Source organism: Anarhichas minor, unplaced genomic scaffold, assembly GCF_050575085.1.
Source record: "Anarhichas minor isolate MPS153535 unplaced genomic scaffold, ASM5057508v1 ptg000022l, whole genome shotgun sequence".
Lineage (NCBI taxonomy): Eukaryota > Metazoa > Chordata > Actinopteri > Perciformes > Anarhichadidae > Anarhichas > Anarhichas minor.
The window spans coordinates 1,816,609-1,957,838 of NW_027466468.1; the positions used below are offsets into that span (position 1 = coordinate 1,816,609).

The 141,230-nt window shown below is 43.5% G+C and overlaps 9 protein-coding genes and 2 long non-coding RNA genes across 18 annotated transcripts in view; 5 read left to right on the forward strand and 6 right to left on the reverse strand.

Annotated features, from left to right (window-relative positions):
- Positions 1-14,502: 14,502 nt before the first annotated feature.
- prdm13 (PR domain containing 13) lies at positions 14,503-20,259 on the reverse strand. The gene is made up of 4 exons (XM_076096410.1): positions 20,092-20,259; positions 18,501-18,632; positions 18,273-18,393; positions 14,503-16,097 (listed from the first exon to the last, which is right to left on the reverse strand). Exons 1-4 carry the CDS (start codon positions 20,257-20,259, stop codon positions 14,608-14,610), a joined length of 1,911 nt encoding a protein of 636 aa, XP_075952525.1. The 3' UTR covers positions 14,503-14,607.
- A 6,472-nt stretch (positions 20,260-26,731) lies between these two features.
- On the reverse strand, positions 26,732-30,789 carry LOC142955201 (uncharacterized). Its single transcript, XM_076096648.1, has 11 exons — positions 30,480-30,789; positions 30,114-30,273; positions 29,779-29,928; positions 29,148-29,267; positions 28,961-29,056; positions 28,742-28,876; positions 28,541-28,651; positions 28,347-28,457; positions 28,072-28,196; positions 27,032-27,970; positions 26,732-26,825 (listed from the first exon to the last, which is right to left on the reverse strand). The coding sequence occupies exons 1-11, from the start codon at positions 30,701-30,703 to the stop codon at positions 26,732-26,734; spliced, it is 2,265 nt and encodes a 754-aa protein (XP_075952763.1). The 5' UTR covers positions 30,704-30,789.
- A 1,818-nt stretch (positions 30,790-32,607) lies between these two features.
- Positions 32,608-34,730, reverse strand: tstd3 (thiosulfate sulfurtransferase like domain containing 3). The gene is made up of 4 exons (XM_076096470.1): positions 34,456-34,730; positions 34,143-34,310; positions 33,585-33,744; positions 32,608-33,175 (listed from the first exon to the last, which is right to left on the reverse strand). Exons 1-4 carry the CDS (start codon positions 34,583-34,585, stop codon positions 33,118-33,120), a joined length of 516 nt encoding a protein of 171 aa, XP_075952585.1. The 5' UTR covers positions 34,586-34,730; the 3' UTR covers positions 32,608-33,117.
- A 747-nt stretch (positions 34,731-35,477) lies between these two features.
- On the forward strand, positions 35,478-68,758 carry usp45 (ubiquitin specific peptidase 45). 2 transcript variants are annotated; one of them, XM_076096536.1, is made up of 18 exons: positions 35,478-35,777; positions 36,722-36,832; positions 37,337-37,506; positions 37,917-38,017; positions 38,404-38,504; positions 47,269-47,420; positions 49,272-49,367; positions 50,340-50,470; positions 57,053-57,140; positions 59,601-59,682; positions 60,028-60,119; positions 60,859-60,915; positions 61,114-61,248; positions 62,551-63,220; positions 63,965-64,062; positions 64,518-64,604; positions 64,798-64,942; positions 66,268-68,758. In XM_076096536.1, the coding sequence occupies exons 2-18, from the start codon at positions 36,730-36,732 to the stop codon at positions 66,396-66,398; spliced, it is 2,439 nt and encodes an 812-aa protein (XP_075952651.1). In that variant the 5' UTR covers positions 35,478-35,777; positions 36,722-36,729; the 3' UTR covers positions 66,399-68,758. The 2 variants fall into 2 exon arrangements, with proteins under 2 accessions (XP_075952651.1, XP_075952653.1); XM_076096538.1 differs by having other exon boundaries at positions 62,554-63,220.
- Positions 68,759-70,928: 2,170 nt separating this feature from the next.
- On the reverse strand, positions 70,929-72,238 carry LOC142955151 (uncharacterized). Its single transcript, XM_076096539.1, has 2 exons — positions 71,238-72,238; positions 70,929-71,121 (listed from the first exon to the last, which is right to left on the reverse strand). Exons 1-2 carry the CDS (start codon positions 72,232-72,234, stop codon positions 71,018-71,020), a joined length of 1,101 nt encoding a protein of 366 aa, XP_075952654.1. The 5' UTR covers positions 72,235-72,238; the 3' UTR covers positions 70,929-71,017.
- An 82-nt stretch (positions 72,239-72,320) lies between these two features.
- On the reverse strand, positions 72,321-72,736 carry LOC142955153 (uncharacterized). The gene is made up of 3 exons (XR_012955806.1): positions 72,661-72,736; positions 72,497-72,557; positions 72,321-72,396 (listed from the first exon to the last, which is right to left on the reverse strand). It is a non-coding gene; the product is annotated as an uncharacterized LOC142955153 (long non-coding RNA).
- A 1,660-nt stretch (positions 72,737-74,396) lies between these two features.
- pnisr (PNN-interacting serine/arginine-rich protein) lies at positions 74,397-81,568 on the forward strand. Of its 2 annotated transcripts, XM_076096534.1 has the most exons (12): positions 74,397-74,481; positions 75,025-75,133; positions 75,302-75,490; positions 75,790-76,040; positions 76,448-76,610; positions 77,351-77,541; positions 77,702-77,842; positions 77,965-78,064; positions 78,667-78,720; positions 79,132-79,326; positions 79,565-80,660; positions 81,198-81,568. In XM_076096534.1, exons 2-12 carry the CDS (start codon positions 75,046-75,048, stop codon positions 81,229-81,231), a joined length of 2,502 nt encoding a protein of 833 aa, XP_075952649.1. In that variant the 5' UTR covers positions 74,397-74,481; positions 75,025-75,045; the 3' UTR covers positions 81,232-81,568. The 2 variants fall into 2 exon arrangements, with proteins under 2 accessions (XP_075952649.1, XP_075952650.1); XM_076096535.1 differs by lacking the exons at positions 77,702-77,842; positions 77,965-78,064; positions 78,667-78,720; ... (1 more) ...; positions 79,565-80,660; positions 81,198-81,568 and having other exon boundaries at positions 75,790-75,976; positions 77,351-77,489.
- A 128-nt stretch (positions 81,569-81,696) lies between these two features.
- coq3 (coenzyme Q3 methyltransferase) lies at positions 81,697-88,935 on the forward strand. 2 transcript variants are annotated; one of them, XM_076096540.1, is made up of 6 exons: positions 81,697-82,456; positions 82,749-82,886; positions 84,580-84,679; positions 86,066-86,332; positions 88,084-88,243; positions 88,369-88,935. In XM_076096540.1, the coding sequence occupies exons 1-6, from the start codon at positions 82,248-82,250 to the stop codon at positions 88,563-88,565; spliced, it is 1,071 nt and encodes a 356-aa protein (XP_075952655.1). In that variant the 5' UTR covers positions 81,697-82,247; the 3' UTR covers positions 88,566-88,935. The 2 variants fall into 2 exon arrangements, with proteins under 2 accessions (XP_075952655.1, XP_075952656.1); XM_076096541.1 differs by having other exon boundaries at positions 81,697-82,417.
- Positions 88,936-91,371: 2,436 nt separating this feature from the next.
- On the forward strand, positions 91,372-102,011 carry faxcb (failed axon connections homolog, metaxin like GST domain containing b). Its single transcript, XM_076096586.1, has 6 exons — positions 91,372-91,631; positions 94,731-94,866; positions 95,531-95,727; positions 97,423-97,640; positions 100,658-100,774; positions 101,310-102,011. Exons 1-6 carry the CDS (start codon positions 91,372-91,374, stop codon positions 101,615-101,617), a joined length of 1,236 nt encoding a protein of 411 aa, XP_075952701.1. The 3' UTR covers positions 101,618-102,011.
- Positions 102,012-120,937: 18,926 nt separating this feature from the next.
- Positions 120,938-126,206, reverse strand: LOC142955212 (uncharacterized). Its single transcript, XR_012955812.1, has 2 exons — positions 125,885-126,206; positions 120,938-124,689 (listed from the first exon to the last, which is right to left on the reverse strand). It is a non-coding gene; the product is annotated as an uncharacterized LOC142955212 (long non-coding RNA).
- Positions 124,516-141,230, forward strand: part of fbxl4 (F-box and leucine-rich repeat protein 4) — an 18,176-nt gene continuing 1,461 nt past the window's right edge. The window contains exons 1-9 of one of the 5 annotated variants that reach the window (XM_076096663.1): positions 124,516-124,652; positions 126,166-126,801; positions 129,294-129,612; positions 131,926-132,170; positions 132,422-132,635; positions 134,541-134,612; positions 136,239-136,363; positions 136,513-136,700; positions 138,707-141,230. The exon at positions 138,707-141,230 is cut by the window's right edge and continues 1,461 nt beyond it. In XM_076096663.1, the coding sequence (XP_075952778.1) occupies positions 126,305-126,801; positions 129,294-129,612; positions 131,926-132,170; positions 132,422-132,635; positions 134,541-134,612; positions 136,239-136,363; positions 136,513-136,700; positions 138,707-138,870 (1,824 nt within the window). In that variant the 5' untranslated portion in view covers positions 124,516-124,652; positions 126,166-126,304 and the 3' untranslated portion in view covers positions 138,871-141,230. Of the gene's footprint in view, positions 124,978-126,165; positions 126,802-129,293; positions 129,613-131,925; positions 132,171-132,421; positions 132,636-134,540; positions 134,613-136,238; positions 136,364-136,512; positions 136,701-138,706 lie in introns of all 5 variants that reach the window. The other 4 variants (XM_076096664.1, XM_076096660.1, XM_076096661.1 and 1 more) reach the window with 4 other exon arrangements.

Genomic DNA, 141,230 nt, shown 5'->3' on the forward strand with positions numbered 1-141,230 from the left:
TAATAGATGACCAGTAATTGCAACTAATAACTTATTACTCATCTACACAAATATTCTAATAGCTGGTATTTAGAAGCCATTTTTTTCAATGGACATAGTAAGAAGGGAGGGGGGGGGGGGTGCTATTCAGGAGCCAGACAGAGCAACACAAAGAAATACTCCCACAAAGGAAGCTGAGAAAGCAACCTGTAGCATGTTTTTTTCTTCTCTTAGCTGGATTAATATCTAACCTTATTCACGGGGATGTGAAACCTCAGCTCCGTCTTCATCTCCAGAGCTGTCTAGCAGCAGGGCATTGTTTGGTGCCTGGGCCCCTTTTGAGAGAGAGAGACGGTGCTGGGAATTACAGATAATGTCCTCTATCCTCTCCCCCTGCTAGCCTACTAGGACTCAGACACAGAACTCAGTGGGGACCAGAGAGGTGGACACACTGTACATGATTTGAGCTGCAGCAGCCATTGTAGCACCGACAGGGCTCACTGGTGGAAATGCATTCAGTCGCAGACAAGCGGCGACGAATTACCTACAAGACAAAATAATAAAGCCTGCAGTGCACGTCGCTCATATTTGTTTGACGGAATATGTTGTAGTGGGACAATGTTCGTCTTTCATGATCTATAAAATGCCATACAATATTTAGATAATGATACATTGTTATTCTACAAATACCCTCGGACAACACCAACAAAACCAGCATAGCACATCTTACCGGTAGTTAGCTAACGTTAACACAAAATATTCTGCATTCAACAACTTTGGAGTTACAGGGAGTTGCGCTGCCTCTCATTAGGTCGAGGCTCGCTGCCTACTCTACGACCTGGTGACGGTCAGGTGACCAACGGGGGGGGGGTAGCCAATCTCAGCCACTGCCTCGAGGCCAGACAGCTCGGTGAGTTTAATTTTTGTTTTTGGCAAGATTGTACAACGCGTACTATAGGACGACTTAGAGCCGATTGCCTGCATCCATCGCCGCTTGTTTTTGAGTTAGATCGAAGTGTGTTTTACGACGCCTTACAGCCCATTGATGTCTAGACGGGGGGTTAGTTGTGCCTCCACTTATTGTGTGTGCACCTCGGCACCTTTAAAATTAGGATTTTCTGCTAATGTGTTTTACGAGGTTTTAAATAAAATGAATGAATAAATCACACTTCTGTCACATGTTACTGAGGAATGCATTACAGAGCTCCACTGAGCATCAGTTACTTAAAATCGCTCCTTGAAACATTGTGATCCATAAACATACTTTGGACTGAATCTACATTTGGGAGGAAGTGTCATTAACAAATATGTTTATTGACCGCGGCGCATTGAGGATTGAATGGGCAAAGCACAATAGCGGTAGTTAAAGGGGCAGGACACACAAAAACCCACTGGGAGTATACAGCCCCCGCTGATCAATGACCTCATCCAGAGTCAGTTTCTCTTTCAAAGGCGGCGAGACCAAAGAGCAGCGAGGCCTTTTCAGCCCCGGAGATAACAAACCAACACCAGACACCCAATAAAGAGACTTCCACTTCATTTAAAAGCAATTAATATTCTTGGCCGGCCTGCGTGATCCCTTTGGTGTGGCAGGTCTGTACACGCCCCCTGCACTGTAATGGAGTTGACTGGTTAACTTTGAGTCTGTGGCCACAGTGTTGGCTGCCTGGGTGAGAGCAGTGATGCACAGTGGGACACAGTGTTTAGATCAGAGTGAATGGACCTGTCTCACAGCCCACTGCACCCCAAAAGAGCCTCCTCTTCACCATCTCTTTCTCTATACGTGTCTCGCTCTTTCCTTCTCTCTCTCTCTCTCTCTCTCTCTCTCTCTCTCTCTCTCTCTCTCTGTCGTTCCCGTCCTCTTTCTCTCCTCCGCGTCCTCTCAGAGTCTATCTCGGCTTTTGTTTCCTTTTTATTTTTTTCCCTCCTTTTCTTTCTTTTTTAAGTTCTCTTCTTGAGTCTGTATGAGTTGGCTCTCAAAAGGAGCAAGGGTTTAAATAGTAAGCCTTTGTTATGTTTGGTAATGATTGTCCCCTGAGGATGTGAAAGAAAAAAGAGAAAAAAAATATTTTGTCCCTTTAAGCACACACACCCTTGGAGTTCACATACTTTAAATGTAATAGATGAACCATGTGCCTACACAGAACATTTATTGCATTTTAATATATGGCAGAAATATACAATAATACAATTCATGACAGCCTTGTGGAGCAGTGGATGCTTCACATAAACATTATGGACTCACTTGTCTGACAAGTGTCTTCATTTTGAGTCTTTGCTCCCAGCCGCTGCTTTTATGTAAAAAAAAACCCGGACTTCTCCCAGTTGAGTTGCATGGCCATGACACCGCGAGTGACACAAAACAGTACACTCGAAAGGAAATAAGAATAAACTGAGGTCACTTCACTGTATGCATGCATGCATTTTTAGAACACTGGGCTATCAAATGCAAATCGACAAACACATCCACACTCATTTACACTGAAAGGGGATTTCAATTCACTGAACATGAATGACTGTAGAGTTTGAAAAGAACAAGACTAAGAGTTCACTGCCACGCAAGCCGCTCTGTGAGGCTGGACCTGGGCACAGCAGGGCTTGGAGCTAAATGCTAACATCTGCATGTGCCAACATGGTCACAATGGCAATGTTATCATGCTGATGCTAAGCAGATAGGCCCTGATGGTTACCATGTTCGCCATCTTGTTGTTCAGCTTGTTTGACAAATTTAAATTTTAAACTGGTGGTGGCGCTAGATGAAAAGGCAAGGCATCACCGAAGTCATTACAATTCATCCTGAGGGGGAGGTGAATGTTTCAACCAAATTTCATGTCAGTCCATCCAAAAGTTGTCAAGACTTTTCTTTTAAAAGCCTAAATTTTCGACTCCATGATGTTGCCAGAGAAAAAGTCAGGGGATTACCAAAGTCAGTAGGGTTCATCCTCTAGGGACCATGAATGTATGTACAAATTTCTACGGCAGTTGAGACATTTCATTCTGGACCAAAGTGGTGGACTAACCAACCGACATTGCCATCCCAAGAGTCACCTGCCTAGCATGGCTAAAAAGGAGCATCAAGAGGAAACCTAAGGAGTTACAGGGAGAACACGCAAATGCAAGACGGCAACACCACTTGCTGTAGTTGAGAACTGCATAAAATAATTGCTATGGTTGCTCACCTGCTGTGTGTATATTAGAGGAACTCCACTGTTGGAGCTTTTACTTTGAACGAAGGTGAAATCTTGACTACTTCTACTGTGATTTCCATTCTGCAAACACACACGGAATACAACAACACAGCGAATGTCCTTGGGGATTACGGAGAGAGGTTTGCCTATACAGAGTTGAGTCCAGCAAGTTGAATGGTAATGACCAGTGCATTAGCGTCGCCTGGTTGTTTAGTAGGCTGAGTGTAATGAGGAAATCAATGGACAACATTCAACACATCTTTAGCCACAAAAAGATAAAGAGCTTTTCCAGCGTGGCAGCTCATTCGTCCTCAGTGCTGATGACATCTTTTTAACAGTCACGTACCAAACACATGACACAAAATAACTCCAGTCTGAATGCCGTGGCTGAGTTACAGCTCAGCAATGCCAACGAGGAGGATAAGTTGACCGGTTAACTGTTACTCCCTTTTAGACTAAGCAGCCTGTCGATAGGAGCTTGTAGCAGCCTGTGGGCTTCAATTAAATCCAACTTTTAACCCGCCAGTCAGTCGATGAGAGCTCGACCTGCTACTTTTTACTGCCCCACACTTGTTTTCTCTCACTCTGATCCACATCCATGCCGCACTCCGTCTTTACGGCACGGTCAGAACTTAACAATGGTGAATTTTTGCCTCCCGTTCACTTCCATCCTATGTGTGTGAAGGGGTAAAGGACATTTTATTTTTGGGGGGAATTTGCATCGCTGCTGTCTGATATGGAATGCTGTGAGTTTATTGGCAGGCGGTTGTTTCTCTAAAAAATCTCAAAAGCAAAATGACAAACAAAATAAGTCGAGATCTTTCATGATTCAGGTTCAGTTTTATTTCAATAAGTCTTACAGTCTTGCTGATACTGTTAGTTCTGTCAGCACTGTTGCCGTTGTTTGTACTGTTAACTGCGAGCCGCCGGCTCAGGCAGTAGAAATGCTCTGAATTTTTAATTCAGCCACCTTTAATTGTTTTCATTACAAAGATGTAACATTATGTGTAGTTATGTTTCCTTTTGTAAGAGGTAAATTAGATGATAGATATCTGTCAGCCCAGGGACGCTTAGCTTAGCTTAGCGTGAAGACTAGAAGCAGGGGGAAACAGCTAGCCTCCATCAGTCTGACGGTAAAATAAACCCGTCTACCAGCACCTTTTAAAGCTCACTCCTCAATATGCTCAGGCCATCCCATGTTTTGCCCATCATTCAAGTCTAACACTTGCTTCTTCTGAATGTGAGTGTGGTTTATTATTTGTGTGGTTTTGTGAGCTTCATGTTTTTTTTCCTGATATGTCAAAGCACCACTTCTCATCCACTTTGTGAGATGCCCATCACTGCCAGGAGGTCCACATGTCTACCTCAGACAGATGCTTCACATACTCAGAAAGTCAACCAAGAAAGTCACTGTTTCTTGGACTCAGTAGCGGTGTGCTGTCTTATATCACCACAATATCAGTGTTTTCGCTTTTACTAAATCTGTCCGTAAATGTGTGGCTTTCAATTGTATGTGTTTGTAACTCGGAGATGAATAAGCCCCCCCCCCCCCCCCCCCCCCCCCCCCCGAGCTCATAGACCTGACTGCTTGATGTGAGGGACCTAAACAATAGTGGGTTTTAGTTTTCAGAAACCTGCGCACATGAAAATTCATCCTCATTATTCATGACATCAAACAGGGCTGGAGGCCCGAAGCGGGCTCATTTGCAGCTGAATGTGGGAGGCCGTGGAGACAGTGTCCTGTTTAGCATGTGTTTGCGTTGCAGAGGTGGTGGAGGGACGGAGGAGGAGAGGGTACCAGTGAGCCACAGCTGGTGTGCCACAGTGTCGACCTTCTACCTGCTGCTATCACAACTGACAGGCCGGGCCACAACCAGGGACTAATAGTCTCTCTCCGAGGCTGTGGACTCTACCCACGCACCGGCCTTGTTAACTTCATGTCTGCTTGTTCATCCATCTGCGCCCGAGTTGTCAGCTGGTTTCTTCCGTGGCTGTCTTTCGAGCTCATCTGTCTGCCTCTATTTGCGAGAGGGACGACAAATTCTAGTACATGGTGCTCCCCAGTATAATGCAGGGCAGTGTCTCTTACCTTTACGCTAAAGGCAGTGAAATACAGATGTCCATCTTTCTGATTATAACTTGTGTCCTTCCTACCTCCCTCTATAACTCCCTACAGTTGTGCGCATGCATGTCAAGACGTATCTAGAGTGTCTTTCGTGTTCTTCCATGCTTTTTTACCCCCCTGCGTTGTATGTGTGTGTCTCTGCAGCTCTGTGAAACCAGCTGTGCGTGTTTACTCTACCTGGTTTACCTGCTCCAGGAGAGCATGGCTGCCAGCAGCATCCCTGTCACCTTACATCCGCTCTGTCGGAGACCTCCGACATTGCCAGGAGGTCTGCATTGTCCACCTCAATATTTGCCGACACGATGTGTACAGCCGGGTCATTCCAAGTTGAAGATGGTGCGGCCATTTGTTCCATCTCTCTCAAGCTCCATCTGACCAGTTGTGCCTGTTGACTCTTACCTGCGTTCACTTCCTGGTCTACCTGCTCCAAGGCTGCTGGCGGCGGCGCCGTCACTCCATATCAGACCCAAAGCAGGCTGAGAAAGTGAGACAAGGACTCGCTGCCTCTCTGACAGAGACGGGTCTTTCTTTTTCCAACTGTGCTGCTACAGAGAGCTGAGATCCTGTGCAGGTTAGTCGATACAGAACTTGGACTGTGGCCTTGAAATGACAATGTGGTGACATCACAATATATTTTCTAGTTCTTCCTTGTCCTTTGTCTGTGCTCCATTGTGAGAAAGGCAGGTGCTGCAGTGGACTGAAATAGCCTGAATGGTAGTGAACAAGGACTAATCATTCTATTTCCTAGTAATGGCAGATATTGTATACTCTAACCAGTGGCTCAGTCCTGGTTATCAAAGGTGCTTTTTTTTGCCTGTCCTACCGTGAGCATTCACCTGGAGTCACAGCTCAAATCATTGATTACACGGCTGAAAGCAGCAGGCTCTTGCTGCTGAGAACCACAACTCTAATAGTTACACTCATTACGATTTTCATCATATCAAACCCAATTTTTGAAACTATTCATGGTCGTCATTTATTCTGCTTTAGTTATTACATGTATTTAAACTCATTAGTTACCTCTTTATATAGTAGTTTGCACTGTCATTGTCACCGTCCGCCATTCTTGCACTGAGAAAGAACTCGTGAGCCGCAGATGTCTCCTACATCCCTGAAAAGTCAGTTCTCAAGTAAATGTATGTTGGAGGTTTTAAGTTTCCACATCACACATGTGTACGCTGCATATTAGACCGTGATTGGCTCCAAACTAGTTTTAATGTCACAAAAAATCCCCTCGAAGGTCCAGGTGTTAAACATCCAAGTCAAGTGACAATAAGCAAGACACCTTTTTGACTGCAGGGGGAATTTTTACTTGCCTCAAATTTGCGCTTCACTCTTTTTTTAAATTTGTTTTTATTATTATTTATTTATTGTAACATTTTACAACCTAATATCTAAAGGGTTGGTTCATCCGAATTACACAAAACATTTTACTATCTCACCTGTTGTTTTAGTTTTATTTGCCCGGGGTTTAATTAAAATATCTGTCTCTAAATGTTCTGCTTTCACCCAATGAACAATGGATTTAAAAAACATTGCAGGTCCAGGAACAGTTCCTCTGTTGCCTGTGAACTGTTTTTAGAGGGACTATTCCATCAGTTGAAAATTCAGTAGTTCCAAATTGGACAGAGCGAGGTCTATGGACCATCCAGAGTAACAAGGACATGGATTCTGTGCAGACATGCTGCTGCTGAATTTATTCTTTTTTTTTCGGGGGGGTTTTTTTCATGATCGAGGGCCATAGACAATTTTCCATTTACTTCCATTGTATTGGAGTGACAGCAGACATCTCAACAACCAATATTTAAAAACCTGGACAAATAAAACCAATCTGCATGAGCTAGATGCAACTATAGATGTAAGGCAGAGAATATGTTTTTTCCGTAAGGTTGACCTGACCTTTAAATAGTGTGGGTACATTCGCTGAAACAAACTGGTTCGGTCCAATTGACCCAACACTTAGAAGCACAAATTGTGTCTGCACTAGTAAATCTTTATTGAGCGATGTCGTTGAAGTTCTCCTCGTGCCCATTGTCTCTCAACTTGCCTTGTCCAGGCAGAGAGAGACAGTTGCAGCAGCACGAACAACAAACCGGCATGACCTTAATGAGAAACAATGTCTTGCGGCTGCATTGCAATCTTATTGATTGAGGCTGTCTTGTTTTTGTTGTAGATGTTTATTTAGTCAATTATGGTCCCATTTAGAGTAGAATAGACCTGCATTGACCTGTCTGTGTGTTTTTTGTGTGTTTTCATCTCAAAACTTTACCCCATTCACAGTGTTTTCAGCTCGTGAAAGTTATCATGGAAGTTGTAACATTTTGGTAGCCTAATAATGTCTTATTCAGCGTTTGGTTGTACTTAGCTCCGCCCTCTTGTGTCACTTCTGGTTGGCAAAAAAGCAAGATGGCGATGGCCAAAATGCCGAACTCGAGGCTTCAAAACATCAGTCCGCAAACCAATGGGTGACGTCACAATGACTGCGTCCAGTTCTTCTACACAGCCTATACATGCTCGGTAAAAATATACTGCATACTGCCTAATAAATGAACGATTAAGATTTTACCAGCAGACTGAAGTATGCTAAAGCAACGACCAGGCCGGTCTAAACTCCAGCCGTTAAGTCACATCTCAGAAAACGTTGTGTTATTTTGATAAACTGACCACATATCAGGAATCAAAATGGTGACTTATTCAAATGAAAACTTAATAAATTGACATATTACAGCTTTTAGCCTGGCTCACACGGCTGACGACCGTTCTCAAGGCACCCAGACTCAATGTATTGTGGAGCAGTTGAGTATGTGCACTATAAGCTCATGTCTCATATTCAGGAATTCTTGCTAATCTAGTATACATCCGGGCTATTCTTGGGAACACTAAATCGCACTACACACTCAATTTTATGTCATCGCATGGCATGAATAGTATGTTAGTATGTGATTTGGAACACCGCCAAAGTGCAGCTGAGCTTGATGGGAATGTCATTGGTTTTGCAGGCATTCTTCATAGACCAAAGGAACTCGTAAAAGATTTTGATGAGAAGCAAGCAAAATCTGTTTTAAAATATCCATGTGGATAGGTTCAAGACAACCTTATCCTTTGAGGCATAATATAAAGCTGTTTTTGAATCAAATTAATGTTTAAAACAGTCACAGTGAAGGTACAAAAGTTTAGTATGAAGGTTTTCTGTGTCATGAGCCATTCTTAAGCCGGCTCTGGCTCTGGCCATTGCTCTCGTCGGAAAGGGCATGGTTAAATTAAAGTGTATATCGCTGTGTAGTACTGTGACGTACACTGACCTTCCAGCTGACTCTCCAATAGAGGAAATGTTGTATACAAAACTCACACACAGCACATCAAGATGCCTGACGACCTTATGACCTGATTTTTATAGCTGGCATACCAACTTTATTTTGAATGTTCTTCGGCATTAACCTCATCTTTATCAGATCAGAAGCTGCTGAAATAGAGGCTAAATCATTTAACACGGCGCATTCAGTGGGAGAGCAAAAAGAAAGAGAAAGGCTTCATGACTTCAGCTGATCTCTGCATCTCATTTGAATGCGCAAACGAAAATATCCATCTTTTTTTTGTTGTTCTTTTGTCTCTGGTCTCATTCAGCCATTAAAACCCAACTAAATGTGGTCTTAATGCTGCAAATATAAACACCATCATCTTTCCATCCATCAGTGCAACGAATAATTAATCTGTTAATCTCGATAAACAGAATATACAGTCGGACTGATTTTAAAATGAAGCCCTCCCATGCTGTGTGCTGGGCATCGTTTCCATGTTTCAAAAGGCCATTTGCTGAATGATGCAACATTTTACTCACAACCTCTCCTCTTCAGACTCTTCCGAACACTTTCAGCTGAACAAGTTCTTTAATGAGACACTTCCTTTTCAGCTTCACAGTCTCCAGCCTTTACAATGAATGCGGAGAATACCATATTTAATAGTTTTTAAAATCCTGACATGTCTCTGACATATCTGCTACCTTCGCCGTGTCTCACCCGTTGCTTGGTCAGTTAAGACTAAGCGGCTGAAAATGATTCCCGTGATCAAGGTTACCCGCATAAGCCTTTGGAAGAGACTGAACCATAGCCTGAAAACAAGTCGGCCTCGGTGTGTTTGCCGGCCTGCCAGTGAAGTCTGGTTTTGGATCGAATTCTAGGCTGGGAGTCAAACTCTCTCGATCAAACTCTTCCCCCCAATGTTCCCACTAATGAACGGCACTAATTGATTGAAAACGCTGGTGGGAGGGGATGAGCGAGCAGGGTGTTATAGTGTGAGAGCGCAGAGGAAACACAAACAGCGCTTGGACTCGGTCCAGCCTGATGTGGGGGCCCACAGCGGAGAGCCCCTGAGTATTGTGCGTAGAGGAGTGGATATAATAAAGGGTACAGTGAACACAGGGGGGGCAGCCACATAAAGGGACAGACAGCTCCGACCCTGCTGAGAGTGAAAACACTTTAGGGTTAATTACAATCATTCCTGTGGGTTGAATCGTAAGGGCGCATTTGTGTCCGATCATGAAGAGAATGCATGTTGGTTAGGCATTCTGGGGAAAGATTTCATGTGCATCACACTGGCCTTTTTCTTCTTTTCATCTGACAATATGCAAGGGAATAAATCTGCCGAGAAAGTACATGCATCACGTTGCTTTCAACTGCAAAAGACCCTCTTTTCTTTTCCCTGGATAATTCCTTTCAACAAAGCTAGCTTGGGAACACAATCACGGAACTCTTCTTATGGGAAGAGTGAGGTCACCGTCCCCCTGTGGGAAAATCTAATTTGATCGCTGGTATCTGCAATCTCATTCTTTCAAACACCGCGCAGCGCTTGTGACCAACAGGTGAACAAAGATCAACCGGAAAAATCAAACGCTTTGCTTTGTTGTTCAGGTCTATCTTAACCATCGCAGGCACCTGACTCGCACTCAACCCCACCATCCATCCATTTCGCCCTCACTAATGGAAAAAAACAACCCTCGGGATGTGTGGGCTGCTTGGCTTTGGGTAGTTGTTATCTGGAAGGAAAAGGCCACTTTTTTTTCAGAAACGGAGTCAAAGCGCCCACTCGAGTCCGTTGACACCACACAGGCAGTGCTTGAATTGATGGTAGTGGTCGCAGGTATGGAACACCACTTGTTGCTCAGTACCGCCACTTTCTAATGAATGTTAGTGTTCATGGTGTAGTTACTGTGTCCAGGGAAAGTAAAACCCATTTCTTGCTCAAACAAGCCAAGTGAGAAAGCAAAAATGTCCAGAATTTACCCCTAAACGGTCAAAACCGTGAAAGAATTTGGTAACTTGGACACATTCAATTCAACTATATTTGTATATCCCAATATCACAAATCTGCCTCAGAGTGCTTAACAATCCTTACAGCACACGACATCCTCTGTCCTTGGACCCTCGCATTGGAAAAGGAAAAACTCCCACATCACTTACCCTCAGTAAAGTAGGATTACATTTAGAAATTTAGTAATTAGAGTACTTTACAGTTTCTGAATAATCACAGTAACTCTGGGATGTTGGATGGATTTTAACCAGGAGGTTTAGAAGATGCAGTTAGTTGAACAGAAATCCTCCAAATTTGTCATATTTACACATTGTTCCGATTTATCTGCTAGCATGGCCCACATTGACCCCGTGACTTCGCTGTAAGAACCGGACCTTCACGTCAATGCTGGTAAGGTAAAGCAAGTTGTGCATGCTGAAGAAGCTGCCTGAGCACAGATGGAATGTATTTCTGTCTGTGTGTAAAATGTAAATAAAGTATTTACAGCAACAGAGGACTTGCGTATAGTGTTTTGGCCGCTGACACAATGCAGCCAGCAGATTACTCCTAAGCCCCCCAACAGAATAGTGCAGTTAATGAAATGTGAGTATTACATAGTTTTCCTTTCCATCTATTGTGAGTCCACTTTTAAAATGGATGTGACACATGTGGAAAGAATTCCCAGCATTTTTACATGACAGAACTTGTACCTGTGTGACAGACTAAAACGTGATTATTCTTCACATTATGTTGCATCATTTCTTAGTAAATAACTTTTTTTAGGGGTGCTTTGTCCGCTCCCTTATTACATTATTTTTGACTCATTTTATGTCCTAGAAAATTGATGTGTGCCTAATGTTGAAAAAACCAACAGCAATTTTCACCAGTCTCTTCATTTTTCAATTTAACATTTCTTAAAGAAAATATATTGTACCTCAATCCGTGATGCACCAGTAGTCTGAGGTGTGTGTGTGTGTGTGTGTGTGTGTGTGTGTGTGTGTGTGTGTGTGTGTGTGTGTGTGTGTGTGTGTGTGTGTGTGTGTAGAGAGTTTGTTCGTTCAAATGTGTCCTGCTATATGTATTTTTTAGTTGAAGTGTTTCAAACAGCAGAGATTGATAGTGACACACTATAGGCACATTCTTTCAACTTTTCACAAATGGATCCAGAAGGTCACACCTATCTTGACTGCCTTTACATCTTGTAGAAAAGTGACGGTCATACGCCAGCGGCTAGTTTAGAAGTACTAAATTGCCGGCGACTGTCATTGCGGGACGTCTGCTCTGATATCTGAAACATGGCTGCACCTGTTTTCTCTCCCGCTGTGTGCAGTGAAAAGGTGTTTGACTGGTCAGAGGAGTAGAAGTGTGTGGAGAGCAGCCTGCTGGAGGCGGCAGCTTTTATTTTACCACCACAAAAACCTCTCTCTGAATAATTATATAAATTATGTATACATATGAATGAGAAAGGTTCAACATTAGGGGATTGTATGGTGAAATGGGACAGTGCTGAAGTAAGATTTGAGTTATGAGTATTCCCTTCTGATGCCACTTTATTCTTCTGTTTCACTACATTTCACAGAGAAATACTGTACTTTTTACTCCACTACATTCATTTGACAGCTATACTCACTGTACAAGTCAGAAACATATAATAAATATGATGCATTGTGAGAGATTAAAATAACAGCATAAACATTGGTATAAATTATCTCGACCTGAGAACTGAAGCATGCTTACATGCTGTAATAATAGGATAGTGTAACACTGACAGGGGAAAGTATTATTCATTTGATTTTAGTGCATTTACTTATAGCCTAAATAAGGGGACAGTTCACCCCCAAATGAATTGTTTTTCCTCTCACCTGGAGTTCTATTTATCAATGTAGTTGTTTTGGTGTTGCCAAGTGTTGGAGATATCGTCTGTGGAGATGTCTGCACTTCTCTCCAATATAATAGGACTATATGTCAAAAAATACATTTCTGAAAACTCAACAGCAATGTCTCTTTCCAGAAATCATGACCTGGTTTATCTAGAACCTCTGAACTCTTTTCTAGCATTTGATGCCGTTATTGCGTGTGAATTTTTCAAAACGTATTATTATTATGTTGGCTCTTTGAATACCACACGCTGAGTGCCACCTAGTCCCATTATTTTTGGAGAAAGGGCAGAAGTTTCCACGGTCGATATCTCCAAAAATCTGCAACTCAAACCAAAACAGTCTAGCTCGATAAATAACACAGGTGAGAGGAAAAATATGTTTTTTTTATTTTGGGTAAACTGTCCCCTTTAATTAAGTAGCATTTTAATGCAGAACTTGTAACAGAGTATTTTTACATTGCTGTATTGCTACCATTATTTAAGCATCCAAATACCTCTTCCTTTGGCAGATATTTTTAATTATTATTATTTGTTATTATTATTATTAAAGGAGAAGAAGAGAAAAACACCATTATACTATAGCTTTGCTATGGCTCGTCATCTGTGCATGAACCTTTTCATTGATGGCAACAGGCCCGACTGACTGAGCATCAATGCGGATTATTTTACTGCGTCATAACTGTTATGACTAATACGTGTTCTCTATTATATATTATGTACCATCTGCATATCGGTTCAACCGCATTCTCAAGGCTGATTGTGCAACACAAAACAACTGAGCAAACTTAACGAATATCATATCGTAGAGTTTAATCGGGTTTACATGGCATTACGTTGTTACTCATTTTGAAAATCTCACGCGGATGGAAAAAAAGGAAAACCTCAAACAACTTTTTTTTGATATTTTAAATTAAATTTATTCAAAAACCAACGACTTAATGGACGGGAGTAAAATATTGTGCTCATAGACAATATCACTTATAAACAAACGTATACAACACTTCTCCACTGAAATGTGAAATATCATACTTTACACTTCTTTACAGGCTATAATTGCAATCAATACAATTTTCTCTCTCTAGAAATAACTCCTTAAATAAACTGGGTGCTGCTGTGGCTGCTTCTTTAAGAACAGCGTAACCTCGGCAAGAAAGTGCAAATTTAAGTACAGTGTGTTACTCAGCGAGGCGCAGGGAATCCGAGATCTCTAATGAAGTCCTGAACATAAATTCGTTTATAATAATCCGTCCTGTTGAAATGAAAATGCCCATTGCTGTTTTTAAAGTGCAACTGACAGTTTAGAAGGGAATGTGGGAATGATGCCATTTTTTTCTCACAATAAAAGCAAAGTAAAATAATAATAATAATTAAAAAAAAGAATCATATTCTTTTGCAGCTCATAATTTACTAGAATGCGGCTATATCCACTGTGATGGAATGTAGTGCTCTTTTTTTGGATAAGGCCTTCAGTCATAGATCCTTCCTCAGGGAGAGACATTAAAAAAAACAACCGTTACCTTTTTTTACACTACTAAAAATATATATCTCAGGTAATTAAGTCTCATATTCAGCCTTGACTGTTTGTTTTTCTGAAAATGTCTCTTAGTGATGTTGGATCATTGTTCTCGTTTTGTGTGCAGTTGATGGTTTTGTAGAATTGTCAGTATTTTGAGACGCAGCAGATGAAGACAGATTTCACCATTTGCATAAAAAACAAAAAATGATACCAATTCAGATTTTTTTTTTGCATTTGAAACGAGCGAAATTGTCTGCCGCACCAGCATGGTTAGGAGAGCGTGCCAAAACCCAAAGGCCACAGGTTATTTGGCACAGCCGGGGAACATTGTTGCAGTATCCACGAGCGAGACAAAGAACATTTTAACTGCGACTAACAATTAAATATATGGAAAACATTTTTTTTTGACGAAACAAACCGCCAAACAAAAACAGTACTCCCTTTAAGTCAAAAAGTAATAATTCAACTGCGAATTATCATTACGTTTAGAAAAGTTGGTGCCATAGTTCAGATGGGTCAGTGTCTCAAATGTAAAAAAAAAAAATCAAGATTCAACACAGAACTAAATGACATTTTTTTTTCTCGTGTACATAATTTAAAGTCAATGAGCAGTCTCTGTGGGCACCGACGCATCTCAGTCGGTATTTTTGCTTGACTCTTGGTCGCTCTGGTCGTCGGTGAAGCACACGTCCACGTCACTGTCATTGTCACTCTTTTGCTCCGCGTCCTCGAACAGGCCGCCCGCTTTCTCGTCCAATTTCTTGACGGTCTGCCCGGGGTGCCTGGACTTGACGTGCCTCTCCAGGTCCCGCCTCCGCACAAGCACCTTGCCGCAGAACTCGCACCTGTACGGCGTGTTCCCCTCCGCGTGGAGCCGGATGTGTTTGTTCAGGTTGCTGGGGTCGCCAAACGGCCGGAAGCACACTTTGCACTTGAGCGGCTTGTAACCCGTGTGAGTCCTCATATGGATTTTCAGCCCGTACTTCCTCGAGTACAGCTTGCCGCAGTACAGACACAGGTGTCCCTTTTTCGGTTTGCCAGAGCCAGCGTTGCTGGCGCTCCCGGTGGGCATCGTGTCCAGCCTCGTCCGGTTCTTCTCTGCGGAGATCTCGGACAGCTGCTGCGTGTGCATGGCGATCTCCCGGTCGATGTTGGTGATTGAGCCCAGGTCGTGGTTCAGCGAGGGCGCGCCAAAGTAGGACATGGACTCCGGGTACTTGAGGAGGTTGCCGAAGTGGAATTTCAGCGGGTAGTAAGGCGAGCTGTACAGAAGCTCCCCGTTATAGACCGTGAGGGGCATAAGTGGGATGTTACAGTCTCCGCCATACGTCTTGACACCGTCGAAGTGAGGGAGGGAGAACCGCTCAAAGTGGAGTCCGGGGGGCATCTGGGGGTAGCGGGATGGGGACAGGCCGGAGTGCAACCGACTATCTACGTGCTTAAAAGCCGAGGTCTCCTCCATGTGAGGCAGCAACGGGAATCCTCGGATTGTGTTTGTGCATGGCACCATTGGAGATGCGGAGTCCATGATTGCAGGTGTGCACTTGGGAGGGTGGCTCCCTCCTCCGTTCAGAGCCTCGCCCACGTTGCGGATCGGTTTCATGTTCCCGATGAGTTTGCTGAATCCCAGGCCGCCCAGCTTCCCGTTCGTGTCCTCTCTGGAGGCGTCTGCGCCCGGGACTTTGGCGACACCGGTGGGTTTGAAGGCCGAGCGCACACCCGGGTGGAAGCCCATGCTGCTCAGCACTGAGGATGTGGCGCCGAAGCCGAGGATGTGTCCTTGGTTTCTGGCTGAGGTAACGCTCATGTCGAGGGCCCTGTCTTGCTCCTCTGAGCTGCTTTTCTTTGACAGTCCCGCTTTGTGCGGGAAAGGCGAGGAGGACACCGCCCGCCTGCCAGAGTCTGAGATGGAGGAGTTACTGCGGCCGCTCCTCGGAGAGGTCGAAGTGTTGGGGATGTCTCCAGACTTCGGCGACCTGCTGAAGGTCTCCGTCCCTCTGGCCTGCTCGCTGGTCACAAACCCTCGCCCGTTGCTCAGGGCGCAGTGGAAGTGGACGTGGGCCTTGAGCGTGTTCGGGTACTTGAATATTCTCCAGCAGTACCAGCAGATGTAGCGCTCCTCACCTGTAGCGACAACAGCAAACGTGGCATTAATTATCAGATGGATGCGGATCATTAAATCGCTCAACACAGCGTGAAGCCAGATAACGACATGAACATGTATAAATCCCCATGCGTAAAATGCCAGGTCCGTGCGTAAAATGAAAATAACAGCATGGCAACCTGTAGAGAAAGACCTGTGAGCGCCTTAACGGAGAAGTGACCCCCCCCCCCCCCCCCCCCCCCCACCCCTTCTTCCCCCAAACCACCATGATGGTTAGGGTTACAGGCAGCATGAGCACACAAATTGTACAGAAGGTGTGATGTAAACGAAAATACATACATTTTGCAGTATGTTGCCATCAAAATGCAGGGATTGTCATATTAAAACATTGCAACGTCGATGTTCCCTTGAAAATGTCCCTTTTACAGAGTAACATTTCCATCAGGCACTGCTGCACATCACCTATAAATTCAAATATAAGGATAGATGTGATCCGGTGTCTAAGATCTGGTGCCAAATGGTAACAGACACAGGAGGCCATTTTAATGACCCCCGCCCCCCAGTCGAGCACTCAGAGGTTAATATAGATGTAATGATTTTGTAATCCTCATACGGGCCATTGTTTATGATCTCCATCAAAAGAGCAAACGCCCTGCCCAATCTGGCGCTCAGGAACCGATGCATTGAACGCGGCACTCTCCCTCTCTGTGCGCTTTCCCGTGGAAGTGACAGCAGCTGTTGCTTGAAATCGCAAGTCTCCAGAAACAATGGCGCCGGCCCATCTGTTGACGCCTAATAATGGGAGCGAGCGTATGTCCAGGAGCGCACACGGTGTTGGGCCGGAGAATCAGGGCAATATACACCCCATATAAAAGTTAGCATTCATTAGGCCACAATACCTTGACGCACCCACCTAATTTGCCGTGAAGCACTTGTTTTTGAATTTATTTGCTTTTGAATACATGAATATTAATGACGCGATGACATTTGTTAACCTCCGTCTCGCAACTGAATCACCAGCCCTCTTTCTTCTTCCATGGTCACCGAGACGCGTCAATTTCTGCTTTTAATTTATTTCTTTTTTCTTTTTTTTTAATGGTGCTTCAAGTACCGTAATTACTTTATTGCAACTATTATTATCTTTTCCCGGCGCAAGTTTGATATCATTTGAAGCTTCGCCGTTTTGCTTTTTATATTTATTCAATTACTTAATTGATGGAATTCCCTGCAAACTGTTGATAATAATCTTTTCCTATTTTTTAAACGGATTAGTTCCTTCCGAGCTGGTATTTTGCCAAGATTAGGGACTAATCCCCAAGCGCAACTGCCAAATTATCATTACTAGCCCAAACAAATTGATTAAAAGTCGCGACACATGGCTGATGACAAAACTCAAACAAGAACTCTTCAGATATTCTGAAAGGAAATAATGTCTGTGGTGATACACGCTGAAATTGGACTGTAGTGCCCCATTAGTTGTGCTGTTTATTTTATAACCTGCGTTGTCTAACATTCCTGCAATCGGAGTTAGTTTTGCTCGCCAATATTGAATTATTAATAGCCAACTCCAAATGATTAAAGGCTTCACCTTCATCTGGCTAAATAGCGACCCAATCATTGCTCTCATAGGCCTGAAGTAATGTTATCATCCCTTTATTTAAACGAATTAAACGATGTGGTTTTTCTAAAAGACTAATTCTTAAATGTATTTTATTTTCGTTGGATGAAAAAACAAATGTGGTAACGTTTGGGATTCTACGATGAATAAATTAATAGATTAAAAAAACAGGCTGCCTGAGGTAAAAACAACATCCAATTGATTTCCATCACTGAGCGATAATGGAGAGACATCACGGGTATTGGCAGTCATTTAACTGTACAGTGATGGACCCCTCAACATGTCGATGTTGTGTCAATGTCAGCCCTCTCTGTAGACACAGGAGCCCACTCAGAAGTAATAATAAACATCTTTACGCATTAAAAAACGTTTAATTTAAAATTGATATGGTTTTTCGAATTATTCTCATTAGTATCTTCAATCCCCAGGGCTCCACATCTGTTCACAGCCAGATATACAGATCCTTATAATTCAGAGCTCGCGTGGTCATAGTTTCCCTGTAATTCCCATCACTTCATTTCCAGATAATATAGGCCGTTTGGCTGAACTATGGGTCATTATTAGCAGTCTGATTTACCTTTCTCGTCGTGCGTGGGAGTGGCCGTGGTGGGGATGTCGTACCACTGGGCCAGAGCGTTGGAGTACCAAACACTGAGCTCCTCTCCTGCGGGGATTTCTCTCAGCACGCGGTAGAAAATCTTAAAACAGAAAAAGGGGAAGAGGAGCTGAAGTTCAATGAAGTGTCCAAATGTGTGTGTATGTACATCTGACATTGGCCTCAAAGTGTGATGTGAGGAACACTCACCTGTCCGCCAGGTAAGTCCGACACGGCCTCCAGGTTTTGCTCTTGGCTGTTCCTGGCGGCGCGGATCAGTCCGATCCAGTCTGGCACGGGACAGCCCGACTCATCCACGAATTCCCCCCGCACCAAGCGGATCTATAAGCCATGCAGACAAACGGTTCAGAATGAGCACGAGGCACGAACAGTAGGAATGATGAGAAATGTGAACACCGAGGCTATTTAACATGTCCCCCTTTCACGAACGAATAACTAAATAAATATTTAGGCTACAGCTGTTCAAAAACACATTTGGCCTCTTTTTTTCTGCAGCTTTTCTTTGTACACTTTATTTATTAATCACCCTATTTGCTATTTTTATTTAGTTATTTTTTAATTTTTTAATTAGTATTTTATTTTACGAATTCTCTCGCCATTATTGTCAGTGTCTGTCTGCTGTGTTACCTGGAGGTGCTTCGGCCACGCATGACCAAAGCGCGCTTAATGCGTCTTTATCCGCTCTGCTGATAATTTACTAAAGAGAATGACACTCGGGCCTAATTGAGTTGATATGGGAAACGAATTTGAGGAGTGTCAGAGCGTTTCTAAACTGTTCAAGGACATTAAAGATCGAAGCGTGACATTTGACACGGAGATTGCACCTGATGATCGCCGGCAGCCCGGGGCCACGCATTTAGACGCATCAATCACAGCCGCTGACAGCTCCCAACAATAACAGGGTGCGGTTATAGATGCACCCAGAGCCATAAATTCTTTACTCCTGTGCGTGTGAAGAAAATAAGTGTGTTTGAATGCTTGTATTTTTTATTTCAATGTCTAGAGACATTTATTTTTCTAATTATCTGCTCCTCGGGACTTAGGTTTACCTCCACACTTGCTCAGAATAATCCCAGTCCAAAAAACACGAATGCGGTTTGTTTATTTCTATCTTTTATAAGTTTTATTATTATCAACAATTTTCGTATAGCCCCAGGCTGCGGCCGCTGCCTCAGTGCCATCTTTCCGTGGCCGGATTGCATTAAAATTAAACGGCTCATCGGGATAACAGGCCCGCCAGGCGGTGAAATGTGAGGCGGCTGAGGGCATGCAATCCCACACAGCAGACCCGGGTCGCCCATTAGGCCGGTTAAGTAGAAGCACAGACTGACAAGTCGGCCACTAATGGAGCTCAATTATTTCCAACTTGACAGGCCAAACCATTTAATAAGCGAAGGCCCGATGGAGTTTGACAGTGCAGCTTTAAAATCCAAGTCAGTCCGTTCGTTTTTTATATCGCGCACACTGAAATGTAAAGCGAGAACAAGATAGTGTGTTAATATATTAAAGAGGGTTATTTATTGTCAATTTTGTTCACTAAAACTTTTGGAAAAGAAAAGTTTTTCATGCAATTTTTGAATAGCAAAATTGGTAATACAAGTGGTACATAAAAGTGTATTTAAAATATAGCAATGCAACCTTCATTCAAAGCTATCGAATGCACCTAATTAACTCGCACCACCTCGACACATTTCAAAATAAAACGCATTTATGGCGTTGCACAGAAAGAAACACATTTACATGAGATATTTTCAGTGTTTTTTAGTTTTTTTTAACTCACCTTCTTCTTGGATCCGAATTCCCTGCGGTCCGACACGTACTTCCCGAGTTTGAAGACGCCCGGTACCGGTCCTATCCGGAGCCCGGCCGGTACGCTGCAGTCCGCAAACACACTGACGGTGGTGGACGCCCGGGTGGCTTGCATGGCGTGGGGTGAGATCAGAACCATGAAGACTGATGGAGACCGAGTGGGAGAGTGCAAGGAAGGAGGAGGAAGAAGAAGAAGAGGAGGAGGAAGAGAGGATGAGGACCGGCCGATATCCGCCCTCAAAGTGATGTGTTGGCGTTATGCTCTCTGGCTTATCTAGTGATGGTGCAGGCAAGGTAGCCCCCCCCCCCCTCTCTCTCAACAACCCTCCGCGCCCTCCACCCCTCCCGAGGTGATGCTGTGCTATAAGGTAGTTTAAAGGGGGGGGGCAAGGGGGGAGCGGTCTTGAGTTTGAAGCAGCGAGTCTGAGCGCGCGCATGTGTGCGCGTGTGTGTGTGCGTGTGTGAGTGAGTGAGTGTGAGAGAGTTGGGCTCTCCCAGCAGCTGTGAGGAGAGGGGAAAAACGGGCCGGCCTGGTCACATGGAGACTTTCCCTCACCCCGCCGCATAATGAATTGCTCTAAAACGGTCAAGAGACACAAAGGGCCAGGCGACCTTCCCATCCCCAAAATCCAATTTGTCAAGAGGAGAGAAAAGAGGGAGCAGAATCAAAGGTCCGGAGCGACCATTAATCCTCAGCATGTGGCTTTGTCCTCCGGACAGTTCCGATATTTTAACTGACAAATCCACTGTATAATTTATCCATAAATCCTCACCCTTTTCCATTCTCCCCTTTCAGGCCAGGTTTTGGAAATCAGCGGCTACTTTAAATCTACTTGGCTGGCATTCTTTGAGGTTTTATCCACTTCAAAGCGCTTTATTCTCCCTCCTCCTTTGTTCCCGCAGTTTAACAAAAGAGCAGGAAAGTTTAGAGGACTTGTTAACTTCTATTGACTCTCGGCGTGTGCCGGGTGGAGATCAGGCAGGTACTGAAAAGGAACCAGCAGCAGGAAGAGAGAGAGAGAGAGAGAGAGAGAGAAGGGGAAAAACTACTAAAGAACAACCATCACCATCTTCCCAACGCACACTTGTGGTTTTCTTGTCTTGTCTTCCTCATTCAACACGTATATTCTGCTGTATCAGTGTGCAAGGGCCAGAAAAATAAATACTGTTCCACAAATCTTCTTTGGGGGGTAATAATGACATTATTTTATCTTTGAATGGTAGCTCAATTCAGGCATTCTACTGACGAAATATTAATTTATAATTACTAATTATAAGTAATTAATTATAAATTGCTCAGAATTCACAATATCAGCAAAAATCTTCCCAAGAATATTATGTAAATCGATTGTGAAGGCATTAGAAGAAAATCTGATATTTGGTGAATAAAATGTTTCAATATTTACTTTAATATTTTCATTCTAAATCCATTGTCAAAGCCGTCCCCAAGTCACTGTCAGATTAAAATACTGTTAATGAGTAATTGATTTAAAGTGTTTGACTAATTGATTTGAGGGTCTTGATTGTCTTATTTATTTATTTTACGAAATACGATTTATCTCCAAAAGGTTGCATTGACCTAAGATAAGCAGCCCTGCTTTTGAGTCAGAGCCTTTTTTCAGATAGTCCATTTGTTGTTTTTTAATGGTTGGTGTGATTTAAAGGTGGATTTTGTCAGAAGGATCAATTAATTGATGAAACAAATCTAAATAGACACATGTCTCACTGTGCACCATCAAGACAGTCCAATGCAAAATTTGAATCAGACGACCATCAGCTCAACTGTAACCACATTCAGATTATCATGGAACATATTCACATAGGCCTACACTATTTCAGATCACATGACTAAACGGATTTTAAAGGCCTGAAATTATTGACTCTCTGGTTGGTTGGCGCAGGTCGCCTATTAATGGATGTATTATGATGGGAGACGTCGGAGAGAAAGGGAGAACACGTGGCTCTGCGTAGATCTCTGATGATGAGTCTGAGCAGAGAGGAAGAACAGAGGAACCGGTGGGCGATCAGTTCAGACCATTAACACTTTGACCTCTGACCTGTCCACTGTGGACAAGTAGCCTATTCTTGTGCTGGCAAAAAAAATCCCCAGGATATGACTGTTTAGAAGAAATAAAATAAAATTATAAAATGTCCAAAAGCAATTAGAGTTATACCTCCATGCAGTACTTGCGAATGAATCAAATACAATATAAATAAACCTACACGATACAACAATGATACACGATCCACAGCTCGGATTAAATCACTGCATGAAATAATTTCAGTTTGAATTCAGTGTGTTCAGTTAACAAATGCTGTAAATAAACTAATAGACATTAATCTCCCTCTCTCTCTCCGCAGGCATCCCTCGTCTCTCCTCTCTCTCTCGCTCTCCTCCCCGCGCTCCTCCACAGTCAGTCAAAGAGCCTGGACGACACGCGAACAATCTCATCAATGGGCGCAATGTTTGCGCCTGGCTGTGCGGAGGGGGTTATTTATTAACGCCTCGCCATTTGCGGCTGGTTCCCATCCACCCTTGCGCTGGTTTCTTTTAAAGCCCCGCACTTCTCCACAGTGAAATGAATTATTCTCCGAGGAAGAGGAGGAGGAGGGGAGAGAAAAAGGCGAAGACTTTTCCTTTCTGTTTGCGGAGAAGTCGCTGGGGGTGAATCTCCCCGCTCCACTGTGCGCTCTGAAGCCCCGAAGAGCAGTCAAAAGGCTCGGTGTCAGAGTGTTGGAGGCAAATGGGATGGAAAATTAAATGAAATTACATGGCTTGACCAGCGGTATTGTTCCTCATGCTTCTTAAAAAAAAAAAAAAGAAGGAAAAGACATTAATTACACGGTCTGATCTTTATTCTGGGACAATATCGTGGAGTCAATCAACAGCATTCCGCCAGTGCGCATCCCTTAAATCAAACCCCGCGTCTCTTTAATAAACGTAAATAACGACTGGAGAAGAATCGCAGTCTCAAGACGTTTTTATGGGCGGCTCTGCCTGACTCTTGCCAGCCTTTTTTGGTGGGCGATTTAACTGTCTAAACGGTGGGGCTCTGATTTAACTGGTTGGCCATTAATGAGCCATGAATATAGAGGAACAACCTGTGTGCAAAGCAACGCGGTAAATACAGAGAGCAATGCCCCACCAGGGATCTGCATTCATGCTCCAAGACTATACTTCAGGGGTGCCAAGGGTTCACCACCACCTCTCCTGGACTGGTTTCAATGGCCTACTATTTAAGACCCCTCCGAGCTCGGGAGAAAACACATTTTTTATGTCGACCCATAAACTTTGTTTGGGGGTCCATTCAGAGGAGCCCAATCATTGTCCCACTTAGCAGCGTGGCCTATTTCTCACAGATTCCCACGTCTTGGAAATGACTCCGTGTTTGTCTAAATCCATTTATTTCTCCGCATGTAAGCCCACACCTTCGGCACCTCTCACATCTATTTGGTCACACTTCTTATAGCCTAATTACAAAAAAGAAATCTTAAATCCTAGTGCTTTTGGTTTTCGGGGACAGGTTGAACTCTCTCCAGCAAAGGAATCAGAACGTATTATTATTCCTTTCAGATCTCAAACAAAGAGGAAAAAGGTTTTGGACGGGCCTGTTTATCTTTTTCCTCGGCTCTTTTTATTTTCTTTCTTGACACCCACCATGTTAAAGGTGTTTTCTTCTCTCTGAGAAACCCGGGGAAAGATGCAAGCTGCACCAGAGGCAGACCAGCTGCCTTGATGCGGGTGGGACATTAGCGACGCGTTTGAATAGTAATTATGCTTGTATGGGACTCCCACCAGATGACATGATTGGGATTTTAAACCAGACTAATATTCAAAATCGCATTAGAGAGGAGCCGAATAAACGGCACCTGATTCAACGCTGCTCATGCGTGATTTCATTCAAAATGCTTTCTCTCCTCTTTTTTTTCCTCCCACCGAAGTGGGCTGCACCGTTTCGGTATTCAAAGTCTCTACAAAGTTTTTTTTTTTTGCGCCGGGCTTTTTCAGGCCACATTTCCCTGACTTAAACTCACTTTGTCTCGCATGAGGAGACGCGGATAAAAGCGTGTGAAGTTTGCGTGAATTGATATGTTTCGGTGTACCTTATAAATTCATACCTTTTCTCACTCGAGCGCCTCGGAAAGAAAGTGTCACTCAGGCCAATTCTCTCTGCTGTCCGACGCATTTAGCAGGAGATCTATTTGAGAAGTTCATTCCTAGGCAAATGTATGCAGGCGCGGCTCTGCATGAATAGAGCAGCGTGTCAGCCGACCCTAATTGGGATTTAGCCACCCAAAGCATACGCACAAAGTGACAGAAAATCGCAGGTTTCAAAGAAAGTCACAACTTTTGCCCTTCTTGGTGAATGCAAGGAGCTCTCTCCCTCGGCTCCGACTAAAACGTTTTCTTATATGGACGGAGGTTAGTGACCCAACTGGCTGTGCGGCGTGTTTCTGCAAACTAAAAGTCTGAGCAAAACATCTATGATGGCAAAGAGCATGTTTAAAGACACGTAACCTTGGCTGGCCTGTATGTTTGAACGAGGCCAGATGTTTTGGCCGAAGTCATGGTTATTATCTGAACAAATATCTGAATAATTGTATTGCCTTTTTTTCCCTTGTGGTGTTTTTATGACAGTTAAAATGTATATTTTGAATTTTTCTGTTTTTTAGTGGTCATACAAAAATATTAATGATAATTCCAATGATAATAATAATAATTGTTATTATTATAATAATGATGATTACAATACAACAATAATTATGATCATCATGATGATGATGATAATAATAATAGTTTGTGTCTAAATTTGCCAAATATTAAAAAAAATAAAAAGTGCCTCACATTTGTGATTTGAGAATTTGTAGGGAATGCTTTTTGACAAACTCTTTGCGTCTGCGAAGGCAGGTTTGTGTATATTTTATTTATTAATTTGAATGATATACTCGTCTCTTCCAATGCGTCCGGTTTTCCTCTGGGAAGACGAAGCACCATGGAGAGCTCCGCATACACACACACACACATACACATGCGCAGCTCCAACACTCCCGCTTGTCTGTTGATAATTGTTAATAAATTCCATCTTATCATATTGATGAGAAGTCCATTTATTTCCCTGAACTTGAGCCTAAATGTAAAGGCCGCGGATCGTTCGGGTTGGCTGCACATTATTAATTCGCGGTAACAAAATGTAATGTAATGATATGACCGTCTCGCGGCTGCTCATTATATCTCCGATTGACAGTTCTAGGCTCAAACTAATTGTCTCCCGCGTTTTCGGGTGGGATGAGCTTGTGGAAACGATGTGCGAGAGAAATATTGATTGCTTCAACATGAAGTCTGTGCATAATCATTGCAAAAATGATGTATTAAGCAATGATATAATACAGTGATGTAGATCTAAGAGAGGCGCTTTGGCTCCAAATACTTATTAACGTAATTTGGTTTCATCTTGCTTGTTTTTCATTATATTATCATCTGAATCATAAGTTGGATTGTGTAAAAAATTCATTTTCGCTAATACAAATATCTCCGTTTTTTTTTTTTTTAGCATTTTTCTTGAGTTGGAAATGTTATTGTTTTGTTAAATTTATTGTATTCCAAATTCTCAGGAATTAGAGTGTTTATCCAGCATATCCTTTCCAAAATGTATTCTTATCACATTTGAAGCATTAGGCAGATAACCAATAAATATGTGCATTTGATTTATTACTGATCATTCCCATCTTTTATTGTATGTTTCCACTATCGTAGAAGCATTCCACTGTGCTATAATATAAGGTTTTTGATCTTCACTTGATTTAAGTCATATAATGATGGCACAGCAATGTTTTTGTTTCCATAATAACACTGGTCCTGTTCCTATCTTTTGTTGCAGTTTCTCTCAGAGGATTGGTGTGTTGCATGTCTCTGCTCTATGCCCCTGAGCAGGACACTGACTGTGTTTGGCATCTGCTGGCCAGATCCAATCGCTCCCAATCAGCAGCAGGAGGAAAAGGTGTGGATGTGGATGGAATGAGGACAGGAAACGGCTGTGAGCCGTCACTCCGCTGCAGGACAGAATTTGACTGACGGATTCCTTAGCCCTCCAGAAAGTGTCAGGACGACCGCCTTGACCCTCAGGTGATTCTGTCTTTCTCTCGGTTTTGCTGTCCCCTCGCTATACTTCCTTTCCCTTTTTCCACTTTTTTATGCTTCCCAGCCAAAACTATCAAAATAAAAAACATCTCTCTCAGTTGAGCAAAAAATATGCTTTTACCAGCATTTCATGAATATAGTATTGATAACATCCTGTGTCCTGTAGGGCACCTCAAGCACAAACACTACAAAAGACAAGGTAATTGAATGCTGATAGCTTTATTTGCAGCAAGTAGAAAAGAGGGGGGAGTGTAAGGCACACAAAAGTTTAGAGACCATGTTTAGTGTTAGTGAAGCATATTTAAACCCTATGAGGTGAAGGTTTCACTCTGTGGCAAAGGGTCATTCATGGTCTTCTTGTCCAGGGCAAAGGGCAAAGGTCAGTGCCCAGACATGGGCTTTGGTCAGTGCAAAGCTCAGAGGGGCGTGGAGGTTTAAGGGCGAGGGGAGGTCAATTGGGGATTCATGCTGCTCATTCGTCATCGGAGTCATCGGCTGCACCAGTGATGATGTAGGTCTGTTCCTGGTGGTCCATCGACAGCACCTGATCATCATTTTTAACAGTTCTGTAGGGGAGGACAGAAAATGCAGAGGGCTCAATTATAAAAAAGAAGCTGGTTGGACCTTAAAGTAGCTGTAAAAGCAGATTTAAAACACTTTAAGTAATTATTTCCCAAGCGATGGGCATGTCAGATTTTTTTGAGTTTTACTGCTGCGATACAAAGAATGTATGTGCAAAAGAAATAGAAAAAATACCTGATGGTACCTTTACCTAATGAGTACCGTCCTCCTCTCCGTCAGCTCCACAGCCTGCTCTGTGTAGGGCTCATTGTTGCCGTCATATCCATCGGATCCATATCCCACCCCGGTCCCACCAGTGTCACCCATTCCTCCACCAATCTTCCCCATTCCACCAATGCCTGACAGTGCAACACCTCCCCCCACATCCCCAGTTCCTCTATTGCCTCCGATTCCGCCACCCATCCCAGCAGAACCCATTCCACGATCTTTACTTCCATCTCTATCTATGCCTCCACCAATCCCATCACCCGTCCCTCCACCAACACTGCCATTTCCTACACTAAACCCCATTCCAGTGCCGCTCATGCCACCTGAACCCGCAGTGCCACCACCTGCACCCATTCCAACACCACCCTCACCTTTGCCTCCGGTGCCGAATCCCCCATTTCTATCAACACCCACACCTCCAGCACCAGTGCCTACACCTCCAGCACCAGTGCCCAACCCCCCAATACCAGCAGCGCCATCACCATTCATTCCTCCAGCACCCACTCCTCCCCTGCCTCCACCAGTACCCACACCCCTAGCACCAGCTCCTAGAACTCCACCACCAGCTCCCAATCCATGAACGCCACCTATGTCTGCCCCTCCTGCCCTACCAACAGGACCCTTCTTGTCATCCGGACCACCAGCACCCATTCTTCCACCCACTCCTCCAGCCCCACTGCCTTGAGCTGTACCCATGCTTCCTGCACCTATGCCCCCACCCATTCCTACTCCACTCCCCATGCCTCCAACACCTCCACCACTACCTCCCATCATCCCGCCACCCATTCCACCAACACCACCCATACCTCCTCCTCCTCCACTGAAGCTCATCCCACCACCAATGGCGCCCATGCTACAGCTGGTAAGGGACAGGGTTTGCATCATGTCAGAGAGCCGCAGATCCTCTCCTTCAATAAGTTTTCTGTAACAGAAATAAAATATTTGAAAAGGACAAAACTTTTATTTACATTTATTTAAAATATTTCAAGGCACTACATCAATAATAAGTAATTTTTCCTTCACCTGTATGTTGTAATCTCAATCTCCAGAGACATCTTGATATTCAGAAGCTCCTGGTATTCGCGCAGGTGCAGTGCAATTTTCCCCTTTGTGGATTTCAGCTCAAGATGCAGGGCCTCAATCCGAGCCTATTAGGTTAACAGAGCCATAATATTACTTTTACAAATGAATTATTGTGTTGGCTTTGTGTCTGCATGCATGAAAGTAAGTGTATGTGTTCACAATTGACTCTGGTGTGACCCAGTTTGCATCCTGGGACTATATGAGTCAATCTTTACCTGCAGGTCTTCCAGTTCCTTCTTGTACTTTTCTTGTGCCTCTCGGATCTTGGCCTCAAGAGCTTCATTCCTGCTCCTCAGGGCATCCAAGTCACGATCTTTGCTTTGGATCTGGAGATATTTTTATGATTATAGTAATTTAATATCGATTGTCAATCAAGCCTCATTCATTCATTTTCCCTTTGGATACTCACATCCTTTTTGGCACCTGCTATTACATCTCTAACGCTTCGAACCTTATCCACATGCCTTGAGGTCTTACTGGTGAGATCTTCAAACTTGTTTTTATACCATGAATCCATCTCCTAAAAATAAGGAAGGAAAAATTGACATGAATTTATTTCTACAACACAGAGAACTTGATCTCGGACCTTGCTGATGTGCAATTATTTTACCTGGAGATTTTTGGCGGCAATGTCGTCGTACTGTGTCTGGATTTGTTTCAAAGCAGCTGCCAGGTCAGGCAGGGTGAATGCACTATGAGCTGACGCGTGAGCTGAGTAGATCCGTTTCATGAGCTCCTCAATTTCCTGGGAATAAAGGAAATCGTTAGTCATCATACAAAAATGGAAGGCAAACAAGATACGTGCTTCTTACATGAAGATAGTATCCACCTGTTGATGGACCCGTTTTAGGAATTCAATTTCAACTTCCATCTGCTCCAGCTTCTTCTCCAAGGCAATGCGTGAGGAGGTGGCTTTGTCAACATCCTGAAGAACACGCACCATGGTTAACATGTGGGTTTGGTACTGTAAATGAATTCAATGATGAAGGAGATATCGGCTAATTAATGTAACCTACTGGACGGAAGGTTTCAATGTCTAACTCAGCTTTCCTCCTCAGCCCCACTGCCTCCTCATATCTGATTTTGATTGCCTCCAGTTGAGCAGCTTTGGATTCCTTAGCCGCCAAGGAAATGTCCTGAAAACCACGAAGCCAGAATTAATATGGTCGCCTATTCGATTTGAAGGCGTGTGCATGGGGGTGTGCAAAATGTAGATCAGCCACTTTTGCATTTTGCATTTTATATCCTAACTTCATTCCTGTGTGTGTGTGTGTGTGTGTGTGTGTGTGTGTGTGTGTGTGTGTGTGTGTGTGTGCGTGTGTGTGTGTGTGTGTGTGTGTCTTCAGATGTAGAATCAAGCCATCTCATCTGTGCATAACACATAGCTGAAGACAGCTGTACTCCATGACACCTTAACACGCTGAGGCACCTCTCCATTTGCCTGCCAGAAATAAGCCTGTTACCAGGTAAGGAACCTTGAAAACACCAAGTTGACGTCTTGTATCGTTGCTTGGATGGATCCAGCTACAGCTCAGTGAGGTGTAAACCTCGCCGGAAACAAAGAATTCAGTCCTCACGCTCTGTTGAGCGTCTGAAATGTAAAAGGAGAAACGGAGGCGATGTGCGGCTCGGAGAATTCTTTCTCACCCGCTGAACTCTCATCTGGTCGGCGATCTTTTTCAGCTCCCTCAGCTGCTCCTCATATAGGAGGCGCAGACCTGATGGACTCTCAAAGCGGTTCTGGTAGGCCTCGATCTCCGCTTCCAGAAGCTTGTTCTGTTGCTCGAGTGAGCGAACCTGTGAGCACAAAAAAAACAACTCCTCTGTGATTTCAAGTGTGTCTGATCCAGACACCACAATATGTTCCCTGTCCATGTGCTCAAAGAGGTGAGAGTAATATGCTCCCATTTTTCAACGAAAGACATTTTTAGCCAGGCCTGACAAATATAATTCAAATGGGGTTAGTTTGAAGGCTGTTTTACCTTGTCAATGTATACAGCCAGTCTGTCATTGAGGACGACCATCTCCTGTCTTTCAGTTGTGCGGGTGTTGAGGAATTCTTGGTTTTCGGCAGCAGCCACATCCAGATCCATCGGAAGTTCTCCACTTGGCCCAACACAGACCATGGCTCCTGCACTCACCCTGAAAGGTTACCCGTGGGCCAAACAGACATTTGGATTTTGAAGGGGTAGATGGCATTTCCAAAATGGCTTGAAAGAGAGCTTGAGAAAGAGGAACTTACTTTTACATAAGGTTTTTTTTTTTTTTTACAATGTCAAATAATCTAACTGTACAGCCCTCTTACTCATAAACCCTACATCTGTCCATCTGTCGGCACTGTGGCTTACCCTGCTCCTGCCGTGCGAGTCCTGCGTGCAACCGAGGCGGTCCTCCGTCCTGCTGACTCCACACGCATGCCGCCGGCCCCGGCTCTGCAGCAGTAACCGGCGGAGGCATGACGGGCGTCTCTCCTGGCGGGGGATGGGCTGGACACCCTGACCTGGTAGGACGAGGTGCTGCTGTCCTCAAAGTGACGGCGGTAGGACGAGATCCTCTCCGGGCTGCGGCTCATGGCGGCGTTAGCGCTCGTGTTTCCTCTGGTTCTCTGATGGGAGATGAAGGAAATACTCAAGCAGGGCCTGTCTGTGGTTTGCTGCACTTCACTTCACTGTTCCACCTTGTTGGCACTCCCCGATTGTCAACCCAGCCTCAGGTTTTATACTGCCCGTTGCCAGCCATACCCCCAGCTCTGTCAAAGACAGCCCGGTTCATGAGCCCACAGCTGGGGAATGTCGAACCTCTGCTCCAAATCAGGCTTGACCTCTGACCACCAGATATCTGCCAGCAGCTTGTGAGGAGCAGAGCTTGGCTGTTATAGTGGCTGACAGCGTCACCCATTAGTCTTTCTGGAAAACACAGAATGCGATCATGTATCAGTCTCCTTTTTATCAGAACCACTCTGGGTTTTGCTGAGATTATTGTACATCCACCACCTCATTGTCCGCTGCAGCACTGGGCAGCAGACAGACAGGCAAGCAGGCAGGGTCCGGCAGCAGCCAGTAGGTGCAGCACTGACGTGATCTGCTCTGATGGGACGAGGGACTTTAATTGAATGCTGAGCCGAAGCTGGAGGGTGACCTGATGAGGCTGCGGCCGCAGAGGAACAAAGAGCCCCAGCATGATTTGACATAAATGAACACTTATTTGTCTGATGTGTTTTCAACATATTAAAACCATAGTAATCAGGAAAAAAAGAGAAAATGAAATTAATTGCTGCTGAGGGGAAATAAGGATGCAGAAGAAAAGGAGAGGGGGGGGGGGTGGGGGTCGGGGGGTAGTCTGTTCAGGGGCGTTTCTTTATTGACACCTTCAGGGTCACTTGGTCAGGGGTCATTAAACGCTGCACTGTCCTTAATATTTACTGTAAACATTAAATACCAGCAACATTAACCCTCATAGAAAACCCAACACGCAGGTTACACACACACACACACACACACACACACACACACACACACACACATTATAACATTATAATGTTTTTTAATCTAGTGTTCCTGTGACAACCTGTCCTGATGGATTAAGCTGGCATCCATTGCTTTCCATTGAGCTCAGATCTTGCAGCAGCGTGGGACTTTTTGGGGAGATGTGGAATCAGTCACGTGAACAATCCATCTCCAGCGGACCAGCTCTTTTCATGTGGCAAACAAATAGCATCACTCATCGTTGTGGTATTTGCTATTACAGCAGGCCTATTTATGAACCCTCACTTCAAATGCTGAGTCAACCCCACCTTCCACGTCTAATGTTGTATTCAGCTAAGAATTGCTAAGGGGAACACAAGATTGAGAAGGTATGGACATGCTTCTTTCCAGAGTCATTTATTGCTTTTTGTGTTTTCCTATTTGAACAGGCCACATGATAGGTTATTCGATTTAGAATCACAGACCTGCTTCAACAGTTAAATATAAATATGTCCAATCATTTAAGGGGTTCCCTTGCTTGCTGGGAGAACACTGTTTATAATATGAACACAAATGGCATTAACACCTCTGAGCCAGATTATTTACTCATGCATTTGGGAAGTCACTTCGAAATCCTGATTAACCTAATCACGAGAATGTCATGTGTGTGTGTCCGGTGTTGACTTTCAGCTCAAGCTGTAAAAGGGTAAGTTCATAGGGAACAAGGTCCACGGCAGCGGCCGACATACTGTAGTTGAGGTATTCTTCTCTGTTGAAAACAAACACATTCATTATCGTGGATGACGGAGGAAGCTGTTAATGTTCCCTGTAGGGTGGGTGGCAAATTCATACTGAGACGCAGCGGTTATTAGACACAGCCCTTCAACGCCGTAGATCATCTTAGTGCCAGCAGCTGTCACCTCAGCCAGCAACAATATCACAAGTTATTCAAATAAATGGCATTTTTAAAAGACCTGAAAAAAAAGAATAATTACAAAACACAAGACATCACTGTTAATCAAAACTATAATTTTATTAATTGAATAATGTTGGCAACAACTGCAGATGCATCTATGAGCATCAACTTGATGCGTTGGCAAAGGACCACTTCATTTAAATTCACAATCATATACAGAAAAGTAGTCATTTGCATAGATAATGTAGAAATTAACACTCCTTATTGTCTATTGATATTTGTATTTTGGTTTAGAGTAATCACAGGTTATAAATATCTGTCTCTTTAGAAGTTGTAAAGGGTTTATAAATAGTTCTGTGATGAAATTAAATTACAAGGAACTTCAAGTAACATTGCAGTATAGTTTTAAATGTATTTTTTTGTTAGCAGCAGACATGGGACTTGTTGATGTGTGCTGAGCCCTCTGGTTTCAGTCTTTGGGATTCACAGATGAGGAACACAACAGAAGAGTCAACAAGACTCCTTGTTATGCGCTCTCGCTCGCCAGTCTGATCTCAGTGAAAAGCTTTAAATTAGTATTTGTTTTCTTGTTTCGACATCCCTGGATCAGTTCTGCTGTTCATTTTTCACCCAGTCTTGCCATCCGCCCAGGTAATGCTGAACACTGCAACAGAGGGAAGAAGAAAGAAAGTCGATGAAAATGTTGCATAAACAGAGGCGAGTCAAAAATGAAACTGCATTTGTGTTTGAATGTACTGTTATTAAGTAACTCTCTGCATGTGGTATGTGGCAGCTCTCAAAAGAGCACTGCCTGATGGGTTGACGTTGCGCAGCAACAGTTGCAATAATCTCAAGCTGGTGAAACTTGTTTCTGTCTCATGATGAAATATAACAGATATAACCTTCAGCCACAAACGGGTAGTGGTACTCTAGCCTTGGCTCGGACTGGGAAATAAACACTTTTAACAACTCACAATAACAAGAAATCTTATTCAACACTTCCTATACATGACTTGACGATGAGGTGAGAAGCAATGATTTTGACAGATATGCGCCAAGGAGACATGTCTCACTCTTTGTATCCCAACGAGGCGGCTGTGTTGAGCGCTGTCTTGCTCCTGACCCCTGCCAGACAGGTGAACACAACGTTATCTGTCTGCTGGGGCATTTCACCCCCATACTTCTCATTGAACTCGTCCGGACCCAGCTGGAGGGCAGTGTTCACCTGTCCCACTGCAAAGTCAAAGAAGCACAGACAGCTCAGTTGCGGCCAGTAGGACTTGAAATCTGTGCTGTTAGGGAAAACAAGACGTGAATGTGTCTGGTGTGATCTGGGAGCTGCTGTAAGCAGTATCAAAGCATCGTACCTCGATACACTTATTATGATTATCTAAGGAATGTTAACCATGAAGAGAGTTGTGCAGCTTGTCTGCAGGTGTCATGTTCAAATATATTTTATTTGACTGGGAATGTGGCATTGAAGCATGTTTTCCAAATGTGTTCATGTCCCGCACATATGATAAACTATGTGGGTACTACATTTGTATATTGGTCTAACAACTGGGCATGACGTTACATCCCTGCCAAGCTAAAACTAGGTTTATATGTATCTTAGGGAAAACAACACTCACGCGGAACGTTGATTGCTCCGGGGATGAAGCCGTACTCCCTGAGCTCCCAGGGCTCCCTGACATCTATAACTACAGCTTTCCGGCCCGCCAGGAGCTGCTTCATCTGCTCATAACTCACATCCGTGCTCGGTGGCGCAGAACTGAACCTGCGGAGCTGCAACGTTGTAGCTGAAGGCGAAAACAGACATGTCAAAGGCTACATGTGAACAATTTGAAAAACGAGCCACCCGGCTTTCATTCACACTGACATTGCCCACACATGGGGAGCAGCGCTGCAAGTTAAGACAACGCTAACGTTATATGTAAAGCTCACTTTTGCAACCGTGGTGAGTGTTGACAAGGCTGGACGCAGAGGTTCGTCCAGGGACGTAAGCTCCAGGCAGGACGTTCCATAACAGCCTCGGAGCGACCCCCGCTAACCCGCAACACCTTCTGAGAGCCATGGGATAGTTACACCCTGTGTTACGCTCTATATTAACACTCCGTCAACATAAACCCGTAAGTACGCAATAATACTACGTGCGACAACTAACGTTACTAGAACAAATACCCACTGCTCACAGTCAGCCTGCCGACATTGACCCGCGCATGCGCAGAAGTATGGATCCCCAGAAGGACAAACTACTCCCTCCTTTCAGTTCTTGCTTAGCAAGTGCAAACGCAAGTCATTCACTTAATATTTCAAAGGTTAACCCATTATCAATACAAATAAGTGCCATGTGTTGGAAGTAGCTTTAATTACTGAACTAAAATGATCAAAGACATAATTTATGATGCATTCATGCTCAGGGGAAAGACGGAACAGCGACAATGACACGTCTGTCCACATCTGACCAGTGATTTATCAGTAAATAGACAGTAATAGTAGTAGTATGCTGCGCCTCGGGCTACTACAGCTATCCTGAACGCTGAATAAACAAATCACACAAAAATGTATTGATAGCATCCCCTGTTATCATCCCGACTCAGTTATATATGTTTGTTGCCAAAACTAAATATACACCATCTAAATTAATGCTGACCATAAATTATTGAATTTGAAAATGATGCGTGGTGATGATACCACTAATTCCACATCACATAAAAAGAAAGACTTGAGGCCACATTACATACAGTTACATGCATTCATAGTATGACACAGTAGGGCACCGTAATATTTCCACTACCGTTCCAGATTTTGGTCTCTATAAATAAAACAGAGCAAATCGTTTTATGTAGTTCTATGTGTGTTATAAAACGTAGAAAAGCTCTTTCACAGAACCTGTGACGCTTTGCCTTTTAGGGAGATTTCCCATTGTACGTGAATGCAGCATTAGGCCAAACTGAGCCACCGTATTGCGTCACATGTTGACTAGTTTGCTAGTTGATGCTACCGAAAGCTCGACAAAATAATTGAAAATCAAAGGCAAAAACGAGCAATTATTAAGATAATTGTGCTGTTATTGTCGGCACACTGTACTTTGCTTTGAAATGCCTTAATATCTCCGTGGATTGTTGGATAAAACACACACGTTAATGTTTTATTTATCCTGACAAGCTAATGTAGCTAGCCTGTTTGCTAGCCAGGAAGAGTTGACATCTCACTGTTGGCTTCAGGTTAGCTAACACAGTCAACATAGGAGCTAAAATAAAGAGGTGAGTTCATACTGCCTTTTCGCCCATTCGAACTGGGTAAAAGCTGTTCATTCGATGGTAAAATATATTTGATATACGACATATATGCCTCTTATGCGTTCCTAAATTGGATTGTCGGGGCAGGTTGAGGCTTCCTAACCGTGTTATTGCACAATACTGAATAGTTATCTTTCACATAGTACCACCTTTTTGGCTGGCTATATTTATTCTCGTTGACATACTATGCAGTCCGTAAGTATATGGACAGTCACACATCATCTGTTGTTTTGGCTCAGTGCTCCTGTGCAACGATTTAACATGGAAACGTCAGTGTGACTGGGGATAAGTGACTTTCAGCTGTACTATGAATTATAAGATCCAAACAGTGGAATATTCTCGACAGGCTAAGTTAAGTCATTCCCCTGATCTTAGTCCACCTGAGCAGTGTTTCACCTGCTAAAGACTGAAGGTGTAAATCCCCCCAAAACGAGCAAGAAATGAACGTGGCAGCAGCACAGGCCTGATGTCCCAATGAAGAGATCAAGTATGGGCTGATGTCTTTAGGATGTACACCTAAGCCAGTCATTCATTAAAATGATTCGCAAGTACATTTTGAAAAGCTGATGTCATTCAAATTCAAATGAATGCCTCGGGTAAATTTTGCTTTTCTTAAAGTGAGGAGTATGAAACAAGCTCAGAGTTCATGTGGTGCAAATGTAAATATCCTCAAAATATTGCTTAAAGATGGCTCACAGATTCATTTTAGATCCACTGTAGTAGGTCACTGTATTCACGCACTGCACTGTAGCTGGTTTGTGTGCTACAGAAAGTAAAGTGATCAGGGCAGTTACAGACGAGTGCAGGCGTTTGCAACATTCATGTATCTGTTACCACACAGTTCTGTTAAAGTAGTTTAACTTTGTAGAGTAAGTCCTATGTTTGTCCTCCTCATCTTCCTATTCAAGAGCTCCAGATGCGGCTAAAGGACCCCTTCTCTTTGAAAGCCGCCGATATGACTAAGCGGACTAATAAACCGAGAAAACCTCGAGATGAGGACTCCTCAGACGAAGTCAGTGGTGAGTCGCTGAAGCAACACCAGACTGTTAAAGTTGGGGCTGTGAGTTTTGATTTGAATGCTAGCTCAGTGGGTAGTGAGTGGGATTACATCTTTAGTTATACTACCAAAGCAGGCTACTTATCTATGACACATCATAGTACTTTTTGTAAAAAAGTTCATTCAATAATTTACAATTGACATGCATCCACTGCCCTTGACTGTTTACATTATTGAAATAACTGCATTGGTTTTAATTAAACAGTGATCATTTTGTAATTTTTGTCTATTTTGTTACTAGTGAAATATCCATAAAAGGGGAATTTATCTTACAATGGATAGTATATATATATATATATATATATATGCTTCTATTTAGTGGGGATGTCCCACCACGTGTAATTAACATCAGGTGCTGAGCACATGGTCTCCCTTTCAAAACATAATGACTCAGAAGCCTGAATTGGTCGCTAGAAGTGATTGGAAGGTAGATTGGTCATAGAAAGCATCTTTTGTTTTTAATCAGGGTTGACTTGCCAGCATGTGAGTAAAGCGGTGGACCTGAGCTCGGTGAAGAAATCGGTGGTCTCCAGCGTGTGGTTGGTGTGCTCCGAGTGCTTAAAGGAGAGGACCATGATCGATGGAGAGCCCGCAGCATCCCACGACATCCTGGTGTGCTTAAAGTGTGGCTTCCAGGTAGGAATTGTTTTAATTGTTTTTACAGTGCAAACACACTGGGGCTGAGCACGTGTTATCTTCTAGTTTCTTTAATTAGAAGAATTAAACCTGTATTTTCTACATTTAAATTATTTTTTTCCAACACTCAAAATTTGACTATTTAAAAACATTATTGATGCAAAATAGTTGTTCTAATTAGACAAATGCCTTTGTAAATCAATTCAGGAGTTAAATGCATACATGTGTACATATTATATATTGCCAACAGGCTTAAAGATATTTTTATATATCATATATTCACATGCAAATTTGGCTTTATTGAGGTGGAAAAGAGCCGTGGTCTTTAAACGTGGGCTTGTGCGTCGTCATATGTGGTGCTTGTTCACAAAGACTCTTAACTAAACACATTTAAATGGACTACGTTTCAGGGCTGTAACCAGTCAGGGATCCAGCACGCTGTCAGGCACCACCAAGCTTTCCATCCAGAGTCTCACTGCATCACCATCAGCTTGAGCACGTGGAAGGCCCGGTGAGAAATCTCTGCATTTATTGTGAACCGCAAAATGAAAAGCCGAGATTGCACGTCGCACCAATGTGTGTCAACTCTGCCGTGACACATGTCGAGATGTGTGGGCTGACATAGGAATCAATAGGCGTGGGCGTCTTGAGTGACGCATGTCATAAGCTGTAGGTGTGTGTTGGTGTGTCTAAAACTCCGACTGATCGTGGCTACCACAGTTTACACGGCAGTTTCAGTTTCTAGACCATTGAATGTTATTTTACACAATTTCATTATTATATTTGATCGTGTGTATAAATGGTTCTCCAGTAATTCAGTTCTCAAAATATGTTTAATTTCTTGTTTCAGTTTCTTGAGTGTCTTTGATTTCCCCTGGCCCTGTCTCTTTGGAACAGGTGTTTTGAATGTAAGGAGGAGCTCTCCACACACTGCAACAAGAAGGCTTTGGCTCAGGCCCTGGACTTTTTACAAAAGCACTCTGTCAAGGCAACATCAGGTAAGGTGTTTGGCAACATCTTGGATACACTACTGATGGGAAAAAGAAAAGCTTTTAATAGACACGTGCATCTTCACTGCTGTTTCAGCGAGGCTGAAGTCAGTTCATTTGGAGTTTTATAGAAACATTCCTTTAATTCAGCAGCCTCGTCAGTTATAGCAGAAAATGATTGGCTTTTAACACAGACTACCTGTAATGATAATCATATATTTAACGGCACAGAATTCTTTGTAATAATCTGCAGAAGTGAACCTCAAACAAGGTTTCACGCGCCTAATGTCTTAGTGTCCACAGCAAACAAATGCACAGGATGCACACAGCACAATAACACCATGACTGCACGTCACACTACAAGATCCATGACTGTAATACAGATGAATTGATTTACCTGGTCACACAGGTTCAAAATGACCAGGAATTGACTGCAGTACACCTACTCCCCCTGGTGGCGGTGGTCGTCTGAATCCCTGTATTTCACCTGTGATCAGTGTAGAGACGGCCTGTGTGCGTTATTAGAAAATACTGCAGTGAGACCCCTCTGTGTCAGGTGCATTATTTCTTATGAATGCAGCTACGTCACCTGTGATTTACTTAGCTACTTAGGGCTTGTAGAGTCTTTTTTTATGCCTTCTAATGGTTATTTAACTAGAATGTATCCTTGACATTGAAATATATATATATTTCATAATGTATATTGCTAGATTTAGAGGACTTTCCCAGTCTTTCCCTGACGGCCTATTTCAGGCCACATGAGCCCTCCTTGCCCAGTCAGTCAACCATATAGATATAATCCCCCCCCCCCCCCCCCCCCCCCCCCCACACACACACACACACACATACTTACACACTCAAACACCTTCTGTTCCTGCCTCCCTGTACCTCTCCTACTTTGTGCTGGCATGCAGAGAGGCCTGTCAGGCTGGTGGGCATCATCACCACTTTCGGTCTCACTGACCACCTCAGCTTCGCCCAGTGGCCAGAGTGCCAGCAGCCCGGGCCCAGTCAGGCTGGTCCCCCCCCTCCACCCCTCCATCAGTCCCTCAGCCACAGCTTCAGAATTGCGGGATTGGTGCTGCATCACCCCCCCCCCCCCCCCCTCACCCCCCAACCCCCACCCTACAACATCGCATGACTGCACAAATTAGTGGAATTAGGCGCTCGAGCGATGCTTCCCGGCTGGGTTCCCTGAAGAACAAGAGCAGCTGCGCGGGGGTTCAGCCACTGCCCTGTCGTTCTTTGTCTCTCCATCGCTATCCGTTTCCGTCCCGCGCGCTCCCTCCGCCGAGCCGCTGTATGTCTCACCACCTCTGGGCCTGTGTGCTGCACTAGTGGGAGCCAGGGTCCTCAACAAGTCGGAGCGACTGGATCCGAACAGCTGGAGGGCAGTAACTCTCAGCGGACACACAGCGAGGAATGTTGAAATGAACAAACGCTATTTTCTCTCTTTCTGCATCATATGTTTTGTTGGCCGCTACAAATGGTTTTATGTCTCAGTTAGAATTGTAATTAGTGGAACTCTCGTGTATTCTTTGCAAAAGAGAGCACAAGCTCTCGCAGGAACAGAACCTGAATAACTTTAATTTGCCGAGTACATTACACACCTGAGGAATTTGCAGATTTGTTTTGAGTAAAGCGTGTTTTTAGAGGGCCTGTGTAGCCTGTGTTTCTCGGCTACACACAGTGTTTTAGGGACAGACAGGAACCTCCCGCAGTACAAGGAATGAACAGAGGTATTTATACATTAGATATGCACAGTTGGTTGACAAATGTACACATTTCTAGTTTCCAATTTCCATCTCCATCCCACTGCTCTTTACAAGCATATTCCGTTAAGTTATATTCCCCGTCACTATTCATTTAGATTCCGGCATTGTTCTTTCAGCGATGCTGTTTCTCCATCACAATACGTCGTTTACGAACAAACTCTTGCAATAGTGCACCAGTGCTTTGAACCAGATAAACAGAGAAGACTGCGGATGAGCAATTCGTGTGTGTCTTATATTGTCCATATATTTGTGGAGCCGTCCTTTTGTGGACATGATGCAAACCAGGGGTCCACGTGGGTGGGAAAGGCTCTTCTGAGCTGGACAGTTGCTGCCTACAGCTTTCCCCTTTTGCCTCTTTAAATTACCTGTCACCTCTCCTGCCACCCGATTGTTCCACACCGGTCGGCCAAATGGATATAGAAGCAGGCAGCCATTGTTGCAGCAAAATAGGCGGTTGTTGTCTGTTGAGGAGCTTGTGAAATTGCATTTCAGTATGAAGGCCATGTTTTCAGAGGAAACTGCTGTTTTTTTGCTATAGACCCCAAACACAAAAGAACCCCAGCAAGGATTTATTTTTTTCAGAATCTATAATAATTTTGTACAACAACAGCTCAGTTGTAGAAAGAAAGTCGATTAACTGTGCTCTCTCACCATCAAGGCTTTCAGCTCAAGTACCAGAGTCCCAGTAAAAAGCGAATTGACCTCAGGGAGCGAGACTCCAGCTTGTAACAGCTGGGGAGTCTTTGTGGAGCAAATTAAAATGTTGCTTCTGAATAGGCACCAGAGCTCGTCTCTCATTGGAATCTGTCAAATCTGTCTTGTTTTATGGCAGCAATCGTTATCAATCTCTATATTACTGTGTCATATATTACCATACTGTGTATTTGAATAAAAAGCAATACGTCAACTTAACTAAAATGTTATAAAAATGATTTATCTTGGTGCTAAACTGTTGGTCTATTTTAATTCATTCATTCAGATATAGTTTATATAAACATGACATTGAAGTGTTTGGACAAAAACATTTTGAAACAAAGGCTAAATCTATGTCTATCTATATTTAACAAAGGGTCTGGCCTGTCTTTCAAACACATTTGTGGGTTATAGATATTAAAGTAATAAAGCAAAATGGGCCATTAAGCTGGAAAACTTAAAAAATATATGAACGTATATACAAATACATACATATATATGTATATATTTATATGTGTGTGTGTGTATATATATATCAATATATATATATATATATATATATATACATACACGCATACATATATATTCCCAAAATTGCATACTCCACGAGCACAAGACAGAATTGTGTAAAATCATTTCTGCACGGGATTACCTCTTTTTTCCAAAAAAATCAGAATATCAAGATTTCAATGTATTTATTTCTTATTCCACCTGGCCTCTATATGTATTTGTGTATTTGACTCAACTCTGTGGTAACAGTTTTGTAGGTCACTAGTGTTGGTCATACTTATTTCAAACGTGTTCGTCTCAGCAGAACAACTTTGCATCCCAGTAAATAAATCATCTAATGAGTAAAAAGTATTGCTTTTTGGGGGAGGGAAGGGGCTGGAATGTTTTACCGTGAGATTTGTACTGTTGTATGGAGTGCTGTCATGGTGTGAAGGTTATCATATGCTTATATGAGGGATATTTACATTCATACGTCTGCATTGCCTGTGTGACTCCGATGAGAGAGATTGTTAGAAGTTCCTTCGAACAAAGAAATTTAAGAAACCGTTTTGTGTTCAGATTACTCCCGCGCTCACTCTCCCGAGATCGATGTCTCCGTTGACTTGTCCTCCTCTGAGAGACGTTGACTGAAGTCGTTGATACAGTGTTGTGTGATCACTGCACCTTTACTCACCTGGTTTTCTTGCCTCTGGCTGTTGATCTTTGGAAACCGTAGTCTTTGGCTTACTGTCAGTTTAGCTCAGCCAAGTCAGTAGCCAGCAAGATGCTTGTCTCCTGGTGGTGCTTTCATGGAGGTAATCAAGGGTGATCCTGTCTTTATTCCCACCACCGCACATGAAAGTAGGCCAGATAGTGGGTAGCAAAAGCTGTGTGTGTGTGTGTGTGTGTGTGTCTGTAACTAACATGGCACTGGGTTCTTTTTGGCCTCAGATGGCAAAGAAACAGGCTTTTCGTGCCCTGCAGTCACAACAAATTAGTGAATTAATAAGACATTTGGTGTTGCCTGGCCTTCCTCTTGACTGCCTGCTCTGCATGAAGGGAGCTGGCCTTGAACCTCCACACTGTGTGTGCGTGTGTGCGTGTGTGTGTGCGTGTGTGTGTGTGTGTGTGTGTGTGTGTGTGTGTGTGTGTGTGTGTGTGTGTGTGTGTGTGTGTGTGTGTGTGTGTGTGTGTGTGTGTGTGTGTGTGTGTGTGTGTGTGTGTGTGTGTGTGTGTGTGTGTGTGTGCGAACGAACATGGAGGAGGCATGAAGCCCACTGGCCATGGGATTTGACGTTCTCTCAGCCCAACTCTGTGAATCAGATCAGGAAGACTATGAGAAAGCCACTCAAAATGGAAAATACGTTTTCACAGGCTTTTATTTTTGGCTTTATTATAACAACAAAATGAAAAAAAGGGCACATGTAAATTTGAGCGAGCAACAAATGTTGGTGTAAAACAAAGTTGAAAAGAATATGCTTTAGTTTATGGCATTGTTTCAAGAGCTTGAATTGTCTCACACGGGGCCTGGTGTTAGCCTTGTTTCAGCTCGCAAAATGTCACAACAATGCGAGCACATGCGCGGCACAACATTGTGCTTTTTGAAAGAGTTTCCGTGAAGCCTTTGTGTCTTGTCTCTTTTTTTTCTTTCGCGAGGACTCCAGTGCTCTTTTCAGCAAAAGCAAACGAGGCCTATGTTGGGTCCCTTGTGTGAAAAAGAGCAGGGAGTGCAGGAGGTGTTGGTGTACATGCGTGCATGTGGACAATCCCGAGCACCGTGACGCTTTCCACTACCCTGGGGAAAGGCTCCACAGTGGCACTGCTGCCCATACTCGGTGGCTGAGCAAGGAGGGCCAGGTGGTGGTGCCGAGTGCGGCACAGTCAAGCGTGGACGCGGCGCATGCTGTGACATTTGCCTTTCGCCGACTGCTGCAGGGAGAGGAAAAATCTGCTTTTCCATATGCTTGTGCTCGTCGCAACCCTTCCCACTGCCCCCTCCCATCCCACTGATTCTGCCCCCCCCCCCCCCCCCCACCACCCCCTCTCTTCTCCCCAGTCTCAACCAGATGGCTCCCTGAACATTGTTTACCTTGGGTGACGGTCCCAGATGCAGAGTGTGTCCATCGGCATCCCCATTCCGCCCAGTTAGTTTCCTCATTCCTCTGCTCCCTCTTCAGCTGAAGTGCCAGTCACGGCCCTTACACTCAAGTTGCATTAAGTCTGTCGATTTTTTATTTTTTTTTGCGGATCGTCTCAAAAACACCACAAGTAGACGCACACATGTAGGCTCTCTATCTCTCTCTCAATGACTTTCTCTTTTGCTCAGTGGTTCACACTTGCGTGAGCACATCTCTTCACACCTTCTCGGTCTCACACCAAATACGGAGAAGCAGAGTTTGTTTCCCTGATCAGGGCTGCCGTCTTTCCCCGGCTCCACTTGTTTGCCGTGCATTGTGTGCGCTGACATATGGGAGCTCCCTTATGGCTGCCTATTGACGATTGGAAATAGGCCTCCAGATGTTGCCAGCGCAGAGGGCCAGATGCTTTTAGCACCACTGGGTGGAGCGCCACAGAAAGCCCGTCGTCCCGACAAGCTGAACCTCGCCCCCTTCTAAGACACAAACGCTCTCCTCATTTCTCATCAGTGTTGAATGCTTTTTTCAGATAAAGCGATGTAAATTTCAAGCACCACAGTTGGTGCGGCCAAGAGAAATACAATAATGCAGCAGACCTGAAAGAGAGTGTGTACTGCATTCGTGAGTACGTTCAAGTGAGTGCGGTTTCAACAGCAAAATTGCCCTCATGCCCCCGTTCCTTTTAGTGGGATGTGATTGTGTATAAAATGCAAATTGCCACGAGTGAAAAGCCCACGGTTCACATTCCGCTGATGTCGTTGGCCTTGAAGAGGAGAAGCCCGCGGGCTAGCGGCTGGCGGTGGAGTTACTGCGGCTGCAGATTGAATAGCTTCTTCAATACACGTGTTGCACAAGGAGCGGTGCTGTGGATTGAATATGTTCAAGGGCAAGGCCTTTGTGTGTGGAGGGAAAAGAACGGAGAGAGCAAAGGTGCAGGTTATCGGGGTGATTGTGATGGTTTATGGTTCAATTGAATTTCCTAAGATTGGACAGTTCAGGCCAGTGACCTCGCTGCAGCCTGCTCTCTTGAGTGGCTCGTACGGGTGAAGTGCTCATGGACCGAAACTCTTTTTGTGTTCGCCAGCATTTAGTTGATTTCTCCACAGCCTGTAGGCCCCGAGGCGCTGCCGTCGGTCCCTGTAAGAAATTGCCATTTTGCACCGACATGTCTTGTTATCCGCTTACAACACAAGGAACTTGTAGTATCATTTACTATAAAAGCCTTTGAATTCTTTAAGAAAATGATAGCACAGTCATTGTAATTCTACAGCAATCATTTTCTAATCAACATGGAAAATATCCTTCCTCCTTTTTTGTAATATTAAAGACCTATTTAAATATCTTCTAATCATGTCATGGGGGGGATATCCAGTTGCGATGCAGCAGCTGCTGTTGTGCATTGCAATCTCCTGTTGTTGGTGTTTTCAAAGATGCTCATGTGAGATTTTCAATGGAAGCCGGTGACGCGGAGCTACAAACTGACGGCCGACACGTCGCCGAGCGTGAACCGGTCTCCACTTTCCTCAGCGCTCCAATGACACAGTGAAGCGTCAATCAACCATATGGTTTAGTTTCACCCTGTTCCGTTCCATCTAAAAAAAAAAGGAAAAGGCCACCAGCCAGTTCCCAGTGCTGTTTAAGCGCTCGAGCAACACTTCAACGGCGACTCGGCCGGTTACGCTCGGCTGTTTTGTTGCTTTTGTGGCTCGTAGTGTCGACTTAACATATAGAACCGTTCTTGAAATCTGAAGAAGCTTTTAAATCTTTGCGAGTTGATTTCCATCTTTGCCTTTTCTAAAGGTAGAAAATCAATCTAAATCAAAATTTGTATTTAATGTGCTAAAACATGAACATTTACCACAACCATTATATATATTAAAAAAACTTTTACTATGTACAATATTGCTTAAAGTAATAATAAGAATACCTCCACAATTTTGCATTCTTAATATAAGACCTACCAAGTTAATATCAATCAAATATCAATAATGTGGTATATTTCCTGCAGCCATCCTGGCGACATGCCTGTAGACACCAGTAGGTTCCTGTGTGTTGTGCCTTAGAGATCAGAGGGACCATGTAGTGCTCTACTGTGTCATCCAGCGTGAAGCCCATGATATCCTGCATGAGGCTAAACGGCTGGGATTTTCTGAATCCGTCAAACTTCTCCAACACCACATTGAGCGAACACCTCTCTGCCTCAATTAGCACCTTCTAACTTATCCCGCATTCATTGCTTCACTCGTCTCCCTCCCGTAACGCTAACTCCATCAGCACCACCTCCGTTTCTTCATTCTCTCTGAGCGAAGTGACACCGTGTGATAGCGTGTTCTTCACACACGGACATCTTCTCCCGACTGCAGCGACCAATTTTTACAGAGAAAGAAGTGAGAAGTCTCGTAATTATCAAAAGTGCAATAGTCTGTAAATGAATGTTACATTTGGGAACCCTTTAAATGATCCGTATTTTGTCAAACCTGCGTGAGAGACTGTTACAGCTGAAATTTGTAGTACTGTTTCAGCAGATTCAAGTATTTGCTTCTACATCGTATATTATGGGTGATGGTTTCTTTTAACTTGATTGTACTTTAAGTGTGTGGTATGTGAATGCGTAGGCTCACGGTGTGAATATTAGAAGAAGACTCTCTATGCATACTTTATATTAAATGGCTCAGTTGCAAAAAAAAATACAACATAATGGAATTTATTGCACATCTACTGCTCAGAGCTTATTTAACGTTTTATCTCTACTGACTATTACACTTGTGGTAACAAGGCAAAGTTCAGGAAAATGTGAAATATCTGTTGTATAGTGAGAGAATGGGCAGCAAAGGGTTGTTTGGCCCAAAACAGCAGCTTTAACCTCTTTTTGAAGTTGCTGAGAGATGATGCTTTTGGCCCGCTACACATCATTCCCTTGAACTCAACAAATCCGTAACTACTGGCACGTGTCAGTAACACAGTCATTGCTATTGAGTCATCGTTGTGTTTTTTCTTGTCAGCTGCTGGCACGCCTTCAGCTCGCCCAGCTACACTACCGACCCTAGTCCGTGTGTCACTGTCAGATTCTGACCATCTGTGTCTGAGTTTCTGTTTAAGGTTAGTCTTCATCGGTGATCGGCAGTAACAGCTGGCTCTGGAGAGCCATCTCTCTCTCTCTCTCTCTCTCTCTCTCTCTCTCTCTCTCTCTCTCTCTCTCTCTCTAACCCCCTGCCCCCACCCCTTCCTCACTAACCAGCGGAAACTTCTACAGCTGTCATCTGCTTTCCCAAATGACCCAGCTTTCATTCCAGCTGCCATCCCAGCGCCCTGCTCCCAGCCCCAGTCTCGCTTCAAGGCTAAGCCCAGTTTTTCTTCTGTATCCTGCCGCAATCGCAATTGAAGGGAGGCCGACGTCTACCCTCAATCTCAAACACATTGCCAACTCAGCCACCATCTCGGCTCTATCTTTAAACTTGGCTGCCAGGTCTTCTTATCCAAAATAATCTCCAAAGTAAAGCCAGATCAGGGTTTAGAAACGGAATCTTTAGTGTGTTTCAAAGCCAGCCCACACATCGTAGCCCCATTATGTGTCCGTAATTTCCCGGCTTGTATAGCTCTTGAGTCATTTCACCAATATACATTGTTTTTGAGTTTCTGCTACTGTGCATCACTCACTTGTTTTGTTTTTCTCGGTTCCAGGAGCGTCACCCAAGATCATCAAGCTGCAAGAGGAACCATCAGAATATACTGACTCGCCTAAAGGCAAGAGTCCAGCCGCCAACAGCACCTTGGTCCCCGTCAAAGGCATAAATAACCTCGGTAACACCTGCTTCTTCAACGCTGTCATGCAGGTTGGTATAGCGATGCGTTAAGTCAAACCTGAGTAATTGTCCGTGTCTGAATACTGTCAGGGAAGAGACTTATATGAAATATTTGCTAATATTTAGACAGAATACATACCCTAGGAAATAACAGAAGTAGGTGTGATTAAAGGTATCCTCATAAACCTGAAGCATGATCACATTACTTGAAGGTGGATTTCTCACGAGAAGTGATTGCTCTATTTTAAGAGACCCTATGATAGCCTAATGAGTCACATGAGTCAATCAACATGACAATATACCTTTCCGTGTTTCCATTTAGGTTACTCAAGTACTGTACTTACGTACAATTTGAGGTACTTCCATTTTATGGAAACTTTATATTTATGTATATTGTGAATGCAGGACTTTTACTTGTAACATAGTATTTTCACACTGTGCTCTAGTAAATAATTGAATCATAAACGCATATTGGTTTTATGAATGTGAATGGTGATGACACGGCAAACATGTCACCCTCCCAAAGCATGGTAAATGAGGCTGGCGCCGTGTTTCCAGAGGGGGTCGGGTGGGTTTGCCGACATCGCCGCAGATCGCGTACTGAGGACAGTGCGGCCCGGTTAACAGTCGTGCGGGGAACAGGGTGTTCTGTCACTCACCGCAGGAAGAGAGGGCGCAGCGAGCGAGTTCACGGCCCAGGGACCCCGCCAGCCACTTTCCTAGCGGAACGAGAGCCGGTCGCTGTGCCACCCTTTGAGAAAATAATTTCAGTTCATTATGAAACTGTGGCGGGACAAAAAAAACAACTTTTGAAAAGATTGGGAAACACTGCCTTTACAATGTGGAAACACTCCTCAAGTGCCGCTTCTGAAGAGCCTGGCCCGTAGTAAACCAGATGTCAGCCTTACAATGACTGTGCGTGTAAACAGGCTCGGCCTTGAGGTCGTTTTGAAGCATATTCAATGCAGCAGTAAATGCAGTGCCGGCTCGGAGCCGGTCACCTTCCCATACATGAGTAGCACTCAGTTGGTGCAGAGCATGTTCACCGTACACCGCAGCCATAGAGGCGCCCTGGTCTTTCTCTGGTCGTGTCATGGTGACTGCAAACCATCGTGCCTCTTCAACAATGAAGCTGTTTTTTTTCCGCCATTTTGTTAATCACCCTCAGGGCCCTCCTCGTTGATTGAAATTTGAGTGAGCGCGCATTACACGGTGTTCCCTCCCTCTCCCTGTCTGTTTGTGTTGTCTCCTTGAAAATTGCAATCTTTTTGGTGAAAACACGTAATTGTCAGGGGATGAGCTGCGTGTGCGTTCACAATGCCAGCTCCATTGTGCGTTTTCCATAGCAACTGTCTTCATCTTCAGGATGTGACAAAACAAGTATCTCTTGAAAGGGAAGGAAGGGATGTATCTCTAACAAGAAGGGACAAAGATGGCTTCAGGCTACTCTCTCCACCAAGGATCTTCTCTACATTTCAAACTCACAGATAATGGATGGATTTGAAAACCACTTTCAGAATAATGAACCCACCACAAGTTCTCTAAATCCTACAATGGCGATAACATGTCTCAAGGGTATTTTAATTGACCACATTCGATTGCCACAAGCAAACTGTGGATACAGTTTATCATCTTTGAAGAATCACAACTTCTTTTCTCGTCCACAACATTATCGCTGGGTCTTTTCATTTGATGAAGAGTAAACTCGGTGCCTATGACCAATTTCATGATCCAATGATTCTATGAATAGTGTCTGCTGCTTAACGTTGTTGATCTTACAAACGATACCTAATTCCATTCAATGCATGGGTGGATTTAAAATGTTCATGAAATGTTTGCAAAGCGGTCTGAAACTAGTTCTGTTCTCTGTTCTCCCCACAGAACCTGTCTCAGACGCACATGCTCATCGACCTCATCCAGGAAGTGAAGGACAAAGGCTACAAACTGAGGATCGGCCCCACGGTCGACACCAACGTGGTACAGTTTGACGTCCATCTACTTTGTTAACGCCATAGTCTTGTCCAAGATAAATTATGTATTGAACAAATGCAAATTCCTGTGCTTTTGAAATGATCATCTCAATGCTGTTTGTGTCTGACCTGTGGTTCTCTGCTGCATCATTTACATGCATTAGATCAGTGACAGTTGACCAGAACTGAATATAGATTAAATGAGTAAATTAAAAATGTATCTTAAGCAACCTTCATTGTTTGGTGTTTTTGGCTTCCAGTCAACTTTCAGTCTAATTTTAAAGGAATGCTTCAACCACCAAATGACCATTTGTATATCTGTTACTCAACCCGGGCTTCCTTGAAATCTTGTTTTTCTCGCATGCCTCCATGGTGAATAGTGAATCAAAAAACATAAAGTTTTGATGAATTGAAACACAGTAAAGAACAAAAGAAACAGCGAAACTATATCCACTGTACCGGGGGTACATTTCTAAATATCTCACCCGATTAAATTATACCACGGATTAAGTTATGCATAATTGATCAGATCACTCGGCCGCTATCTGTCTCCTCTGCTGCGTCACCCCGGCCCGCCTCAGCTCCACCGACGATCTCCCTCTTTGCCCATTTTTGGAGTTAGGCTGTGTCATCAGTGGCAAGATGGTCGCGGCCCAAAGCCACCCACTTTGAGCTTCACCATGGCCCTTTAGAAACCTATGGGCCATGTTTTATACAGTCTATGGTCGACCCACAAGCCCCGGGTCGGATGGGTTCAGGTGAGCTTACCAGAAGATATCATGGGTTCAGGCTGGTGGGTCAAAAAGTGAGAAAAAGCAGAGTTCCGAGGAAGTTATTAATAACTTAGAGAAATATTGCGCGCATCTAGTACTTCAAGGCAACACAAGATGAGTATTTGATATACAAATGTTATCCTGTTTTGATAAAGTCTTTTGAAATTTGGAAATAAGTGTTTGTATTCTGTCTCTTCATATTACAGAGTCCGTTGACAGTAACGCTGCCCAGTCCAGAGCCGCTGACTTCGGCCATGTTTCTCTTCCTCCAGAACATGAAGGAACCTGGGAAAGGCCCGATCAATCCCAAGATCCTCTTCAACCAGCTCTGCCAGAAGTAAGGCGCTGCTCTTCTTATCAGTCGCTATCAAATCACCCACGATGATACACCAGCTTCAGACTCTGTATGCACGTATTCTATCTTAGGGTCCGTGAAGTTGTCTGACTGTGCCAGCAAGCTGTTAGTATTGCAGTTCTCCGTCATCCCAGCAGCAGTTTACAACACAGGAGCCACAGCTTTCACCTGCTTTCATCCCCTCACTGCAGTATAGTGACCACTTTAACCAGCCAGACCCAGGTAGCACCTGGTCCCAGCTGAACGCCCTTCAACACACACAAAACACACGACGGGCACTGTACCCTATTAAATGTATAGCAGCAGCAACCCACTTGCAGCTCTATCTGCTATCTTGCCACACTGCTGTGCCACCTGTGTCACATTTGATCCAGAGCAAGGTCCAACAGGCCGTGTGACGGGCAGAAACAGCCCGACATTTGTGAACTGAATGAACAGCTCTTTTATCAGCAGTGTGAATGTTTGGTTGGCTGGGTTCTTCTGTGAGCATGGTACACTGCTGGTTGGGTCCACCGTGTGTGTGTGTGTGTGTGTGTGTGTGTGTGTGTGTGTGTGTGTGTGTGTGTGTGTGTATATTTGAGTAGTAGTGCAGGTGGGTGACCAGAGCATTTGACATTGGATGACTGGGTGCATCTCTGATGCGGTTTGACAGTTATTCTGGTACCTAGCTTTCATCAGAAAGGGGTGTGTGTGTGTGGGCAGCCACCTCACCTGGTACCACCTCAGCCTGCAACACACATGCAGGCAATTGTGCATTCAGACAGCAAGCGCTGCACACACCTTTATGCATTCATATGCGTCTAATTCCAGCTAGGGCTAATCTATTCCACTGACATGCATTTAAATAGAGATTGAATATGACTTTAAGCCTCAGCAGCACCCATTACCCATATGGTACACTTACACCACAAGCTGACTTGTATTGAGGCCAGTATGTGAACGCTTTGTACGTCCATCTAACTATAAAACAAGGAATCCCTGCCTGTAAGTATTTGTGTATGTCCTTTGCGTTCGTCGGGAACCGTTCATCCGATCTACTTGACACATGGCGGGTGTATTGCTGGTGACTCCAATATATGTTGAATATGGTGCAACTTGTTCATTATTGATACGCTTTGAAAAAGCAAGCGAACAGCGCTCTGTGCAGCAGAGCCAAGCACGTCGTCTGCAGCGGGCAGGCCGCGGCTAATTGACTTGCAGTTGACTTTTGCTGCTGGATACACTTGCTTTATATTTTGAACTCTTCTTCACTTCCCTGGAGTCAACGAGTGATGAGCGACAACGCTGCAAGCAGCACTTCCCGGGGCTGTTAGGCCTGTTCCAAAGGGACACGTGCTGAGAACTGGATCTGCACCATTACAGTGAAGGCAAGCCCTAACATCCACTTGCATTGTTTCTTAACAACAAAAGGGAAGCGAATGACAACAAATATTGGGAAGTTGGAGGTTTCAAAGCAAAATCAGTTAATTAAAAAATTAAGATGTGATTAATCGATAATAAAAAGAATCACTAGTTGCAGCACCATGTAGTACGATAAGATATTCTACCTTGTTCCACTCTATTGGCGAGGTAAGGGAGCATGGAGCAGCCAACCCCATACTGTAAACGTAATAGGGTTCATTCAGATCAGCTATGCTGCTGTTCTGAACGGTGAGCTGTGTGCTGAACAACCTGGATCTTAGCAATAAATAATATTTGGGGGGAAAGAAATCCCAAATATTTACTCTTGTTTTATTATTTATAAGTTTCTAATTCTACAGATAGTATAAAACCATTCACTCACCGGCATCAGTGAAGCACGAGAGCAGAGGATTGTTGTGATTGTGTGTCATTTTAGCAGCACCACTGCAGAATGACTATAAGGGATGCAGTGAATAGTGTGGCCTAATCTTTACCTGCAACTGTGCAGAAATACCGGTTTCAACAGAATGCATAGACGTACAAAAAAAAGATCTTGATTTAGAATTTGAATGTCAACATTATGAATGAAGTTTGAAGAAATATTCGGTACAGCCCTGGTTGTTTTAACGATTGTGAGGAAATTGTGGTTTATCAAGTAATGGTCATCATGATTTCAGCTGCTTATTCCTATTTATATGGAAGAACTGGAGATTTCTTGTACCGTATTTTCCGCACTATAAAGCGCACCGGATTATAAGGCGCACCTTCAATGAATGGCCTATTTTAGAACTGTTTTTATATATAGGGCGCACCGGATTATAAGGCGCATAGAATAGAACAGCGTCGTAAGCGTGTCTCTTGAAAGGTGCCATTTTGGGGTCTTTATACACACAAGTGGTGTTGGACTAGGAGTAAGCACAGTACCGGTGTTTACCGCGGTGCGGCTTTGTAGTTTACCAGTCGTACTGAAACATTTTGACAGAGCGCCGTGTACAACCAGTATGGATCAACCAATTAACCAATTGATCCATATATAAGGCGCTCCGGATTACAAAGCGCACTGTCGTTTTTTGAGAAAATTAAAGGCTTTTAAGTGCGCCTTATCGTGCGGAAAATACGGTACTTTCAAGGCCTTATTCCCTTAAATGCTGTTCCCTTCAACATCCACAAAGTGTATTCTGAACTGCATTCTGAACTGGCCCGAATACTCGCATGCTTCTCTAATAAACTCCTCCACACAGCACCTCATCTACAGTCAGTCAGGTCTCCAGCTTTGAGCTGAAAGGACGAGGTCAAGGACTGCTTCTGTTTGTATGTTCCTCCATTTCAGTGACCTCTGTGCTCGCTACACTCTGTGAATATAGCATATATCATCTTCTTTTGTCATTCCAAGAGGTTTGGGTATGTCCTTCGCCTGTGGGCGCTGAGAGCGCTTGTCCGTTTCTCTTTCACTGACTTTCCCAGTATGTTGGTGTTAATGGGAAGGTTAATAAGGATACCTGGCTACGATAGGGGCCAGTTTGAGCATTAATGTGCAGAACTGAAGCCCTATTGAGCCCAGTTTTTCATTTATTGACTGTTTAACACGACGATTTGGCTATTTGTACCTTGCTTTTTGTTTTTGTAAATATCTGGCAGCTCAATATGTACGTAGTTAAATGTGTCCCGTCACAGTTTCATTTTGAATTTAATATTTTTTACCATTCAAAGCTATGCAACCAATGTGTTCATGATTAAATTGTTTACTAGCGCACAACATTCTTCATAGCTATAGCCTCTGAAAAAAAATTAAAAAGTCCCTGACAGCTGATTTGACTGATTGACTTTCAGGGGGCAGCCCTGGAGTGTCTGTGTGTTTCTGGTCGTGTGCGCATGTGCGTGTGCGTGTGTGCGCGCGCATGCATTTGACCTCTACCAGCTGAGTACCCCACAGCCTGCCTCTTCCCCCTGCCAGCAAAAGGGGTCTGGTCTGTGCTCGGACCAGTGCCAGGCTATGTGGGTTGGATGGTCAGCACCACACACTCTATCTGGTGCCAGAGAGGGTCCCAGCTTGTACCAAGGCCTTGTTTTACTACAAAGCTCGTTGGTGGTGTGAAGACAGGGGAAAGTAACTTTTGATTCAAATATTGATTTACCTCCTGGAGTCTGAGGTCAGGGACAGTGTTTTTCATAAGGTCGGTCTACTGCTGCTATTTGTTAAGAATGGCAGGCCCTCTCTATGCATGTCTAATGCATGCGATGAATAAAAAAGGCCACAGAGAGACATTCATCTACACCTGCTTCTTTCAAGGACTGATTCAATTTTCAGGACAGCCACTGGACACTTTCTTTTATTGCAAAATAAATGAAAGGTATGCTAGCTGTCTGCTCCATCCATGATGAGACTTTATGAGAAGCCTCACATCCCTGATAGGCATAGCAGAGGACAACAATAGATTCCATCTAGTGCTCTGGCATGCAGGACACACACATCCACATTGATGTACACGCAGTGCAAACACAAAGAGGCAGGGCTGGCATACTAGTCTGCTCAGGAGGAAGACCTCTTTCAGGTTGAAGAAAAGAGGCAGATATTGATAAAAGTAATACAAATATTGTTGTGTGCGCACATATGCTGAGCCGAGAAACCACAGTCCAGGGATTCTAACTTAACAGTCTGGGGCCGGTATTTCAAAAGGATCTCACAGTTTTCATCAACAAAGCCAGCTAGCTTGCTTGCGCGTTAACTACTTTACATAGAAGTCAACTGCCCAGTTAGCTCCTGTATAACCTACGCTTAATTAGCGATTGCTAAAAGTAGGTGGAAACTCAAGTCTAGTCTTACAAATGCTAAATATTATACAATTTGGACACCATATCTGTACTACCACTCGCTCCTTTTGTGAAATGGTCCAACTATGTTTTTTCTTCTGTCCACACCAGGGGCTGGGAGTCGAGTTTTGGAAATCCTTTAGCCGGTCATATTGGGATCACCATGATCCAACCTGCCAATGTTTTGAATTACTCGGACAAAGGCGGTGTGATCATTTTGATCCTTGACTAAGAAAAGGGAGATTCAACTCTCCGGATCATTCGGATCTAAATGACAGGTTTTTCAATACTGGCCCCTGATGATAAGAATCCATTAACTTTGGTCTACCAGTGAATGTTAAAACAAGGATTGTTGATGACTCCTCTATGTCTATAATAGGAATAATTAAACCTGCGCAAATAAGCACAAGTTGATAAATACATTGTTTTCAGAGAAGGTGACCATGAAACGTCACCTAAAGCAGGTATGGATTTTGTCAGCGTCTCTCAATCTTGCAAAACCGTCGTGGATTGATTGAAAAAAAGGAAACTAAAGAGACCAGAAGTCAATAGAGGCTGTCTGGTTTACTGATTAAGAAGAGAAAAAAAACATTCAAACGTAGTTTCCTGGGTGAGATGTGGGAGTTTTATTGTTGGTAAGGATACAGTCAGTCAAATCAATAGAATAAATGTAGAATGGTTCAGATATGCACAGAGCTCTATGTTTTTCATGAACATATTGGAAGTCATTGAGACATAGATACATTTAGTTTATGCCTATATGTGAGCAAATGCTGGATGAATGTACGATGTGAGCTGTGTGCGGGTGCATTGTGTCGCTCAGACAGTACATGTGTGTGTGTTTGGGGGCGGGGAGCTTGTGTGGCCTTGTGTCTGGTACTAACTCATCCGGCTATTAATTGTGTTCGCACCGCAGCTGTTTGCTTTGGCCAGATTGAGAGCAGCGCTACAGGGCCCTTCTGCTTCTCTCCACTGGGATGAGCTTCCAGACCTCCTCATTCCCACTGATCCCAACCAACCTTTTACGTTTTTTTCTCTCTACTTCCTCTGCCTCTGTCTGTCTGTCTCTCTTTTTCCATCTCACTCATTTCCTTCTCTCTTTTGCCATGTATTCCCCTCTCTGTGTCTCTCTCTCGGGAGATCGTCAGACTAGTCAGTGGAACGACAGGCGAGCATTCCTTCACATGCTGTTCACTTTTAGGGATGGTGCATAAGTGACATATGGGCTTTGTACCATCCTCACCCCTCCACCCACCCTTGCCCATGTGTCTGCACGAAAAGGGCATAAGAGACAGATATCGTGTCTTTATGTGAGGGTGGGGGACTCGAGGCTCCTCCAGACCTCCTGGTTATGACCTGTGTCGAGGGCAGGTGGTTGGCCATCTCTCCCCCAACCATGGACATCCCGTCTTGGGCCACATGTCAGCGTGTCTTAGAGGGATGATTAATATTCAGTGAATTATTCCAATAAGTAGGATTATGAATGGCATTAATAATTGGATACAAAACACTGTCGCCAGATTGTGTCTACACCAGGATAATATATAAACAAACACAAATGGCACAATATTGTGTATAATTATTAATAAAGACTGGTATGTATCTGGTGGGTCACAGTGACAGCAGATCTATTAATGCCACACTACTGTATAAGAACCCGAGGACCACTGGTGTAATCGATACAATACCATTAAAGGAAGTTAACCCACCACCCTCCGAACATCCTAAACATTTGACTGATGGCTTCTCAAACCAGCGATGTGGCCTCTCCATGTGTGTCGGACCAACCTGTCCTGTGGTTATGTGGCTGGCTCGGCCCAACAGGTTGCATTGGCTCCGGCCCTGGCTGCCCAGCTGCCCCTGGCATCTGTCCTCACATCTGCTTCACTGCGGACGACCAGGGGACGGGCCCAAGGAGAGCCTCTCCTCTAACCGCTCCGGCATGAATGTCCAGGATGAATACCCACCAACAATATGGCATTAATGTGCTCAGCGAAAGGTCACGATAAGTTGACGGCCAGCATGGTAGAGCTGTGCTGTGACTACCGGTTGTTGTTGTTATTATTATTATCTTTGTCCTGTGCGGAGCACTTTTGGCCCGTAATGGACCTCTGTATTCAACCCAATGGAACAAAGATTGTGTCAATTGGCTATTCATTTTAGAGCATTGTCTGCCTTTTAAGACTTCCTGCCTGCATACGATATGATTGAAAGTCTGTGGAATAATTTTGAATTATAGAAATACAGAAAAAAATGCTTGTGGACAAGATCTAATATTAAAATCAAATAATTGTTTTAAACACTGGCAATTAATTTGACTTTCATCTGTGTTTTTATTTTGTTTTTTCCCAGAGCGCCGCGCTTCAAGGGCTACCAACAACAAGACAGCCAGGAGCTTCTGCACTACCTACTGGACTCCATACGAGTAGAGGAAACTAAAGTGAGCTTACATACACACACATACTCCTGTGATGACCAAGTCCTGAATATAAGTGCTGTTGATCTATTTCCTTTTTTTTTTTTTTTTTTTTCAAAGTTTGCTTTAAGTTTTACTCTTCGTTACAGAAAGGTCCTTTAAATCTGTACAGAGTTACAGAGCTATTGCTAACAAACCCATCATTACCTACTTTGTGTTTTGTGCTAATTATAAATTCATTACATTTTTGCATGCGGCTAACATTAAAACTAAGATGGTGAACATGGTAACATTACACCTGCTGAACATCACCGTGTTAGCACTGTAACGGTGAAAATGTTAGCATGCCGGCGTTTGCATTTAGCTCAAAGCACCACAGTGCCCAAGTACAGCCCTCAGAGCTGCTAGCATGGCTGTACAACATTAATTTGTTTTCTTCTATTTGATGTGGCTATTTGTATTTAGTTTTTATTTTTATTTTGTCATCTTCAAATGTTTGCCTAAGTAGCTGCGTTGTGTTTTATGGACTACATTCAACAATTGATATAAGCAACAATGATGGTAGTTCACTTATATAACTCATGCTAATGCCTGAAATGAGTTGAGAGTAGCACCAATAACAGAATTATCTGGAATTTGTTTGTTTTGAAAAGCCATCCTAGACTCGTGTAGTCATAATGTAAGACATCCAGCGGTGTGGGTGGCAGTGTAAGCTCTCACTGCTCACAACCCAATATCTGTTTTTTGCTTGGCCAGTCATTTTTGTTTTGTTTCAACCTGATGGTGCCATGTTTTTTGGCAAGTACAAACTCCCTTCACAGGGCAATTAGGAGGCCCCACAGCAGCCCTTTTCAGGGCTGAGCTGGCCCCTGTGGCCCCACCAGTGGCTATGTGAACCAAGGAGGAGAAGTTAGCGGGTGTGTTTAGTGGTCAGCCCCAGACCCAGGAGGGGCCGCAGGCTGGGCTCCCCTGCTCCCATTCAAACTTGTGAACACTGACAGTTGTGCCACTTAGGGGCCTTGCAAGTGGCACGACCGGCATCATTGTGTGATCTTGGGAAACCCACAGCTGCTGAATGAGCTCCGGGGCTGTCCCATTGTGCTGGAGGGTCACCCACAGCCCCCCTCCTACACACACACACACACGCACACACGCACGCACACACGCGCACACACACACACACACACTCATCAGCCCATCTCCCAATCCAATCAAGGAAGTAAAGAGGGAGGGGGGGTACAGCCTCCTCTATTCATTCACTCAGAAACTCATTTATACAGCCAGCCACATTCAGAGATACTGTGGCATTTTAGCCGACATTGTTGAAGGATTTTTAAAATGAACGCAAACATTAAACTCGTTACTAACTTTTCTAATAAAGATTATACCTATTATAAGGTGTTTGTTCATTTACGTAGCTTCTTCAAACACCGGACAAACATGACACAAACAATTTTTCTAAGCTGACAGCGATGAATCTATACCAAGTGAACCTCAGTACACCTATTCATTTTGAAGAGGCACATTTGAGTAACACTTAAATTCCGTTCAAATAGCACACACACACTATCCTGTGAGCCGTGTGTCACAGAGCGAGACTGGTATTTTTAGCAGTGGGTGTCACCAACCTTTTAGAGCCCCTAAGTGTTTGTGTTGATTGGCCATTAGTATCAGAGATCTAAATATGCTAATTTGGCCCCAGTCAATTATCACCAATTAGCTGAGACGGTAGTTATTACTCTCTCAGGGCATGGACTGTCCTTCTTCGCCCTGTCTTCGTTTTAGTTTCCACCCCTGCACCCTTGTACCAGCAACCCTCTCCAACCCCCCTCCCCCGAACCCCCTCCCTCGGCCCATCCTGTGTGGGACAGTGCACGCTGTTACTTCGGGGAAGGGGGAGAGGGAGGGTATGGGGTTACTGGTAATTAATTACTAGGAGAGGCTCAGCCTGGTTTGACTGCTGACTGAGTGGGGTGCACGCTGGCTAGGCTGGGATTAACAGGACTTTTTTGACCTAAATAGCCAGTCCAGTGCGTGGGTCCTGGGACAATGGGGGGCTGACTGGTCTCGACCGCAGACATAGACCGCGGCCAATTATCTATTGATTGGTGCTTTACTGTGGCTGTGCCTCTTCACAGCTCTGTCACAGACACACTCACTGACCACGTCACCTCCAATAAGAGGGCCCCGTGAAGAGCTCATAGACACACACAGACATGCACTGTTAATTAAGAGATTCACATGGTAACGTTTTTCGACAAGCACAATAATTATTTTACACTAATGACGCTTATAAGAGGTGTACCTGTCAAACTGAGCTGTGGGCTGGATTTTGATGTTTCACTAATGGATGTAATGGAGGGAATTCGTGAAAAAAAAAAAAAAAAAAAGCAAAAGGTTGAATTTGTATTTTAATGAATGTATTTATTCGGCATCATTTTAAGCCTGCGTCATCATATTTGTTTTTGTATTTGTTGTGTCTAGAGGGTGAAAGCAGGAATTCTGAAGGCTTACAACAATCCCACAGAAAAGACAGCAGATGAGGAGACCAAACGCCAAGTCAAAGGTTTGTGATCCCGCTGTAGTGGGTAGCTGGCCCAGATCAACAGTCCCATCTTGTGGCAGTTAAAGGAACTTCAGCTCAGTTAGTTATTAGGCAAAGGACTGGTTTGATGGAGGACAGAGCACAGTTAGATAAACCTTCACTGCTACCTATACATTTCTACTGTCAACACTTTAAACTAACCAGCTTCTTAAAGCGGATGACTCTTATCTCCTGATTTTATGGTCTGTGTGTGTCGCCTGTCATGTATGTCATCGTAATTTCGTGACCACAGAGGTTAATGGAGTGAATTGACAGATTATTCGTAGCATTATTCGATTAAAAACAATGTCTTCTCTGTCCCACCAGCATACGGAAAGGAAGGTGTGAAGATGAACTTCGTTGACCGCATTTTTGTGGGCGAGCTGACCAACACAATAATGTGTGAAGAGTGCGAGCATGTAAGTATGCACGGGGGTGAACAGGCACAGCTCAGTGTGATGACCTCAATGCAACACATAGGAGCACAGAGTCCACAAGATCACACTTTCTTCGGCTTCAGGCAGTAATTGCTTTTTAATATAGAAAACGTGTAACCGTGCCCGCTTTTCTTTATGTTTCATTTTATTTTGCTGCGGGAAGCACGATAGATTGCCATACAATTTCCAGCAACGCTGGCATTCTCCATTAACTATGAATTGACAGATATTTGTCACTGACCTGAGGTGTAGCTAACCAGCATTGAGCTGCCATTTCTCTTCTAGCTGTTACATCCAGGGGACATTTTTGACTATGATACCCACAAGCAAAGGATGTGCTGAAAAATAAGTCAGAGAAAAAAACAGAACCCAGCAGGAAAAACAAAAAGCCCTTCAAGGACCCGCTCAAACACCAACTGTTTGCGGCAGGCGTTTACAATAACACAAGGGAGCTCAGAGTTGTTAACAAAGCAGACGCCACTATGAAAATTCATGAACATCCTTGAAGGTAGAAAGCAGCAGGTGTGGAGCTGGAGAGGAAAAAGCTGAAAAATAGCCGCTTCCCAGAGCTTCACGCAGACTTATAGAAAATCTGCAGCAGAGGTTGACTGTCAACAAATGGCTATGATTCTGACTATTTAGAAAGATGATGAATATATGTGTGCGTGTGTGTGCGTGCGTGTGCGTGCTGACACTGACTTCCATGTGATTTGTCTTGCAGATCTCCACAGTGAAGGAGGCTTTCATAGACATCTCTTTACCCATCATAGAGGAGAGGGTGAGCTGCTACAATCTGTGCAAATATTATCAAAGGATGATAATTATCACTCTCCTAGAGACACTATACCTAAGTGAATGAGAAGGAAAGATAAAATGCCACAGTTATTTGACAGACGGACAGATTGTTTTTGCGTTTGGCAGGTTTAAGTGTTGCTGATGGCTCCAGAACTGAAGATGCTCTCTATGTCGTACTCAGATATCAAAACCCTCCAACCCTGGTAGGCTGGGGAAGGGCAGCCGGGAGCAGGACACCCACCTGACTCACAACAACGACCAGGTCCTTGCCGCAGCGCACTCTGTCAACAGAAACACGAGGAAGCTGAGTGGACAGGTAGGGATACGTAGGGCCGAATAGTTTGACGCTTCATTCGTAACACTGACATTCATCTTCCAAATCAACATTCGAATGCTGCGCACCTTTTTTTTTTTTTTCAATGTCCATTCATTGTGTTTAAACGGGGTATTTCTGCACAGTTGCAGATGAAGTTTAGGCCACAACTTTTCCAATGACTCCAGAGCATTTGTGAGTCCCAAAGTCAAAAATTGATTGAAAAACGAAACATATAATAATTTTCACAACATGCTTTTATCTCATATTTATATTTATCTTATATTCATTAAAGAAAGCTGCTTTAATATAAAAAGAATATTCATGTTGAGCTTTCTGTTCGAGGATATTTTTTTTATAGGCTGATGACATCATATAATATGACAATAGATGTTTAAAGCTTTGTTCAAAAACCTCAATAGAAGCTTCAAATGTAAAGAAAAAGACGTTCGGTACAGCCCTGATGTTAAGTGTGTGATGGAAAAGAAGTTGCTTGTGAATACTGCTTATTTGTAAAGAGATTCTCTTTACTGTTGATTTTCATGCCAGTGTTGTTTTTTCTCTCTATTGTCTGCAAACTGATGTTAAAAGCACATAGTTTTGTGATGTGCAAAGCCTGGGCCAACATGTCATTCATTTCATGTTCGGTTGTTATTTTTTTCTCTTCCTGTGTGAGACTTTGAAAGAAGACAAAGCCTGACCCTTTAGATTCCTCTTATTCTCTGTAACGTTAACACCAGTAGAAATACAAAGCAACGCCAGGCTGTTAAACATGCTGTAATGGCCAATAAGCTAATAGCTGATGTTTTCCAGATGTGTAATTATCACTACAATATTTATCAAATTTGATACATACCCTATAAGGTCTTTGACATCCACGTAACACCCTATTTATATGTTTCCTAACAAAGCGTGTGCCCTTACTGATAGAGCCACAAAGCTACCACAATATTTGGCATCTCGCAGCAGCCGAAGCAGCACATGATATATTTTACATGATTTACAAGGAGGTCAATCGTTACTGCAACATGTCACCAAGATGTCTTGCTGTATCATTGTGTTATATTGTGCACGAGAGAGAAGTTATCTCATTTCAGTGGAATCTTTTGCATACCTTTACTGGTAATGTAAATGCTTTATTTCACATTTGAGCAGTGCAAATTGTTATGTCGGCAGATGTCCATAAACTTTTATTGGAAACTAATCAAGATCCTTTTCAAACGTTAAAACCGACATGTAAAAAACACAAAGAGTCTGCATCTCTGACAGAGGCTAATGTACTGTATCTGTTGTTCTCTCCTCAAGAAGCAGCAGAGCCGGAGGTCTTCGAGCTCTCTGGAGGAGAAGGGAGCAGGCTGCAGTGCGGAGCGGCCAGAGGACGACGGGGTGGCCGCCGGATCAGCCCGCGGTGTGTCCGTCTGCAAGATGGCCGCTGCCGGCAGCCTCTCGGACGGCAGCGAAAGAGACTCGGCTGCTCAGGACAGCAGTAACGACGCCGACAGCGAGGCCTCGGAGAGCGAGTGGGCCCCGCGCACCTTCTCCTCCAGCCACAGCCACGGGCACATGTCCACCCCGTCCTCCACCTCCACCCTCACTCCGTCCCCCACGGCCGTCTCCGCCACCTCCCCGTCCTCGTCGTCCTCCACCACGAGGCAAGGCGGTGCCGTGGAGCAGCTCGTTACCGCAGTGTCCAAAGTCAACATCGGGTTCACTTCGGGGGAGTGCTCTCCTTCGACGCACTGCTCTCCAGAGGAGGCGGGAGACACGCAGTGCCGGGACAACCTCCACCATCAACACCACCAGGGGGCCTTCCAGGCGCTGTCCCACAGTTACACACCCAGCTCCAAGGAGTGCTCCATCCAGTCCTGCCTGCACCAGTTCACCTCTGTGGAACTGCTGATGGGCAATAACAAGCTGCTGTGTGAGAGCTGCACTGAGCGCAAACAGAAACAGCTGCGCAAGAGCAGCTCGGCCGGTAAGACAAAACATCTGGAACGACAAAGAGCTTTGAGGACGAGCAACCGGGCTGCAAATTGCCAACCTGCGATCAGTTGATATGGTGCAATTTCATTGCAAAATGATTCTTGATTATTGCCAGGTTATTGTACATGTGATCATATACATCACAGGTTGTCCATAGGAAACCCTTAAAGCGATAGTCCTCTCACAAAACCCGTCTTTAGAATATCAAACTCATCCCCTGCAGTCTTGATTGTTAGTTTCATCTTACATGGATACACACAGCTTGAGTTCTTACCAGTTACAATAGATTCCAACAATGACCAGATCCTGCTCTGGAAAATAAATATATTAAAACGTCCATAGAAACTTCTCAATCCACTCCTGGGGGCGGCGTAGTTCACTTCTTTGCTCTCTGACTGTGTGCTCATAATGTTCCAAACACTCATATTCCTGCCACAATACAGATGATGTTGAGTTCATCATTAGCAGCGTGTGTTTGCACACATCAGAGCAAGAGCCAATTCTTACTAGTGTCAAAATGAAGGGCTACAATCCCACTTTTGTTTTTTTCGCAATTGCCAGTTTGTCCTTGGCTCCAGCTGTTCGTATGATCCTGTAATGAAGACTTGCTATTTTCAGTGTGTGTCTTAATCCCTCAAATCTCTTTTTCCAGAGATTCACGACTTTGTTAGTTTGAACAAAACAGAATTAAGTTTTTCACAGTTAAACCTGACATTTTCTGTGTGTTTTGTGTTAGACAAGAAGCTGGAGAAGATTTACACCAGTGCTAGGAAGCGAATTCTGATCTCCTCGCTGCCTCCCGTCATCACATTGCATCTGAAACGCTTCCATCAGGTGAGCAGCCACACGCTGCCTTTTTCTTGCCCTTCATTTTGTCGCGCATATAGTCAAATATTGTATTTGATGCAGTGGTGTGTGTTTTTTATGTCTTCAGCATTTCATTTTGAGTTGTCAGTCTGTCCGTACCATATGAACGCCATATCTCTCTCGCCCTCTTGGACTCAAGGATGAACTGATGAGAATTTGGTTGTCAAAGATCCCTGTGACCTCACAAAACATGTTTTTTTTCTCCATAACTCTAGAGTTCATATGCTGATTATGTCGATGTCAAAGAAATGTCCAGTAGTATAAACTGATGAAGTGATGACATTTTGGACAGACATGGATATGAATTGCAACTTACCGCAAGGCGGTGATTCTAGTTTTGAACCCAAACATTGACAAACTGCGGCTTGTGTTCGTTCTACACGCCTAAATGTTCAAGCGCTGCTCTGTTTTTGTATTTCAAGGCAGGGATGAACTTACGAAAAGTGAACCGCCATGTTGACTTTCCCCTGATCCTGGATCTGGCTCCATTCTGCTCGGCATCCTGCAAGGTAAAATATACTCTGTGTACTTCTCTTCTAGCTTTTTAAACTCTCTCATTTACCACTACTTTACTATTTCTGTACTATTGTTTCTAGTGGTCCGTTAATGAATGTCCGTGGTTGACCTCGATCTCAAACATTTCTCTTTTTTTTTTTATTTCTTTTTCCCCTTTTTGCTAACCTTCCTCCTTTTTTTTACTAGAACCTGGCAGCTGGTGAGCGTGTCCTCTACAGCCTGTATGGGATTGTTGAACATAGTGGCTCAATGCGGGGGGGCCACTACACTGCGTATGTAAAAGTGCGCTCTCCCCAGAGGAAAACGGAACAGCACCACAGGAACCAGTCAGGTCAGGGTTTGACTCTCTTGATCTCCTTTAAGACCGTTTGCCTATTTTCTGTGTCGGTGTGTTTGTGTGCTGTCCATGAAAGCGGTCAGCATTTTGCAGCAAAGGCCTTTCCCCTTGTGACCGTGAACATGTCCTCTACAAAGGGCAGGGTGAATAGATGTCTTTGTGCTCTATAGATCCATGTTGTTTTCTCTCTCTCTGTTCCTCTCAGAGCCGATGTAATAACGGTAGTTTGGAGCAGGAAAAAGCCAACAGCCGAGTAATCGGCCGATAAAGAATTCACATAAAAGAGATGAAGTAAAACCAGCCAGCAAATTGCATCAATCAAAGCTTATTCATATTCATTAAGAGCAAAAACAGAGTTTTTCATCTATATGGACACGAGCGCACATCAGTGACAGTCCACCTTCTCTCTCTCTTTCTCCCTTAATCTCTCTCAAACACACACAATCATTTCCATAATTCACAGCATGATTTTATCTCACGAAATATTCTGCTTTAATCCATATTTGTTGGCGTTTGTTAGTGTCAATGGGTCCCATATTTTTGTAGCTGTTCTGCTTGCAGCGGTGCAAACAGAAGGGGACAAGCACCTGTATTAACACACATTCAACGCTTCATTCAAAAACCTCAGTAGGTAGCTTTAAATGTAAAAAATGACATTCTGTACAGCCCTAGCGGCTCGGTCCGATCCAATTTGTGCGGTGGGTGATTATGACAATGATGACCGTGTTGCGTGCACGGCTGGTGAGAGGAAAGCAGACAGACCTTGCTAAGTTTAATGCATATACAGCACAAATAGCCGATGATGTATATTATTATTATTTTTTTTTCATATATTTATTTGCGGTTACGCCGTTGCGCTTCGCAGCAAATGCTTTGCACCCGTTGCAGGTCCACAGCCCGGGGGTTAAGGGAACCCCTGGTTTGAGGCCTGCTGGACTGGCTTCACCAATAAGCTACGGTGGTTGCAGCTTGAGATTAATGGTCGGAGCAGAGGACAGCTTTTGGTCCCCTTGTGACATTGAGAAGCTTTAAAATGTTACATGCTAGTTTGTTGGAAAGTCTTATTTTAGCTTTGTTGCTGTGGAGCCATCCTCTGAGAGCTCGTCTACATGTCTGTACGCTGAACAAGATTGTTTACCCACACTAGACTTTATTCAGACCGCCACCAAAGGATCACTGCTTTTTTATTTAATAAAAAAAGAAATGATGACATCCCCACCACGAAACAAATACAGCACCACATACCCCGTGTATTTCTCTAATGTGTTTCTGTGCCCTACAATATTGACACACTGTGTGTGTGTTTGTGTGCGTTTCAGGTGCGAGGGAAGCCGGGAGCAGCTTCCAGGGCCAGTGGGTGTACATCAGTGATACCACCGTTCAGACGGTACCAGAGTCAAGGGTACTCAACTCTCAGGCATACCTGCTCTTCTACGAGGAACTGCTGTAATGTGACTAGCAAAAGTATTTTTCCCTAAATGTCTGTTTTGCTTTGTATTGTTTTTTTGGGGTTTTTTGGTACATGCCTGTACTACTCCTCATACTGTATCTGTGAGTGGGTGGAGGAGAGAAAAGGGAAAGACTTCACTGTACACTCATTTGTCTTACGTGAGAGGAATGACCGTTTTGCATACAAATTATTTGAGTTTCCTGTTTTAAAAATCCTTCCCTTTAAAAAAAAAAAAAGAAGAAGATGTCGGGAGAAAAGAGTGTTACTGAACATGAGCTGTTCTAAGTTTATCGTCCATCACGATCAGGTGCCCGAGATATTAACTGCATGAAGGAGTTTTCTACAGTAACTAGCAGGAAATCAGCAGGATTATTGCATGCTAAACTGCGCTCAGCACTGACTAGTTGATGTCGTGTGTGTATGTGTGTGTGTGTGTGTGTGTGTGTGTGTGTGCATATACACACACGTATGAGTGAATGAGTGAGTGAGAGACAGGAGAATGTAGATTCAAGGTGCTATGTGTATCATTTTCACTTTGCTTCTCTCGCTGCATTCTAAGCAGTATCCTTTTTGCGGCTCATATTTGTTCAGATGTGTGCTCGATTGTTTCTGGCGATGGCAGATGATAGATGGTAAGAAATGGCAGGAGAAAAAAATGAATTCAGACAGGTTTGTCCTTTTCAGTGAAGAGAATGGAGCGTGAGGACATTTAGCCGCATTATCCGTGACAGAGTTTACGTGACATACCGGCGTGCATTTGGGAAACACGACTAATAATACAGCACCATGGGCGTTAAAGGAGCAGTGTGTAGGATTTAGGGGCATCTATTGGCAGAAACGGAACATTATATTCATAACTATCGTTTCATTAGTCTATAATAAGTAATACATCAAGTGAGAAGTAGAGCCATTTTATCATAGACTTCTATACAGTCAGACTTCTTTTTGCAACCAGAGGAGTGGCCCCCTGCTGGCCTTTAGAGAGAATGCAGGTTTAAGTCACTCCCTCATTGGCTTCACTTTTCAGAACCGGAGGTTGCCGCCTCCTCAGAATGGACAAACCAAACACCGGCTTTAGAGAGAGCTTTTCACCTTTTTACATTACCTGAAGGCCACCGTAGTCCACTGACGGGCTTGGAAAAGGCAGGGGTGAGCGGAGGGGTGTCAAGTTGATTGAAATCTGCAACCTCGTCACTAAATTCTACACACTTCTCCTTTAAATAGCGACTAGTTATTGCCTCAGTCTTTACCCTATGTATGTATGTATGCTGATGATGATAACCAAGCTATCGCGGCTTACAGTCGTTTTCATCGCCATACTGGTTTACATTGTTACACATAGCACCTTTTAAAGAACAGCACAACAGTTATTCTCCAGCCTCCTTTGAAAAGGTTTTTTGTTGTTTTTTTTACATCAGAATGTAAACACGTAAGACTATCAGTTAATCACATTTGCCAAAGACAAGTTTTTTGCAACCGTAAATCAGAGCAGAAAATTCAAACACACGGAGGAGTTTATTTCATACAGTTTCTTTAACGTTTGTTCTTTCAAGGCCGTCAGTATGGTTCTTGAGTGTCGCACAAAAAAACCGCACTCGGATGTTTGTCAAACCAACAAAGCACCTTGTCTGCCTTCATTGTATTTCAGCTCTGCTGTTACTGTACAGGATCACTCACAAACCCCTTGAGTTGTTGAACTAAGAGTCAGCGCTGAGACTATCCTTAATACTATCAGTGAGGTTGAACAATAAAATAACTTTGACAAAGAAACTTAAAGGCTTTAAAGCCCAACTAGAATAAAAAAGAAACGTCTTTGCTATAATGTGCATGGGTCAATGTAAAAAATGATTGTATTGCTTATTCTTGAAATGTCTGTCAAATGAGCTGTTCATCTTTTTCTATGAAAATATTTTAGATGAAAACAAAAAAAAAACATTTTTCTTGGTTGTTGGACATTTGCCAAAACGGTAGAAAGAACCGGGCTGAACATGTGCGTCAGAATCTAGCAGGTTTATTTTTTATTTGTTTTTTCAAAACAAGGACAAATTCAGTGCCTGTGCTTCAGGTTTAAGAAACCTGTGCATGGTGAGAGGAAAACATATGCAGATTGAAATGCAAAGAGGGATATGTGTGGCATATTTATGTACAGTATAACTTACTGTAAGCAAAAATAATAAGAGTTTATGTAATTGTACATAATGGAAACGATACACAACCATGGTGCTTCAGGCGTGCAGTTCTTTCCTCAAGACAGATTTTGGTTTCCAGAAAATCATTTAATTTCATTTATGAAATGATTTAAACATTTGGAATGAGTATACTACAAACTGTATCAAAATAAATCTAATTTATGAACTGAATATTCTACAAGACTCATCTTTCTCTCTCTCTCTGTGTGTGTGTGTGTGTGTGTGTGTGTGTGTGTGCGTGTGTGTGTGTGTGTGTGTGTGTGTGTGTGTGTGTGTGTGTGTGTGTGTGTGTGTGTGTGTGTGTGTGTGTGTGTGTGTGTGTGTGTGTGTGTGTGTGTGTGTGTGTGTGTGTGTGTGTGTGTGTGTGTGTGTGTGTGTGTGTGTGAGCCCCTATTGTGCAGCAGCACTAGCAGGAGCGAGATCACAAGGGAGAAGGGTTTTTTTTTGTTGCCATTTCTGCTTTTGTAACTTGGATGTCATCCTGTTTTCACTCCGAGTGGGATGTTGTCCACCATCCCTATCTGGGCTGTCGCTGTGGATCCCACGGTGCCATATTCAGCCCGTCTTCACCGGTGATCCGCCCTGACGGGTGCAAAGCAGCACTGCTTCAGAACATGTCGCGAGCTGGTGAAGAGGAGGTGGGTGTGGAATCGGGAAAAGGGCAACGTCCAAAAGCATCGCCCTTGCACGTCCCCTCGTTCCCACACGCTGTGACATCCGAGTCGTGCTGCCGGAACATTAAAACAGGTTGTCAAGCTGCCACCAACAAAAAAGAGCAAATCTTTTCTGAAATGCATTTGTCTATTTTTAAAGCGGCAGGGCGAGGGTGGGGGTGGGTATCTTTTGGCTCGGGGACATGCTGCTGAAGCATTAGATGTGATTTAATCTCACTTAATGAAAGGCACCCTCATCCCCCATCCTCCTCCTCCTCCCTGGTGCGAGACAGCTGTAAGAAACTAATGCCGGAATGCTCGTTACTGTCTGCCTATCTACCAGCAGTGGAGGTCACATTTCACTGCTCTCACCATGCAGGCCATTGTCACGGTCAGTCTCACCTATAGGTCGGCACCACGCCACACATACCCTGCGTCGATCCGCAACCCGGTTGACACGTTTTATTTTACTCGTGCAAACGTCGACCCTCACAGTGCAAACGCATCACAGCTACTTATTAACACCAACAGAGCACGTGACAGAGCACTGAACAACACCTGCACATGACCCCTTCCTCAGACAGAGCATGTGTTAAATAGATTTCAGACACGTTTTAGGAAGACGGTGACACCCAAGAGTCACAGAGCAACCGGACATCGGGCCTTGCAATTAACACTATAGGTACAGGCTGATAAGAATCTTCATATTTTGCCACTGTCTGAAATCAGACTTATAGATCTGTAATACTGGACTATCACTGACTGTAGTTTGTGTATCAATGTTGGCTTTATTTTGCTGTGTTAAACGTTGAAATGTATCCAGCAAAGACATGCTTAGCGTATGCTGCCCTCTACTGATGCAGACATATTTAATGATGATAATAATAATAACCTTGTTTGTAGAGCACATGTCATAACAGAAATAAAAGAACAAAGTGCTTTGCATTAAAATAAATTAAATACAATTTAATAAAGAATGAACATAAAAACAGGGGAAAAAAAGATGCTAATTAAAACACACTTGATAAAATAAGATAGAAATGAAAAAAATTATATGAATGTAAAACTGAAATAGGAACGGTCCGACACTGATATGGGAATGTAGTTTGGTTAGACCACTTTGGATCAAGGTGTTTGACATTTTAAGTAGTTAGTTTGGTTGAGAAATCCCTTTTAAGTCCAAAGTTATGCTTGAGGGGGGGGGACCGGTCCCAAATACCAAACATAACCAAGTGTGCATTTTCTGTTATTATTATTGGTCTGCTAACAGTCTTGAGTTAAGACACTGGAAATAAACAAAGGCCTCAGAACTGAAGGCTTTGTTCGTGCAATGGTGGAAACAGCAGCTAATAAGTGGGGATCAGGATGAATCCTGTGACAGGATCTGGGATTACATTAAAATGGAAGATAGATAAAGATTAAAGTAAAAAAGAAGATGAAATAGAATACATATAATGCATTACATATCAGGGGTCAATCCTCTGTCTCCAAGGGTCTGTGTTTGTTGAAATGTTTTGTTGCTCAAGTCTTTTCTGTGCAATTCCTTGCTTGCTTTTTTGTCACCAAAACATATTTTTTCAGTAAACCTCCGGATGCACTTTTATTAAAACTAAACCTGTACAGTATAAGCAGTATTATATGTGCAATACAAAGTATGCAACGCACAACTCCTGTAGCATGTCTTAATGTTAAAACTGTTTTATTCATTCACAACAAATTAAGCTGACGATTACAACTATATACAACAGCACTAAAATGATATTTTACAGAGACGATGTCACGCTGCCTCTGTGTCGTCTTCAGGCAGGACGCAGCAGTAGACGTATGTTTGCAGCCAACCGAAGAAGCAGCCGACCCCCCTCATCTCTGCCATTTTGACCTCTAAATAAAAGCAAAGGACCGTCATCGCCTGAACTCATCACACCAGAAGTAACGGTTAACCAGTGTGAATGGACCTGACGGCTCAGACACGAGTCGACATGAGTAATATCTCCTACCTGTTGTGGCGTTGAATGATTCATCCTGCTTGACTGGCTGCTCCGTGATGATTGCCTCATCCTGCGCTGCAGAGTTGACGGGAGGTTCATCAACGGGGATCACAGGAGGAGGTGGAGAGGAAACCACAGCGGAGTCTGGTTGTGGGCCGAGCGCTGGCTGTTCCTCTGCTTCATCCAGACTGTTGTTCAAACCATCGTGAATGGCAGTGGTGGCCACAGGGTCGGCACTGGAGGTCAGGTCCCCCTGCACTGCAGTGACGACGGAGGGCTCATGGCGAAGGCTGAGAGGAAGTGGTGGAGATGGCACCCCGGCAGAGTCCGGCTCTGGGCTCGGTGCTGGTTGTTCCGTCCGGCTGTGATTCGAGCCATTCTGGACGGGAACACAAGGAGGAGTAACGACAGCAGAGTCCGGTTCTCTGATTGCTTCAGTGTTCTCCTCCGGACCTGGCTCCTCATTCACATCCTCAGCTGAGGTTTGGGCCTCTGCACCATCCACCACGTCTGCTGGCTGGATGCAATCCTTATCAGTGTTCACATTTACAGACACTTTTGTGCGAGTCCGATGCTGAAACAGCACGCAGATCTCTCCAGCTGCAACATCAGTGATGGCGTCCAGCATCTCCTGAACGAAGCAGTTGAGCCTCTTCACCAGGACGTCCTGACCCCGTCTGACCTTCTCCTGGATAGAAAGGACCATGTCGTCTCTGACGGAGGCGACCCGGCCGAGCATGGCGCGCAGAACAGTGGAGACCCGGACCTCAACGGATTTCATGACCCCAGCAGCCATTTTGCTGAGCTGCTTGGAGGGCAAGTTGAAGGAGGTGTTTGGAAGAGGCAACCAGAAGCCCTGCAGGACTTTCGGAACCACCTCCATCACCACCTCCTCCCGTGGGCCGAGCAGTTTGGAGCTGAGCGACTCCCGCTGCTGCTCTGTCAGGCTCCTGGCATACTCGTGAGCCTGGCTGATGATTTTGGGATGTCTGCGGGTTACAGCCATTCCATGTTTGTTTTAAAAACACCAGCGTACTCTAACTCAGACAAATTTGTGTCAAAATATGACTCACCGAAACTGAGGAGAGATGGCCTCTGGTGACTTGAGCAGCCTTCTGGCTTCAAACTCAACGTCCCTCATCTTCATGCCGGTGTTCACCTCAAACACCTGAAACAAGGTGTGAGACAGATTTGACATATTCACCGAATAAATCAAGCGTCACGTAAAAGTCGATTCCAAACTTTTTTTTTCCGGATCGTGGACTTACCAGCTTGAGAAGGGGCCTGGCGTCAGCTTCATCAAAGGCCTCCAGTTCAAACTCCCAGAGCCTTCAAAACAGAGAGAAAACACAAGCGTCGTCTTTACTATTCCATGAGCAGAGATAACGTAAATGTGTAGTGTGCTATGTGTGTGTATGCATGTCAAACCTACTGCACTCTCAGTGTGCTTTTGCTCTCCTCCACCAACAGCTCAGTCATGTCTTCAGCAGTCACCCCAGAGGGGAGCTGGTTTTTCTGCTGAAGCCTCAAAACTTCAGCCACCAGTGCGATCTAAACAACAAACAAGAGAGCTCATGTCTTTATGTTCAAGTATACCAGACACAATGTAGGAGAACCTTCTATTTCATATCGGTGTAGACGTGAAACTACGGCGGGTCTTACCTGAGCCTTATAAGAGCCGACCTGCCAGCAGATCTGCAGAGCCCTGTCAGACAGCACCTGTGAAGGAAATAATGTTGCTCATTAGTTTGTTACTCTGTGGTTTAACTCCGTCTAAAAATGTTAACAGTTTTAAAAATCTCTCGCGTACCCTGATGGGTCTGTAGATGCCTCTGCTTCCTTTAATAAACTCCATGGATATTTTGTTGCAGTATATGAAAATACAGAACAGGCTTAACGGTCAAAGCGACAACAAAGAGAGTTCAACGATGGACTCCAGAGTACTTGAACACAGTTGATCCTCCTGATGCAAATGAAGAGTGTGTGTTCTGGTCGAGGAGTGAGTGAATTTACAGAGTGTCTGATAATTGAGTCACAAGAATCTATAGATTCCAGAAACCAAACCTGTTTGGCTCAAAGGTCAGCTGATTGACCAGCGATTCCCAAGGGACAAAAATAATCTAGTTTAAGTGCACAATTTACATTTGTGTGATCAGACATGCTGAGAATGAGCACAGAACCTGTCCATGACAACATGTGTGCTTATGTAGTCAATGGCTGATATACAGCTCAATAAACTACACCGAAATGACAAAGCTGGACAATATGACTAAATATTATTATTACCAAGGACTTAACAGAATATTTATAACAAGGATAAGTGTCTCTTTGGCACTGCAACCTACAATGAATTACTGAATTACTGTAACAAGAGACCTGGTCCAAATGTCTTGCTTCACCTAAAACTTGTAGAATATTAACAAAGGTGCTGTCTGAGTAGTAGAGGCAACCAACTGTTATACATATGATAGTATGCATATCATAGTGTGATACAACTTGATCACAGCATCGCTTGAAAACAAATCATAACAACCATTATTTAGGTCACTTAAAAAGTGGGCTATCAATTAAAACTACTCTTCTTACCTCTCATTGTAAGTAGGTCGATAGTTTAATGGACAGGAAAACGTGGGTCTGTGTTTTTGTAAGAAGAAAATACCCAAATCTACAAAGTTGAAGTTTAGTTTTTTTTTAAAATATATTAAATATTTTTAATCAGACAGTCATGGTACTTTTGACGCAAACTTTTTAAATACAGTAATCCCGTGAGTGACTTCTATACACGTTTTAATCCGTTCAGCATCATTGTGCTCATTATTATCCACCTCATCAGCATCTCAATGTCTCGCGGTCCCCATGCTGCCTTCACGTGCTGCTCATAAAGTCCTTTCTCGAATTGATAAAGTCGTAGTGAAAAGTAAAAACTCGTCGTTTAAGTGGAGAAACTGCCTACATGTGTGCAACTGATGGTTTAACTAAGTAATTCACCCCAAAATCTACCAAAAATAAACCAAGTCGAGTTACATTGTAGTAACAGTAAATACACTGATAACTACATTGGTCACGTTAAGCTTAAGTGTAAACTACAAATACGACGCAATTTTGGAAAAGGAAAGAATAAATGGTAAATAGTAGAAATTCCCGACTGCCCTTGAAGGCAGCAGTACCTCGACTCACACTTCCTCCGTGTAGTCCACTGGAGCAGCCATTTTGATTCAGAGCCGCAGAGCTGGAGAGAACCCGTCTGGAAAAGGTGGGGACTATGTTACTCTAAGCACAGCGCTGATAGAAGTTTCTGTAACACCATCCCAACAGCATAGAATTTAATTTCAATGTTAACGCACATTTTTTCACCCGTGAAGATAACCTAAATGGTGCAACTATCATTTAGCTTTATTTTATTTTTTAGCTTAGCTCACGTTAGCTTGGGCTAGCTTCCTTAGCTCACAATTGCATGACCACAGTCAGCTTACGGGGCTGAGATTTCACCGGCCCAAAGTTTATTTCAGTATCATGCGTCATTAATGACACAGTACGTTAGCCCATACCACATAACGCTAGTATTGGCTTCCACCATTAACGGGGGGAATGGTTTCCAGCTAACGAGTCGCTAAATACAGCTACCCGGTCAGCTAGATGTAACGTTAGCACTTTACGTTTGTTCGAAGCTAAGCTCTTTTCTGGCCATTAGAGGAGACCCAAGTGTACTGTTATAGCGCATTGACCGTTACACCCCTCGTCGTGTAAACAGATGCTGATGGTGCGCATCTAACTCTAGCTGGCCTTGATATTTCAGTGTTAAACCCAGAGGAGAGTGATGTGGGACCAGGGAGGACAACCCTGGCCGCAGTGGCCTCTGAGCCAGCAGCAGTGGATGCAGTCTTTCCAGCACCAGCAAGATCCAGGTTAGTGAATGATGTACATGCACTATGAAAAGCATTTTTCTTCAAAAGAAGTATGCCCCAGCAGGGCTTCTTTGCACATCTACCCACTGCTCAAACAGACATGATCATTTGGGTTTCACTAGACCTGTAATACCTTCTGAATGGTTGTATTTTTTTGGCTGTGTGCAGGTCAAGTGGACTGGGCTGCACTGGCACAAGCATGGATAGCCCAAAAGGAGTCGACGGGGCCAGAGCAGCCAAACATTCAGCCAAACATTCAGCCCAATGGCCAGGACATCCCAGGCCTTGAATCAGTCGGACACGGCAACCATGGCACCTTCCAGAGCGACCCAGCATTTGGCAGAATGTGGCAGCCAGGTACAATTTTAACTCCTTTGATCGTGGCAAGTTTCACCATTTTCTCTGTTATTTTTTTTCTTAACTGTTTTTTTCTTCGGTTCTGGAAATGGTGCAGAAAAAAGTCAGTACATTCGGTAGCGGCTTACTATCATTTATTAGACTGAAGAGAATTAGTGTGGTTTCTCTCTCATGTGTTTGCACTTGGATAAACTGCTGGATACCTTTTTGGGAAGAATAAACAAAAGTGTATTTTGTGGTTACACATCTAAGTTTGCATTGCTTTGGCTTCTGTTTATTAATTATGCTGTCAAAAACAGAATGGGGAATGCATGGCCAGCCCCCCCCTCCTCCTCCTCCTCCTCCTCCACCCCCTGACCAGGCCTGGATCCCCCCAGGGTCAGGACCGATGGATGTGGTGAACCCCAGCGAGGACAGCAACAGCCAGGACAGCGTGGAGTTCAACTCTGAAGCCCACCACGGGGTTTACCCTCAGAACAGCCATGGGTATGGGGCACAGCCCGACAGCTACGCCATGGCCCCCATGGCCATGAACCAGTTTGATTATCAGGTATGCAGATGCTACAGTAGAAACTGTTGACGCGTTTGGGTTTTAGTGTGACAGCCAAGTAACTCGAGAAGGAGCAATCCATAGAAACTGTGCCGGGTCCCATCATCTAGGTGTGTCAGTCGTTGCTCTCTTGATGCGCTGCAGAGGAAACTGTTGGCTTGTTGAGGATCCAGCATGGTGCGGGTTGTATTTAGTTTTTTTATTTTCTTTTTCTTTTTCTAAATCTTTTTTTAAAACAAACAGACATTCTAGCCCAGTCAGGAGTGATGGATGGATGTCAGCTAACTAAATCTGGGGAAAGACAACGACGACCCGACACTCAGTGCGTGCCACTTGGTGGCAGTTAACAGACGACCGTATGTACTTTGAACCAGCTTTAATTTTCTGTTTGTGCCGTCTCTCCACAGCATGGAGCCGCCTCATCCTTCGCCCCCACGCCCACAAGCTTCCACTCCCCTTACTGGCAGGGACCTCCACAGAACAGACGGGATACCAGACCGCCCGGCTTCAGAGACCGGCCCAGGTCCCCTATCCAGCTCCCTGTCAAACAGGAGGCCCCAGCAACGCTAGGTGAGTGTGTTTTCACTCGACTAATAGCCAGCCTTCATATTAGGGAGTGTTATTTTTTGGGGTGATGTTATGCATTGCTTCATTCGATAATCTCAATAGAAGCTTACTGCCTTCATTTAAATACAACGCAGCTTTTTTCTTTTTTTGGAGCATGCGGTGGGTCATTTGAGTGGAGCGGTTTTGAGCAGGGTCCTCCAGGGAACAAACAGCTCGGTAGGTGAGGAGCAGAAATTCTCACAGCTCCACTCGCATGCCCTGCACTGGACACAGCCGTTTCCCCAAATTCCCTGATGATTGTTTTACAGGCCGTGTGGAGTTTAACCCGCTGTGCTGTTGCCCTGCATCTGATTAGGCTATTTGATATGCTATTAATTAATTGAGTTATTTATTTTGCATATTTCCCAAAAGACGCTTCGTCCGTTATTTATTTCATCTGCCGGCAGGAAAAAACGAGCAATTTCATGGCATCACCTTGAGCTCTAGGAACTCTGATGGGCTATAGACATTTTATAATCCACATGAGTAATTTAAGATGTAGCATACATGTTCAGATCATCAGCTCATTGTAGCCTCATTAACACAGATCACAGTTCAGATTCAGTTCAGGAAACTGTCAGCGTGGTAAATGTTAATTTCCAAGTTGTTGTAAACAAGTGTATAAAGACTCAAAATGGGTTAATGTATCTTAACAACATGGCAGTATGTGGATAACTTATTTTGACCTTGTATTTCAACCTTAGATGCAGTAAAAAGACGCACACTACCTGCATGGATCCGAGAGGGCCTTGAAAAGATGGACAGAGAGAAGCAGAAGAAGCTGGAGCGAGAGCGAATGGAGAAGGAGCGTTCAAAAATAGCAAAAGACGATAGCAAAGCGCATGAGGCCGAAGAGGAAGGTGACGGGCCACGTGTGCCCCGTAAGAGTAAATTTGTAAGTAACGCATTCCCGGCCTTGACAGTAAAATGGTTTACTTTGAAAAACAGTTTAGGCTTCCTGTGTTGTGTTGGTGATGGACATTCAGGGTCATGAACCGTTTTCTTTGGCACCTGCTTGTTGGTTGAATATCAGTCCTTTCCTCTGTATGCATCAGGACAGTGATGATGAGGGGAACGACGACCAAGACGATGAAGAAAAGGTCTCCATCAAGAAAGAATTTTCCGGTCGGAGCCCATCGCCTCCTGCAGAGGACAGTGAGCCTGAAATGACGGAGGAGGAAAAGGAGTTCCAGCTGGTCAGTTTGACCATTCAGACGACCTTTTCTGAATGGAGACGGTTGTCGTTGATCTGACTGTTTTTGAAGAGGACATATTGGAAATATTGAATATTGTGTTTGTGTTCCCCCCTTGTCTTTAGATGATCATCACAAAAACACTTCTGACAGAGATCCTTCTTGAGGTCACCAATGAAGAGATCCAGCATGTGGCCAAAGAGACTCACCGCAAAGCCACTCGAGGTCTGCTCTTGATTTTCCCAGATAATGCATCATCTCTGCTTGTCACCAAGATGTATTTAATTCTGAAGAGAATCCATCATGTGCTTAATAATCTGTTTAAATGAAACTCAACTAAGCCCTGTAAACGAGGGTGATTGAGCGACAGACATGGGAATATGTCTGATAAGCATTTTCAACCATTCTCTGCTAATGCATCAGAAGGAGAGGGAGCAGAGCAATGCTTTTCACTAGCAGTATTTGAAAACCTGCTGTTCTGGTACATGGTATTGAAGGTCCTGCTGAAAGAATATGATATGAGTGACTTTAGTCTCAGCATTGAATCTGACCAGCCTCCACCTTTAGATACAATGGACTTCCTCCATTGAAGTGACTGTGCATTAGTACAGATTGGTTCTTTCCCTCCTGTGAGACTTTGTTTGTCTTGGATTTGAGTGTTAACCTTCTCTCTTTTCTCCAATTTTTTTTTCTTTCCTCTTGTTACCAATGGCAGCTCTTGTGAATAGTGCTTTATCTGTGACCCCCCTTCTCTAGCGACTCTTGCCTATGAGAAAATGGCAGTATGTGTTTTAACATGTTGTTCCTGTTGTTGATGTGAATCAAAGCTCCTGCAAAACAGCTGGCACAGTCAAGTGCACTGGCTTCTCTGACTGGTCTCAGTGAGTATTCCCTTTTCTGTCACCGGGAGGGAAGGGAGGGGGAACTATTTATATTTCAAGTTAATGGCGGGGTGTTAGTAGGAACAGGAAAAGCTGTTTGCACAAGCCATAACACCCAAATACCCTTCCTGAGTTTAAAGATTCATTTAATTAGAAGTGGAATCTCAGTGATGGATTTGGGTTTATTCTTGCACTTTGATGATAGAAGCATGCTCTTGAAAACCAAGAATTTCTAGTAGGTTTTCTTTAGGTCTATATGTATTCGTGTGAAATATAAAGTTATGCAGGATTAAGTGCCTTTCACTGGGACTTTGGGTTGGGTTTGAGGGTTTTCAAAAGTGAAACCTGATTGTGAGAGCATAACCTTTGTCCTGACCAACACTCAACAACCCGGGGGTTCTGTTGTGGCAGGTGGGCTTGGTGACTATGGTTCAGACGAGAGCGACGACGAGGACGAACGCAGCGTGCGAGGGTCTGAATCCTCCGACACCGACGAGGAAGAGTTGCACCACCGCATCCGAGAGAAGCAGGACGCCTTCCGTCGCAAAGAGCGGGAGACGCAGCAGCTGCAAGAAAAACAAGCACAGGAGGCTCTGCTTGCACGCGGTAAGACACGATGCTCATGTCTTAATAACTACATCTGAAGTTCAGTTAACATATCTGTGCAAATGCTCAAAGTGTGACCAGGAGTTAAAAGATCCAATTTAGTGCCGACTTGATGTCACCTTGAACATCACTCAAGATTACAACCATAACTACTGTGAAAGTTGTGTAGTGTGTCTCTGATCTTTACAGCACCTGATGCTTCCTTGGTTATATTTATATTTGTTGTTTGTTTCTACAGAAGAGATGGCGAAGGAGAGATTGAGCAGAGAAAAGGGGGATTATGATGAGGGCCAGCCAGAGCATCCACACAAACAGGAAGTAAAGGAGAGGGAGGCGGAGCCCTTGGTAGAGAGGCGTAGGTCCCGTAGTGAGAAGGAGAGTAGCGAGAGCAAGCACCCGGGCAGAGGGAAGGAGCGATCAGGGCGAGGCGGCAGCAATTCCCCAACCAACGGTCACAGCAGCAGCTCCCGCTCCACTTCCAGCCACAGCAGCCGTCGTTCTTCTTCCTCCTCGTCTTCTTCTTCCTCCGCGTCTTCCCGCAGTTCATCGCGATCCTCCTCCCCGCGAAGGAAGAGGAGGCGTAGCCGCTCCTCCTCCCACAAGGCTCGTAGACGCAGCCGCAGCCACAGCTCCCACAGGCACCGCAGTGATCGTAGTGAGAAGGGCAGGGACAGGAGGAGGAGCAGCGCCGAGAGGTCAGGCCGCCACAAGAAAGAACGCAGCGACTCCAGGGAGCGCCGGGGCCGCAGGAGTAGATCCAGATCCAGAGAGCGAGACAGGGCCAGAGCCAGGGCCAGAGACAGCCGCAGTCGCAGCAGAGAGAGAGAAAAGGAGAAGGAAAAGGAAAGGAAAAGGAGCCGGGATGGCCGAGACAGCAGTCGTAGCAACAAACACAAGCAGAAGGCCTCCAGCAAAGACAGAGAGAGGGGGAGGGAAAGGAGTCACAGCCATGAGAAAGACAAGAAAAAGAGGGAGAAAGAGTCGGATAAAAAGAAAGAAAAGCCAAAGGCCAAAGAGAAGGACAAGGAAAAAGATAAAGGAAGCTCTGTAGTGGCCGAGGAGAATGGCAAATCGAAGAAAAGGAAAGAGAGTGACTCGTGCACGGACGCTCAGAGTGACAAGCACTCTCGGCAGGATAGCAAAGCCAGCAAGAAGGGCTCCGCCAAAGCTAGCAAGAAGCGCTCAGACTCTGACTCAAGTAGGTCCCCCACCCCGGAAGTTAGCAAGGAAAAGAAATCAAAAAAATCCAAACGTAGTCGCTCAAGGTCGACGGAAAAATATCACAAGTCTGGTAAGAAGGCAAGCCGCAAACACAAGTCTAAGTCGCGATCAAGGTAGTATTCGTTTTTTTCCCTTTTTTTCCTACTGTATGTTTTGATTGTGTGTCTCATTGTGATTTTGCTGGAGTCCTTTTTAATCTATATATATATTTGTAATAACTTTAAAAAGGCAAACTATGACTGAATATTATGAAAATGTACTGTCAACTGCAGTCACTTCTGCTTCACTGTGTACGGTCAAGTCTGATGCAATAAAGGCCTTTAATGCTTCATGGTGGTCTTAGCTATCAAATGCAAAATGCCAGTTCTGAATTTCTAACAATAGCCACATGACTTGTCAACCTCCTCCCTTTTGTTTTGGTAGAGTCCAGTAGTCTGTTTAGTAGCACCTTGTTAAAATGTGAAAGAAAGCCTTCTCTAGAGTCTGCAGAACAAACGTTGTTATGGATATTATGTACAGTTGTGTTGGTACTCTGGGAGTACAGTATGCCTGGTGGGAGGGGGGGTGTTTGTGCATGTTTGTATTTTGCAGTGTGAGTGGGTAAGTGTGATTGGTGCAGTATTAACGTTAGGTCAACACCTCTCTTTCAGGTCAACATCCCCCTCCCGGCGTAGCAGACGCTGAGGAGCACAGTTAACCTCCTGATCTGTGCACTTTACCATTTTAAATTCCATGAGTTGAACAGGCTTGTCTCATTATAGAGGCAGTTGTGTAGGTGAACCCCCCTCATACATCTTTCATCTTTGTAAATATGTTGTTTTTAAAGTGTGACTGAAGAACAAGACTTTTTCAATGGTAGGAGTTTTCACTTGTATCATTGCAAAGATTAATGCAAAGATTAATAAGCCCCTGTGGACACTAAAAAAAAAAAGTTGGGTCATTTTAAACCATAAAACAATTAACTTTTTTTTTTCCCTCCAAAAATTATTGTAAGATGTCGAATAAAACTGTTTGTTCATTGTCTCGCCTCACTGTCTCTTTGTTAATGCTACATACAACAACAAACAGCCTTTTTAACAGCTCACAAGGATTCACAAAGTTACAGTAGTAAGTCAACACAACATCACACAGGACAGAGTCACTGTGGCTCCCTGTGAGTTTATAATGGCTCATATTGAAGCTGGCTGACTCCTACATGGTTATGAATGAAATGCTTGGTTGTTTTTTCCCTGCGGTGCAGATATGTCCTTAAAGCAGTTTGAAACAGTCGTGTAATTCCTCAGAAGATAAGGCATATTTCTTGAAATATGCTATCATTTAACAAACCTGAAAAAGGGAGTTGTGAATTGTCAAATAATGCTTATAAACCTTGGATGGCAGAGTTTACATTACAGCATAAATACTGCAAGCTTTAAAAAAAAAATAAAAAATACGAAAGCTGGCTAAGCATCAGTGTTTGTAACGTTCACGACATAAACCTTGAAATAGTCACGAATATATTACACAAGTAAATTGCTATACAACATTTCCCACAGTGTTCAAAGACTTGTTTCCCGTCGGGAGGGGCAACTTTTACGTGTCTCGCCAGTAGGAACCAAAGTTTCGGTTGTTTCTACCCGAGCAGAAAACACATGCGCACTGTTGGTCAAACAGTCAAGAGCAACATTGTCAGTAGCTAGCTGCAAGACTGTCAGGACACCATGTACGCGAATAAGTTGAACCGCCTCATGTTAGAGTTGTTCAGCCGTCACACGACCGCGGTGGGACGGAGCGCGTTTAGCTGGACTGCGGTGTGTAAACAGCGGACACTGTGGCTGCAGAGGCGCGCCTGTCTGAAGACCCATCAACACGTCGTGACCTGTCCCACCAGGTACACAGATAGGTGGTCAGTGGGGCCACTCGGTTCACGGTAACTTCTGTATGACTTCTTGCATCTGTATTTAGAGGGGACATGTGCCAACAAATGTATAAAAAAAAAATCTTCCTTGACTGAAACGATTAATGGATCATTAGAAATGCTGCAGTAATTATTATCTTCTCCCAATCGAACAATCATTTCAGCTACAATTGGAAGATGCAGCCATGGCTTTTAAATCCATGGTACCTAGAAATGTCTGTCCCCTGCATTGAGTGCCATGTTTTAGGAATGAACTTTGTCGATGTAGTCCGGTCTTCTTATTATTTATTTTTACCATGCACAGTGCTCGGTCAGCCTCCCAAACCACAGTGGACCCCGATGAGGTGAGGAAGTTCCAGTCACTGGCCGGCAAGTGGTGGGATGAACAAGGAGAATTTGCAGCTCTTCATGCATTGAATGACCTGAGGGTGCCTTTTATACGGTGCGTGTTTGCCCATGACGAGCGTCGCAATAGTCGTATTTAAAAAAATGCCGAGATGTCACGTCTAAGTCGCTGTCAACGCAGGATTGATTGGCAGAGGCGTCAAGCAACTGTGGCAAAACATGACCTGGAGGAGATCCAGCCTTGTGGTATTTGAGAGCAAAAAGAAAAAAAAGCCCACATCAGGGGTACATAGAAGCAGCATGGATTGAAAGTGACAGGATTCCTCCACACATCAGCACATTTTCAGCAAATAGCATTTCAACTGTTTTGGGGGCCGGCTGCGCCTGTTTTGATTGATAAGATCTGCTGCAGGGCCCCCCCCCACAAGATAATCATTACATTACACCCATCCAGCCACGAGCCCCTCGCTGCTCCCCCCCCCCCCCCCCCCCCCCCCCCCCGTGGTCCTGGTGGTGGTGGTGATGTGTGTTTGTGGTGACAGTATGACAGTGCCAGTGCACGTCTGAGTGTGGCTGCTTTGCCCGATGCGAGTCTGCCCTCAGGGTGAGTCTAAATGAGGCGCAGCAGCACCGCTGCTACTGTTGCTGCGGCACCTTTTAGACTCACAGTCCTACGAGGATGCAGCCAATCCAGACTTTTATAAACTTTGGTTTTAATTATCGGATAAACTGAATACAGATAATGAAGTCATCAGCAAAGCTTAAATATTTGAATCGCTTATTTGTTTAATCGTCAAAATACAGCCAGCTACAGTAATATACAAAATATGTTTGCACATTGAAACTCCACCGTACTTGCAGCAATATTAAAATAATATAATATTTTTTTGTTCTCAATTAGAAGTCTGGCATCGATTTGTATATGACTTCAAATGAAAGGGAACGTCGAGGTGAAAATGTAACATGACTTGATTTTGAACGTCACTTTAACAGTCATTTTTGTATCACCAGGATAACAGCTCTCATAATGGTTCATCAGGTGGCGGGGGCTTTACGCTCCTCTCCAGACTGAGGCTAAGTAGCTTTTCGTCGGCGTCGCCCTGTGCTGACGTGCTGTTGGGAGCTAGTTAGGTGGATTATCTGCCAACACCTAATCCTCTCTCCCTCACTGTTTGCACGAATGCTTCTAGTGCCCCGGCAGAGCTTTAACGAGGACGATGCGTACCCAGATCTTAGCCTGCTCCGCACGTGTACAACGCCTGAGGCAGACACTCGTCAGACAGTGTGTGAGGGAGGCATGGGAGGTAGAGAGGAAGGGAGGCAGGAGCGATGAGTGGGGATGAATTCGTAGCCAGAGGATATTTCCGGTCGTTAGCTGGCACTGACACTGTAGCTCACGGTGAGATGGAGATGGTTGTGACAGTGGAGGGTTGTAAGTGTGCTCCAACCTCCCATCCACCTCCCTATGCTGAGCAGCGTAGCGTCGGCTGTGGGTGTTTAAGAACGCTCACATCGATCTGGTTGGCCGACTGCAGAAAGGGCGCCCACGCTTTGTTTTCAGAAATAAGAGATAGACACTGATTTTCTATTCCTTTGACGTGGCGCTAATGTTAACAAAAATGTAAATAATGTAATTCATATGTATGTCAATGCAACCAGTGTATGCTAACTTGTTTATTTCTTCTTGATATATGCAATTTGGCAATATCTGTGCTGTCTGTTGTGTAGAATCCTGATCCGGTGATCCTTTTTATTTTGGAATTGAACCCACTTCTCATGCACCTGTTCAGGGACAACCTGCTGAATGTGCACAGAGCCCTTCGTCCCGGGAAGCCACTCGGAGGGCTCAGAATCCTGGATGTGGGCTGCGGAGGAGGCCTGCTCTCAGAGGTAAATGGGCGCATGTGTGTTCAGTGAGAAAAGCTGCAGACCCAGTGCGAACAAAGACATGCCGACGACAAACGCCTTAGCCCCTGTACGTCCCTGTTTCCATTGCTAATGGTTTAAATTGCTACCCTTTTTTCTACTACAAAGAGAAAGCAGAGCGCTTCCAATGCCGACGTCTTTCTGCATTCATGCGTTCATGTAAAATCTGTTTGCAGAGATCAAGTCTTTTCTTTTCAGATATCAGTCAGGATTGTGCTTTCAGCGTTCCGCATTACAGAGCCAGTCCTTTCACATAAATACCAGCGCCCAAACAACATTTAAACGTCAGCTTAGTTCTCCCTCTCTTTTGATCTGACTGGTCTCAGTGTGGTGGAGCGGACAGTCGGTCATTTACAGTTGTTTATCCGTTTGTTAGTGTCGATAGCCGGGCAGCCTGGACAGGGGATGTCCGTCTCTGCCTTTTTATTTGAACTGAGGACGTACCAGCTGTGTGGTGTGATTTGAGAAGACAAAATCAGGTGCTGTGCTTCTACGGCTCTGTCACACAGGCTGTCATGTTCAGACACACACACACACACACACACACACACACACACACACACAAAAGAGAAAACAAAAAGTGTCTGTTAGGATTGCAGCTGTTGTTGTGTCTCTGGGTGTCTTGTCACTACAGCTCCTCCCATCAGAGGGGATGAGCTGTGGGAGGATAGAGATCGGCCCCTGGGCAAGTGCAGCTCGCCACACGGGCCTGTTGTTCCACGTTTGTCCACAGGAGGGCGGTGTAGTTCACATCCGAAACACGTCTGATGCTCATCGCCTGGTCTAAAAATGATTTATTTTTGTAAACAGTGTTAACACAGGTTCGTGGATTAAATGACCACATCTTTTAAATTTCATGAATTGTTTTATAACTCAAACTCCCACCAAAACTCTAACATAACACAAAATGACTATTAATTAGACTACATATATTACAAAAAAATTGTAAAATGGTGTGAGAATGTATTATTAAAACCATTTTTTTAAAATTGTAAGCACCTTGATTCATTCTAGCTTACATAAAGTACAGTTTAATTTAGTATTTTAACCGTTTTACAGTCCGTAGTTGAATTGGGAGAGTGACAAGTATCAACATCCTCTACATCACAGACCGTAGCATGGTTTATGGGAACTGTAGTCTGAGGAACAGCTGCACTACCCAGTGTTCCTGCTGATCTATTGTCTCGTATTGTTGTCAACACAATGAGTGATGGAGCCGAAGGCACTTTTCCATAATGTGGGATAAAGTTCATAACTAACTGTTGCTCCATGGAGGCATTTAAAGAATAGAAAATTGACATTTAGTAGATTCTGTTTTGACTTCTCTCTGTCTCCACTCTCCTTCACAAGCCCCTCGGTCGCCTGGGAGCGAACGTGTTGGGTATAGATCCAGTGGGCAACAGCATCGGTACGGCCGAGCTGCATTCGGCCATCGACCCGGACCTTCGGAACCGGGTCTGCTACCGGGCCAGCACTCTGGAGGAGCTCTCAGCAGAGAGGACGGGAGGACAGGAGGAGCAGGGGGCGGACCACTTTGACGCTATCGTGGCCTCCGAGGTGGTGGAACATCTGGCCGACCTGGAAACATTCGCCTCCTGCTGCAACCACGTGCTGAAGGTGTGTCCCGGGATAGTGTGTGTGTGTGTGTGTGTGTGTGTGTGTTTTCCTCCAGCTGCTGGCTCACGTCTGATACTTCTGCACCGTTACAGTATGTGTCTGTGTGTTCATCTGAGCGTACGCGAACGTGCAGATGGTGATTTTGTCCCGTTTGTTTTGTTTGCATCTGTTGTGTTTCTCTGGGAATAGGTGAGCATGTGTTTTTATGTGCGCGCGCTGCATTGGACCTAGACGAGCTTGAGTGAAAGCTGTACATCAATACTGAGACCAGATGACTGTAATCTCCCAGATCAGTGGGCCAGAGGGCTGGGGAGGGAAAAAAAAGACAGCCTAATCTTCACTTAATGCCGCTGCATTTGGTTTCGGCACGAATGGACTAGGGTGGCAAAGGCTCGGTACATATCCGGAACATTTCCAAGGAATCTTGTGCACTGTTTCAATATAACAATGATAACTTCTAAAGGTGAATTTATTTGGAGGTAAAATACAAATTAGAAAGCAATGCTAGGTGTTATGTGCCGGTTGAATTGAATTGTAACCCGTGTGCTGCATTCAGCAGCGCACTCTTCTATCACGTGTACAGACAATGTGCCAGCATCCCGTTAAATAGGAGTTCTTCTGCACGCACAATGTATTCTCCCATCACATGTGCAGCCCACACTACTGGCTAAGCTTTTATGATATTTCGGTTAAACCAGCAGAAAGTGGCCTAGAGCAGAGTACGCGGTGTATAACTCGTTAACACCTCCAGCTATCTGAGTGAGCTTGTTAATTGAGGGGATTTAATGACTGTATTTTCATTCATTCTTTATTGTAAAACATTTATTTTCTAAATGAGTTGTTCACTTTAAACCCGAAGTTTGGACACTGACCACGTTGTCAGTTACTAAGTACTTTCCCCCTTAATTAACTTGCTCTCTAGCTAGTTCACCACATGGCCCACGCCACATTGTCTGTATGCATTTGGCAAATGAATGGATTTATTTGGCAACTTAATTGATTATGTCTGCTTATGGTGAAATGTTTGTTTCTATCTCCACATGATAAACACAGCCTGAGCAAATAACTCCTATATTTATCTATTAGTTATCTCCCATGGAAAGTTTCCACCTTTTTAATATTCCAGATGTTTTGCAACCCTAGACTGGACTTTCTCTCTTTCTCTGGCGCAAATCCCTCACTTCTGCTCTTTTATTAAAAAACAGCTTTAAACTGTTTCTTGCTTCAGGGCACCGATGCAGAGATGCGTTAGCATGAATTCCTGTGTTGTTTGGATTCATTTGACTGCACTCTCTCGCTTTTGTTTCCTATCTCTTCCACTCTCTCTCCCTGTGCACTCTCCTCCCTCCCTCCCTCCTCCTTCCTCTCCTCCCTCCTCTCCTCCCTCCTCCTTCCTCTCCTCCCTCCTCTCCTCCCTCCTCCTTCCTCTCCTCCCTCCTCTCCTCCCTCCTCCCTCCTCTCCTCCCTCCTCCTTCCTCTCCTCCCCTCCTGTTGAAATTGTTAATCTTGACCTCGGTTGAACTTTGAGGTTTGGCACCGCTACTCTCTGGTCTCTCGCACTGTCTATCTAATCCATTCTATAAATACGCTTATGATTCAGGGAGCAGCAGCAGCAGCAGCTCACCTTGTGTGCAAAGCACCTGTAAGGATGTGATGTCATTGTAAAATATTTTCTGAAGCAATATAACCTGTAAAAACTGTAAATATTTAATACTTCATGAATTAAAACGGTTTCTTTTCCTTTTGTGCAGCCGGGCGGCTCTCTCTTCATCACTACTCTGAATAAAACCAACCTGTCATACGCGCTGGCTATTGTTGTAGCCGAGCAGCTGCTGCACATCGTTCCCAGCGGGACGCACGACTGGGAAAAGTTCATCAGCCCTGTAGACCTGGAGCGCCTCCTGGAGTCCAGTAAGTCCCTCCAATTTCCATTTTTGGGGAAAAGAGCACACGCAGAATGAAGTTATTTTTTCTGTAAACGACAAACAACAGATGTTGCAGGTCACGCCCTCTTTCTTCTCGTCAACGTCTCTCAGATGGTTTCTCGGTGCAGTCCGTCCAAGGGATGCTGTACAACCCGGCATCAGGAGCCTGGAGCTGGACTAACAGCACTGCCATCAACTACGCCCTCCACGCTGTCAAAGTGAGAGACGATCCCCGCGCGGACCAGGCTGAGGACGGAGGCTCCCACCCGGAGGGCCACGCTGGAGCCACAGCTGAGCCAAACAACTGAGGACCGAGTCAGAAAATAGAAAAACAAATAACATTCAGATGTGATGTGGCGAATGAGGTTGTTAAAGGAAAGGGACGAACGGCCTTGAGATGTAATGTGGCTGCCGAGTCCACAACCAGAATAAGATTGCATCACGCTTTTGGTTGTCTATCAACTTTTGCTGTGAAGTGATGCAAACAGTTAAAGGAATGTTTAGTGTTTGAGCTTGAAAAGCAACATCCTTTAATTGTGTCGTTGAGCGGCAGAGAGATGTGTAACTACGCAACTTTATGATTTTCAGTACTTCTGTACTGAATCTGCTTTCTATTTTAAGGTTGAATATTTGTGTGATTTGCCATATCCCCCCATTAAAATGGTCCTTTCAAAAGTTGCATTTCTGAGGAGTGATTAATATCTCATGTTGGTTGTGCTCAAGCCCGTAGAAGATGTGTCCACACGGAGGGGGTGGGGGCAGCAGTCTCCTCTGGGATTCTAATGGGTCTCGTGTGGAAGTATTACATAATACAAATCAAGCCTGTGGCAGAGAATAAGGCACGAGTGCATGATGTTGTTAAAGTCACCAATGACCGGGCTGTAAGTGCTTGCAGAGATATTTCTCTCTGATGCAGCAGCTAACAAAACGGACTCTGGGAACCGCATGATGGCTTTCAGGGGTCCCAGCAAACCAAGGGATGCTACTTTATGTTATTTAAATGTGTATCAGACTAATTAAACCACTACTGATAATTAAGAGGGAAACCCTCGAGGACTCCCACATATTTAGCTGGGCTGCAGCGGTGCCTGTGGAGGACTACTCTTCCCACAGAAGTTCAGCTGACTACAATAACAAACAATCCTGCTTTAACGCGCGCTCCCTAAAGCCGCGGGAGTGCGCACCCAACTTGCAGTAGCCAATGGCTGCAGTGAGGACTTTTTAAAGTCCATCACGGGGTTTCGGATTAAAATGCACGTCAGTACATCCTGTGCTGTTGAAACACCTGCTGCTCTTATCGAGATGGGAAGATGTGTCACCCGTTGACCGGAAGGAGACGGGAATTTGACTGGCATCGTCGGCTACACAACATCTTTACGAAATCGTCTTTTCTGGATCCGCATCCACCTCTCGGCATGCTCCACGAACAGGTTCAAAGAACAGCCGGCGGAGTTCTCCGTCAAGATGAATATCTTCTTACACTTCCGAGGTTGTTCCAGAGTGAGTAGACTTTCCATTCCGCCTGTACGCAACCGTTATTTTATTTTTTACATGTTTACATTAACTTCTGGTTCATACGTTTGTAAATGAACTCGCTTTTAATTCAAGCATACACAGTATACTGCAATAAGATTAGAATACTTGAGAATGCGACTATACACTCTATTTATAGCCCATGTGAAGTGAGTTTTGCGATTTTAATCATAAACAAATAAACTCCACAAACTACATTATATATCCTATAGGCGAAGTAGATGTCACTGAACTTTCGAGAAGGCTGCAGCCAGTTAGTTACATTTCTTACATAAATATCCTACGAGCACTTAGTCAGTGTTGTCATTGTGTTCTTCCTGGTGAGCCACTGGTTTCGCTGGGATGCAGGGGGCTCGTCTGGACGAGATGTCTCCTCCACTGGAGCAGATGATAGGCCGGCTGCGTCAAGCTACCACAGTAACACAAATTAACACCGGATGTTGCTCGGGTTCACCGTGAAAATAAGAGTACTATACTCAACCCGTTTATAATTGGCTGTTATTAGTGATAAATGTAATCCTAAAATTATATTCGCAATTCGTGTAGTAGCACTTTGTAGAACATTAATCAGATCTCTTTCTTAGTATGATATATATTGTCAAGAATGAGCTTTTATGCTCAAATATGCTGCAATCTTTGTTGAGACCAAGATAGCTGTGTGAAGACCTACTTATACAGAAAGATGAAGCAGACTATTAATATGTTGATATACAACTCTTAATATATATGTAGATTGTTTTGGAAAAGGCAAAATAATAAACCAGGTAGTTTGAGTCTGCTAAAAATAAATAAACACCATGTAATAATGTACTATTGCATTTCCCAGCTCAAAAAATCAGTTTGAACCGTGTTACATTTAGAGCTGAAACACTGATCATTAGTCACTTAGTTCTCCAACGGGAAAATGATTAGCTACTATTTAATACTCAAATAATCGTTTGAGTCATTTTCCAAGCAAACACTGCCAAAGCTTTTTGGGTCTCAGCTTCTCAAATGTGAGAATCTTCTGATATAATTGAATATATTTTGGGGTTTGGACTGCTGACATCTGACATGTTGTAGACAAAACAAACCTGGAAAATAATAATTTTGCTAATTAAAACAATTGTTTGTTGCAGTTTTGATTACTCTAGAAAGATTAGTCACTGTAAAAGTTAATGTTCAAATACATTTTCATTGTTTAAAGAAAATGTAATTGAAAGTCTACAATTTAATTATGATAATTATGATGATGATTATTACTATTATTATCATTATTAATATACAAGTCATCAAAATACCGTTGTTGTAACACAGCCCCCAACAGTGAATTTTGTTTTGAAATTTGTAACCGGAAGTCAAGCTGTATCTCTGTTGCACTTGACACAATTTTCTAAACCCTGCAAAGGAAAGCGGACTGGGCGCAGAGCGTCATCCTGGGGAGGGCGAGCCGAGATGTTTACATCTTCTGGTTTTTCTGGAGAAATATTAGCCACGCGCCGCCGCCATGCCGTAGACAACCCACCGGGCGTTTAGATGAAGCCTAACGGGGACCGCAGCAGGGAGGAAACTGGGTGGCTGTAACCGAGGGGGTTAGGGAGGATGTACTGGGCTGCTGGATTTGCCTCTTCCCGGCCGTGTGTGGTTGAGCTCGGGCGGAATCACAGCCTGCCGCTCGGGCTGTGCGGCTCCGAGCAGCAGCAGTCTCTGTATGGCTATATCATCGCCGTCCCCTTACAGGACTACGGGGGCATTATGTCGGCGCTGGGCTCGGACTCCTGGTGGAAGAAGACCCTGTACATCACCGGGGGGGCCCTGCTGGCTGCTGCAGCGTACCTACTGCATGAGCTGCTAGCCATCAGGTAAGGACGCACAGCATCATCATCACTTCTTTTTATTTAATTCTCAGAGCTGCGCGGGTGTGTTTATTCCACCTGCAGACGGTGACTTATCGGTGTCATTGGTCATGGGGCGTGATAAAACCATGAATGGAGACGGGAGTCCTTCCATAGGATGTCATTTCTGTGCAGATCTCGCGGTGGTTGCTGAGGTTTCAGCCGCCCCCTGTTTCCCTCCTCCCAAGGACACGACGCTAGTTGGAGAGAGATAAAAAAAAAAAAATCAAATAAATAATAAACGAGTCACGCATCCGCTCCCGCGCCTGCTCCGTCGGCACATGAGTGTGTATATACGAAGCGCTCCTCGGGCGCTGCGGAGTCCGACCGACCTCTTATGAACTCCACCTATATAAACACGCGAGGACAACACGCCTATTATTATTTTTGGCCAGGCCCGTGCCAGGCACTAAGTACATCCTGTAACAGTGGCCTGGTAGTGTTTACTTTCACTCTACCCCCCCCCCCCCCCCCCCCCTGTCATAATCTGTGTAACCTTGTAGAAAACGTTGTCACGTGCGGGCTGCTGAGGCCGGACCCCGCAGCCCGCCGGCATCGTCTGTTCGTGCCATGTGACGTGTGTTGTTGGGGGGGGGTCGCATTCCCTCCACAGGAGACCCCCTAATGTTCGGAGAGAGCTCCTTAAGTGGCTCTTCAAACAGCAGCATTTAAGTAGACAGAGAACATAAAAGAAGGATATAGGACGCGAAACGACAGATGAGGTAAACAAGCGAACAAAGATGAGAACTGGTTCAGCACCACGTGACCGTGGACAGCGACGTTAGAGACTCGAATCAGTTTCAGCACCACATGACGATGGACAGCGACAGATTCAGGCACAGCTGTACAGGGCATAGACTTAGCACTGAGGTCAGTTACCAGTTTATTAGGTACACCTGGCTAAAACTAATGCAGCCTAACAGCCCTGCAGTTAATCGCCAAAAGCTACATCTACCACAATGATCATAAACATATCTGCAAAAGTATTGAAGCCATTGCCATATGGGTTATGTATGAATATATATTTGCCAAAAGTTATTCACAAACAAAGGCATATATATATATTTTATACAAATTATGAAGAGTATAACTCAATGTTAGGGTTAAAGGGGCAGTCAGTTTGTGTTTTGATGGATTTGCTCTCATTCTCATCTTTAAACAGAGGCACAGCTCAACAGGGAGTTCAATCAGGTGTTACCTAATCATGTTACAGCCCAAATATGCTAATGTTTTTTTTTACTTTATGGACATTTTAGAGGCTTTAGCATGTTGTTGTATTGTGTTGTGTTATACAGATCCATTACTATCACTGAGGGTAGAATAAATATCAGAGAAGACGCCCCCCTAATGTGGGGTAAGAAGCCCCCGCATTGGGCGTCTAAGCTGTGCACCATCATCTAACACAATAATATAATAGGACAGGTGTCTTTTATACTGATAACAAGTTCAAACAGGCGCCATTAATACAGGTAACGAGTGGAGGACAGAGGAGCCTCTTAAAGAAGAAGTTACAGGTCTGTGAGAGCCAGAAATCTTGCTTGTTTGTAGGTGACCAAATACTTATTTTACCGAGGAATTTACCAATTAATTCATTAAAAATCCTACAATGTGATTTCCTGGATTCTTTCCCCCCATTCTGTCTCTCATAGTTGAAGTGTACCTATGATGAAAATTACAGGCCTCTCTCATCTTTTTAAGTGGGAGAACTTGCACAATTGGTGGCTGACTAAATACTTTTTTGCCCCACTGTATATATATATATATATATATATATATATATATATATATATATATATATATATATATATATATATATATATATATATTAAACTGGCAACTGTTGTATTATTCATATTATTGTTTAATAAATGACATCAGTGTTGTTTTTTTATCTGATCTGAAATGATTTTCATCTTTTTTTTAAATTCCAAACGAGACACAATGTGCTCTTAGATCTGAATCAAACATTGCTCACCAAGTGTGTTATTGGCCTGGTGGTAATAATACAACAATACACTGACAGCTCTTAACATACATGCGTATTGACATAATTGTTACGGGGACAACTGATCTACAGCAGTCAAGGGAACACGGCCAGATGAAAGAACATAAGGAGAATAGTTGTGTGTTCAGACAGCAGGCATGAGGGATGGGAAATGTCCAGCAGTGTTGTAAACATGGGAGCTCATTTACAAGATGAGAGATAAAGATGCAATACTGACTGAAATCATAAAACAACCTCTAATTGAATTGAGCGTTACAGAATGATGGAGTTAACTCAGGACAACAACATGTAGGTCTACACAAAGCTTTAGTTTGAAAGTTAAAGAAGTGAAGCCGCCGCCGTCTCTGAAAATAAAAATGCGTGTTGGTGGGTGGTTGAGAGCTCAGGGACACGGGGACTTGCTACTGTGTCACCATGCTATAATAAACTACAGGTGTGACCGTTTCCTCCCAGGAAGGTTTGTTAGAGCCTGACACTGAACAGCAAGATGCTGAGTTCTGTTTGGTATTCATCTCACAGCACTGGCTGACCTAGAAAACAGGTAGTAACACCGGTTATCTCAGCCAGACTTGTGATAATGTCACTTTTTAATCAAAGGATACCATTACTGTCTGTGAAGTTTGTATCAATGCTCTCTCTACTGTTGTTCCCGCCGGTGTCTACACATAATCAGTGGGGTTAACTATATCGAAGCTGACGGTCCTCCCTGAAGAATCAGCGGTTTGCTGGGAAGATCCATCACAGCATCAAACGCAAAGCTTTGGAGGGAAGGGCTTTTGCATTCTGCTTATTGTCAATCAAAAATCAAATATTATTGTCACATTCAAGTATTTTTTTTATTTCAGATGGCTTTGGGGACAGCAGATAACTAATTTGTTTTGACACCATGGATTTTAAATTTAAATATATTTGTATATGTTAAAAAACAAATAAGAACTAATCATATTCTGTCATCTTTATACAACAGGCATTTCAAACAGTTGTGGGAGCTTAAGCTTAAGTAGATTAGTCCAAACAACACTGTTGGCTTACTACAGATATTGTGTTCTTCATCTGTGTAGGAAGGAGCAGGAGCTGGACTCTAAAGATGCCATCATCCTCCACCAGTTCTCCAGGCCAAAGAATGGCGTGCCCAGCCTCTCACCCTTCTGCCTCAAAATAGAGACGTACCTGCGCATGGTGGACCTGCCCTACCAGGTGATGCTCAGCAGCATGTCTCAGAGTTCAGTCTCTGTTGGGCTCTTTGTTGTGATTTTTGTATTTCTCCTTCTCAGATGGTTTTATCTGAATACTGTTTAAGGGGCGTGAACAGATAGTGTCCAGTGATTTATTAGAGTATGCTAAATTAGAAAAAAAATAGCAAAATTGTGTAATGCACTTGTAAAGTTGGCTGGTTTGAAAGAAAATGGTCAAAAACTGTTCAGCAGGCCAATCCTAGCTTTAAGGTTCTAGCATGGGATAAGCTACAGAAACAATAGATCCTACAATTACCATAATGCAACGCGATAGCATCTTACAGTAGACCCTTTCTGCTCGGTAAACACACCTCCGGGCTCTCACTTATACGTTTGCGGTGTTCAAGCCCCAGCTGGGATAACATTGATGATAAAGTGTCTCCAGTGCTGCGGAAGATGTGACACAACTTGAGTAGTATTCCTCATGATGAGTAAACAGGACTTATTGTGTAAGATCAGTAGAGTGACCCTTGAGGGATCCACTGAAACACACCATATTAAAAGTCAACAATGGGAAAACATTGCATTAAAAATGAACTTGTCAGTCGACAGTAAGATGCTGTTTTTGTCCAGGACGTGTCTGTAGAATTCTCCATATTCTCATATGAGGCCGCTTCTCTCTGCAGAACTACTTTGATGGAAAGCTGTCGCCGCAGGGTAAGATGCCCTGGATCGAGTACAACCACGAGCAGGCGTCAGGGTCAGAGTTCATCGTGGACTTCCTGGAGGAGAAGCTGGGGGTCAACCTCAACAATAACCTCACCCCGCAGGAGAGAGCCGTGTCCCGAGCTGTCACCAAGATGGTCGAGGAACACCTGTACTGGTAGGGAGCTCATACCCAGAGAGTATGTTGTGTTGGACAAATGACAACTGTGTCTTTGGGAACTATAATTCTACTCGCTGACACCTTGTTTCAGCCTCCAGTGAATCGAATGGAAAAATCCAACTATAAAGCAACGTTTAGCTCATTCTGAAGGCAGAATACACCTAAACTCAATGTTAAACAGTATCAGGAACCGCCCGCACAGATCTCTATTCAGATCTTTTAATTTTTAAGCTTTATTTATGCAGCCTCCCAGGCCAGACGACTCTACCCTCGCCATCAGCATTGTGTTAGCAGCCGTCCTTTGCTGTGGTGAGTCACTCCAGTCCCTCTGGGTGAGAAACATGCTACTGCTAGGAAATCATTTACCACCCCCCCATACCAAAAATCAGACTGTCTTGAAACAAAGGACCGTTTATCCTCTTGGGACAGCAGATACTGCAACAGGAAGTCATTTATGGCCCCTGGACAGTCACCACTCCCCAGATGTAATGCAGGTCAGATGCTTTAATTCAATTTCCATTGAGCGACGAATCATCTGGGGTCGTCCAGATGCAGGCTGGAGACAGAGGCCCCTTTACAGTCGTGTCCCGGCTCAGGGGTTAACCACTACCAGCAGAATGATGACATGATTTGTTTAATCTGTAGTCACAAAAGAGGAGATATAGATAAGTAGAAGCAGAGTTAGAGAGGCTTGTTTGCACACATAGACTTGATCCGTCTGTCTACTGCTGTGAGACAAATCTCTACTTGACGTCAGGATGACTCATGTAGCTGCCTGGGCTTCCTTCTTTTAAAAAGATGTTAACACAAGCGAGAGGGAATCTGAATGACTCAACAAAGAGGCCGTGCAATGCAGCAAAAAGTGTTTGTTTTTTTAATCCAAATCTGTAATGGAATTTCTGGGATGCGTGCACAGTCACCTTTCCTCCTCTAAACCTATTTACAGGAGGAGAGGCAGCGACAGACTCCGAGCTCTTCCTCATGTGCACACAACAGCAGCCTGGCAGTTTGAATATATGATGTCGTGTCCTGGCAGAGAGTTGAAAGCAGCATGGCTGATAAATGGGCAGTGGGACTGAAGTGGTGGTGCACTTTTATTGATAAGGAAAAGTGTATCGTTAAAAGCCATAAAGCTTTTGATGGTAGCAGGACACAGGAGCTGAACCTCTGATGAAAACGCCTTATTGTTGACACTACCGGACACGATGCATGTTCGATTCCCGACGAGCTCAGCTGCTGCATTTTGTTTTTGGAACTGGCATTGCTGATAAGGAATTGTGTGCTGCTTTAGCTCACTAGAGCTGGAACAAGGTGGACTTTTTGACCTCAGTCCCCACCGGTGGGGTTCCAGTCTTCCGACATGAATGTTGGGGAAGCCGTGTTTCCTGCTGTGACAATGTCGCCCCGAGCTGGTTCACACTGCTGACGTTGCTGTAAGATCCAGAGGATTGGTGAGGCTATCAGAAGGTGTAGCGTCTTTGATGGCAGTCACTTCTCTCCCTCAGCGGTGTGACCCTGATACCTGTGAGATTGTGTGTTCGCTGAGTGTGATAACCCTTTGTCAGTTTGGAAATAGACTGCTGAGTAAATGTTTTGTTTTTTTCTGATACAAAATGATTCAACAGAAAAGTGGCAGACCCACGATTAGGAAAACCGCCGTGCCACGTTAACTCCGTCTTGTCTGTCTTTCAGGACGATAGCCTACTGTCAGTGGGTGGACAACCTTGAGGAAACTCAGAAGCTCTTGGCGATGAGCGGCCCCCTGAGCGACACGCTGAAGTGGCTGCTGAGCCACCTGAACGGCAGCATGGTGCGCAGGGAGATGTACGGCCACGGCATCGGACGCTTCTCTAAGGACGAGATCTACGCACTGATGGAGAAGGACATGAGGACGCTGGCCACACTGTTGGGTAGGACAAGGGCTGTGTGTGTGTGTGTGTGTGTGTGTGTGTGTGTTGGGGGGATAAGCATTCTAATGCCTCCAAACCGTTGCCATTAAAATGTCCTTACCTCATCAAATGTATGAGCAGGGATTACCCAAACTCTGTTATATAACCTGATTCGAGAGTTACCAGATCCTTTTATTTGGCTTTAAAGAATTGCATATTGTAGTATACAGTGCCCTCCAGAATTATTGGCACCCTTAGTGAATTTGAGGAAAACAGGCTGTGAAAAAAATTCTTTGCTGTTTATCCTCTTGGTCTTTCACTCAAAATATTCACAAAAATCTTACCTTTTCATTGAAGTAAAATTATTGAAAGAAAAAAAAAATGTTGACTTAAATAAATATTTTTCTCCAAAACATGTGTGCCACAATTATTGGCACCTCTAGAAAATCTCATGATTAAAATCTAATCTAAGTATAATTCCAGTCATATTTTACATTTTTAAGTTCACCTGTTTGATAAGGAACTCTTAAGTGGTCAACCATGACTTCCTGTTTCACTGGGGTATAAATATGAGGTGACACAGGCCAAATTCCCTTAGTCATTCATCACTATGGGAAAGACCCGAGAACACAGTGACGATGTGCGACGAAAAGTTGTTGAGCTGCACAAATCAGGAAAAGGATATAAGAAAATCTCTAAACAGTTGAAAATACCCATTTCCACTACCAGGGCAAAAATTAAGAAGTTTAAAGCGACGGGAGATGTTAAGAATCAGCCTGGAAGAGGACGTGTGTGTACATTGACCCCACGCACCGTGAGGAGGATGGTTCGACTGGCAAAAGAATCTCCAAGGATCACAGCTGGAGAACTGCAGAGGTTAGTTGAGTCTTGGGGTCAGAAAGTCTCCAAAACTACCATCAGACGCCACCTACATCACCACAAGTTGTTTGGGAGGGTTGCCAGAAAAAAGCCTCCGCTGTCAATCAACAACAAACTAAAGCGCCTACAGTTTGCCAAACGTTACTGGGACTTTCAATGGGACCGGGTTATATGGTCAGATGAGACCAAAATAGAGCTTTTTGGCAACAAACATCAAAGGTGGGTTTGGCGTAGACAGAAAGATAGCCATACAGAGAAACACCTCATACTCACTGTGAAGTATGGTGGCGGATCTTTGATGTTGTGGGGCTGTTTTTCTTCCAAAGGCCGTGGACATCTTGTTAGGATACATGGTATCATGGACTCCATCAAATACCAGCAGATATTAAATGAAAACCTAACAGCCTCTGCCAGGAAGCTTAAAATGGGCCGTGGTTGGACCTTCCAGCAGGACAATGATCCGAAGCACACCTCAAAATCGACACAAAAATGGTTCACCGACCACAGAATAAAGGTTTTGCCATGGCCATCACAGTCCCCCGACCTAAACCCCATAGAACATCTGTGGGATGAGCTGAAGAGGAGAGTCCACAAGCGTCAACCTCGGAATCTGAAGGATCTGGAGAGATTCTGCATGGAGGAATGGTCTCAGATCCAGTGCCATGTGTTCACCAACCTCATCACGCATTATAGGAGAAGACTCAGAGCTGTTATCTTGGCAAAGGGAGGCTGCACAAAATATTAAATGAAGGGGTGCCAATAATTGTGGCACATATATTTTTGAGAAAATTATTTGTTTCAGGATAAGAATTTAATGTTTCTTTCAATTATGTTACTTAGGTTAGATTTTTGTGAATATTTTGAATGAAAGATCATGAGGATAAACAATAAAGACATTTTTTCACAGCCTGTTTTGCTCATTTTTACTAAAGGGTACCAATAATTCTGGAGGGCACTGTACATCTCTAGCCATTAGTAGGAAGAGTCCTGTTCTTTTTCTAAAAGAACAGGATAGTCTCTAATGTATTCAGAAACTTAGTTTGCAGGAACTCAAAAGTAAATAACAGTGACAGCTCAAAGATGAATTAGTCAGGCACAGGAAGTATTTTCATGTTGATGGCAATGACATTTGTATCAAGCTCATTTATTACAGCACCGCTCGGCGATAATGGCCAAAACACAGTTGGATAGCTCTGGCAGGGTAATGTGGCCTAACGAAGCATTAGTAATCATGACTAATAGAGGCTGACACATTAATTCAGAATACATATGCACAGTGATATATCCGTGGATGAAAAGGCATGCTTCATAATATCAATAAATATCTGTCCCGGAAATAAGCAGCGTGTAAACGTAGTTTATTTCCTTGCAGACAAAATACCAACGATTCATTGGTACATGTCAAAAGAAGATATATCTGTCATTGCCTTCGTGTTTGTACTTCAGTGAGGTATCGAAGAGATGGGAAAGTTCTGGATGTCAGCCACAGGGATACAATATCAGTCTTCAGATGGAAACAAGGAGTGGAAAGAAAAGTGATTTGCATCGATCTGTTTGTGCCATTTCAACCTCGTCGTAAAACGTAAAACGGATACTCCGAGAGTTAAAGCGCCATCAGTTCACTCAGCTTCTCACTTAACGTTTTCCAAACTCAAGCACTAAAAGTGTAAATCTAAAATCTGTTGATACTGACGATAGTGCAGGTCTGCCAGCCTCAAGATGAAATAAGTTTATTTTTAAAGTATATTCAAAAACAGTTGAAATAGTTATTAATAGCTATTTTCAATATTATTATTATTATTTACACTTTATTTATCCAGGATAATCCCATTGACATTTTGTATCTCATTTATCTTATTTACATTTAAAGATGGCAGAGTAAAAGTTTCACAAAAACACAATATAAAAACACAAATAAAAAACTTCAAAACAGCAAAATCACATAAAAGAGACAACAGACTTAAAACGAACACCAAATTGCATCAACCAAAGAATTCTCATTCATTGCCAACTAAAAGTAATGAATAAAGGTAATGGGTAAACAGTTGTTAAGGGTTTTATCGCTAATTAACCACCATTACCTTGTTTATTTCCATTCTGAAATCTGAAAATGTCTCTGCCTCAGAACGTCAAATATCTGTCTAATCTTTGTCCTGTAGGAGACAAGAAGTACTTTATGGGCTCTAAAATGTCGACGTTAGATGCCACCGTGTTTGGACATCTAGCCCAAGCTATGTGGACTCTGCCTGGGACACGACCAGAGCAACTCATCAAAGGTAAGCGGATCTGTGAAGTACTCGGAGTGGAACAGAATAGTCTAATAATGAACTAAATGAACAGATTAAATCATCGCATATTCACTGAAGATACTGATGCTTTATTTTGAGCTGTATTGCAGTATGTACAAGCATAGTTTACATTGTTATTTACAGTTTTCCTTGCTGTTTTGTCATAGATGTATTTGTCTGTTCCAGCCACTAGATGGCAGTCATATTTTACTGCAATGCAGTGCTCCTGACACAGGCTTTGAATGTTGCTTTCACATCTTGCACAGAGTGGGGCACACTTGAGTCTCTTATCTTTCCAGAGAGCAAAGTCACAGCTTGTAATGTCACAAACGAAGGTTCTCTGTTGTTGTTTTGATGCATCATTTCTGATGAAAGGGCTCATAATGACGAGGATAACACAAAACATAAAGTATCCCAGATGTATTGTATCAGACTCATGATGTCAGTCAGCACCAGTGCTACCTCCTGCTGGTGCTAACTGAACCTGTACAGGCATGTTAAACCCGCTGTGTTGTCTTCGCAGGAGAGCTGATCAACCTGGCCATGTTCTGCGAGCGGATGCGGAGGAGGTTCTGGCCCGAGTGGTTCGTGGATGTGGAGGATCTTTATTATGACGGAGACAGCGAGAGCAGCGTCTCCCCTACAGGCCTGCTGGATTTAGGCCTCTTCTCCCGGACCGACACTCTGGACGACAGCGACGCCAGCAGCCACTCAGCCGGACACACGCACTTGCCCGACTCTGACCACTCGCTCTTTGACTCGGACGTGGGCACGGGATCCGACAATGACGCTCAGTTCAAGGAGGAGCTGATTCCCGACCTGGAGGTCTGACCTGGAGAACGGTCGTGATCGGCTGAAAACGTGGCAGTCTGGACAGGTTTGCCAGAGATCAGCTCTCACAGCTGAAGAAACTAGTCCAGCTCCAGAACCCACAACAACACACCTTCCCGATGGACAGACTGGGTGTTAATATGCAGCGCATACAAACTGAACCTCATAATACACATGCTACTGTGCGGTCTGCCCTCCCTCCTGTGACATCACAACTGTCCCTGTGGCAGTTCTCTCTTTGCCTTATTTGTCTCGTCCCAAGATACAGAACGCGAAGGATACATTTTTGTGGAAAGGTGCGGCGACGACAGAAGAGTGGCGCAGACGCGGCAGGTGGCACTTCACTTGCTATGAAACGATGCAACTAATCACCACTCCGCCACGTGTCTTAACGCGCGAACCCCGTTCGAACAGGTGGAGATCGATCATGTGGCTGAAAGGAACAGCTGCTGTGTCTCGGCTGTTAACCATCCGTGTGCTGGAGAGGAAACACAGACGACACCGGGGCGCCTGTTCGTTCTCTAGTCTAGATTGATCCCTCGTGTCGTTTCCTTTTATGCTACTGTGTGTGGGAAGAATCTGTATCAAAACGTGATGTATGTCTCCATAAGACCACGTCCATGGGTGCACTCGTAGTCCTGTGGAACAGAAGTCAGAGGGAAAGAGGGGCAGATTTGTGCTCATTACATTTACCAGTTATTATCCTGACTTCTCTCTTTTTAATCATTATTTGCTTGCACTTTGTTATTGGGTAAGTTGGTGCTTTCTATCATTGATTTGAACATCTTTTTGGTTTTGGTAAAGTGCTGCAATTTGTATATTTGACCACTAGGTGGAGTCAGCAGTCAGCTTGATGCCTTCTTTATTCCGTAATGTCAAGGTCATTCCACCCAGAGGGCCTGCGGTCCTTTTAACACAGTAAATAATTCCCCCTACAGTCCCAAACTTTAATGTTGTGGTTCCCGTTCACAGGTGACCTGTCAGTCTGTGTGCAGGTGTAATGTGCATAGCCCAGCAACAACCCAGCCTTATTTCTTTCACTAAATACATGGGTGAGAATAGTCCTTTTTGTTTTGTTGTGATATAATTTATTATCAGTGCCACTTTATTATTCTTTATATATGATCTTATGTGTTAAATATATATATTTTTTGTTCATATTTGTTTTCTTACTGCTCTCAAAGAGAGATGTTGTTTTGCACTAGTGGAAATTTATTTTCACCTTATTTCAATCTGCTGCGGAGGTAGAGAACAAATGAATGGGAAACATAGATGTGTGTATACAGGACGCTGAGTGTTCTGATCGTGATTGTGCTGCGAGGGGACTGTGCTGCGTGGATGTGCATCTTACTGGGTGTGAATGTCATCAATGAAGCAGTGGATGAAGTCTTTGCAGAGAAAGTCAGAATACCAAATCGACAGAATTGAACACCCCTAGTTTAGAAAACCGTGGGTAAAGAAATGGACCAAAATGTCTCGGGAATTTTTTGCTTTGTTCCGTCACGTTACGCTTGCTGGAAGTGCTCGTAATGGCAATATGATTGCTGTAAAAAGATTGTGGTGCGTATAGAGTAGATGTGATTTAAGGTTAGGGGTCAGTTCACCCAAGTAAAAAAAATAACCTCTCTTACTTAAATCTGGTGTTATTGAGCCATGCAGGTAGTTTGGGTTTTTATGTGTGCAGCAGATTTCTGCCTCAATACAATGAAAGTGAATAGATGTTTGCTTGTTGTGTTCACAGTATTGAAAACAGACAATGTGACAAATTCAGCTCATTGTAATTCCTGACATTTGGGATTTGTTTTTGGCAGAATTTACCCCCCAATGAAAACTGTAATAACAGGTTTTCAAACAGCCTTCATTCCATGATTTTTCCATCGCATGGTGTCAAATGCTTAATGCTTTCCCCCTCATTCAAACGGTCGTTAAAGCTGCTATAGTCTGTAGTTTTATATTAACAAGGGATCAATTGAGTAATGTGAAAGGGGTCACTTGTAATGATGAAACCACAGAGAATTATCACCCGACTGCAGATTCCCTAAATTGTTGCTGTTGTGCTTTAACAGCCCACAGCTTTCTGGATTTGGGTTTGCTCTCAATGCTCTTGTCAGCTTCATTTTGAAACACAGTAAGCACGCGTTTTCAGCAACAAAGCTCTAAAAAACCCACTGTACGCCCCTCCTGCTCTGCACCAAACGGCAGCAGACAGAGTTAGTGACTAGTTGGTGACCATAGTGGAGCATTTAGCTGCGATATTTCCCTCAGGGGTTGATGGAGAGCTAAAAACAGAGTAAATATTGTACTTACATTCTACTCCGAATGAATGCTGATGCTGCTCCGTGTCTGCTAGATGTGACTGTCTGCTCACAAGTTTGCCATGCCAACGTCAAAATAAGACTATCTGCACGGCTACATACCACTCGGGTTATTGTGAGAAGATATGTAAAGATGTGTTTCTGTGCGGTTTTGGTGAAGTGACCCTGAGAAGCCTGATGAGAAGCCTGGATAGATGGGTGAGTTAGTGACAGGAGGCCAGAGTTTGACCCGGATCCCGACTGCCCCTCGCCCGGAACGTGCGCTTTTTCAGTCGCCTCATCCAGTCTGGGCATCATATACAGTTGGACTGCTTTAATCAAGCCATATTAAAACTAAATGTCTTGTTATCAAAGCATTACTGCCGGGGTAATGTTAATATTGTTTGTGTGACAACGTGTACCATACTGTATGTATAGAGCTGACTGACTGATCAAACTACCTACGGGTGTGCAGTCATAAACTGGAGCGACTGGTTGATTTCAATAAAGAGTAGCTGTGACAATTTTAAACAGGCCGTCGTTGTGAGCTTAATTTGCATCCTTATTATGTGTCTGGGGTTAATAAAAGGGTGTCAATGTCATGACGCTGCTTTATTGAGCTCTGCACTGTAGCTTAGTAATCATAATGGCCTCACAGATTGTGTTATGTTGTCATATCTCTGAATGTTTTTTGCGTGTGTGGTTGTGTGTTTTCAATCAGGCTAACAAGTCGCAATCATTCAGGTGCGGAGGGGGGCTGATTAAGACTCTGCCAGCTGCTGGAGGCGAGACGAGGAGGAGAGAGGAGCAGGAGCTGGAAGAGGAAATGTTAGGAGAAAAAAACAAACAAGAGAGGGATGGGAGGAAGTTGAGCCAGGGCAAGAAAAAGGCACAACAAAACGTGGATGTAACCAGGAGCAAGAGGAGAAGGAGGGATAAGGAGGAGGGGAGGAGCAGGTGGTGGAGAGGAGAGAAGGGGTGAAGAGGCCAGCACTGAGGAGTGATGGGGTAGATGGGAGTCACCGGGGAGGAGGAAAGAGGAAAGGAGCATCAGGAGTTTTTGGGGGGGAAGGAAGGAAGAGTTTAAGTTTTAGAAGAGTATGGAGGAGGTAGAAGGGAAGGAAAAGGAGAGAAGTTGATGGGGAGGAGAAAGAGCAGACAAGAAAAATAGAAGTAGGAACTAAAGGAGAGGAGGAGGAGGCGCCTGGGCTAGGGGCCCGGGGAGGAGAAGCGAGGGCCACGGATCAGGAACCAGGCTCCCGGGGGACGGAGCAGGTGCAGGCTGCGAGCGAGGCCTATGGGCCTGAAGGGGCTGCCAGAGCTTAAAACAATCTGCACTGCTCCTTTTTTTAATTTGGCTCTCTGAACAACCCACCCTCCACACTGACTGTCTCCCCATCCCTCTCTCTCTCTCTCTCTCTCTCTCCCTCCCTCTCTCTATGCTTAACAGATCAGCGATCCACAAAGAAGGGTAAACACACACAGAGCAAAATTAAAATCGGAACTCCCCTGGCACGGCAAAACAAATTAGAGCAAACAAATTACAGAGAGTCAACACACAAACAGTGGAGCATCTGTGGCTCTCTGGACTACTGGAGCCGGTGGCTACCTCCCACACCCACCACCACCACCACCACCACCTATAGTACATGTTCACAATAAGCGCTGTGTCAATCCTACACACTCTAAGCATATTCTCTTAAAATCACTGGCACTGTCTGTTCCTCAAAACAGCCCTCCGTATGGTGTTGTTTTTGGGCATTGTTATCAAGAAACATCTTTGTTCTTTTGCGTGCTGAAAATGGTAAGGTTAGGAAAGAGGCTTGATGTGTTGGTGGATCTGTGTTCATGAGCATCTGTGTGTCATATGTTAAAAACATGCAGGCAGTGCAGTCTTGAATACCAATGAAGTGTCTTCTGTTCTGTCCTGACTTGTTAATAGAACACACCTGCCTTCTCTGTTGTCTTCTAGTGGTCTCATTCATCCGCTCTAAAGCTATTGTTCAGTGGGGCTTTGAGCTAACGTGCTTACATGTTGACAGTGACAATGCTAACATGTTGATGTGTAGCAGGTATACTGTTTAACATCTTTACCACCTGAAATTTGGATCTGATGGCGCTAGATGAAACGTCAAGGAGATCACCAAAGTGATTCCGATTCATCCCATGGCTAGATATTTCACTCACAGCCATAAATGTCCAACTCATAGTGGCGCTAGAGAAAATGATTCATTCTCTGGGGACCATGAATGTCTGTGGCAATTCATCCAAGATATTTCAGTCTGAACCAAAATGGTGTAGCTACCAACCAACTGACTTGCCATCCTTAGAACCACGTCAACAGCGTGACTAGAAATATAGGCTAACATCAGCGAGAAACATCAGGATTTGGTTCCAGCACCGTCTTACCTTGCAGCAGTTTTGCAGTAGTTTTATGAAAGCTTTGCAGAAAGTTCACACACACACAGGCACAGATTCCAATTTTTTTCACAAAGTTTAGTCGCCTTTGACAGATAACTTACAGCTTGTATTTTGTTGTGCTCTGATGTTCCCATACATTCTCAGGCCAGTCTGATAAATGATATGGTAAAAATGAGTATCTACAAGCAGTAAAATGCAATGCTTTTTGTGTTTCACGTGTATTTCATTTGTTACTCTGTTTATGTGTGTGTTATATTTTCCCTTTTTTGTGTGTGAGTGAGCTCAGTTGGTCTTGGCTGGCCCTCTCCCTCGGCCCCGTGGCCCCTCTGGCCCTCTGGCAGTGGCAGTGGCCTGTCCATCTGCCTCCTACTGTCTGGGTCTGGTGGGACAGGGGCCATGGAAGACCCCCCGTACCCCTCTCAAACGTACCCCCACCGAACACCCTCACCAGCCCCCAGGCCAGCTGCTCAGGCCCGAGAATCTGCACAGCGCTGCCAGGTGGGCCCCAGGACACGCAGTTGGACCCCGTCACATACACACACGTACACCGAGGAGCACACAAACACACACACACACTCTCTCTCACAATACCAACACATATGCTCAGTAAGCCTCTTTACAAATGGAAGCCATACAACACACATGGTTACACGGGTGGCCCACATGAAAAAACTTCCTCTCTCACACACCCACATGAGTGCCATGCCAACCCCTTAACTTCAGCCTTTGCAGGCTCAGGTGTTTCCCACAGCACCCTATAATGGACTGAGTTCACAAGGGTTGAACACCAACAGGTGGCGCTGTTTTCTTTACTAATTAAAGCTTTATTTATTCATTGGCATGTGGAAGCTTCCAGATGACTTTGGCTGGCCTGCTCATTCACAGGATAAAAGCCAATATGTGTGTGTGTGTGTTTTCCATGATGCTCTATTCTCTCCCATGGGACACAAGCCATCACCTGCCTTTTAGTACTCATAATATGTTGGTTCTTCCTGTGAGTCTTTTGCTTCACCGAAACAAAATTAATTATACTAGATAAACCAATGCTTATGTGGCTCCTGAGCTGATGATGCATTCAAAAACATATAAAGTCAAAACTGAGTGACAGAATACTGTGTCTTAATGTTCTAAAGTCAAATACGGAGCTCCACAGGGATCAGTACTTGAATCACTTTTCTTCTTCTGTGCACATGCTGCCACTTGGCCACATCTTTAAAAAATGAAAGCACACATTTCATTGCTATGCCGACGACACACACATTTATTTACCTGTATGACAACCAATGTTGTGAAAGCGGAGCACTGTTTGTCCGAAGTTTGTTACAACTTCTCACAGTTGCTTCTAACCAGACAAAAATTTGTTTGAATTGATGTTTCCGTAAATCATGATGGCTGCATAACAGGTCAGAGTCATACAGTCAAGAATTTGAGAATAGTGTTTGATCTCTCAAGAAGATGTCACAAAATCTGCCTTTTTTCATTTACAAAAAAAAGCCAAGATCCATCCCATTTTATCCAATTCAGACACTGACATCCTTTGACATATATAGACTAACATCCAGAGTTTATTACTACATTGACCATTTCTCTCTCTGCCCTACCCATGACAGCAACACAAGGTTTTTTGATAAAAAAATCAGCTGCCGGATTCAGTACAAAATGTAAGAACTCTGACAGCTGCCCCGATGTGTTTGCTTTGGCAATCAATACAAGGCAGAGCTGACTTAACTCCCAAATCAAACAATACCCATCTTATCTTTCCTCTGTCATGGTCCCTTATAGATTTACTGGCTGGATAAACATTCATCTGATTTCTACTTTGCTAACTAGTTACTGAAAACAAGCAAACACGCACATAATGTGCACATGCGATTGATTGATTCATTAGGAAGCTGAACATTGATATGAATTAATTTGGCGATAAAAATGGTCCTAGGGATGAAAGGGAATTATTTTTAAAAAACAAGTCTCGCAAAAGAGGTTGAAACGGAAAGAAAGGAGAATAACTTTGGAATATGTTTGGTACGTTTTGTTTGTGTTTTTCTTAACATGCTGGTTGGATTTTGAGTGCTGTGGCCGCAGATTGTTGATTGGTAAACTGTTAAGCAGCCAGCTAAACTAGCTGGTTTCCTCAGCGGCCAACATATATGTGCAACACATACTGTGTGCAGTTTGATCGTGTTTAGCTCTCACAGTTTGAGGTTGCTAATGTGTAGCCCTATGTGTGCGTTTAACTATGTTTATGTGTGTTATTAATTATGAAGGGGTCTGTTTGTTAATTTCTCAAAGGAATAAAAGAGACAAAAGAGATAGAAAGAATAGATATAATAGACAGAAAAGATAATTAGATGGGAAAGTTAACCTTGAAATGGAAAGAGAATGCATATGTTGGAATATTGAAATAATTTCGTTCCTATGTTAATACTTCTGAAATTAATATATTTTCAATGAAGCTGCCCGAGAGGAAGAAACGTGTGAGAGTATCTTTATTGATATCTTCCCTTTTCAGGGCCCAACGCACTTAAAAAAAAACTTGAAACATAGCTAAAAAGTTAGTTGAGGTGGAAAAGTTGGTGTATCATCAGCAACAAAATGTGACAAAGTGCACTGGAAGCAGGCGGCAGCTAAACCATGATCTACATGACGCATGTGACCTAAACGTCCAGTGAAGCAGTTGCTTCAGTAGAAAATACAGCTGCAGACGGAAACATCAGATCTGTGTGGAGCGATGAGGAGCCTGTGCCACCAGCTGTTTATCTAAATATTACCATTAAGATAGTGAATGGAAACATGCATTAACTCACATTGGGGTTTTTTTGCCAATTTTCTGGAAATTCAGGTAAATTATGTGTTACATTTGGATGGAAAGCTGGCTGCTGACATACAATTTCCCCTTTTAAGTTGATATGGCCAACTTGTTAGCAAACGGTTGCCTTATAATACCTCCAGCAGATACAGAACAACATGTGCATTCATTCATTGCTGGGTTTCTGGCCACCTGAAGAATGTAGGTCCAATATTCACTCTCCTTTTTGCTCTTGTTTTGGTCTCCACCAACTACCAAGGATAATATCTGGCTCTTAAGCTGCTATGTTCACCAACTGGTTGCTAATGGTACCTGCCTGCATTGTAGTGCTGTCAAGGCAGCATAAAATCCTGCTGTGGCCCAAAAATGCCCTATGAAAGCCAAAACAGGTGATACTTCTCTGTGGGTTCATTCCCATGAGTGACCTGTGTCACATACAAATAGTCATGTGATCCATTGTTAATAAAAAGAATGTCATTATAGCAGCTTTAACTTTTTTTAATCACTCACCCTCAAGAAATTTGCCTGTGTGTGTGTGTATTTAAGGTCTCAAAGTTGCATGTCTGATGTTTATATTTCAACCGTGTGAAGAGAAGTCTTCCGTTGTGCATGTGACTACCGTTCTCCATGACTCTCTCTGGTTTTTGGCGATCCATAAACTGTCAAACATTCATAACTTTTCCCCTGTCAAGTTTCCTCACTTTTCAAGATCCTTGGAGACGGGAGTGAGTCAGTGAGTCTCCTGATACTGTGGTGTGTTGTTGCAGAGAGAGCAGAGACACCGCCATGGACCAGACCCTATCATAGCTCCCCTTCTGTCGACCCATTATCTTTCTCCCCCATGCTCCTCTTCCCTTTTCTCCCCTTTCCGCCCCCTCGTCTTCCTCTGGATGTTATCTCCAGCCGCTTATGCCCTAATACCCCAATTGTTGTACTGTAAAAACAATAATTAGCAATCCCAAACGAGACTGAGGGGCGAATTTAACAGCTTTCTTCTGATGTGTTCACCCACCCTCCCCTTTTTTTTTCTCTTTATCTCCCCCTCCTTTTTTCATAAGAGCAAAGGGAGGTGGGGGGGGGGGGGGGGGGGAGTATTGGCAAAGCCTCTTTAAACTCTCTGGTATTATGGAGGATTATTTTGTGCCGAGATCCTGGCTTGTGTGTCTGTTTTTTTTTCTTCTTTTCCCCCATCTTTTCTCTTCCTGGTTGTGGCAGACACGCTAGGTAAACAGTTTGTGTCACACTTGATTGCGTTTGAGAAATTAAAAAACAGGAATGACAATAGGCCAGGGCTGGGGATGAGGACTGGGGGGGGCACTGACACCATAAGACCCAGGCCCTTTGGGGACCCCTGGTACGCCGTGTGACAGAGCGGCCCTCGCAGCCACAACAATACAAGACCTCGTCCTTCAGAGAACACTCCTCGCTCCCAGTCTCTGAGTCTATCTGCACTGGGCCATCTGCTCTCCTACTCCCCCCCCCCCTCCTCTTCCTCCACGTCTCCTTTTGGAGACACGGTGTGTTTGAATCTGGCTCAATTATTCAAGTGTTTACAAGCACAAACACTCTGCCAGGTTGGAGGTGTGTGTGTGTGTGTGTTTGTGTGTGTGTTTTCTAGACATATTCCCCTTGTGATTCACATACAGTCTGTGTATATACACATAGACAGTGCAACATCTGCGTCTGTCACTGAAATCAGTGCAAAATTGAAAAAGCCAGCCATTTACAGTTTACACTGAATGAAGCTCAACTGAGGAAAATGTTGCTTAAAAAGATCCTCAGCGAAATGTGTTTCTCTCCGTGTTGAAATGTGGATCAGTAGAGTGTTGTGAAAACAGCTGGGGAGGGTATATCACTGAAATCCACATGTCTGTGTTGAGGATCACTCCAGCGCAGTGAGGATGCAACCCTATAGAGGGCAGTGTGATACTACAAAAGAAAACTGGTCTAAAACATCATGTTTTCAAAGACAACACCGAGCGCACCGAGCGCTAGAACTACAGAAAGGTGTCCAGCGCTCAGTATTGACAGCCGAGACATTATTTTCTACAGTGTTGCTTGTTGCCAGTGACCTCAGCTTTAAAAAGCACCAGTCACAAGCAATTCATTTGAGGGTGGTTAAATGTCAAGTTGAAGAGGTTACAGGTTCAAGTTTAAGGTTTAACATTTTGGGGAGGCTGCTCATTTATGCCTTTTTGTGTTTTTTATCCTCTTTTGCGCAAAATAAATTGTATTCTCTTTCTGTAATATGCTCAGCGTTTTATGTGTGTTATAGCCAAATCAAGTTATGTTTCAATTCTAAATCAATTTAAACAAGAGAAATATACTTGTGGCAAAACTATTGCTACAATCAAACCTAAAGTTATAATGGAAATTTCATGTCAATTAGACTTGTGAATACCTAGTGTAACAAAGAAGAAGCTACCATCTAGCACAACTGTAAACCTAAAGTTGAACTTCTATTGAATCTAAAATTGAAGTTAAGTGTAACCTCATGCTATCTGTAAAGCTAAAACATAACTTACAGCTGAAGAGAATTCTGTAAACTTCACATCTAATCCTACGGTAACACAAATCTAAAATGAAATGTAAAACATTTACGTAAACCCGAGACAAAAATTTGATGCTGCAAACCTGGTCACCTTCAATTCTGTGAAATGAGCTTTTGTCTCGTGCTTTGCATGCGAGGACTGAGAGGGAATTACTGTCTGTCTCACCAAACAGAAGGACAGAGTGAGCTAAGACTTTCTAGAAAAAGGCGGCCATGTGACATTGAAATGTTGCTCTGGAACGCATGACGTGTCAGGGTGGAGGAGAAGAGGATGCAGTTGAACTCAAAGGACACATATTCATGTTAAAAAAAAAATCCTAATCATTATTCCAACAAAAAATGTCAGTTGTCTAACTTAACCAATGCATTGAAACCGCCTGCTTCATTGTGAAACACATCGCAATATCGTGAACTCATTCATGTTGTTTGGGGAATCTTCACATTATTCACTTAGTAGTATTCTGTTTGTGTAATCTGCATTTCAGAGTAACAACTGCAATGACTGTTGCAGGAGGCTAAAGTATTTCAAAGTAGTTTGTGTCAGCCTCAGAGACCCATGCCCCGTTTCATTTCCTTTAGTCTTTACTTTGTGCAGAAGCGTGTACTTGTGGCCGGCCAGAGCCACAGAGACTAGCTTGCAGCCGAACACGGGCGCTAACCCATTTATCACCCTGGGCTTTTCTTGCCTCTTGTTTGTGCTCTCCCTGTGTTACAATCAATCATTCGTTAATTCAATAGACTCCGCTTTGCTAAATCAAATCTGGAGCTTTGGATACAAGCTTGTGTCTGCTCGTGCAGCACACATTTGCTTATGATTATTTGCATTTGACAATTTAGCAGGAGTAAACCTGGGACAGGTTCCACCCAAACTGTCACACGTCGGGGGACACACGTCGCCTCCGTCGGGGGACCAACCGGCACCGGCCTGCCTGCAGCTTGCAGGCCTCCCCTAATATATAATCTGTTGTTGCACTGTCACCGCAAGGAGCACAGCCAACCCCGCGGAGACGCCACCGAAATTCATTAATCTAATTAAATATGTCGTATTGCCCAAATGAGACGCTGGTGTGGCTTTGCTGCAGGATAAGCGCAAAGTAAGGCTGGGTCCCACAAGAGTACCATACAGCCGACGTGCGCTAACGCTACTGCGCTTCATTACACTCTTAATTACCTATTGTTTCTAACTAGTTGGTGGCGTTTTAATGAGAATCTACAGGCAGTTAAATGTAATCTAAATTTTCTAATCTACTGGTCCATTACCAAGGAGTCAAAATGTTATTGGTTTTGTGAGTAATCAGACTTTTAAATGGTGCTGATATCACTCCCGGAGGGCAAGGAGTGGGTTTCGACTGTGTAATTGAATTCTGTGTTGTTTTTTTACCCTCTCCCTCCCTCCTCTTCTTCTTCTTCTTCCTCTTCTTTTTCGGGGAGCTGAGAGGAAGATTTTTCTGTTGCGGCTGGTCGCTCGGGTCGAGGAGCATGTCTTCGGTTCCGGTCGGATCACAAGGTTTTTTCTGCTCGTGGGTCACCATGGCGACCCCATCAAGGAAAATGTGTGCGCGTGTCTGCAGAATGTGTGTGTATATGTGTTTATGTGGAAATGTGTGTGTGTGCATGCATTGTTGTGTTTGTGCCCCAGTCAGCCTCAGTGCTTTGCTGTGCTGTCACCTGCAGCCAGATAAGCCAAAGGATTTATCACCCAGTGAATTGCCTTTGAGTGGTGGATAAAATGGCTCCAATACATTCTCATATGAAAACGCTGCGAGGTTAATGAGAGCCAAATTCACAGAGGGCTAAATCTATTAGGTTTCCATGGATGGAATCAATCAACATGCACCACACCGGCTGATTTGTCATATTGAAGCATTGCCCGTTTGAATTCCAAAACACAATCCTCCTCACGGAATGATTCACTTTGATTTTGATTGCCTCTTCATCAGGAAGATGACAGCTATGAACTAATTTTCTTTTCTATCATGTTACACACTTATTAGCTCCGGCTGTCCTTGGCAGATGACTGATTCTCTCCTTTTATAGAGCTACTGTTGGGTTTTCCTCAGGTCTGTTCAAACAGTCACAATGTTCCTGTATTCTTTTTATAAATCAGATTATTTAGTCTTTAGGATTTTCATTTGCATAAAGGATTAGCCCCGGACTAATTCAGTTCCTTTAGCGAAGCGCTTATGCACGTTCTTGCAGATGGATTTTCCTGATACTGAGTGTTGTTGCTTGTAGTGATTATACATAAACCTTTACATCCTCAATGGTATAACTTTTAAAACTTAAAGGAATACTTCAGTATTTTGGGAAATTTGCTTATTTGCTTTGTTGCTGAGAGCAAATATGTAAATATGAAGCTATAACACCAGTCGGTGGTTAGCTTAGCTTAGCACAAAGACTAGAAATTGGGGGGGGGGGGGGGGGGGGCTCTGTCTTAAGGTGACAAATTTGCCTAAAAGCTCACTAAGCAACACGCTATAGCTTGTTTATAATCCTAAAAGCCAAAATGTAAAAATGACACGTTTTTTGGGGGAGTTCTTTCTTGGCGGTAACTTCCACTCTCAGACAGTTGTCTCAAGGGGGAAACAAAACTGCAAGAACATGACGTTTTTAAACTATGCTTTTTTTGTATGGATTAAACAAAAGACAAATGACATGTTTTTAGTGAGCTTTAGAGGTGCCGATGAGAGGATTTGGTGACCTTTGGACTGGAACTTGCTGGCGATAACTTCATATTTACCAGACACACATGGGAGTGATATCGACCCTGTCGGCAAGAAAGCAAATCAGCCGATCCCCCAAAATTAAAATCATTCCTTTAACAGAATAAAGAAATCCAAACAGAGAAATTGAGAGTCTAGTTCCTGTTTGGATGCCAAAGTGTACTGATGTTTTTTTTGCGTCTGGTGAGTCAGGAGCTTCATTATTGTTTAGTGTGCTGATAGCATAGTTGGTTTCCAGCTGCTCACGTCTCTGCTGGATTTTCAGATCTTTCTTCAATGGCTCTTTTCAGATGGCACCGTGTACAGTATGAGAGAGCTGGCATGACTTTATTCTCTCTGTCTGGGTGCTGTGACGCCCCACCGGAGGAAACGTCTCATCATCGCGGAGGAAATACAAAACCAGAAAGACGCATTTGTCTCGAGCGGCCCGTACCTTTCTCCCAGCGCGGTGATGGATGACAACCTTGGTGTTGAGTGTGTGTGTGTGTGTTTGTCTATCGCAGTGGTGCAAAGTGACCAGGGACAGGCGCCAACAGAAAAAGGCCCTGTCCCCCAACTAATGAGCAGCATTATTCAAATGGCGTCTTTGTTGTCAGCGCACTGCGCTGTAGTCCGCACGCCGCTGTCACAGGCGGCGCTGCCTGATGCACCGCTTCTTCATTTTGATGCTCTATCAGTTTATCGCTTATTGAAATGCATGTGGGGGAAACAAGGCACCTTGAAACTGTTGGCAGTTCAGACTTCCCTTACTGCACTGCATGAACATCATCCTTCGGGTGATCATACTGTATGACAGCGATCATCTAGTTAACATTCTCATCTATAAACAGTAACGGAAGTCATTTTGTTGCACGGTATAGCCTCACAGGATTCAGATGAAAGTTGTTTCTGGGAGAATTACCCTCTGTGCTGCCAATACATGGTGTCAGAGCCGGATCAGACAGTAGGTGGGCACTGAGCAAAAAAGGCAGCAAACACAAAATGTCAACAAATAGAGAAATATCACCCAGTTTGTCTACCACACTGGAGCCACAAGAAAGAAAGGGAAAAAAACGAGGAGAGGAGCTTTCAAGGCCTACGCCAGTTGACAGGAGGAGCAGCGGTGAATAAAGGAGAAGAGGGAGGGGAGGGGGGGGGAGGGGGTAAGACGAAAGAGTAAAAAAATCAGCCTTTAGGACGAGAGAAAAAAAGAAGGCAGGGTTGTTGGAGGAAGCTCCTCCGACCGAGCCCATCTCCAGCTGTCACAAATCATTTCTGCTCGGGAAGTGAGGGGAGGCGAAATGTCAAAATATTTGAATAAATTCCGCAGAAGCCTGTTGAGAGAGGGGCGGTGCGGTGAGCGGGGTATTGTTGGCGTAAATGGGGTGGAGAGGGGATGAGAGGGCTGGGGGGGGGGGGGGGTACAGAGGTGGGGTCGGGGGGCAGTGGCGGAGGGGGATTGCATGTGAAGTAGCCTTCACAGGCCTGACGGGGAACACGAGCTAAATGGAAATCACAGGTTTTGCCACTGCAGTGATATTTTTGTCTCATTTGAAACAATTTCCTCCCTTGGTTTGGATCACTAATAATGACACTGACAACAGACGGCAATGCAGATACGATTTGCACTCTCTGCTTCTGTACACAGCACACTTCCTGATATTTGGACCACTAGAGTCACTCTGCCTCCACATCACAGTCTGTACATGGATGTTATCTTCTTCTGTGAAATCATATTTGTTGACTATGTTTTGCAGCACATCCATACTTTCCATACTGCATATGTTAATGTTTAGATGCAATATGTTGTTTTCACATCCTGTGGTATTGATTTAAAATGTTTGATATTTACTTAAAATGTGTTTCCGCTTTAGTTTTTTGAATGTATATTTTTTATATATTTTTGTATTTGTTTATGTCATATGAACACTGTACTGTCACACCAAAACTACAGCAAGCCTTAATGTTTTCTCTAAACATTTCCATCCACATATTTCTAATGAAACCTTTTTAATATTGACATTGTCACACTGACATTATTTCCATTTGTCAAATGAATATGTTTTGCCATATATTTTGCTGTATCCTATCTCTATTTAAATCTGCAAATGCATCCTCTGGGGCTTTGCCAATGAGACTGAGACTGCCATGGTCCTGTAGTGTGTCAACTCTGCCAGGCCTGGTAGCATTACAGACGTTAGAAGGTGAAAAGGTTCTCCTGCCTCAGATCTGATGTGTTTTAACTGTTTTCTGTCGGCCTGTCACTTTATTAGTTGAAAACGGTAACAACATCTGGGACTGAGGCTTGTTACCAAGCTAAGTTTCTAAAGGTTTTCTGAAAATAAGACATTTTTATTGGAAGATAACCCGACAACAGCTCTCTGCTCCTCCTCTTCTGTGTGACTACACGCATCTTCGTTGAAGTCGGGCAGCAACCGAATGTTCGGAAAAGTGAAGTATAAGAGCCTTAAATTTGCATTTTCTCTAATGGCCATCAGGGGGCGACTCCTGGTAGCAAATAAGAAGTCTGATTGTAAAGAGGTCTATAGCAAAATGACCCTACTTTTTCAAATATAACGCTTTCACAGTGTGTTTCAGTTCATGAAAAGTTAATTGTAATCTTTTTGGTCGCCTAAAAATGTCTTATTCAGCGTTCAGTTGTCCTTAACTACTACACAACTTCCTTTTGCAAAAACCAAGATGGCGACGGCCAAAAAGCCAAACTCGAAGCTTCAAAACTGCAACTGATTGCCTGTTGATGGCTTCAGCTAAACCCCAAATGTTTTGACACCCGTTCCTGCAGTATTAGAAGGGCTTAGCGGACGTCTAGTGACATACTGTAGATCCTAGCTTGCACCGTGAGCACAGTAGTCGTAGACATGTGTCAAGATTGTAACTTTTTTTACTAGTGCTTCTATATTTTGTGTTTGCAGTGCTTTGCTTTTTAACTGTGCAGGCCTGACCTGAAGCCAACATCATCATGAGATAATGTTTGGTTTCGCGTAAAGTTCCCCCTGCCCTCCTATTAATATTTATCATGCAAGGTGAGGAGTGAGTTAGGGACAGGTTCTGGTGATAAAGGTCTGATGATGCTTGTTTGTTCAAAGTCTCTAAATGCATGTACTCCATCAGCCTGTGTGCATCTACTCTCTTTGTTCAGATGATCCCCGGGGTGTATTAGAAGTCGCAGGGTCAGTGTCTCCTCTGTTTGCCTCTGAACTCACTAACACTGTATTTAATTAGGCCTCTAATCAGCCACTAAACACACAATAAAATGACACAATCTGTATCTGTTTACCTCCATCTCAACTCTCTAACACACACATACACACACACACACACACACACACACACACACACACACACACACACACACACTTTACATATTTGCATGTATAGTTGGTAAAAAAAAAAAATAAAATCATTTATCAGGGAGAAAGATCAAGGTCATGACTCCTCTTCACACCCGATTCCCTGAAACCAATTAAACTGTCGGTCGGTGAAGTTCAGTTGGAGGACGCCGACTGAAAACAATAGCAGATGACAGCTTCTCGCCGCTCTCTCTGGGTGCGTTTTCTTGCGGCAGTAATTATATTTGCAGATTCTGTCATTAAGACCAAAAAGCCGGATAAGTTTTGCAATCAGTCAGATACATTGGAAACGTTCTGCTAAATGGCATTGTCAGCATGTGGAAAAGGAAGTCAGATGTCAACGATTCTGCTGGAGGTCGGACCTGAGTAGAGACTCAAAACAGTGACATGTGATCTGCAACGGTAAATCAATCGTGTGGGCTTTATGAAATTCAAAAGTAAATGAAGTAACATAGAGCATCCATAAACACATAATGAATGACAATATAGCATTGATTTATTAATAAAGTTTTGATCTATTTATCAATAGTTCTCACTCTCCTTGACAGTATTGTAGTGGAGTTTTAATCTAGTATGTGGACCTTTAAATTCAAGGTCCACATACTAGATTAATCCCAGTACTTTTAGCCACATCCCATGACCTCCATAGTAGATTTCATGTTTGATCAAATCTATAATTCGACACATGACCTATTCCAAACAGCGTATTATATACATATATATATTATTAAGTGTTTATACATATGTACAAATCATTTGGTTTTAAAACTGTTTATTTATGCTTTCAAAACTCATTCTTTTCATTTAAGGAGCACATACTAACTTTATTCATCCCCGTACTTTTAGCCGCATCTCATGACCTCCTAGTGGATTGAATTAGTTTGCTCTGCTGTCACGGAGCGTGAGAAGTATTGACAAATAGATCAAAACTTTATTGAGAAATCTAATTATTAAATATAACAGATGAATACTTATATGAATATGTTATAGGATTATAACTGTTATATTGTCAACTGTTAACCAGAACAGATGCTTCACAGGATTAATGACAAATGTCTCACTAAATGCTCTAAAATATCCAAATATTGGCTTACTACATTAATATATGTTATAAACCACAAATTATTATTGTTTATATACTTTGATATATGAGGGGTTGAACTACAGTCTTACAAGACATTTTGACTTTTTGTAAGTCATCATGGTTTCATAAACAAAACAAGATAATGAAGTGTTTTATGCTATCTTTGTTTTCATACTTGGCTTGTTCGCTCTTACAGTTTTAAATGTGCACTCAACCCCCTCACCTCTGCTGTATTACCAGCAAAGCAAATCTTTACCTGAGGACAACTGCACTGCCGTCTCCCCTCTCTGTTGTCAATCAAACCCAACCCTCTCGGCCCCAGGTACTCCACACTATAAGAGCCCGCACAGGTTGTCCACTGCTGACGGGACGAAATGCATAAAACATGCTGGACTCTCGGATATATTTAAATGAATGTGAATAATAAAATGTCCTGCCACCAGGAAGGCATATTTTTAATGGCACGAACCACAGGCCTGTCTGAGGTAAACTATACTGGGCCATAATTGATGACGATCCGTTTATAAATCACAGGCCTCTACAACTCCTTAGTGTAGGCAAAGTCCCTCAGAGCATACACTGGGACAATACATATGATGCACCGCTACGTGTTTTGTTTTTCTTCCCGGGGAAGCGCTTCAAAATAGGAGGTTAGCTACAGTGCAACGCTGCCTATCACTGCCTTCAATCTAAACCAAGATGGGCAGGCATGCCTGGATATTCTCAGAGCCTCGTGAGACGTTTCCCCATGTGGGCTGACTGTGCTGCAGCTGGGAGAAAAGCACCCACACCGTTCTATAGAACAAGCAATAACCGGCTCCTCAGCCTCTATGCAAAAAAGAAAAAGGAGAGCAGCAGACTCGTTATCTAACTGGCTTTTGACAGCTGGGGCATAGCAGAGGGACAGAAAGCGTGGATGTGTGTGTGTGTGTGTGTGTGTGTGTGTGTGTGTGTGTGTGTGTGTGAGTGACACACAAAGAAAAAGAGAGAGTGTGAGCGTACACATGTAGCTGTGCATGCGCTCAAACGTGTGTGTCCAGCTTCATTTGCATTTGTGTGTGCTCGGCCGTGTGCATATGTATGTGTGGCACAGTGGACCAGAACAGAGCTCTGACAGTAGCAGGACCGCTGCTCGCTGATGCCTGCCTGGAGGAGCTGACAGCGGCCCGGCCCGTCAATCACAGAGCATGCCCACTAGCCCTCTATTCACATCATCCTATCTTGTTAACTCTAAATCTGGCTGGGCACTGTTTATACCCTCTGTGTGTCTTTGTGTGTGTGTGTCTGTGAGAGAGAGAGAGAGAGAGAGAGAGAGAGAGAGAGAGAGTGGGCTGGTGCATCCTTCTCTCTGATGTGTTTCTGTTATGGTCTTAGCTGCGTGTTTCAGACAGAGATCAATCAAGACAAAGTGATGAAAAACTGGTACAGGGATTGCTGAGAAACGTGCCGTTCTGTGAGAGTTAATCCTTTTGTTTTTGTGGAAACAAGTCCAAGCAGTTGATTTAATGCACCGATGCCGAAGTGTAACTGATTATTCAAGAATTATTACAATCAAATCACCTTGCAATTCACAGACAAGCCTCCTATCAAAAAAGAGACTGATTTAGTCACACTAGGTGTATTTTATTTATCTCTGCAGCGGCCCGCGGTCTCCATCACAGGCCAAGCATTGTTGCCATTGGGAGAAAGAGACCAAGAGCTCTTGTAGTCAAAGGTAATTATCTCCTCCTGTCGCCCACTATGGATGCCTGCTAACTCGTGATTGGTCGCCCGTGGGTCTGTGGAGAAGCTCGGCTCTTCTGATAGCGACAGTGGAGCGTCGGTGCACTGCAGAGACAGAGTGACCGGACAAGTCATTCATCTATGCAAATGCCAGCCAAGACATGACCACCACCGTACACACACATCCAAGTTACATTAGGCTCTTAATTATCAGCCCTGTACCCCCTGTGAGGTGTGCGTGTGTGAAAATCTGTGAATATGAGGTTGCGTGCATGAATCTTTTGTCTGCATTTATCTTGGAATACTTTCAGTGGAGGTTATAGTTGAAAGAAATAAAGGCACTACATGGGCTGAGCATGAATACACAAGTCAAAGTACAGAATAATTTAATATTTTAAGTGTGATTGATTTTTTTTAAAGCTGGATCATACCAGCGATATCGGTGTAAATATCCCCACATCTTCAGTAATAAGCTCAGCAGAACTCTACACACTCTACTACTACTGCCTTAGGCCTGAAATGAAACCCAATTTAATCTTGCTCTTGTTTTGTTTTTTAATTCAGTAATCCAAAACAAGGTCAAAAAGCCTTTCATTTCTGGTATGGTTGGACTCAAGCAAGCTACTTAATGTGTAATATTTTATGACTGTTTAACATGTCTATTCATACACTGTAATAAAATGACCACATCAGATTTGTATCTATTAGAAACAGTTACATTTTCAACTTGGTATTAATAAAAAGTAATTTAATACATTTTCATTTTACCAGCTCCTCATACGAAGGACCATATGTGCTTTTCTCCACATAACCATAGTGTTTAACTACCTCTGTCAACCACTGATTTCCATTTCATTCCATTTCTTTAATCATTTCTTTGGGGTAATGCTTTACACACCTTTAAACACAAATCTATAAGTTCAAGAAAATACATTGATACTAATGCAATTAAATAATCAGTTGTAGTAATAATAATGCAATTATTTGTAGCGAAACATTTGCTGTTATTTTATATTGTGTTTTTGATGGTTCAATTACTTTCTTCTGTCACAAGCCAAATATAGCAGAGACTGCTGTACAAATACATTCTCGTAATTGAAAGCACAAAGTGTTTAATTGTTGTTTAAAAAAAATTAATTATTATTGAAATATAGATAATTGAAGGGGTTTATATGCATACTGATCTTAAGCAGTGCTACTCCATATTCTCTCTTATATCTGGGACCAGTAAACTGTTGCCAGGGATTCAAATATTCCAGGTGTAATTTTATTTCAATTAAATACTGTAAATCTAAATGAGCTAACGCTAACACTGCAAGAAACTGCTCATCAACGTCCCCCGGTAATAACAGCATACAGTTTCTCTCTCAAAATGTTTGCTGCATAGCTGAGTTTGGTTGAAATGACTTTGTTGGTGTCCCTCTCGTCCAGGTTTACCTGCTTCATGTAGTCAAAAACACAATCAAATCGAAAAAGACCACATTTACACACATACATACACACACACACACTCACACACAGTGAAGATAACTGCAAAATGTATACTGGTCACTCGTATCAACTACGGCAATGGCAGAAATCATCAAAACAAAGCTTCACTTGTAGCTGAAAAGACCCTTTCGCAACCATGATGCAGCTTGATCTCGTTTGATGGCAGACGGTTCAGAAAGACTGGGGGAAATCTCAACAACTAAGAACTAGTATGGTGAGATTAAAATATGTCAACTACAAAACAGTAATAAATAATTATCACTATTAGTCATTATTGAAAAAACTCACACAAACCAGCACATTTACTGTTTTTTTTTAAGGGTGCAACAAGGACACCTTTCGAGAACACCATCTTGTTAAAATAATACTACAAAGTTGATGGTCTTCAATGAGTGTTCTCCAGTGGTATCTCCAGCTAATGATCCACAGCAATACGACTCTATGCGTCCAACAAACTGGCTGAGTTTAAGATTTATAATCTGTGGGCTTTTGTGAAACATCCAGATGACAAAGTATGTTACCTTTGTAAAACTGTAGGAGCTCAGGAAAACAAAATACTTCTCAAATCACCAATAACTCACTACAAAGCGCTTTAAATGACACAGTTGTGACTTTGACTCTGTATTTTTTAGGCACTGGAGTGTTTGCCAGATAGTGAAGACATAGCCATCTCTTCTCTTGAGAGCACCTCTAACAGCTCACACATTATCTTCTGTGGGTTTTATCTTGAGACATGATAATATGCTTCCCTTAATGATCACCCCCTTTGCTATAGTTCATCAACATTGGGGGTGTCGGTATGTGACGTCTTGTCTGCTGTTGGTGGAGGGTTTAGATGTAGTCACAGTGGAGGTTTAGAGGCTGCAGAGAAGAGGCTTTTAGCACATGGACAACTTTCACTTAGACTGCTAGTTTACATCGATTAAAGTTAATGCACCACTAGAAACGACATTACCGCATCCATTTTCAGATAACATTAGCATTATTTATTGATTTAACTACACCGTATCGGCATTTTAAGCCATTTGTTAATAATTAAAGTGACATCACGAAAGCAAGCGGAGTACTGAGAATATTGGCAAAAGTATTTAACAGCTTTTTTGGCAAGTAAGACATGTTTTCCAATACATTATCAAACGAAATTGTGACAGATAATGATGCTATTGGAGCTTCTCCAATGTGAGGACTTGCTTGTTGTTCAACATATCTCTTTGGGCTTTTGTAACTTGCATGAGCCATTTTTAAATGTCTGATGCATGTAATATTTGACATTTTTTGTACTGGCAAATATAACAGATTTATTGATTGACAAAGAAAAAAAACAGAAGTTGCGGCTAAGTCTTTAAACTCACGGTAAGATTTACCAAACACAATCAAAATGAAAATGACATGTAATTAAAAGTTGAACTATGCATATATATGGTGCATATATACCCTTAGGATTACTTTCTTTCCTCAAGTAATGTATCTCCTGGAGTGAGCAGGTTAACTCTAAAAACACACATGCACTAAAATAAATAAATAAATATAATTATGGCATGATTCAGGGTAACAGCCACAGTGTGTTCCATGGTTGTTACAATAACAGTCAGAAACCAAACTATTTACCGATCTTTTTTCTACAGCAGGAGATAGTAGTAGGTAGTAGGATGCAACTTGATATTAAATAGGAAGTGAGTATAAGACTTTTCCCTTCCAAAAAGTTTATTATAGGTATAATCTTAAACGATTATATTTTACTACAATCAACTGTAACTTTATTTAAAATTTACACAATACATGTTAATAACCCATTAACTAGACTTATCTCTATGTTTGCTGAGAGAGAGACACAAGTACACACGTCTTTTGGCACCAGCTTTGAAAAAAACCCAAATAAATATATACTGTATGTATATATATTTTAAAAAGTCCTCCTCCAGAAGGTGCAACAAATTTAAGCTGTTTACTGTAAAAACATGAAATAATAATTACAACAATTTTAATGGATGAAATGGAAATAGATGAACAAAGAGATAATCAACATCTGTATGTAGAGAAACAATCGTGGCCATCTGCATCTATCCATCCATTCATCTATCAGGAACTAATTATACTTCGATAGTTAGCACACTACCAAATAGGATAACTACTGTACCCAGAATGCTTTGCTTAAAATGGCTAATTTGTTGGACGGAAGTGATGTGGCGTTTACTGTTCCCACGTAACTTCGAGCTCCCAACAATTTCAGACGTGTTAAAATCCGTGAAGATCAGTCACTCATTTTGAACGAAATTGTCAAAATAGACAAATATCAGTTTCCCTTTTTTAGTAATATTTGTAAAATAAGGCGACAGCTATTTAGTGCGGCAGTGGTGCAATAAAGTGGATAAAACTGCACTTCCGCAAAATTGATCACTTTTATCCCCAACTGACGACACACATTTTGGCAAAATGCACTTTGCTCAGTAAACATACCACCTCAAAAACTCAATACCATACAAAATGTTGCTATTCTCAGCATTTCCTTCCAGATTGTGGTTTCTATGCGGTGTGATATAATGTGAGCTCAGTGAGTGATGCATTGTCCGAGGGTTCAGGAAGGCATCACAAGGTAAACGGTAGGAATGTTGTTTGGGTGTTGAAATGTCCTAAAAGGGGAGAAGAGGATCGATCATCATGAATGAATATATCGATCTACGTTCACCGTAAATTGAAATTATGTCCCATCCCCTTCGATTGCTCTATTTTGCAGAGCTAGCCACGGAAGCTAACGGTTATGTTTTGACAGCTATGCTTGTTTGTATTACGATAGAAGCTAACAGTGGCTAGCTAGCTTACTAACCAGCTTTTTAACAGCTAGCTACACAAACAACAAGCCGAGTAACGTTACGTTACTTCAGAAGAGCAACCGTTTCTTCAAGGTAACGTTAGTTCATGTAAGTGTAGCTTTAATGTATCTACAATTGAAATACCTTTAAAGTAACGTTAACCTTAAGTCAAGGTTTTATGACAATTTAGCTAACACTAGTCACATTTGCACAGCTGGCGTTACTGTTAGCGAGCTAGTTAACTGTCTTATCAAAACCACAGCAGCGATAACGTTTTACTGACGTAATGCTAAACAGGCTAGCCATTTCTCAGAAGCATTGATAAAGCCGACTTATTATGGACTAGCCGAATTGCTACGTGCTGTTTGCCCCGTGTAGCATTAACTTCAGAGCGTATTTCTATAAATTGATATAAATAATTGGGAAAAAATTAACAAATGTCCCCATGGGGATGAATACAGTATATATCTATCAATGCATATAACGTTATAGCATTCATGCTAAAGCTTTATCAGTAATTGTACACATTAACTACTTTGATTTAATTGTCTTCGAGTGTTGGCACAGCATTGAAAAGACCTGTCAATACATTTGGGACTGATACCAGTGGTCCCAGTCCTGTTTTGAATTATACTTATGGGACTGTGCCTTTGTTTACATCTGGATCACAGGTTGTTCCTTTAAGTCATGCGAATGCTTATTGCTTATGGTAGCCTTAAGTTGTATAGCTGATTGATTTGAAATGGGAATATCTGGTGAACACATTTAAATGAAGTGATGCTAAAAACCTGTATAGCAGAGGTGGAGTGCCCCAGACCTTGAGGTTTAAGGCTTCCTGGCAGTTAAAGTGGGCAGTGCCACCTCCTACCACTGCACATTAATGCTAGCTAAGTGTTGGCTAAGTAAGACAGTAGTCCACCTATGGCAGGACGTCGTGTGCATGTCAATAAGCCTTAAAAGCATCAACTCCAATCAATCTGCTTTAAAAGCAACGACTCCCATCAATGAGCTTTACCGTCGCTCTCCATGAGCTTTAGTTGTCCGGAAGTTTTCCTGTAAGTGCTCAAAGTAGGCAAGGATCTGTTGATCTACATTATTTTAGACGTGGGTGTGTTTCTATATTTTGGAAAGCTTCCATTTATGTTTAGCTACTTATCTAGGTGACACGCATTCCTCCCCTTTTAACCTATGTTGTGAATAGATAAGCATTCTCAATTGTGTTGACATGTACTCTGTGGTGTCTCAGACCTGCTGTCTTGGTGTTCTCACTTGTGTTTGTCTCTGCTTAACCTACAGGTCATGCATGCAGCCGGGCCTCTAGCCTGCGCTTTGTACCATCCCAGCCATTGAGCCAGTGTCCTTCCAGTAGGTTGAGGCTCTTCCTCCCTCTAGCCTCTGTTTCTCCCCACTGCCCCCATCAGCCCCAGAGTTCCCTATGTTAACCCTCTTGAGCATGTTTTACTATATCTGTCTGCGGCGACGCTCCAGGAGTGGGACTCGAGGCGAGGCTCTTACCAGTCGGAGGGCCGTTGAGTCCGGCCAGCGTGCGGTGTTACCGGTCAGTGTGGAGGTGGAGCAGTATACCAAGGAGGTTCTGGACTTTAGCTCTCACTATGGCAGTGAGAATAGCATGTCCTACACCATGTGGAACCTGGCCGGGGTACCCAATGTCTACCCCAGCTCAGGGGACTTCACTCAGACGGCTGTATTCAGAGCTTATGGGACGTGGTGGGAACAATGTGCCAGTGCTCCGCCACCTTTCCGTCGCACCCCGAAAGGCTTCCACAGCCAGGATTATATTGAACTGGGTTTCGAGGAGCCTGTCTACCCTACAGCAGTGGATGTGCTTGAGACTTATTACCCTGGAACCATTGTTCAGATTCTGGCCTGCTCTCACAACCCCTTCTCCCAGAACCCACCAACTGATGTCAGGTAAAGACAACCATCAATCTAAGAAACCATCATCAGTGATTCTCCTCAGTGCTCCAATAGAATGCTGAGTTCAAGGTTCATTTATTGTCATTCTACAACACAGAGTTGCCCAACGAAATGCAAAAAAACACAACACAAAACATGTTTTTATGGTGGAGTACAGAGGATGTCTAGAGGAGTCGAGGGTGCTTTCACACCTGTAGTTGGGTTCATTAGGTCCGAACCAATGGACAAAACGAAACATTGTTGCATTTTGGTTCTGATCCGGTTTCCTGTTCACACTGCCTTTTGACAAACAAACCACGAGGAGTAAACATGAGTTGATTAGACAGTTTTTAACGATCGTCACCCTTCATCATCAGGGCCCGCACGTGGAATTCAACTTCCCGTGACTGACACGAGTTTATGCAGCACTTTAACCATTCTGATATACTTGTGTTCTTTGGTGTCACAAAGAAATAACTAAACATTATTAGTATTATTAAACTGCAAATGGCCCACATGTTATGAATAACGACTAGCAGATAGAGACAGCTGCCCCTTTGCGTGCGCCCAGATGACGAACGTTACGCGTGTTACTGTGAGATCGCTGTCGCACTCTTTTTAATGAACTGACGAAGTACACAGGGTCAGATCCAAGCACTGCTGTTCTAACTGCTTTTGACCTATTAATCAGGGAAAAAAACCCACGCTGACATGTTGATTCGCATAAATAGGTTATATACATGGCCTTATACAGATCAATTATTGACAAAGACCCAACTTTTCACGCCGTCTCGATTCTGTTGTAGGTTCTCAGGGTTTGATTGGCGGTTTTCACACCAGCCCAAACTAACTAGACTATCCAACCGGGGTGAAAACATGCCCAACCAGGAAAGAACCTGCTCTGCAGTCTGTTGTTGATTAACACTAAGAAAATCATGCAATGCAAGCAGGTACGCACAGCTATGAAGTGGAAACTTGAACCCTGGACACATTACTAGCCTTATTTGAATTATTATTTATTACTTGCATTGTTATGCTCTTACAAATTGATACCTGACATTTGTATTCTTTATGTGTGTTTTCTAAAACGCATAAGTGCTCTATAAATAATGTGTATGGCTACTTTTGGAACCACAGTGTCCCAGCAGAGCACTAAATTGTCTGCTATCTTAACAGTGAAATCAAAAGGTGCAAATGCTAGCCTGAAATGTTAGTGATAACCGTCAAAAGAGAACACTATAATGCACTTTCCAATCAAACATAGGAAAGCAACAGCAAAAGCTAATATCTGGAAGGTGAACACGAGTCAGTGTGTGATGAGAAAGAGGAATTTGATTGATAAACAGCTTCTGATGACCCTGTGAGGTGCTGCAGAAAATAAGCACCGGGAACGTGTACAGAAGGTCATTACTTTAGTGGAACCAACCTCATCAAATCAAGTGAAGTTCAGAAGTTACACATTTGTGACTCTGTCTGGCAGAGGCACACTGTGTAACAAGCCTTGAGGTGCATATTCACACACAGCACGGAAATGAATCCAAATCCCAATTCATCCTAAACCGTAGTTTGTGAAATTGTGCCAAATGTTATTATTCCACAGAGGACTAAAGAGTTAAGTAACTGACTGTATTTTTAGCCGGATTCATGGGCACAGCTGAGTTTTCCAAGAAAATAAGGGTTTGTATTCTAATATGTTTTTGAACATGTATTAAAGGAATTGTCTGTAAACTCATCTCTTCTTTTAAAATCACAGGGCATGCAGAAACTGATTGTTGGACAGTCATACAATTATAGTTAACTCCAGTTCCTTGTGTGATTTAGAAACAGAATAATAAAAAAAGATCCTGTATTTTTGAAACTTTGCTGGCATGGCTTGTTGTTTGTCTGGCACCATAACCGTCTGCTTATGTGGCACTGAGCAGGAATGCAAGGTCATCATCCTACATAGAAATTATTTTCGAATGTGATCGGCTGGTCTGGTGTCCTTGGAGAGAGCCTCGTTAAGAGTACGGATTTGTAACCAGTGTCAATGTGAACATAATGGGACCTTTACCAGTTGCCAAAAAATCTGATGGTCTATTTGTATCCATAACCACAATAATACCATAACCAAGGTATAACTTGTATCTTCTGTAAGTAAGCAGTTTGGAAAACAGGACGGCGCTAAAAATATTTCATCACTCCTCATCAACCGTCTTTGATGAGTCTGTGAAGTTGTGAATGCGGCGTGGTGTTGTCCAATGGCAAAGCTTTTCTTCACAGTGGCCATTGTACATTGGATTCAGAGCGTGAGGCACAAAAAACAAGCTTAGGAACACTGGAACAGCAGGTGAAGATGTGAGACTAAAGTCAGGGAATGCCATTATTGATTATGATCGGATGTTATTAGCCTTATAAAAGCATCGTAGTGACACTGTTGAGTTAAATAGATGACTGCGAGTCCACAAACAAAACCGTCTTCTAGGCCTGATTCCAGGCTTTACAGTACAACTTTTTCTTCTGTCCAGGTGGGAGGTGCTGTGGTCGGGGGAGCCCACCAAGGTGCTGACACCCCAGGCACGTCAGTTTTCCCCAAACATCAAGCACATCAACTTCCCCACCAACCTGCTGCGTCTGGAGGTCAACAGCTCTCTGCTGGACTACTACACCGAGCTGGACGCTGTAATCCTGCGCGGGGTGAAAGAGAGGCCGATGCTGGCCCTCTATAAGATGCCGCTCATCGACATAAATGACCTGAGTGACAGCGATGAGGAGCTGTCTGATGTGGGGGGTCCATTCAAGCAACAGAGGACAGGCAACGGCTACTTTGACAAACTGCCCTATGAGGTGATTACAGACCTTAATGATGTGTACAATGAATCACTCGGGGTAAAAAAAAAAAGTAGATGCACACAAGTTTTTCTTTATAAGAATGTTTTTTCACCAATTGACCCCTGTAATCCCTTTGCTGTATTTTGAGAAGTATGGAGGTCCCATCACACTACTGGCACCCACATTTGTAGTAGTGGATGTTATTAAAGGCAAGTTATGTTTACATTCAGCGTTGCTCATCAAAGCTCACTGTGTGTGTATGTTTGAGTTCTAACAAACCCGTTGGATGCTTTTCCTTCCTCGTAAGTCATTTGAGAAGCTCGTGTTTTTAAGTAGAGATCCACTGAGCTATCTGCTGCCGATCAAAACCAGAAGGTTTTCACCTGGTCGGCCATGAGCGGTGAATCAGTTTCACGTTTCCGATTTTTCTTTTTGCCCGTCAAAGCCGCCACATCATAGTTTTACGTCAGCACACGGCGGCACAGACCCTGCCTGTGTCGGTGAGCAAAGAAGACATGAAGTTCACAATTTGTCACTACTGCAAGTCCAATACAAACCGAGGTGGAAACACCTCACAACTTAATTAGTCACATTATATTGTAATTCATTTCCATGCATGCTGTTCAAGGTATCTGCAGCTCTTTTGCCGACAGCATGGAGCTAAATCGCTAACATTAGCGGATGTTACATTGACGTGCATGGCGCGTTCCCACTGTCCTCCGCTATCACGTGTCCCAATGTAATCTCGTAATATGTAGTTTTTGGCGAGGAACTTGAATGAAAACAGTTGTTTGAAGGAGATGTTTTCACGGCAATGTTTAACTTATTAGCAGTAGCTCTAAGCAGCTTATAATACATAATTAATAATAATATTGCCAAGATTCATTTTTAATAAAAGCAAGTATTTAAATACAAATACAAAATGTATTTCCGAATCATTTGAATTGCGAGTTTTCTGCAAATAGCCACTGCAAATGATAACAAAGTAAAAGTCACTGACTCTGGAGGTTGACATTATTTTTCGGGACAGTTCTGGGATGGTGGTAAACAAGGAGTTGTCTGGAGCCTTGCTGTCAATTCTAGTTCTTGGAAAGGAAATTGGTATCGACGGGTCAGACTTTTATAAAGTTGGAAATCAGAATTGGGCCAGAAAATGGTAAGTTCTGCATCGTTTCCATCCATGTTTACGGGTTTTGGTCTTCCTCTTCTGGTGGCATTTTACTGCCACCTGTAGATCAGTGGAATAGTGTGGGAAAACCATTGGGACCCACTCATATAAACACACTGCTCCACAGCACTACTAGGGGTCAAAAACTCCTAGCCAGTGCCAGTTAATATCAAGTGTCTGGGTGCTTTTTGCATTAAAGTATGAAAAGGAGCAACTTGAATTTCATCGCATAATGATATTAGTAGGAACATTACAAATGTACAGATGGATAAATCACAACTGTATGCTAATTACAAGGCAGAATATTAAATATTTACACTACCAACAGCAAAAAGACAGACGTGCTCGGGCGTCAACATGTCTGCGTGACAATAACAATAAAGGGTAACTAGTATTTTTCAACCTGCACACTATTTTCACATGTTTTTGTGTCTATGTGACTAATCGGCCCAACAAATTTTGAAATTGTTGATTATGATCACAACTTACAAGAGTGTGTATATGTACGTTGTATGAACAAGTATTCCACACAAGCACATGAACATTGTGGCTTGGACCCATTTCTGACACGTGATCTCATATGCAGTCACGGACACGGAGTCATTTTCATGCCACGCAGACGTATCATGTTGCTTCAAAACACCGGCAGTATGCTTGATATTCCGTCTCTTATCTCTGCCCCAAACCGCTGCCATTAACAGCAGTCTTCACAACCGCCGTGTGCTTGTTTCAGAAACACAATATAGCTATTATCTGTCAGCCGATACCCGCTTGAACAGCGTGTATTGTTAATTCACTGCAACACACACTTACACGAGCACAGTCGTCCTCTCTCTTTGAGAGGCGCATGAACACGGTGCAAAATTAGCCGGCTCACCTCTCCACTGATGCTGCTATCAGTGCTTTGTGTCCCAGATAAACACTATTTTGATCTGTCTGACAGAGGGGACGCTATTAACATTCTCCAGACTGCTCTGGTATCCTCTGTTCTCTAATGTTTTACTCTTCTGTATTTTGCTTTGCTTTCTGCTACGTTTTCCTACCAGACCTAACAGTCTTGTGTTTTGTCTGTCCTCTTTTCTTTTGTTGCCTTTCCCCCCCTCCTCCCCCTTATCTTCCTTTCTCCTCTCTTACCCCTTCTCCCCATCTTCCGTCCGTAGCTCATTCAGCTGATACTGAGCCACCTGACCCTGCCAGACCTCTGCCGTCTGGCCCAGAGCTGTAAGCTGCTGCACCAGCACTGCTGCGACCCGCTGCAGTACACCCAGCTGAGTCTGCAGCCCTACTGGGGCCGGCTGAGTGACGCCTCCTTGGGACACCTGCAGGGCCGCTGCACCCTCCTCCAGAGGCTCAACCTGTCCTGGACCGGCAACCGCGGAGCTCTCACCCTGACCGGCTTCAGCAGGTCAGGCTGTCAGCGGGCTAGAGAACAGGGACATGACCTTGGAAAACTTGCAAATAGTCACAAGCATTTGTTTTGAGGGAGGGACATGCTGAGACAAAGAAACGGATTGAAACTTCTTTCTTTAATTCATGGCAAAAAGAAAGTAAGAGATCAAAGGACGCGGGCCTTATTGTAGGTTGCTGATGTGTGATGCATTTGTTCCTCTCTACGTGCTCTCATGCATTTCCCTCTCCATCTATTCTCCCCCTCAGCTTCATGAAGAGCTGTGGTCTCAGCCTCGGCTGCCTGGAGCTGTCCTGCTGCCACTTCCTGAACGAGGCCTGTCTGGAGGTCGTCTCTCAGACTTGTTCTGGGCTGCAGGAGCTCAACCTGTCGTCCTGCGACCGCCTCCACCCGCAGGCCTTCGCACACATCTCGAAACTAACACGCCTCCGCAGGCTGGTGCTCTATCGGACCAAGATAGAGGTAGGCACGGTCAACAGTGTGTCTGAAAAACCAAAATCCCGTCCAAATTGGCTCATGATGTGTTTGTGTCCCAAATGGCTGCCCTGGTAGGTTGTAGTTTTAAGGTTGCTTGGTTACCTTTTTTCGACAAGGCTACATTTGTTTTTATGACGATAAGCAAACTTCATCTGCTGTGATATGGTTGAAAGTCAGCAATTTTAACAGTGGTGTTGGAAGTTTTTTTTGAGGTTTGATTTTGCTTTGTTTGTTATCTACTGTGGCAATTAATGTAGATAGAGTACATCTACCAGGTACTGTACCTCCATCCACTGTAACAACTCTGATGTAAGTTGGTCGAGAGCACAAGAAGCAAAAAATCATCACAAGACAGTAATAAAGATCAGATGCTAGGCTAATTAGCATACAGAGGGATAAATCACATCTGTATGTTAATTGCAGCCTTTTTTATCTGCGACTGTTTAGAACAAAACTGTTTCTGCTCGGTAGCTTGCATGAGTTCTGGTGAACCAAGAAACGTAAGCATGTCTCCAGTAAAATAATGTAAGCCTAGTCGTAACAGACTGGTTTCCAACCTTTTTTAAGCTTTCGAGCCTTTACAGTCGAGTGATGTCTACTCACAACCCCTTTGCCACAGGTTGCACACAGTTGGTCTTTGAGCTGTGAGCAGTTCAACCAAAGACTGATGTTCCCTTTTCAGATTGTTTCACTTTGATATTTTTTTTTACGTCCTGGAGATTTTATCAAAGAACAAATAAAGAGGAGAAGAAATGTTTTGATTCTTCATTCATATCAAGTGAATCATCTCAAGACCCTTCAGACTTGTGTTGTTCCCTGCATGTTGAATAGCTTCAGCAACAAGAAAATAGTTTATAGTTAATGTTTGACTTTTAGAAACCCTGCCCTAAAGTTGGACTAATGATCTCCCCATGCTGCTTATTTGATGACAAGTGTTGTAGGTTGGGCGTAGCGCATTCCATGTTGTTGTCTTTTGAGATGAACCGAGTCAACTCTGAACCAAAGGGGGGGTCTTAAAGACGCGTACTGCATGCGTGTGTTCAGGTTCATGCCTGCCTTTCGTGTGAAAACAGCTGTATTGTGTTTTGGTGTTACACCTCAGCGTTTCTCCGGCATTCGTCATGTTTCAGAGCGCCGTGGTGGGCAGGAGGCCGTGTAGAGTTTCTGCGGTGGAGCCAGGCAGCGTGCTGCAGGTTGTTTATACCTGGGCAGACAGAGCGAGCTGTGTGTGTCTGGTTGAGGCCCTGACATCTCAGCTGTCATTACCCTGTCACTGCTCTAATTAAATGGCTAGCTCGCCCCGGAGAGAGACGTTTATAAAGATGCCAGCGACAGACTCGAGCACACACACACACACACAAAAGGCTTTCGCTTTCATGTCTGACACTTTCGCCTGCCACTGAGGTACATGTGTTGGCAGTTCCCATGTCTCTATCCTAGCTGCAGTGCCACTGGAGAGGTCTCTGTCCTCACGATGCTCGACTCTGTGAGGAGACGTAACAACTAGCTGTTGGGCCGTATTACATGTCTTTAAATACAATAAGCGTTATCAGAGTGCCCCAGGCAGCAGACAGGAAGTCACTTAGGAGGAACTCTGGATGACATGACTGGATCTGTTACTGTTATTTAAACACATATTGGTTAGTATTTGAATGTATACATTTTTGATCCACACTGGGATGTCTGGGAGTTTGTTTGTTGGTGAGCTGTTAAATACCATCAGTTGTTTAAATTAAGTCTTTTCTGTGTTGTTCCATTGTTCCCTGATTTGTTGTGATGTCCTGATTTGCAAGCAGTAGGTCCTTAGATATAAAAATTGTACCAAACTGAAGGAGAAATAAAATGACAACTCTGCATCTTTCTTGTCTTTCTCATTGTTGTCCTCTGCAGCAAACGGCGATTCTGAGCATCCTGACTTTCTGCATAGAGCTGAAACACCTCAACCTAGGGAGCTGTGTGAGGGTGAGCACGTACACGCACAAACACACACACACAGGAAGAAGTCCAAATAAAGCACAGTCTGTGGTCTGTTAACTACAAAACCATCCAAAAGATGCCAGAGACACCAGTAGTGTAGCTGAACATAAAGACTGGAATCAAGGGAGCCTGGCTCCATTCAAAGGTAACAAGATCTGCCTACCAGCAACTCTAAAGCTCACCAAGTAACATGTTATATTTTGTTTGTTAAATTTATACAAAAGTGTAAAGCAAACAGCAAATCTTCATTTTTACACTTTGTTTTTTGTACAAATTGAACGAACAAGATGTAAAGTGGCATTTGGAGTTGTAGGGGTGCTGGTCGGTGGATTTTGGCTAGTTGGTTCAAGTCTTAATGCTAAGCTAACCTCATAGACTGGTGGCTGTGGCCTTATGTTGAAGAGATGGATGTGAGAGCGTATTGATCGTCTCATCTAACTTTCTGCCAGAAAGAGAATGCATGAATCTCCCATAAATGTCAAACTGCTCTTTTTAATGATTTTATTCTGGACAGACAAATATGTTGACATTAAAATATAGCATCATGTTTAATATCATACATTAATTAGAATAAATATGACATTATAGTAAATATCCAGTGTATCATGGCGATAATGGTGGCGCAGATTTTTCTAAAAGATCATTTAAAAAGAAGGGAAAATTCACCCCAAACATATTGTCCTCATTCATTTTCCTCTAATTTGCAAACTCACACGGTCTCTGACTGATTGAGTGACTCGGTAACTCACCCACTCACTTTGTCATTAGCCTAAGCTGACGGATATTTGATGCAGATTAATATGTAGCATGTGAGAAAAGCCGAAAGGAAATTCCAAATTTCAGTACAGTTTCTTCTTTTGCTCTTTCTTAGGGTATAAATGTCATAATGTGGAACTAGAAAGGTGCACTTAATGCAGCAGCAGCGTGCCTCTGCATACCTGTGTGTACTGGTAGTTCCGTTAGCTGTCCGCCAAACACACCGCAAACTCTTATCCCCCTACTGTGGGAGCAGATGGGAGATTCGGAGATGCTCTGCATTCTGTTACGCCTTGTGGGATCTGGCTGCTGCTGTTGCATGTGCGTTAGCATGTCGAATATGTTTCTATTCACATAACCTACAAGAATGGAGCAATGCCGACGCACCATCCTTGTCTTGTACACAACTCTCTCTCCATTCCTGTTGTAGCTGACTGGGAACCCACAGGCGGGTCTGCGCTCGTCATACTGTGACCGACTCGCATGCTATCCGCTCGTTGTGCTAACGGCGTACGGCTAAAAGTTTGTGAGCTTTTGGTTCAGCGTTGTGTGCATTAATCCGCATCCCATGTACCGGACTGTGACCCCCCCCCCCCCCCCCCCCCCCCCCTGTGCCATGACTGTTCGGTATGAATACATCAACCATTACAGCCCTAATTTACAAATCATGTGCTCTAAATCAATTGCAGCTTTGAGGAGGCTGCTGCAGGGTTGCATACTTTGAGGTTCCGTTTTAAAGCTGATGTTAACCCTCAAAAGGCCCTCCATGAAACAATAAACAGACTGTTGCTCTGCAAACGTTGCATACGATGGAGAGGGTGTGAATAGTTTTTAACTGCTGCCTGTCTACTGCAGATTGAGGACTATGATGTTGTGGCCAGTATGCTGGCCGCTCGCTGTCGCTCACTCAGCTCGCTGGACCTGTGGCGCTGCAGAAACCTGACTGATCGAGGCCTGGCCGAGCTTGTCTCTGGCTGCAGGTAAGACTGACACATTATGCATGTAAACACTTCCATCCTGCAGCTGTAGACCACAGAGGCAAAGCAGAGCTTATCTGTTTTCAGTGTATTTCTATATTTAGTGGAGTGAGTCACCCCGGTGCTCTCCTGCATGGTCTATGGTTCCTCAGGATGCTGGAGGAGTTGGACCTGGGCTGGTGTCCCACGCTTCAGAGCAGCACAGGATGTTTCCAGCAGCTCGCCCGCAGCCTGCCACGCTTGCGCAAACTCTTCCTCACCGCCAACCGCACCATCTGCGACTCAGACGTAGACGAGCTGGCGGCCAGCTGCCCCTCACTGCAGCACCTCGACATACTGGGTAAGCTCTTACCTCACACATGTCTGGATGAATGTTGATGCATAGAAATGAGCCTGCTGATCGATGGTTCGCTGACAACCGAGAGGAAGACCAAGAAATAAATGTAGGTGCTTGTGGGTGAGGTGCGGTCCACAGCTGAACACAGTGTCGGTAGCACTCAGTGGGACCCTCTCTTCTGCGCTCCGGATGTAGGAAATGTGATGGGGAGACAGCGCTGATGAAATATTGATCAGAATTTGGCTTATGTCTATAACAGTTGATCAAAGATGTTTAAGTAATGTGTGATATGCAGTGAAAATAAATGTGTGAGTGCGATGCCTCTCACATTTAATGGCTTCAAATCACCCAGAGTTTCCGTACAAGTATGTTTTTATGGATCACAAATTTTGCATTATTGTTTTGTATTATGAAAAGCTCTTTGTAATCAATAACGGCTTCATATACTTTTTGTTATAGTACCAGTACCTCAGCAGTGTACTTCAGTACAGAACAGGAGGGAATGTATCTGGTTACTTTTATCTCTGACAGTAGTTTGGTAAAATGTAAAAACTCTCTCCAACTTTAAACTCAGTACTTTTACCTCCAAACTGTACTCAGCTGAAGTACTTCAGTACATTTATTTACTGTGAACTTGACATTAAACTGCAGTTCACTGTTTCACACTTCAGGTTCCGCTAAACAGAAACTCTCAGCCCTGCTGTGTGTTTAGCTCCATTAGCTCCATTAGCCAAAAACACTAACAGCTAATGACAGTAACTATAGTAACATTAAGAGGCGCTACGTTGTAGCCAACACTCGGTTCTGTGCAGTTTGTCATGTGCTAAGCAATTGATCCCCTTTCAGGCGTACGCCTGGCAGAGATAACAAGGGACTCTGTCAAAGAAGCATGGCAATGTGTTTGCATGTCATATGTGCGCTCTGTGTGTCTATGTTCCTTGACTTGTTTTCCCCCTGGCATTGAAGTTTAAGACAGGAATGAATATATTTTTCTTTTCCATTACCTATTTCTTACATAAAATTGCATTGGATCCCACATTCAGTTATTGTACATGTACGATCACTTATTCATACCACTCACTGATTACTTGTCCATACAAACTGATCTCTCTTCAGTGATGAAAGAAAACTCCGTTTTCTAAACGACTTGATTTATTTGTGATTTTGCATCGTCACCATCGAAGCATCGCGGTGCATTTGACGCGTCTGTGGCATAGCCCAAGTTTGCATTTGTGAATTTCTGAAAAACTCAAGTTTTCTGCAAACAGAAGCCTAAATAATATGAATGAAATACCGCTTACTAAGCAATGTTGCAGCAGCACCCCACCGCAGTAGCTGCTGTGCACAAACACTATGGTTCCAGTTGCGTAAGGTGATGGGCTTGGCAGCACAATAGCATGACAGTGTGTTATTCAGGCTGATTATGCTGATGTGTCAGTTGTGCTACAGTAGTTGGGTTGGTGTGTATGGGGGAGAGTAACTCGAGTGGTGCAAGGAATAAACATGAAGCTCATTATTTGGGTTTTGACTCTTTTATATGTAGAAGTAAGCGGTGCTTGAAGTGGGGGAAGAAAAACAAGCGGCAGTGTGTATCGGCTGGTTTCAGCAATCATCATCACATTCTTAATTTTGACAATAAAATAAAAGATACTAGGAGATGGTCGGAGGTCCTCTCCCAAAAAATCTGAAGGTTTATGACTTAAAACTATACAATTACACATTATTGTGGACCATTATTATAGGTTAATATAGATAAAGCTCAAAAAGCTTTAAGAAAAACTTGCTATAGTTAAATTATTATTTTACTATTTACACATATCACAGCCTTTGTCTGAACATTTCATTCTGCTGAACATGTTTGATTTGTAAAATCACATCCTGTAATATAGAGAAGAGTTTCATTAGTTTTCATAATTTATTTTTAGATAATTTACTTGCTTTATTACTTGCTCTTTCTCCCCTCTGTTCATGTTATGTTTTAATAATGTACCTTCTCGTCTAATGTTCAGGTACGCGGTTGGTGAGTGCCGCCTCACTGAAGAAACTCCTCCAGTCCTGTCCACGACTTCTGCTCCTGGACATCTCCTTCTGTTCGCAGATAGACATGCGGGTCGTCCAAGAGCTCTCCGGCCTCTTCCGCAATGTGGCCATCAAAAAGAGCTTCACTCAGTGACCCGAGCGTTGTCTCAGTCCGGATGAAGTAAGAGAGAAGTGCTCGCCCGCAGACACTGCCCCAAAGGGAATAAGTGGCAGGTCAGATGTTGGAGGAGATAGCTGGCCCGCCTCTGTATCACAGACAACATCTTCTTTTAGCGGTCTTACAGACCGCAGCAGTTGAAGTGGGTGAGGAGGTTATCTGGATTAACTGGCTGAACACAAACAATTACAGACTTCCAGTCACAGGATTATACAACGTGAGACTTTTTTGTTATTCTTTTTTTTAATTTTGGACACTTGAAATCAGGGTTGTTGCAGTAAAACGGCTTCATCTTCCCAGAATTGGAATCCCCACTTATGTATTGCCAAGCAACACTAGGCTAGGGAATAAGCCACTGGATGCAAAAACCGAAAACGTTTGTGAGCACTCCTCCCTTGATCATCTTATTAGGACAACGAGAAGGGTGTGAAACACGCCCTTATTGGAAAAAGTTTGAAAAGCAGCAGTAGGTTTTGTGTCAGCTGGTATTGTGATTAAAGATCCTTGGCCAGTGCCTTCTCAGAATGTGCAGCAATCATGCTGGCTGTTTTAATGCATGGGGGGGTCATTCTGAAGGCATCTGCCAACATCTGCCAACATCAAGCCAGTTTGATTAGATTATAAGAGATCATACTTGATGCTGGTGTGTTAAAGGTGAAGGCAAAGCCTTATTTCACACAGGGAACTGTGCGGACTCAACTCAAAACTTAGAGCAAATATCACAAGTTATTTGTTGCTGCAAACTGACTGAAGAATCATACATGTTGAACCTGAGATTCCCTGATCACGAGTTCTCATACGTATGTGAGAACTTGTGAAAAGCATTTGTTTTAATTTGCACATGTGCTATGAATAACATGAGTAGTAAAAACACCCAAGGCATAACATCAGCACAGGACTGGCTGATACATTTGAAATGCAAACTCTGAGAAGTTGAACAGCTTGACAGTCTGAAACCCAAAGATATAAAATAATAAATGATATAAAAGCGAGAAAAGAAGCAAAATTACTATTTTCTAAATTATCCCAAGTGTGCGCATAATTGTCAATTGACTAATCAATTAATCGACTAATCGTTTCAGGTCTAATTGTTAATGTCAACCAGATGATGCAACAAAGTCATTAATAAATCTTGTGATTGCACAATATGAGGACTTCTCCAACCACGATATATGTGTTGTCTACAGTATATATATATTTATAGATAAATTAGGAATGACTTTAATTTAGGTCGCGGCATGGTAAGAGCCTCCCTTATTGAACAAGTGATGCAAGACCTCCGTTAAACTTAACTTTCGACTTTTGTTGGATTAAATCTGTGGAGAAAGTCTCCAGATCTTAAGTAGCTGGTCCGGCTCAATTTCTGTTTAAATCTGCCCTTTGAACCTAACGGGGTGTTTAGAAGTGCCTTTCACACAGGACGCGGTTTGCACTGCGCTCTGCGCCGGGTTCAGCGCACATTGCGGCGCGATGCGCTGCGCCCACGCTTTGCTCGACATTGGACATAATGGGTTTCAGAGCGCAGTGGTGTTCTGTGTGAAAGGCCCTTTATTGTTTCGTTGGTTATGAAAGAGTCTTTTCAACAATGAACTCTGGCCAAGTAAGGACAAAAAAAAATACAAAATCAGGTCCGGTTTTTAGGTTGGCCAAGAAGATAATTGAATTGCTAATTGTGTTTGCTTAGCTTAGGTCATACCGAGCATTCTTTTGGTTAGGTATTCTTTGGGCTGTGTCATTTTAAGGGGATAATGAGTGAGTTTTGGCTCCAAAGATGAATAATTATGTTTGAAAGTCACCGGTTTCACAACGCTTTCCTGATGTTGCATGCTTTTCCTGTTGTCTGTCACTGGCGTTTGACTACAGCCACCTCCTTATGTATTTACCTACCAACACGAAGCTTCACCGATGTGAAGGAGTGCTGTGGATTCAGTGGGGGATATATGTGCAAACACTCTATGTGACCTCAGTATTTGTCCTGAAACTCAGGGGTTTTAATATTTCATCTGGTTTTAGTTTTTTTACATGTATTTAGCTCCAAAAGCCAGCAGAAGATCTTTACAGTCCGTAACGCCAGACTGAGTGAGCTGTGAGGTTGTGTGTAGTCAGTGTTGCTCTTAAACAACAAACACACATAGCACAGATGTAACTGAGACAAACGTTAGAGATTATTGTGGAATGTTGCTGTAATTGTATGATTGTGATTATTTAATTTGTGTAATATCTGAAGCCACAATAGCCACGTGGCAGAAGTGCTTGAAATGCATTTATTTTTTCTTTTCTTCTTTTCTTTGACGCACATGCTCCTGGTCAATATTTGTGCCTTATGCTCCTGTGTG

Coding starts and splice junctions, on each gene's coding strand:
- prdm13 (XM_076096410.1), bottom strand. CDS start 20,259: ATGGTTCTGATCTCACCCCACGCCATGCAAGCCACCCGGGCGTCCACC. Junction 18,633..20,091: donor AATTCGGATCCAAGAAGAAG/GTGAGTTAAAAA, acceptor CATGGCTTATAG/ATCCGCTTGGTGCGGGGGGA. Junction 18,394..18,500: donor CGGACTTACCTGGCGGACAG/GTGAGTGTTCCT, acceptor TTCTGTTTTAAG/ATTTTCTACCGCGTGCTGAG.
- LOC142955201 (XM_076096648.1), bottom strand. CDS start 30,703: ATGAGCCGCAGCCCGGAGAGGATCTCGTCCTACCGCCGTCACTTTGAG. Junction 28,197..28,346: donor AGGAACTGGAAGACCTGCAG/GTAAAGATTGAC, acceptor TTAACCTAATAG/GCTCGGATTGAGGCCCTGCA. Junction 26,826..27,031: donor AGGAGGACGGTACTCATTAG/GTAAAGGTACCA, acceptor CCTCCCCTACAG/AACTGTTAAAAATGATGATC.
- tstd3 (XM_076096470.1), bottom strand. CDS start 34,585: ATGGCTCTCAGAAGGTGTTGCGGGTTAGCGGGGGTCGCTCCGAGGCTG. Junction 34,311..34,455: donor CACTCACCACGGTTGCAAAA/GTGAGCTTTACA, acceptor TTTCGCCTTCAG/CTACAACGTTGCAGCTCCGC. Junction 33,176..33,584: donor GCCTCGTTGGGATACAAAGA/GTGAGACATGTC, acceptor CCTCTGTTGCAG/TGTTCAGCATTACCTGGGCG.
- usp45 (XM_076096536.1), top strand. CDS start 36,730: ATGCGGCTAAAGGACCCCTTCTCTTTGAAAGCCGCCGATATGACTAAG. Junction 36,833..37,336: donor CTCCTCAGACGAAGTCAGTG/GTGAGTCGCTGA, acceptor GTTTTTAATCAG/GGTTGACTTGCCAGCATGTG. Junction 60,120..60,858: donor TGTGTGAAGAGTGCGAGCAT/GTAAGTATGCAC, acceptor TTTGTCTTGCAG/ATCTCCACAGTGAAGGAGGC.
- LOC142955151 (XM_076096539.1), bottom strand. CDS start 72,234: ATGGCTGTAACCCGCAGACATCCCAAAATCATCAGCCAGGCTCACGAG. Junction 71,122..71,237: donor ATCATTCAACGCCACAACAG/GTAGGAGATATT, acceptor GCTTTTATTTAG/AGGTCAAAATGGCAGAGATG.
- pnisr (XM_076096534.1), top strand. CDS start 75,046: ATGTGGGACCAGGGAGGACAACCCTGGCCGCAGTGGCCTCTGAGCCAG. Junction 75,491..75,789: donor TGGCAGAATGTGGCAGCCAG/GTACAATTTTAA, acceptor TGTCAAAAACAG/AATGGGGAATGCATGGCCAG. Junction 77,843..77,964: donor AGGAAAAGGAGTTCCAGCTG/GTCAGTTTGACC, acceptor CCTTGTCTTTAG/ATGATCATCACAAAAACACT.
- coq3 (XM_076096540.1), top strand. CDS start 82,248: ATGTACGCGAATAAGTTGAACCGCCTCATGTTAGAGTTGTTCAGCCGT. Junction 82,887..84,579: donor CTGAGGGTGCCTTTTATACG/GTGCGTGTTTGC, acceptor GCACCTGTTCAG/GGACAACCTGCTGAATGTGC. Junction 88,244..88,368: donor GGAGCGCCTCCTGGAGTCCA/GTAAGTCCCTCC, acceptor AACGTCTCTCAG/ATGGTTTCTCGGTGCAGTCC.
- faxcb (XM_076096586.1), top strand. CDS start 91,372: ATGTACTGGGCTGCTGGATTTGCCTCTTCCCGGCCGTGTGTGGTTGAG. Junction 94,867..95,530: donor TGGTGGACCTGCCCTACCAG/GTGATGCTCAGC, acceptor TTCTCTCTGCAG/AACTACTTTGATGGAAAGCT. Junction 100,775..101,309: donor ACCAGAGCAACTCATCAAAG/GTAAGCGGATCT, acceptor TTGTCTTCGCAG/GAGAGCTGATCAACCTGGCC.